Source organism: Anolis sagrei, chromosome 1, assembly GCF_037176765.1.
Source record: "Anolis sagrei isolate rAnoSag1 chromosome 1, rAnoSag1.mat, whole genome shotgun sequence".
Classification (NCBI taxonomy): domain Eukaryota; kingdom Metazoa; phylum Chordata; class Lepidosauria; order Squamata; family Dactyloidae; genus Anolis; species Anolis sagrei.
Genome location: NC_090021.1, coordinates 95,072,487 through 95,216,665, shown reverse-complemented (window position 1 = coordinate 95,216,665; position 144,179 = coordinate 95,072,487). Strand labels below are relative to the sequence as shown.

At 39.8% G+C, this 144,179-nt stretch overlaps 3 protein-coding genes across 6 annotated transcripts; 1 reads left to right on the top strand and 2 right to left on the bottom strand.

The window, feature by feature from the left end:
* The first annotated feature begins 2,349 nt into the window (after positions 1-2,349).
* On the top strand, positions 2,350-11,263 carry MTRES1 (mitochondrial transcription rescue factor 1). Its single transcript, XM_060753119.2, has 4 exons — positions 2,350-2,427; positions 5,546-5,993; positions 6,961-7,033; positions 9,342-11,263. Exons 2-4 carry the CDS (start codon positions 5,554-5,556, stop codon positions 9,516-9,518), a joined length of 690 nt encoding a protein of 229 aa, XP_060609102.2. The 5' UTR covers positions 2,350-2,427; positions 5,546-5,553; the 3' UTR covers positions 9,519-11,263.
* Positions 11,264-15,461: 4,198 nt separating this feature from the next.
* On the bottom strand, positions 15,462-30,045 carry BEND3 (BEN domain containing 3). Of its 3 annotated transcripts, none has more exons than XM_060753121.2 (4): positions 29,696-30,045; positions 24,084-24,134; positions 23,392-23,603; positions 15,462-19,901 (listed from the first exon to the last, which is right to left on the bottom strand). In XM_060753121.2, exons 2-4 carry the CDS (start codon positions 24,121-24,123, stop codon positions 17,679-17,681), a joined length of 2,475 nt encoding a protein of 824 aa, XP_060609104.2. In that variant the 5' UTR covers positions 24,124-24,134; positions 29,696-30,045; the 3' UTR covers positions 15,462-17,678. The 3 variants fall into 3 exon arrangements, with proteins under 3 accessions (XP_060609104.2, XP_060609105.2, XP_060609106.2); XM_060753122.2 differs by having other exon boundaries at positions 29,776-30,045; XM_060753123.2 differs by lacking the exon at positions 29,696-30,045 and adding an exon at positions 28,024-28,702.
* A 16,953-nt stretch (positions 30,046-46,998) lies between these two features.
* Positions 46,999-143,675, bottom strand: PDSS2 (decaprenyl diphosphate synthase subunit 2). Of its 2 annotated transcripts, XM_067467318.1 has the most exons (9): positions 143,262-143,675; positions 126,520-126,654; positions 99,319-99,517; positions 72,531-72,605; positions 61,445-61,618; positions 60,032-60,163; positions 55,536-55,616; positions 55,395-55,430; positions 46,999-48,223 (listed from the first exon to the last, which is right to left on the bottom strand). In XM_067467318.1, exons 1-9 carry the CDS (start codon positions 143,549-143,551, stop codon positions 48,065-48,067), a joined length of 1,281 nt encoding a protein of 426 aa, XP_067323419.1. In that variant the 5' UTR covers positions 143,552-143,675; the 3' UTR covers positions 46,999-48,064. The 2 variants fall into 2 exon arrangements, with proteins under 2 accessions (XP_067323419.1, XP_060609107.2); XM_060753124.2 differs by lacking the exon at positions 55,536-55,616.
* Between the last annotated feature and the right edge of the window lie 504 nt (positions 143,676-144,179).

Here is a 144,179-nt window from a genome sequence, read left to right as displayed (position 1 = left end):
GTTTCTTCTATCTGTCTAATACCTGCTTCTCTCTTTCCCTAGAAAGTGCTGGAGGTTGTAAATGTAAATAAATAGAAGCTTTACCACAGTTTCGGAATCAAAATATACTTTGCAGTATAATAATGTGTCACTCAGATTTGTGTAACAAGTAAAAGTAACTAAAGTAACTAAAAGTTCAAAAGGTCAAACAGAGCAACAGTATATACAGCAATCTCTCTGAATTCTTTACCGACAACAGAATTTTATTCATGCCTTAGAAATGATCAGGCTTCAAAGGGTTGGCAGCCATTTTCTTCCTGGCTGTTTCCACTCAGCGCTCTCTTCACTCTCCGAAGTGAAAATGGAAGTTAAAACAGTTTGTATCAGCAGCACGTCAGAGACAGTAGCCAATCCAAATTCTGGCTTCTGACATACTCAGCCAATCAGCTGCCGACACATGCATTTCCAGTCAATTCATCACATCATGGTGCCTTTTTTACAAATCCCCTCAGAAAGAGACAGAGTATAAAGTATAAATAATATACTTTATTTATATTCCGCCCTATCTCCCCGAGGGAACTCAGGGCAGATTACAGTACACATATACGGCAAACATTCAGTGCTGTGATACAATTAACAAATACAGACAGTAAAGAAACAGAGGTAAAGGCTTCACATCTTTTTCCATCTCCAGCATCTGGAGGCTGTGTTCAACCCTGGCCATGGGGAGGTGCTGTTGCTCCATCTTCCATGCCGAGCTTTGTTGTCCTTAGGCTCTCCCGATCGAATCACTGGCATATCTGCACGAGCGCCTTTAATTACCTCTCCATCAAAGTGATACCTATCAATCTACTCACATTGCTGTTTTCAAATTGCTAGGTGAACAGAAGCTGGGCTGATGGCAGGAGCTCTCCCCAACTGATGGGAGCTCACCTCAACCCGGGCTTGAACTGTTTACCTTTTTATCAGCAAGATTTACTGCAGCTGACAGTTTAAACCACTGTGCTAAAGCCCGGCCTTATCTATCTATCTACAGTAGAGTCTCGCTTATCCAACATAAATGGGCCAGTAGAACGTTGGATAAGCAAAAATGTTGGATAATAAGGAGGGATGAAAGAAAAGCCTATTAAACGTCAAATTACATTATGATTTTACAAATTAAGCACCAAAACATCATGTTTTACAACAAATCGACAGAAAAAGCAGTTGAATACACAGTAACGTTGTATAGGAATTGCTGTATTTACAAATTTATCACGAAAACATTGCAATGTATTGAAATAGCTGTAGATCCAGGCGGGAGGCAGACTATGTTGAATAATACAGAACGTTGGATGAGTGAAGGTTGGATAAGCGAGACTCTACTGCAGTGGTTCTCAACCTGTGGGTCTCCCCAGAAGTTTTGGCCTTCAACTCCCAGAAATCCTAACAGCTGGCAAACTGGCTTGGATTTTTGGGAGTTGTAGGCCAAAACACCTGAAGACCTGCAGGTTGAGAATCACTACTCTACTGTATCTATCTTTCTAAACTATCTAATCTATCTAGAGATCTCACTGGCAGGTTTTCTAGGGGAAGGTGGTGCCATGAAACATCTATCTGTCTGTCTATCTATTTCCCTAGAGATTCCAGTGGCAGGTTCTATGGCAAAGGAGGTCCCATGACTTACTTAGGCAATCCCTCGTCGGAGTAGGATTGTCTTCCAAGATCGGTGTACTGCAATGGTTCTCACCCTGTGGGTCCCCAGATGTTTTGGCCTTCAACTCCCAGAAATCCCAACAGCTAGTAAACTGGCTGGGATTTCTGGGAGTTGTAGGCCAAAACACCTGGGGACTCACAGGTTGAGAACCACTAGTGTACTGGTAGTGGGTACATAGGTGACTGTGGAGCCCTATTCTTGATTTGCATCTTCTCTCGCAGTGAGGGCATCAGTTTCTAAGTGGAAGGCGGTCCCAGTCGGGGTTGACTTGACGCGCCTTACTCTTGGCACGTTTCTCTTTTTTGCCCTCCATTAGTTCCTCTTCAAATTCTACAGCACTGCTGGTCACAGCTGACCTCCAGCTGGAGCGCTCCAGGGCTTCCCAGTTCTCAGTGTCTATGCCAGAGTTTATAAGGTTGGCTTTGAGCCCATCTTTAAATCTCTGGTCCCATGAAACATCTATCTATCTGTCTATCTGTCTATCCATCAATCAATCCACCCACCCATCCATCCCTCCCTCTGATTTATCTATTTCCCTAGAGATCCCTGTGATGTGTTTTTCGATTTGTCTAATATCTACCTCTATGTCTCTTTCGCTATTGATCTTAGTGGCGGGTCTTCCGAGCGTCCTCCTGCCGGCAGAGGGCGCTGTCGGCGGCGGCGAGAAGGCGGGCCTGCGGAAGGGCAGCGGAGCGGGAAGGGGAAAGGGACGGGCTCGCGCAGCAGGGACGAAGAGCAGGCAGCGGGACCAGGTAGACGCCGGGGCGCGAGGCGGGAGAGAGAGGGGCCTTCATTTCCGGCCAATGGAAAGAATAGAGGGCCCATCTACGCTGCAGAAGGAATGCAGTTTAGCATCGCTTTGATGACCATGTCCCAGGGCTATGGAATCCCGGGACTGGTCGTTTTGCAAGGCCCTGCCAAACTACAGTTCCAGAGTACTGCAATCTTGAGCCATACCAGTTGAAGTGGGTTCAAATTGCATTCATTGTACAGTGTGGAGCAAGCATGGGCAAACTTGGGCCCTCTAAGTGTTTTGGACTTCAACTCCCACCATTCCTAACAGCCTACTACAGTTCCCAGAAGCCCCCAGCCTGCATTCGCAGGCTGTTAGTAGGCTGTTAGGAATGGTGGGAGTTGAAGTCCAAAACACTTAGAGGGCCCAAGTTTGCCCATGCTTGCTCCACACTGTAGATGCATCTTGAGAGATGTATCACTCCTTTCTGGGGTCATTAAGCAGAGGCTGGATGAGCATCTCTCGGGAATGCTTTCGTTATATGGTAAAGGGTTGGACTGGGGGGGGGGTCGCAAGGGGGTGTCAGAGGGGTCACCAAAGAACATCACAAAATACAGTATTATCTGTTGGTCATGGGGGTTCTGTGTGGGAAGGTTGGCCCAATTCTATCGTTAGTGGAGTTCAAGGGATTCTTTGATTGCAGGTGAACTATAAATCCCAGCCACTCCAACTCTCAAATGTCAAGGTCTATTTTCCCCAAACTCCACCAGTGTTCACATTTCGACATATTGAGTATTTGTGCCAAATTTGGTCCAGGTCCATCATTCTTTGAGTCCACAATGCTCTCTAGTTGTAGGTGAACTACAACTCCAAAACTCAAGCCAGTTAGGATTTTGGGGAGTTGGAGGCCAAAATATCTGGAGACCCACAGGTTAAGAACCACTGTGCTGAAAAATAGAAAGATTTGCAAGGGATTTGCCAGAAGGCACAGGCTGGAAAAGCTTAGAATGGGATTTTGGAATATATTCAATATATATTTGGGCTGAGAAAGGCGACATAGAAATGCAATAAATACATAAGTATTGACACGTGGCTCCATCCTGTGGAGTCTTGGGATCTATTCCTATAAAACACAAAAATATAGACTTGCTACAAAAGAGACAAAACTTCAATTCCTGTGTATGCTAAAGCTATCAAATAATAGAAGAATTAGGGAAGGCCATCATGCATTATTGTCTTGAATCCCAGGATTCTGTGGAATGGAACCGTGGTAGTTAAAGTAGTATCAAACTGCTATAATTGTGTAGTATGGATGCACCACAAAACCTCGTTTATTTATGAAACATGACAGGCACAGGCACTCGCTCTTTCATCTGACAGAGGAGAGTCATATACCACTTTTTGGGTCCTGAAGGAAAAAGGATGATAGAAAAAATATAATACTTATTTCATAAAGAGTAATACAAAATAGAATTTAAAATGTGCTGAACCTACAGCAGAATCCCATATGTGTTTACAAGGAAGTGGATCAACTGAGATAAATGGGATTTACTCCTAAGTAAATGGGGATAGGATGACAACCCTGGTGTTAATTCTGTGCATACTTCTGAACAGTTGGGCTACACATCCTGTCCGTGTCTTTATGCTGGAGTAAGGACACGAGCAGGCATGAACTAAAGTGTAGGAGATATTGGCTTTTGAGAGCCTGCAAAGATTTCTAGCTCTCTCTCATCAACATCGCACTGCATGACCCTGGTAAAAAGTGTAATTACTAACTATAAAAGGCAAAGGTTTTCCCTTGACATTAAGTCTAGTCGAGTCCAACTCTGGAAATGGTACTCAACTCCCATTTCTATGCCGAAGAGCCGGTGTTGTCCATAGGCACCTCCTAGTTCATGTGGCCAGCATGACTGCATGGAGCACCATTACTTTCCTGCCGGAATGGTACCTATTGATCTACTCACATTAGCATGGTTTCGAACTGCTAGGTTAGCAGAAGCTGGGCCTAACAACGGAGGCTCACCCAACCTTTCAGTCAGCAAGTTCAGCAGCTCAGCGTTTTAATCCACTGCGCCACCAGGAGGCCCTAAAGACAACTATAATACTTCTGAAAGATACCCATCCAACTTGTTTTAAAGATCTTCAAAGATGGAGATTCCATCACTCTTCAAAGTAGTCCATGCCACTAGGTTGCTGTGAGTTTTCCAGGCTGTATGACCATGTTCCAGAAGCATTCTCTCCTGATGTTTCACCCACATCTATGGCAGGTATCTTCAGACCTCACAATCTCTGAGGCTGCCTGCCATAGATGTGGCCAAATGTCAGGAGAGAATGCTTCTGGAACATGGTCATACAGCCCAGAAAACTTATAGCAACCCAGTGATTCTGGCCATGGAAGCCTTTGGCAATTTATTCCATTGTTGAACAGCTCTTACAGTAAAAACAACAGCATTGATGAAGGCTTTCATGGCTGGAATCACTAGGTTCTTGTGGGTTTTTTCGGGCTATAGGGCCATGTTCTAGAGGCATTTTTCCTGACGTTTCGCCTGCATCTATGACAAGCATCCTCAGAGGTAGTGAGGTGACCTCACTACCTCTGAGGATGCTTGCTATAGATGCAGGCGAAACATCAGGAGAAATGCCTCTAGAACATGGCCCTATAGCCCGAAAAAACCCACAAGAACCTAAAAACAACAGCCCTTTCTAATATTTAGGTGGCATCTCATTTCTGCTACACAGTATTCTGGCCAATGTTTTTTGTAGTCAGACTGCTCACTAATTGAACTCGCTAGGATTAATTTCCAAATTACAGTATCTAGGGTTCAACTGGAATCCTGATTATCAGCATGTCACAGCATGTCACTTTACAAATACGAATGCACAGTATAGTGCTTTACTCATACAATTCAGCTGTAAACATGACATAAAATATTCAGTGAAAACTATGTAAAAGGTTTTTAAAGCCCAGTTTATTACATTAACACCCATTCTACCCCCTCCCATTTAGAAGCACATTCTACTTGTGGAGCAGGAGAAACAAATACGTGATAGTGATTGGTTAAAGACTTTTCAGGACTAGCTATGAAGCAGGCGCGAGCAATAGATGTGTCTCCAGAGTTTTTATTTTCTTGTTCCAGGGTATGCTATGACGTGTTTCAGGCTGTCTCTTGGTACTTTTAGACATCTTCATGTCTGGCTTGGACTCTTGGAGAAGTCTCCTTATGGACATTGCACACCTTGGAAGAGGTTTATTTGCTCTGCAAGCCAACAACCCACGACAGCAATCTCCCTGAACCACTTCTGCATTTCTCCCATTAAATGCCATGTCTTTTTAATACCCTCATCCAAAAATACACCATGGATTTCTGTACGGCTCAAAAGCAACAAAAGTTCTCGGAAGAACATGAAACAAACTGTGCCAGAAGATACTGAAGAGGAGGAAGATGAAGAAGAGGACAAAAGTGACTCTGAAGATGAATTTGAAGATGATTCTACCATAGAGAAAGATTACAAAGATCTTGAAAAAGTAGTACAGTCTTTCCGGTTTGATGTAATCATGAAATCTGGGCTAGATATTGCAAGAAAGTAAGTATAAAGGTTCAAAGTGGCTTGCAAGTCTGGGATTGGATGAATGTGGTCTCTTAAAATAAGCCTTTTATTGCTAGGATAAGTGAGATAAAAATATATTATAATGTTCTTTGTCCAGCAAGAATAAGTCCAAAGGAAAGTTACCATTTGGCTATTCAGCAGACAGTAATCTCAGTTAATGAACAATGCAGTTAAAATCTAAAACAAACCAGAATGCAAGCTAATATTGTAACATAGGCTTTGGAAAAATACATAGGATTATACTTTTCAAGCATATCTTGTCTCCAGACCATTCCTTTATAGCAGTGGTTCCCAACCTGTGGCCCATGGACCACCAGTCGTTTACAAGAACGAAAAAAAATGGTCCATGCCTCACCACTACTACATCATTGCCTCAAAACCACATGGCAGCAAGAGCGGCTGGTCTCGCAAAACCCTCTTATAGTGCCAAAGCAATGGGGATGTTGGGAGGGGAGAGGCTGACTACCCACAAAAGATTACTACACATCAGCTCTAGATTATTAAGTATAGTTTTCTGTGGGCGAACAGATGGCAACTACTGGATGGCATATGTTCTGTATCAGAAACTAGAGCTGATGTGGTCTAGCCAATATAATTTTCTGAATCACCACCCCAAATAACCAAACCAAATCTAAAGTTGACCAAAAACCGATTCATAATCCTTTTGGTACTAATATTGGAGAGTGGCTTGGCCAAATGGTCCCTGGTCAAATAAAGGTTGGGAACCACTGGTTTATAGGCACTGTGATGCAGGCACATGTCCTGCCCAAATAGGCACCAACAATCACTTGAGTGTTTGGTAAACTCTGAACAGTCAGTAAAGAGCTTCTATGGTAAAGTGAATTAGGAAGACCTGGGAAGGCTCCTTTGTGGTCATTTAACAGAAGCATTGGATAGTAATGGTTATGGCATTGGTATGAAGACATTACTTTTTGTTTCAAAGCAAAGTGGAAGATGCCTTCTACAATGGTGAACTCAGGTTGAATGGAGAGAAGCTGTGGAAGAAAAGTAGAGCGGTAAGGCCCTTTCAAAATATATTTTTGACTGAAACTGATAAGAAGGTACATGGTAAAACATTGATCTAAAACTGATAAAACACTTCTCACATGCACTGCTATTAATTTATCTGATTAAATTAGCAGTGCATTAAGAACAAATCTTATAAAGAATGGGTCGCCATAGGCTGGAAACTACTTGAAGGCACATAGCAACAAGAAACTTATGGACTTTTTAAAATTTATCATGTCAGAAGTGAATTGAGGGTACAGTTATAATGTATTTAAAAACACAAAGTTAAAAAATGGCATTATGCTAAATATCCTTTGACCAGAAGCTGACCACTTAAAGTGCCTCTGGTGTCGCTGTGAGAAGGTCCTCCATTGTGCCTGTGGCAGGGCTCAGGTTGCATTGTAATAGGTGGTCTGTGGTTTGTTCTCCATACTCATATGTCGTAGGCTCCACTTTAGGCTGATTAAAGTTTTGCATTACATGCATGAACTTCAGTGAACCCATGCAAGGCCTCAGGCTTTTGAACTTCCTCCTTCCTTTCCCTGGTTTCCTATGTTCTAGTAGAAAGAACTAACATTTAGTTGTACTTCCAACAAAATCCAGCTTTATGAACAAGCTACAGTGGTTGAAAACCAGCTCAATCAGTTTCTAAACAAGCCATGTTCACACAAGTTACAAAGCCAACTTGTTTAACAAACCAGTTTGATTAAACCACAACCATTGATCCAAATGTAATTATGAACCAGAATTATTTGATAGTTGATATTAAAACTAAACATAAACACAGTTCTTCACCTCAGAAATGGGTAGAGAGAACAGACGAACGTGAGGATTTGCTTGGGATTGTTCCAGCTCATGAATGTAGCACTAAATAAAAGTTAAAAACTACATGCCTGTAGACCCAACACTATGATGAATTTGGATTTTAAAAGAAAGCCATTTCAACACTAGAAGGACCTGGATAGATTTTATTGAACAAAATTCGGGAAGATCACAAGTAATAAATTATTTATACCTCTAGCCCCATCCTTCAGTTCCTTCTCTTTTGCTTCTAACTCACTGGTCCTGATAAAAAATAAGAGTTTTCATGGTGTATGTGAATGAAGTATCTAAATCTTTATACTCATTTCCACAATTTGATAAAATAGAATCATAGAATCATAGAGTTGGAAGAGACCTCATGGGCCATCCAGTCCAACCCCATTCTGCCAAGAAGCAGGAATATTGCATTCAAAGCACCCCTGACAGATGGCCATCCAGCCTCTGTTTAAAAGCCTCCAAAGAAGGAGCCTCCATCACACTCTGGGGCAGAGAGTTCCACTGCTGAACAGCTCTCACAGTCAGGAAGTTCTTCCTCATGTTCAGATGGAATCTCCTTTCTTGTAGTTTGAAGCCATTGTTTCGTGTCCTAGTCTCCAGAGAAGCAGAAAACAAGCTTGCTCCCTCATCCCTGTGACTTCCTCTCACATATTTATACATTGCTATCATGTCTCCTCTCAGCCTTCTCTTCTTCAGGCTAAACATGCCCAGCTCTTTAAGCCGCTCTTCATAGGGCTTGTTCTCCAGACCCTTGATCATTTTAGTCACCCTCTGGACACATTCCAGTTTGTCAATATCTCTCTTCAATTGTGGTGCCCAGAATTGGACACAATATTCCAGGCGTAGTCTAACCAAGGCAGAATAGAGGGGTAGCATTGCTTCCCTAGATCTAGACACTATGCTCCTATTGATGCAGGCTAAAATCCCATTGGCTTTTTTTGCCGCTACATGACATTGTTGGCTCATGTTTAATTTGCTGTCCACGAGGACTCCCAAGATCTTTTTCACACATACTGCTCTCGAGCCAGGCGTCCCTCATTTTTAATAACTCAGTTAAGCACAACCCATTCCAGTAGGGTAGCTATCTTGGACTTATCATGAGACAGCATGACTCATTTGAAAAGATGATAATGATTGGCAAAGTAAGTAGGTAAGTAGGAAAAAGGAGGAGGTAGGAAAAAGGAGGAGACCTCAATATGGGTGGATTGATGCAGTAGGGAAGCTGGGTAGACCTGAGTCAGTTCGAAAACATACAAATGTGAGTAGATCAATAGGTACCACTTCTGCAGGAAGGTAACAGCTCTCGATGCAGTTCTACTGGCCACATGACCTTGGTTTGAGACATCTATGGACAATGCTGGCTCTTTGGTGTAGAAATGGAGAGGAGCACCACCACCCTCCAGAGTCAGACAAGACTAGTCTTAATGTCAAGGGAAACCTTTACCTTTTACATAGATGTAAGCAAATTAAAGCTGATGGTACTCTTCTTTCTTTTAGGTAAAAGTTGGTGACACACTGGACCTCATAATTGGAGAAGATAAAGAAACAGAAACTGTTGTCGTTATGAGAGTTGTGTTAAGGAAAGCTTCAGAGAAGGATGATGGTGATAAATATAAAGTGGTTTTGAGGCGCTGGAGAAACTTAAAGGTGCCCAAGCAGGATGTATTTAAATGAACTATGATTTGCATGTGGTGGTAATTTACCTGTGATCAACCCATTTGTTAACACAATATATGGATTTTGGTTAAACAAAATTCTTGCACTTTTAATTATTTAAAGGGTATTTGATGGCATGCCACCTTCCTTACCATAAGCATCAATTCTGTCTGTCAGTTTGCTGCTTTTTGTTTTACTTGGAAGGGGAGAACAATACTTCTCCAGGAGACATAACTGAGGAATAAAAGGGAAGGCTATTCTGAAATTGTCTCTGCTTTTGTTTAAACAACATTTTAGGAATGAAAAAAACTGGACTTTGCTTCACTTTTTATGTCTTGTGAAATTGCAGAAAGCTGATCCCTGAAAGAGAAAATACTATGTTAGATACATAGTGCAAATTTTCCTAAGTGAATCCACAAATTCGAAGCCTTCTTGATTTCCTTTTGCATCTTGTGCCTGTGAAATAAAACAAAATGCACAAAAGAGTGATACCTTTATTGGCCAACCAAAATGCACAAAACACTTCATGCAAGCTTTCTTGTGCCTGTGTGACATATGGATGCATCCCTGGCTCCTGAGTTTGTGATAATAAAGTAGAATTCTGTAAACTATAGATACAGTGTGGTAAAAGCAAAGGGGATGAATGTTAGAACTGTCTCAGGAAATCCAGCTCAAGAGTGCTAGAAAACTATAGCCCTATACACATTAACTGAAAGCCTTGTATTTGTTTTAGGAAGATAATAGAGCAGTGGTTCTCAACCTGTGGGTCCCCAGATGTTTTGGCCTTCAACTCCCAGAAATCCTAACAGCTGGTAAACTAGCTGGGATTTCTGGGAGTTCTACGCCAAAACACCTGGGGATCCACAGGATGAGAACTACTGCAATAGAGGAATACACAAAATGCTCTTTTCACTTCACTGAGAGATGCTGTAGACATAGGTGTTGTCTTTTTTGGTGGTTAGGCAAAATGTGATCCTCTGATGTTACACTGGAGCTCTTAGCATTCCTCATCATTGGGTATAATGGTTAAGGCTGATGGAAGTTGCAGTCCACCATCTGGAAGGTCATGTTATTCACTTCCGCCTTACGCAGACAAAGACAGCCGTTCCAATGGAGACAGAAATATACGGTGTTCTGGATTAAAGTATATGCATTTATGCACTTTAATGTGCACTAGCTTTGTGAATTTTTTTTACTGTTTGGCGGTTCAGGGTTTTATTCAGCGCTGTGTGAAACTTGAGTCCTGTAAAAGAGCTTTGTCTTGCCCCACTCTTAAATTGTTCCCTTAACCATCCAGATTGACTTTAGGGAATGCTTTGCAGGAGTAGCAGGAACCCCCCACCCCGGTTCTGCTGCAGCTGAATGCCTTGTTTCCATTAAAGAGATATTTGTTGGATTTCATCCTTATGCTTTCGTTCCATGATTTATTTTAAACAAGCAGCTTGAGGAGACACCTATACTAATCCCTGGGCTCCCATAGACAATGTGAACTAGTAGTCAGTTGAAGAAGTGCAGTAAACAGTATAGGGAAAATGAAGTGAAAAGATAATGGTCTTCTTATCTCCTTATATGATATAGGAAATCAAAATAAAGGCTTCCACTGTAGAGGTAAGTATAGTATGTCACCCTGGAAATACTTTTGGTTAGTCTAATGATTTTTGTCAGTTCAAAATTGTGGCTGCCTTCCTATCCACTTGTTGCCATGTTAAAAAAAAAACCCAGTGTGAACAGTAGTTTTAATAAAGCCCGACAAAATGTTTGAATCAGTCTTAAGTCTGTTTTTGTGACCCCAAGAGCAAGAAAGTGGATTTCAAAAGCATTATTATGGATGTAGTGAAATAATCACTAGTTAGAAAGCCTTTTAATGTTTAACCTACTTAGGCCAACAAAGCTGGTGGAAGTAAAACCGTTGTTAAAGCACAGTTAAATATAAAGTTGCAACTTTCAAATTTCATGTCTACAGCCATACTTAACTGCTAAGGACCTCTTTTTGTACATTGGCCATAGGATTTTGTAATGTTGTAGAGTAAATTGGTTCTCATCATCCAATGAATCAGTGAGCAATACAACATTGGATAGCAGAAACAGAGAAAAATGCCTGCCACATTCTCATTGTGCATCTCCAGGGTTTATTACAACAGTGTGCAATCTATTAATGCCAAGAAAAGGCCCCTGGAATTGTACTTGTTTAGGCTTTCTTCATTAATTGTACCACCCAGTGACACAATTATTTAAACCCTTGTGCTGGCAGGACTGCTGACTGAAAGGTCGGCAGTTCAAATCCGAGGAGTGGGGTGAGCTCCCGTCTCTCAGCTCCAGCTTCTCATGTGGGGACATGAAAGAAGCCTCCCATAGGATGGTAAAACATCCAGGCATCCCTGGGCAACATCCTTTCAGATGGCCAATTCTCTCACACCAGAAGCAACTTGCAGTTTCTCAAATCGTTCCTGACATGAAAAAAAAAACGTAGCCTCTTTATCTATTGAAATATACTTCATTGGTGTATCAATTCTTGCCTAATAGTTTCCTAATAGACAGGAAGCAAGAGATACTAGCATTCCAAGACACTGCAATATTTATTTACAAAGATAAAACGGAAATTATGTGTGATTTAGTCCTGGGGAAAGGAAGTTGTCAGAAAAAACAGTTGGAAACATCTTTCACTAATGCCTGTTGCTCAGAAAAATAACTTTGGATCCATGCCAACATTCCTTAAAATTGCAATAATTTTCTAAGTGTAGGGATCCTGCATATTACTCACTGACCATATTAAGTATTTGTGGTATCCTATAGGGCATTTTATCATAAACCAAATAATGAGGTATGATTTAGAATGGCAGCATTGTGAAAGTCCTTTTTTGGAGGGGTGATTATTGTCGTAATTGGACCATTGCACAAGTGGAGCAAACATCAACAGTCATGATGTACAATGGTATGGCACTTTGTGAGACAGTTTTCTCATGTGCAATGAGAGCACAAGGATGAGAGCAGTCCAAACAGGGTTATAGGGCAGTGGTAATCCAAAATGCAATAGAAAATCATGACTGTATTATGCCTGATAGGGAAAATGCCCTCTTCTCCTTCATACTGCCATGTTGTACAGTGGAAGGCCCTGATTTAACAACAGATTTTGTATGGTATCCCATTTCACATTTGCAATTTTCTAATATGTGTTAGTGATGTAGCTCTATCATTGTAAAGTTAGGAGCCCCCGGTGGTGCAGTGGGTTAAACCCTTGTGCCAGCAGGACTGAAGACCAACAGGTCAGAGGTTCGAATCCAGGGAGAGAGCTCCCTCTCTCTGCTCCAGCTCTCCATGGGGGGACATGAGAGAAGCCTCTCACAAGGGTGGTAAGACATCAAAACATCTGGGCGTCCCCTGGGCAATGTCCTTGCAGACGGCCAATTCTCTCACACCAGAAGCAACTTGCAGTTTCTCAAGTCGCTCGCTCCTGACACGACAAAAAAACTGTAAAGTTACACATCATAGCACTAAAATGGGATTTTGGCCAATGTTGCACCCAGTACAATATGAGTATGTACTTTTGCTAAAATGCAAGTTAAACTTGGGAAAATAAAAACTCTTAGGCTTTGGACTCCATAAGAGCAAATTCTTTATTTATAATTGATTTTTTAAAAAATACAGGATGCTGGCAATATTGGTTAACATAAACTGGATAAACAAAACAGTTGAGACTAGCCTAATGAGCCGGGAATCATTTACACACAATCAATTTAGTTAATTTTTTTTATAAAGCAAGCAATTAAAAAGTTTTAATTGCACTTCATTTGGCTGCAAGGAGATATTCACATCAAAATCTTGGAAGTCTTGCTGGAAATCAAGAAAGGAACGCTTTTTAAAAACCCTACAAAATTAGGAATAACTTCTCTTGCATAACTCTCAAAGGGTTTGCATGTAATGCTTATGTATAAAATGACTTCAGTGGTTCATATTTCTGTGCAAGCTAAAGGTAGTTCTGTTTGTAACTGGTGGGCAATTGTAGTTAATGAAATCCAGTAGAAGAAATCTGTATGAAGATAATTGGTCAAAATCCAGAAAGAGGCATTCATGGACAAACCTTTCATAATTGTAACTGGAGTAAGGGTGAGCTCCCTTTCCTCTGCAGGACTTTGTATCACTGATGAACATGTTTTAGGAGGCTGGAAAGTCCCTATAGTCTTGGGTTGTGCTCAGTTGCGGGGTAGGGAAGAGCTGATCTGTCACATTGGTGCTGCAGTACCAGAGTAATGTTGGGTTTACACCACTGGATTTTATTCTGGCATCCCAAGTGCATTGCTACTCTGAGAAAAGTCTACCTATGAAAATAAAGTGTGTGACTTGTGATGATTTTCCCTTTCCTTCTACAGCCTATGAACTGCCATACTATACACCAGCATACACTGTTTTGGGGGAAGAGAATAACAGAATAGCAGCAAGAATGAGGAATTAATAACAAATAGTTCCTAACTTATTAAGGCAGTGGAAAGCTTGGTTGGATCAAAAGCTCACAGCAGATGGAAGCTTTTTCACCTATGGGATGCATTAGCTATGTCCAATCCTCTCATCAGTATTGAGTGGTGCAATAACTAGTACATTTCGGAAACATTATTACAAAAAGTAACAGTCAGTTATGCTTGATCTGGGTGTCTTAAATATGTGGATATCAAGCCAGTATGGTGTAGTGATTTGAGTGCTGAATTAGGATTCCCGAGACCAGGGTTTGAATCTACTCAGCCAACGAAATGCACTGGGTGAGCTTGTGTAAGATCAGCTGCAGAGGAAGGCAAGAAGAACTCCCTCTGAACAAATCTTGCCAATCTAGGATTGGTGAAGGGTTACCCAAGTTGGAAATGGCTTAAAATTATGCAACAAGTATAGGGATAATATCCATTATAAACTCCTGCTGACAAAATACGTTGTTGCAGCCCCTGTGCCCATCACCAAGCCACAGAGTTTTGAAAGGTAAGGTGGGGAGACAAGAAGGGATGGCATTTAGCACTATGTTTAGCTTTGTGAGCATGTGAGATACTAATACGGTAGAAGAGAGGCTAGGCGTAAACCTTTTTCTGCAACATACTAGTTTTCTATGGTCAGAGACAGTTAGAGTAGGAGTTCTCTTATTCATTTTGACTACACCTTTTGTGTTCTTCACCATTTGGAAGATATCAAGAACCTCTTTTTTAAAAAGTTTGCTGAGATCCTGACTCAAAAACATGGGATTGGAGATTTATTTATATAATGCTTGTTAGACAAGGATAATTAAGCTTTACAGTCCCGATTTGGTAGGTGGGTGGCACAATTCTCTTTGTAGTACCCTATGCAAAAGCCTCACAAATGCAAGTTTTTCTTATGTTGAATATATCTGCGTATGTACAGCATGCCAAGGACAACTAATGGATCACTGTGACTCTTCCTGTGATCATATGTATAATAGTTCAGTTCTGCATGTTATGACCATTGCTCTTTCCTATAGGGAAGCTGTGTTTTGATCATTTTCTACTGAGTTGCTTTTAGATGAATATAGAAGTATCTCAGCAGGTGTCACAAGCTATCCTTAAGATGTGGGAATGCTCATGTGACCCAGAAGGTATAATGCAAAACCCAAAACTTCAATGGATAGAGCTACAGCATTTCCCGTTATTTCTGTAACTGAGGTAGTATTGTTTTCAGTTGCTGTATTCATGGCAATCCACATGGCTGGACTACTTTATCTCTCATATTATTATGACATGGAGACTATTTAAACGATATAAATTCTCATTTGGGATGTCAATGTGACACCTATTTTAATAGAGACAGCTGAATGAGAGGCTGCAGTCCTACCCATACTTACCTCCAAGCAAATTCTATACAGCTTAATAGACTTGCTTCTAAGTAGATAAGGACATCATTGCCACTTTTTCAAACCTGTTAACATTTTAAAATCAGCTTTTGTATGTTACCTTTAATTAAAACCATATACTACACAAAAATGTACTTTATTTTACAATCTATTATTTAGCCATCGGCCAGCCTCAGTTGTTCATATATTCTATTAGTTGAGAGACAAAGCAAACTGTATGAAATATCTGTATACTGAATTCTACTTTGAAGTACAGGAAAAATCTCACTATTTTCAATAACTTGCCATTTTCCTGATAGAGGTGTTGGTGTTACTAGATAGTATACAAATAAAAGAAACAATGAAGTACCCCTTCATTTGATACATTCATTTTGCTGAATAAGTGTTTACATTTGGGGACTTATCTTTGGTAAAATATTCTAGCCATAATTAAAATGCAGATACTTTATTCATGCATTCACCATGCATCATTGCAGGAAGCTGCCAGTCATAGCATCTGTCTATAAGCAAATGGTTTCAAAAACAGCCTGGCCAAGTTTTGGCACTGAAATCTATGTAATTAGGAAAGCAATGTGCAAGATTGGGAGTAGTAATTGGGGGAAATGTATTTTAAAAAACTGAATTAAAATACTGGATTCTGTTGGACAAGATAGAAATTTACATGGCTATATGACAGAATAAACACGCAGAAGTACTATGTTAATATTCATTAATTACTGACATTAGCGTCAGACAAGTTAAGCTTCCCAGTCCAGAGCCTGACACAGGACTCAGTGTGCACATGGAGATCCATGACGTTTGCCATATTCAAGGATATAATAGATCCACAGGAAGGGATTGTTTCCTTCACTATACTAGACAATAGAGCATTTCAGAAGAATTTTAGAAAAATCCAACGAATTGGGCACAGAGATAGTCATGTTTTAGTCACAAGGGAATTAATGCAACACATTAATGGGATTTTTTTTAAAATGAAGGCTGACTTCAAAGAGACAAATGTATGACATACATTATCTGAATCCAATCCCGTTCCTGCAAGTAATTTTATTTTTCTCTATCATGGGAATATAATGAAAAGGCAAAAAGGCTAACACTTCACTAGTGTTTGGGTATAATTAACAGAAACACACCATCAATAAGTTTAATACCTTAGACTTCAGGTAATTCAAAGGCAAATATTAGTAGAAAGGTGAAAAAATCATAACCTTTATGATAATGAAATAACCAGGGAGCCACTGTACCTAAAGATATAAATATAAAATCCCATGATGCAGAGAGCTATTTTATATGCCATTCCAAATAACCAAATATATAGATACATGAGACATTTAATATTTAAAGTCTGCAGAAATTTTACTAACAAAAATAATACAGGCTTAAATGTTTTGTACATTCTTCAATTCAAGTATTTGTTCAGTAAGTAGTGAAAATAACAGGTAATAGCACCATGTTCTACTGATAAAGGGTAGGATTCTCTTTCACAATCTCTACTCATACCAGTAAATCTTAAACTGAGAGCTCACACCATTGAAGACAGTAAAATAACTTAGATGAATAAAAAAGGGAAGCATCCACACTACAATCTTACTATAAACACATATGTTAAATAATGTCATTATTATCTTAAATTTTACACCAACTTAGTTACAAAATGAAAAAAATGCCAAAGGAAAATGGTGACTCTTCTGTTCACTGATTTTATAGTATTTTCACTCTTCCAGCATTCAGACCAACACAAAGAATAACTGTAATTAGCACAAACTTTTCTTGATTTTCCATTCTTCTTCAGACAATATGGCATTTCAAAAACTACAGGTTTCAAAAAATTTAAAACTTGTTAATTTCCAAATGACCGATTAAAAGAACCTAATGAAAAATGCCATAAAGAGCACAAGAATACATATTGTTAAAATCAATTAAGAATTTAAAAACGATGTAATCTATTTTTACTAGTGAAGGTTATATTTAAACAAGATATTGTAGGGTCATCTCTAACAATTTACAGTTCCATGTTGTGAACCAATACAGGTAGTAAGGGCACTATCTATTAAGAATCTAGCCTGTATACAGGCATAATGAAACCAATTGCAATATATAGAATATATTTTACAATTTGCATTCATTTCAACTGTTTTCAAAAAGACATTCATACTTGACTGGACCTTACCTCCCTTGCTGCCCATATTGTCCTTTCCCATATATGTAATAATCACATATGGAGGAGCAATGCTCCAGGGTCAATTGCTTTAGTGCTGAGTCTACAACAGATTGACTTTTCAACTTGCTTCAGATAATTGAAGTGGTCAACAACATCTTTGGAAACATAAAAGATTCCCTCACTTTTTTGTTTTCTTAGCTTTTTTCAATATGTCACACTTTTTTCTATTGGGGCGCCTGCATCTTTCATCGATGCTGGGTATACATTCATAATGCCACACTTCGTCCATTTTGTCAACAGGATAAACAGCTTCAACATAATGACGGATTAGTCTCAGTCTGATAGGATCGAGTTGCTTTTTGTTACAAGCTCCTGAATGGTTGTACTGCAGTCTGAAGTTATCTGAAGTAAAGAGTTCTGGGAAAAGTCTTACAAGAAGTCTGGCAGCAAAGTTACCAACTGAAAGGCTCTGCTGTACTATCTCTCTTACTTCTTTATCGGACAGCAGATACAGAGAAGGCACAGGAAAGTCTGGTAAAGGAACAACAAGCTCTTCAAGTGGTATCTTACAAAAATCTTTGTTGCTTCTTTCTGGAGGCAATGGTGGCCCTTCAAATTCTTCTTTAAATCTTTCTGCATTTATTGCGTAGGTCAGAAAGTCTCTCCTTTCCGGTCCCGGCACATGAATCTTTCTCTGTAGTTGGTACGTGCGTCTCTGCTCAGTATCTCTGCGACGACATCTTTCATCAAGCTTTCCAACAAATTCCAAGGTCCACACTCTGTCGTTCTTCGCTCTTGGATATAGCATTTGCACATAATGTCGAATTAACTTAATCCTAACTGGATCAAGCTGTTTTTTGCCCAGAGATCCACTACAATTATATTGCTTCCTTAGGTTTTCGTGAGTAAACAATTCAGGGAATAAGTGAACCAGCAACCGAGAAGCAAAATTGCCTATAGACAAGCTACTTTCATAAATATTTTTAAGCTGTTCCTTGTTTAACAGGTAGTCTGGAATAGGGACATCAAAATCGGGGGAAGGGACATTTATTTTATCAAAGTCTATAGGTACAAGCCAAATCTTTTTTGACCTTCTACCTGGCCTTTCATATTCAAAACTGTCTTCCACTTTTATAACAGACACATCGTCAGGCAAACTAGAATCATAGCAATCGTCTCTCAACTGTTCACTCTCACTGTCATCCATATACATGTTTTCAAGTTCATCGTTTATTCGTTGAACACAATGCTGCAACCAAGCCTTTCTCTCCTGCATAGCAGGAAAATAAATCTCTGTGTACCTGCGGATTACCTGAAGTCGCTGGGGGTCAAGCTCTTGTTTCCCACATTCTCCATAACAACTGTATCTTTCGGCCAACTTCCTGTGATCAAAGAGTTCTGGAAACAATCTGTGCAGCAAAAAGACACAAAATTCTCCTGGAGAGGAAGCCTCATCTAAAAATTCATTTATATCCTGAGCATCAAATACCCATTCAGAAACAATAGAGTTACTTCTCTCCATGGACAGCACTTCTTCGTCTTCCTTATCCCCAAGGATCTGATCAGTGTCATAAAAACTGGAGGCCTGTATATCTGGCTGACTATTTTCCATGTCCCTCTGAGCCCAAAAACTATTGAAAAAGTCATTGACCTGAGGCAAACATTCTGCCTGCCAAACAGCAGGATTCTTCACAGAAGGGTAACAGACTTCCACATAATTTCGGATGAGCTGCAGATGCAGTGATTCAAGTTTCTTTTTGTTAAGGTAGCCACAAGTACTACAGGCCCTGCCCATTTCATCCTCACTGAAGAGTTCAGGAAAAAGCTGTACCAATAATCGGCAAGCCAAGTCTGCACCTGATGTGCTCTGATCCATGAGGAGCTTGAGTTCTGGAGCAGTCAGTTGATACTCAGGCGGAGGCCTGAAATCTGCTACAATATCTATTGGGTTGACGTGCTTTTTAATTCTACTGACTTCTAGTGATAACAAGTCTACTTTACTGTGAAGCTGAGTCATGTTGGAATTTAAGGTATTCAGTGTGTAAAACATTTTTTGTATCAAAGAATATATATTTGGATCAGACTCAGAAGCAAGAACGGAAAGATTACTTGCATCTCTTTTGCGTTGCTCATTCAAATTCCGAAGACTGGAGGGACTGCTAGGATTAACTTTATCAAACAAGTCATAAGAAGCGAACTGTTCCGTTCCTGGCAGAGTCTTCTTCTCTGTAATTTTATGTGAGATGCCATACAGAGGCTTCTTATAGGATGGCATGACTGTGTTATTCAAGCTTTCTTCTTCACAAATCCATGTTACATTGGGATTCTTAGTCCTGTTTAGCTGTTCCACATCTTCCTGAGTAGGTGACCCATCTCTGTGCTTCAGGTTTGAAATAAGGCCCTTTCAATGAATACACATAATATTAATATAAGATGTTATTTCTAACATAATTCATTAAATAAGAAATAAATAAGGTGTGTATTGCCTGATTTTAAGTACTGAATTGATTTAATACAATATTGTCAAAGGGCTAGATCCAGACTAGTTGAACTTCATATTAATTTAAATTAAAGGGACTTTTGCTTAGTCATGGCTAACTTTCTTCAGTAATTTCCATGTAATAAGCTTACTTGGACCCAATCCACAATCTAATATTGGATCATATTTTAGCAGCAATTTGTTATTTATTAACACCATGAGAAAAAAAATCCAGGGTTGACTTCTGTGGATTTTATTATTCACAGATTTGGTTTAAAAATGTTCTCTCTAAGAATTTATAGGTCCTCCAGGGTAAATCTATGATTAACATATGTTGGAAGTTGACCACAGAGTTGTTCTGGAGAACTGAAATATTCCTTGAGAGGTGTACTCTTTGGTTTAAAAATCAACTTCTTATTCAGTTTTTATTTTTGCAGAAGTCCTATGAAAGTGAATGTGGAGGGCTGACTGTATTTTCCTGAAATATTCTATACATAAACAAATTGTTCTGTACCCTAGTCCCCCAAGACTGAAATACTCAAATTAATTAACTCATGTGCAACAGGATAGAAATGAGATCAGTATTAATATGTGTAGCAAACATCTTAACAGATATTCAAATAATAAGTAGTCATAATAAAACAATGGACCAATTTTGTAATTCATGTATCCATACTATTTTCTTCTATATCCTCAGTTCTGAAAATTGTCACCTTGTTAACATAAACAAAGAACCAATCTTAAGCACCAATTTACACAAAAGGTTTGTATTATTTTGCATTCATTTAGTCCTTGACTTTTTCCTTTTTTGTTTTTGTAGCATAAAGCAAGAAAATAAATATAAATGGCAATGCATGGGAATTTAATTCACATGCAAGAATTCACAATTTAAAAATGTGATTATGTTGTATTTTTACAGCTTGCTGTTGAAAATACTAAGTAGGCAAAAGATATAAAGGTAAAAGATATATTCTACAAAGAAAAAAAGGCAAGGACTAAACGCTTTTTTTATAAAATGAAAACTCGTAAACTTTAAATCATGATCCCTCTAAGAATTATGGCACATGACTTAAGGTTCACATCTTCACGAACAATCTCAGATAATCAATTGCATTAAAATGTCATTTTCTTCAACCAGTAATTTGTTATACCTGTTTATTGTAATAACAAATAGGTTTCAAAAATACATGAATACAACTAACACACTTATTTCTGAGATTTTCTTCTGTAATATTTGTTTGACCTATCCTGCCTGAGTGGGCATTTTACTAAGAAAATATCAGGTACCAAGGACAAATTATGCAAGTGTATAAAAGCTAAAAGTTAACCCCTGACACTGTCTAGTCGTGTCCGACTCTGGGGGATGGTGCTCATCTCTATTTCTAGGCAGAAGAGCCAGCGTTGTCCATAGGCACCTCCAAGGTCATGTGGCCAGCATGACTGCATGGAGCACCGTTACCTTCCCACCAGAGCAGCACCTATTGATCTACTCACATTGGTATGTTTTTGAACTGCTGGGTTGGCTCTTTCTGGCTAATTAAACAAGTCAGAAGGAGACTGTAAGAGTGGGAGAAGGTGTTGGTGAATGCCTCCTTGGCACAAGGCTCAGTGCCAATTAGCCTTAAGGAGGAAGTAGTAAAACCTCTTTAAAAACTAGCACTGTATCCCACTCAACTAAACAACTATCAGCTAGTTTCAAATCTCCCCTTCTTGGGTAAGGCTCTGGAAAAGGTGGTGGCCTCTCAGCTCCAGAGTTTCTTGGAAGAAACTTATTATCTGGATCTGATTTCAAACCTGGTTATGGAACTGAAACTGCATTGGTCGTCTTGGTAGATGATCTACGAAGAGAGCTAGATAGGAGGAGTGTGTCCTTGTTGGTTCTCCTGGACCTCTCAGTGGCATTCGATACCACCAACCATGGCATCCTTGGGGGTCATCTTACTGGGATGGGATTAGGAGGTACTGTTTTGCAGTAGCTTTGTTCCTTCCTGGAGGACCGAACCCAAAAGGTGGGGCTGGGTGACTCCTGTTCGACCCCTTGGTCATTGGCCTGTGGGATCCCTCAGGGATCCATTCCATCACCCATGCTATTTAACATCTACATGAAACCGCTGGGAGAGAACATCCAGAGTTTTGGAGTTCAGTGTCATATTTATGCAGATGACACCCAACTCTATTACTCTTTTCCACCAAACACCAAGAATGCCATTCTGGTCCTGAACCAGTGTCTGTCAACAGTAATGGACTGGATGAGGGCAAACAGATTGAAATTAAATCTTTCCAAGACAGTGGTACTCCTGGTCAGTTGTAAGGCAGATCTGGGCATAGGGATGCAACCTGTAATGGATGGGGTTACACTCCCCCTGAAGTCACAGGTATGCAGTTTGGGTGTGATCCTGGACTCATTGCTAACCCTGGAGCCTCAAGTGCTAGCAGTTGCCAAGAGTGCCTTGTGCACCAGCTGCATCCATACCTTGAGACGCCAGATCTGGCCACGGCAGTCCACACCTTAGTTACATCTCAACTAGATTACTGCAATGCAATCTACACGTGCTGCTTTTAAAGAGCACTCAAAAACTTCAGCTCGTCTAGAGATCTGCAGTCAGGTTACTAACTGGAGCGCTGTACAGGGAGCAAACAACTCCCATGTTATGGCAACTTCATTGGCTTCCAGTTTGCTACCGGGTGAAATTTAAAGTGCTGGTCATTACGTTTAAAGCCCTAAATGGTTCAGGTCCAGACTACCTGTCCACCTGCCTCTCCCATATGAACCTGTCCGGTCACTGTATTCATCAAGCGAGGCCCTCCTCTTGGTTCTGCCCGTTCTAACTCAGCTGGTGGGTACGAGAGAGGACCTTTTGTGCAGCTGCCCCCCGCCTCTGGAACTCTCCCAAAGGAGGTGAAAACTGCCACCATGCACCTCTTTCAGAAAAAAAACCTACCTATGCTCCCAGGCTTATGGAGAATTAGATGTCTGAATACCTGGCTTCCACACAATGAATGGTTTATTAACAAGGCTTTAAAGACAGATATGGTTTTAATCTATTGATCAGGTTTTTAATCTTGCTTTTAATGTTGCTGTGAATTGTGTTTTATTGATTGTTATGTTTAGTTATGATATATTACATGTATTAATTATCTGTATTTAATATTTGTATTTTTATTGTGTATTTGTGTGGCATCGGATGGCTGCCACCTATGCTGTAAGCTGCCCCAAGTTCCCAAGGGGAGATGGGATGGGGTATAATTAAGTTGACTTGACTTTGGTACAGCCCAAAACTTCCCGTAAAAAAATTCTCAAACACCAAAAGATATAAGTGCAAATACTGACCAGGTTTGATTAACTGCTAGTCAATCCTTAAGAATTAGGCATAAACAAAATATGTTTATTACCCACATATAAAGGAATTACCTCTTGTGTAAGGCCTCTTTTTTTCACACTAGGTTGAATTTCTTGGTGGTTTGCTGAACCATTACAAACAAGCGAGGTCCGTTTTCGTTTGTTGGTGTCTTGCAGGCAATTCACCAAACTTTCAAGTGAATTTTTCGCAGGTTTTGGGATCACAGAGCAGTCTAGCACTTCATCTTCTTTATTTGTTTCTATTTTCAAAATATTTTTGGTAACTGATACAGAGAAAAAGTGTAACAAATTAGTTGCAGACAAGATACTCATTTAACTATTATGATTCCAAGCAAAAGTTTTCTGTTGGATAACATATTACTCATGAGGGAATTCACATCAATCTTTACTGAGACTAGTTCAAAAAATTATCATACCACAATAAATGTAGAAATAACTGTACTCAATATACTAAAACTTTAAAATTACATCAGCACCCTCAGTTCTTAAAATGCTGACCTCTAATTATTCAGTAGTGAATAGTTTTATTCAGGAACAGTTCTTTCTCCAAAACAATCACATCTCTAAAGGTAAGACAGTAATGATAACAAAACCTATGGTACAGTTAGTAAAATATATGTATTGACATATATGATTAACAAAAATGTCTTAATTTGTTAGCACAATATATCAAATATATTTTGGTACAATTTTTAAAGTATTCTGGTCTGATAAAATAATATATTAAAAAGATGAAACACTACCTTCTGTATTCTCTTCATCATATAATTCAGATGAATTCATATTCTGTTTCTCTGCATTAAGAGAAAAAAAATCAAACATATCAAATCATAAAAGAGGCATAAGCAACAACCATATTACTCAACTCTCCAAAACCACAATTTCTACCTCATGTGAAGGGAGGATGAACACAAAAGATCTGCCCCATTTACTACACTGCTGAAAATACTGGCCAGGATCCAACTGGGAAATCAGCTGATAAAACTGATTGGGATTGGGAGGGTCATTTCACCACTGTACAAACATTCTTGACCCTCCAGAGTCAGTTTTCAGGCACGACTGAGGACTCAAGGGTTCTGAACTTTGCTGGTAGTACACTGCCAGATTTTGGTCTTAAGACATTGAATGCAATACTGTACATAGGAAAAATTGGAATGAGTCTGAGACTAGATAGGCTTTCTTAAGAATCCACTGTGAAAGTATCTTTATTGCAGTCCACATGATCCTCAGAATTCTTCTGCAGCACATAATCTCCAATGAACTGATCTTATTCCTATCAGGTTTTTCCCCTATCAGCATGGCGCATCCTAAACTTATTGGGTGATACATCTTTACATTTCAGGGGATAACAGGGAGCTGAAATAATTTTTGTTTATGAGCTGAATTCCATTTATAAAACTTAGGATCCAAGCCACACTTCTTGCTTGAAGCTCTGAACTATTTGTGTTAAGAAACGAAGCAAGACATGAGTGGATCCAAACAAGAGATTTCAGACAGACCTTGTAATATCAGTTCTGATGCTTATGTGAACACCTAAACTTGTAGTATTAAGTATGCTTAAACATACTTAAGCACACTCGTGATATTCAATGCTCTTACTCCCAGCCAACTCAGTGCAAAACTCTAGTTCTAATGACTGTTGGTTAAACTTCTGGAAGATTACTCCTGGGGAATACAGCTTCCACAAGCCCATTCCCGTTTTCAGACTGAACATGACCCCCACTCAAGAAAAACATACTTAAAATATAACTTTCAAAGTAACAGAAAAGGATGTTGAAGAAGGATTTTTCCCTGACATCCAGTTCATTGATCCCTGAGAACAGGCTAAGTAACACGTTAAGAACCTCTCCTTTGGCAGTTCGTAAAATAGTAAATCTGAAGATCTCTTTAAACTGTGCATTTTGTTCAGAACACATTATGTAGCCAGAATGAGTTAGTTGTATAAATGATTAGTTTCCCATTTTTTCCTAGTTTAATTCAACCTCATCCCAAATTAATTATTAGGTTTACTCTCATCTCTTCTAAATGGCTTTACACGTAGCCCTCAACATTTGCAGGTTTGATTTTTATGGATCTGATTATTCAGGATTGGATTAAAATGTTCTCTCTAGGGATCTCTAATCCTCCAGTGATCTCTAGGTCCCCTTCAGTGGTCAACTTCCACCACAAACTGACCATAGAGTCATGCTGAAGGACCTATAGATTCCTGTAGAGAACACCTACAAACCTCTAGGTATTCAAGTGTGCTTCTATGATCAACTTCCAGAGTTTTCTAGAGAGGTATTCTCTCAAATTAAAAAAGAGCATTTTCGCAGGTGTTATGATTTCCTTAACCTCAATGAATGTGGAGGGCTGGAAAAGGTTTATTAAAGTGCAAAAAAACTTTGTTTTTCTGGGGCATCCTTCAGAACATTTTGCTATTGTTTTTCAATGAGTATCTCATTGGATCTCAACCAGTTCTACATAGTTTGTGGCAGCCACAAAAATGAAGTTTCTAGAGTATAACAACTATTTTCAAAGTAAGTATCACACAATTAAACAGGAATAACACTTTGAATCCAGGAACATATTTTTTTTCCAAATTTTGTTACACAGTATTATCAGAGCATGTGACCAACAGTTTGCTCATATAGTCAACTTTAGCATATATCTTTGAAACAATTAAAGAAATTGGGTTGCTGTAAATTTTAGCCATATGGCCATGCTCCAGTAACATGGCCATACAGTTCAACCCAGTGATTCCGGACATGAAAGCCTTTGAAAACGCTATTTGTTTATTTATTTATTTACAACACCCATATCAGCCCGAAGGATGAAATTATTAAACCAGTGTGCTATCAAACATGATCTCTGGGGGAGGGGTTACCCTGCTTGAAGATAATTTTATACCCAGTACAGAATTTGTAATAATTTTGTGCATGAAACAAAGTTTACATTGAGCCATGAGAAAGCAAAAGCGTCACTATCCTATTACACATATGGACAATTATGGAATTGGAAGTATTTTGGAAATCAGGTAGGGGATACTCAACCCATACTAAAAAGCTAAACACCTTTGAAGAGAAATACAGACAATCCTATTAAAGAGGGCAATCTTCCCAAACAAAGGTGTACTACCCCACACCCCCAGCTGGTATTCCTACAAAATCCATTTTTTGGTTGCCTGGACTAACCAGAGTTGTCAAGCAACCTATCTCATTGTAGTATGGGATAGGTCCTTAAAATGAAGAAATGGTGCAATACTATACAAGCTTAACAAAACATTCCAACAACTCTCTTCAGTTGCTGTTAAATCTTTTTAGCATTTATTGATGTATTGTGCCTTTGTTATGTTGCGGTCCTTTCTGTACATTTAAAGACTACGTGTCACTGAACATAGTGGAAGGATAACTTCTGAGTATAGCTGCAGTAGTTAACCATGCTTACTTGGTTGTAAGCCCTACTAAACTCAGAAGAGCTAAATATTAACAGCTTGTTGTCAAAGGGTTCCATGGCTGGAATCCCTGGACTGATGTGAGTTTTTTTGAGCTGTATGGCCAAGTTCCAGAGGCATTATCTCTTGACGTTTTGCCTACATCTATGGCAGGCATCCTCAGAGGTTGTGAGGTCACAACCTCTGAAGATGCCTGCCACAGATGTGGGCAAAATGTCAGGAGATAATGCCTCTGGAACTTGGCCACACAGCCCGGAAAACTCACAGCAACCCAGTACAGTAGAGTCTCACTTATTCAACCTTCACTCATCCAATATTCTGTATTATTCAATATTCTGCCTCCTGCCCAGATCCACTTGTTTCAATACACTGCGATGTTGCGGTGCTAAATTCGTAAATACAGTAATTACTACATAACATTATCGTGTACTGAACTGCTTTTTCTGTCAATTTGTTATAAAATATGATGTCTTGGTGCTTAATTTGTAAAATCCTAATGTAATGGCCTTTTCCTTAATCACTCCTTATTATCCAGCATTTTCACTTATCCAACATTCTGCCGGCCCATAAGCAATACTCTTCTGCATTAACAGCTTGGCGAGGGTGAGTTTATCATCAGCTAGCTTTGTCATGTCATTCACACTTCTACTTGCACCCATCTAGAGATGCTTTGCCACCCATGTAAATCTCTGAGAAGTAGCTCTTTCCCCATCCACCCCCCAAACTTCTGGAGTTACCGCCAATATCCTACCTCCTTCCTAGTTTAAATTCCAACAGTGCATTCTTCCCACTCAAGGCACAAGAAGTTGCTGCTTCAGATAACTTGAGAAGGTACGCTTATTAACAAAGGTTGCTTACAGTTAATAAACAGGTCAACGTGACGAGACTGTTTTATTTTTTTAATGCTTGTTAATGTATTACTTTAATTATGATTTATGTTTAATTGTGGTTTTACTACTGTAATTGTTTGTATTGGCATCATACCGGTGCCCAATGTAAGGCATTGAATCTTGCCATTGAGTCCCCCCGGGGGTGAGAAAGGTGGTATATCAATACTGTAAATAAATAAATAATAAACTTCATAACTGCCACCACTCTGGGTAGAAGAGACTACCTGTGAGCACGGAAGCCAAGGATGGGCAGTGCAACAGCTATGACTGGGTGCATGAGGCACAATCACGGCATCTCTGAACGAGTTTACCAGTGAGGAAACTGGTGATTAGAAGGTGTCACCAGGTGAATTTGCTTACCTATATTCCTTCTCTAGGTAAGTGCACAGCTGGAAGCATACACAACCCTCCATACGGAAGGTGGGCAAGCAAGGAGGCAGGGGCAGCAGCTACTTCTGGAAGCAAACACCTTGCATGCATGCATGCCCTCACTATCACTCTCTCTGGATAACAAAGTATAATTTAAATAGAGGCCATAGGAGTCCCCGGCGGCACAATGGGTTAAACCCTTGTGCCGGCAGGACTGCTGACTCCTGCCAATTCAAATCCGGGGAGTGGGGTGAGCTCCCGTCTGTCAGCTTCAAGTTCCCGTGCTGGGACATGAGAGAAGCCTCCTACAGGATGGTAAAACATCTGGATGTCCCCTAGGCAATATCCTTGCAGGCGGCCAATTCTCTCACAATAGAAGTGATTTACAATTTCTCAAGTTGCTCCTGACACACAAAAAAGTAGAGGCCCAGGTATAACAGCAGTCCTTCAAAGAGCAAGGCCTCTTCCACATTCAGTTCATGTATGGACACTTAGCTATAAGCCATTTTCCTACTTTCTGTCCATCTGAAGAACATGGCTTCCACTTATTGCCCCAAAAAAGTGAGGGGGGCAAGGGCCAGTTCTCTTTAAAAGTACAAGCTAATAAGGGCAAGGGAGGGCAAGGGAAGGCAGTACTTTCATCTCCAGAGAGTGAGTAGGAGGAAGGATGTCAAGAACGCCTCCTTGCTCAAATCCTGAACGAGCCCTTATGAGTAACTTTTACCTCAAATACCGATTTTTTTTCTCTTTTTTGATATTCTTATGAGAGGATGTGGGTCTGGCATGGGAAAGGGGAACAGGCCATCCTCCCTCATGGAGGAAAGAGACACACGAGAGATAGGCAAACAGTGAAGGGGCGCTGCCGCCATTCTGTGCCTGCCCCTGCCATCCAATCAGAGGCGGAGGCCCCTGCGCGCGCGTGGAAGCTTGCCTCGCCCCCCCCCGTCTCTCCCTGCGCGCGCGAGGAAGCTCGGCCCCGCCCCCTCCCCTCGTGCACCCGTCTCGAGGCAGCAGAGCTCTGAGGATCGAAGGGTCACGTGAGCCCTGCTCTCTGTCCCTCTCCAAAGTGGAATGGCTTGGCTGAAGAGAGTCTGCGAGGGCCACGCTCTTCCCCGTTTCCCTCAAGGAAATCCACCGTGGCCTCGAAACCACGCGGCAACCAAGTCTCGCGAAACCCTGTTCAGAGCGCCTGGGCAACCGGGATGTAGAGAAGCGAAAAGGCTGATTCTACCCACAAGAAACAGCGCTCTAACAACCTCCCCATCCCCCTGAGTGGAGCCGTTCTATGTGGCGCGTGGAAGCGGGGGCTCCTGCGAGAGCGCGCGCTCTGCGTCCTGCTCCTCCTCTCCCTCCCCCCTCCCTCCAACGCTCCGCGCGCGAGATGGAGGCGCCCGGGGCTGCGTGGTCCGGAGAAAGGCCGCGCGGCCATGGTTTCCCCCTCCCTCCCTCACTTCCCCCACGCACGCGCGTGCACGCACAAACCGCGAGAGGGAGGGAGGGAGGGGGCGCCGGGGGGGGGGGGTGAAGTAACGGCGGCAGCGACAACTCTTTCCGAAAGGAGCCACATGGGGAGGAGAGGGGGAATCGCTTCACTGCCGCAGGACGGACACGAGCTCCACGCGAGAGAAAGTTGCGAGGGGAGTTGAGGGGGAGAGGGGCTTACCTGGGTGCTCCTCCACAGGCACTGGGGAAGGAAAGGAGGAGGGAAGGGAGGTGGAGGGTGGCCGCGTGGGGAGGGCTCACCCGTGGGGCCTTGGTCTCGCGTGGGTGTTTTCTCCTCTTTTCGGAGCGGCTGTGGCGCGGGCTCCCGTGTCTCTTTTTTCCCCCTCCTCCCCCTTTAGCGCTTTGTATATATATGTGCGTGTGTGTATGTGTGCCTCTGTGGGTCCGCGCGCGCGACGCTCTCGCGTGACGTGACGGGACCGTGGTGTGTGTCATTTCCGCACAAGGACCAACTGAGGCCCCCCGAGAAGGAATCACGGCGGCCACCCGAGACGGGGGGAGGAGGAGGGGGGAGGGCACCAATTGGAGGCACCCTCGCGCGCGCATCGCCCCACACCCCTCCCCCACCTCCTTCGCCTCGCTCTCCCCTCCTCCTCCTCCCCGCGCGCGCACACACACGGGCCACGCCCCCTTCCTCGTGGCCGTGCGCCCGTAGAGGGGAGGGGACGCCAGAGAAAGCCCCCAGGGACACTTTCTTGGGTTTTGGAGTTTGTTGTTTTTTGCACGAACCCACGGATAATAACACACCCCAAGCCAAAAAAAAAGAAAGAAAAAGGACTTTTTTTTCTTGGTGTCATCGTTTTTAGGCCTGATCTTGGAGTTATTTGGGGTGCAGGTTCAAAAAATGTTATTGGATAGAGCGCATCAGCTCTAGATTCTTAAATATGGTTTCCTGTGGGGCAGCAGATGGAGATGACCAGGGGGCATATGTTCTGTTTTAGAAACTAGAGCGGAAAGGGGAGGAAACTAGTGCCATTTTGGGAGTCAGGAGGTCAGATATGCCCAGAAACAGGTTTAACGTTTTAGGCATCTAAACCCGTATTGGCCAGTGTAATAATGAGGATGATGGTGGTGGGATCACAAGCCTGAAAAAAGTTACAGAAAATGAACACGTCAAAATGAACTCTGGGACTTCCGAATTCAGACTGACAAGACTTTTGGAGAACAATACTCATGACCTCACGATCCTATTAAAAAACAAAAGTATGGATCGTCAATGTTGCAGTCTCAGGTGACAGCGGAATTGAAAAGAAACAACTGGAAAAGCTGACACGATACGAGGATTTAAAGATTTAAAGATACAGCTGCACTCTGGCACAAGCCAGTCAGTGTGGTCCCAGTGGTGATTGGCACAGTGAGTGCAGTGCCTAAAGACATTGGCCTGCACTTAAACACAATTGGCGCTGACAAAATTACCATCTGCAAAAGGCCACCCTACTGGGAACTGCACACATTATTCGCTGCTACATCACACACTTGGGAAGTGTCCGACGTGTGATCCTTTGCCAATACATCACACAGTCCTAGACATTTGGGAAGTGTCCGACGTGTGATCCAATACAACAACCAGCAGAGTGATCTTGTTTGCCGTGTACTAATCTTGTGATTCAAATAATAATAATAACTTCATTCTTGTACCCCGCCTCCATCTCCTCGAAGGGACTTGGTGCAACTTCCATATGGCACAAAGTGCCTGAAACAGAGCATGAAATAAACACACAGTACAATACAAAAAAGTAAAACATATAGCATATAAAACAACAATTGAAAACTCAGAACAACACCCAATAACTTATGATGACAATAATAATAGTAATAATAAGCCATTTTGCCTTACAAGCGGCATCCACACAACTCAAATACAGTACAGGCAGTCCCCAAGTTGGTTTTGTAGGATTGTTCTTAAGTTGAATTAGTTTGAATTAGTTCTTAAGTTGAATTAGGTAACTCCAGCCAAATTGATAGGTGGCTTTGGATAGCATAGGGAAGGGTTTATTTATTATTTATTTACTTACTATATTTGTATACTGCCTTTCTCAGCCAATCAGCGACTCAAGGCGGTTTCCAACAAATCAGTATACATAAAAACATAATATGTTTATGTATTATGTTTGTTTTACTGTCTGTTCAGAAAATTTCACCTCACTTTCTGTACCTGTAATAATTGGATTTTGAGCAACTTGGCTTGTGGAAACACGGATTGATGATAAAGCTTCAGTGGAGGCACCTTTCCTCCCATGGTAACTCTTAGGAGTGAATTTCCCTTCCGAGGGATAGATTTCCCTCACTTCCTGTTGTCTCAGCCCCGTTCTTAACTATGAATTGCTTGTAAGTTGGATGTTTGTAATTCGGGGACTACCTGTACTGGACCTGAGGACTGTTGGGATGAAGCAAAATAAGTTATGGTGTCAGAAAGTCTTATAAACCCAAATAAGAACAAATCCATCGTCAAAAAAACCAAGATTATGGCAACAAGAATGATTGACAACTGGAAAATAGAGGGAGAAACCGTGGAGGCCGTGACAGACTTCGTATTTCTAGGCGCAAAGATTACTGCAGATGCAGACTGTGGCCAGGAAATCAGAAGACGCTTACTTCTTGGGAGGAGAGCAATGTCCAATCTCGATAAAATAGTAAAGAGTAGAGACATCAGACTGGCAACAAAGATCCGCCTAGTCAAAGCCATGGTATTCCCTGTAGTAACCTACGGATGTGAGAGTTGGACCTTAGGGAAGGCTGAGCGAAGGAAGATCGATGCTTTTGAGCTGTGGTGTTGGAGGAAAGTTCTGAGAGTGCCTTGGACTGCGAGAAGATCCAACCAGTCCATCCTCCAGGAAATAAAGCCCGACTGCTCACTGGAGGGAAAGATACTAGAGACAATGTTGAAGTACTTTGGTCACATCATGAGGAGACAGGAAAGCCTAGAGAAGACAATGATGCTGGGGAAAGTGGAAGGCAAAAGGAAGAGGGGCCGACCAAGGGCAAGATGGATGGATGGCATCCTTGACGTGACTGGACTGACCTTGAGGGAGCTGGGGGTGGTAACGGCCGACAGGGAGCTCTGGCGTGGGCTAGTCCATGAGGTCACGAAGAGTCGGAGACGACTGAACGAATGAACAACAACAACCATCGTGAAGAGAGCAGTCAGCATTGGTCAATCATTGCCATAGCATTTTAAGTGGTGTCAAAACTGCATTCATTCCACAGTGTAGATGCACCCAGGGCTGCTTTATGTCATAAACTGGTTTCTGTTCCTGCTCCTTAAAACAGATTGGTGGCATGTGGAGAAGAGATGTGCAAAGATCTGGATTTGTCCTATCTGCATGGAGTCTCCATGGTCTGATTTAATATATCTTTGGGTTCCTGTTATAATAATGGAATTGTAGATGTGGAATGGGCCACAAGGACCATCTTAATCCTTTTTCCATTGCCATACAGGAGCCCCTGGTGGCACAATGGGTTAAACCCTTGTGTCGGCAGGACTGAAGACCAACAGGTCGTAGGTTCGAATCTGGGGAGATTGCGGATGAGTTCCCTCTGTCAGCTCCGGCTCCCCATGCGGGAACATGAGAGAAGCCTCCCACAAGGATGGTAAAACATTCGGTCATCCCCTGGGCAACATCCTTGCAGATGGCCAATTCTCTCACACCAGAAGTGACTTGCAGTTTCTCAAGTTGCTCCTGACATGAAAAAAATGCCATACAGAACTACACAGCCAAAACCGAGAGGTAGCCTTCCAGGCTTTGCTTTGCTTTAAAAGGAACCAGGGGCACAACAGCACATCTTTTTTATGACCCCAACAGATACACCGAATGGTAAAATTGTTTCATATAAACCCTCTAGGTGTTTTGGACCTCAACTCCCACAATTCTAATTGTGGAAGTTAAAGTCCAAAACACCTGGAGGGCTAAAGTTTGCCCATGCCTAATATAAGCAGTTGGAAAATATGGTAGCATTAACACTTAGGCATATCTGCACGGTTTCATATTGGTACAGTCTGCTCTTTGTATCCATGGATTTTGCATGCATAGATGTAACCATCACATCTGTAATTTCCTGAATTCGGTGGGCTACATACAGCCTTTCAAGGAAAACCGAATCAGAAACCCGTTTCCCAAAACGGATCTCAAGCATGTGACAAAGTTTTTTTAAAAAAAATTGTGTCAGAAGCAAATTGAGAAACTACACTTCGGGTGTGAGAGAATTGGCCGTCTACAAAGACATTGCCCAGTGGACACCCAGATGTGCTACCATCCTGTCAGAGGCTTCTTTCCTGTCCCCCCATGGGAAGCTAAGGCTGGCAGGAGTTCACCCAGTCTCACGGATTCGAACCGCCAACCTTCAGGTCAGCAGTTCAGCCAACACGATTTAACCCATTGTGCCATTGCAGCTCCTGTTATGTGACAAGGTGTGGGTAAGGAGTTGTCTTATGATGGCTTCTGGGGGGCAATGCTACATTTTGTCAATGTTGTAAAGGATAATATAAACTTTGAGGCATCACTGTGTTGCATCTGTATGTTGCATGATTCCTGCACCTGGGCTAAGTGCAGTGAGTGGAGCAAAGGAGGTTCATTAGGCAAGAACCTAATGGAGAAGAGCAAACCACTGACCACCTGCTGCAATGCAACCTGAGCCCTGCCACATGCACAATGGAGGACCTTCTTGCAGCAACACCAGAAGCACTCCAAGTGGCCAGATACTGGTCAAAGGACATTTAATCAACTACCAAACTCACAAATTTTGTATTTTGTCTGTTTGCTTTGTTCTGTTAGAAATGTAATATAATTTACTGGTTGCCCTGACACGACAAATAAATAAATAAATAGGCAAGACTGAAACAGAAAGAAGGCTGGTTGTAATTACGACTTCAGGCATTGTTTTACCCAAGTTTCTGCCTGCAAAGTACAATGAAACAGCTTCCCTGCTTGCAAAGTATGGCATTTATACAGGATATTTAAAATTTAAATGCATGAAAATAACTTATTTCTGATGATACGTGATAATCATAACTCATGCCTGTAGGGTATGAGGGATCTCTCCCCTTTTTAGCATTTTTTTTACAGTATCTTGTTTTGTTTTCCAACTGGTTTATGCAGCAGTTCCTTTTTTGTCTCTTAGCTCTGTCCAGGTGCTTCTTTGGCATCATTTTGTTACTTATAACCTATAAATCTGTTGTTTAATATTCTTTATGTCTCTTTATTAATTTAAATATTGCCTTTGTCCTCTTTTTAAAAACTTCCAATATATCTATTTGTCTCCATTTACTACAAAGTGGGAGTCTTGGGGTCATGTCTGGAAAACATTATTGCATATGTGTGATAAACACCAATTAGGAAAACTGTTACAAACATTGAAATGCAGTATTATAAACTAGACTTATGCCTAATCAGTGATCAGGTCGTAAATACTGACAGCCTAATCTGGAATGCATTTTCTATGGAGTAAATGCCAGTGGTTGCTATTTCTATGAGCTTTACACAGTATGCTTCTGGGATTTCTTCTCCCCAATTGCTACAGGTTCAGATCTCTCATCCATCTGCATGGCTACTTAATATGTAATTAAAATGTTAGTATATGCCTAGTAATGCAGAGGGTTTGGTTACCTGGAAATGCTTTACAGTGTTAGAGTTTACAACATAAACAGTAAGAAGAACCAAACTTGTGCAGATCTGATTCTGTTTCAGAAATGAGAAAATATTTGTGTACACTTGGCCTCAGGCACAGCTGCTATTAGGGGGCCCAAGCCTAGAAGGGACCCTGCAGGGTCTCAGCTATACACTCCGGAGTATGAGTTGACTGTTCTTATAACTACAGACTGAAGGCAACAATAATATCCATTGCAAACAACTAACTGCAGATGATTAGTTTGGCTTTCCATACATTTACGAAGTATTTTGACATGTGTTACACAACTCATTTATTCAGAAATGCACTTTGCTCCTTACGTAAAGCTTTAGCTAAAATATTACTCTGAAAATTAAAGAGAAATCTTAATATTTGTGGGGCACATGGATTATATTAGCTCTACATACAACGGTAAATCAAGTGGTAAGGATTTAAATAACCATTATCTGGCACAAACAGAACAATTATAGCAACAATTAACAACACATTCAAGATCAAAAACAGACAACCTGCTGCCCTTCAGATGTTTAAGTCACACTTTCCATAATCAGCCATGCTGGCTGCAGCATATTTTACTAAAAACAAAACAAAAACACCTGGAAAGTACCAGATTATATACAAATGCCTTTGAAGACTGTTAGGAAACCCCAACTAGTCCAATGGGCAGCAGCCAGATTACTCACTGGAGCACTATACAGGGAGCACACTAACCCCCTGTTATTGGGCCGGTCCACTTCCAAGCACAAATCAAAGTGCTGGTCTTGGCCTATAAAGTCCTATATGGTTCCGGGCCAGCTTACTTATCCGAATGTATCTCCCTCTACAGTCCACCTCGTAGTCTAAGATCTGCTGGGAAAGCCCTGCTCTCGGTCCCACTGGGCTCACAAACACGCCTGGTGGGGTCGAGGGACAGGGACTTCTCCGTGGTGACCCCCCACTTGTGGAATTTGCTCCCCAGCGAGATTAGATTGGCGTCCTCCCTCCTTTCCTTCAGGAAAAAAAACTAAAATTGTGGTTTTGGAACCAAGCTTTCGAATAGTGGGCGCAGCAGCACTTTGAACATGGAACTGATGACTGTTATAATAATTGGAAACAGATATGTGATTATATAATTAATTGTTACTTATTTTTAACCTTTTATGTATTTATAGTTTTATACTGGTGTCTATTGATATTGTGGCATCAAATTGCTGCCTGTATTAGCTGCTCTGAGTCCCCCTCCGGGGGTTGAGAAGGGTGGGGTAAAAATGCTGTAAATAAATAAATAAACATTTCCTTTTTTGAGAAAATTAGGGAGTGTGTGTAGTGGTTTGAGTGTTGGATTATGATTCGAGACCAGGCTTTCTGCTTGATCGTAGAAACCCAGTGAGTGACCTTGGGCAAGTCACTTTCTCAACCTCAGAGGAAGGCCAAGGCAAACCCTGTCTGAACAATTTCTGCCAAGGAAACATCTTGGTAGGATTATCTTAGGACTTCCACAAATCAGAAATGACTGAAGGCACACAATACTAATTCCATGTTTAGTCCACTGAAGAGATTCAGGCCAACTTAGAACCTCTCTAGATTTCCCCTAGTACAGTGCACCACTTTAGCATATTGCATGTCCTCTGACTGGGAGAGGGCAACTGTTTTGGTCCAAGAGTGAAATTGCATCAGAGCAAGAATATCAGCATGTCCCAAAATATGAGTAGCCACTCTAATGCTGGCACAACTGAAAAGGCTGTGTTCACACTCCTACAACATACAGAACATACACAAACTCCCTTCTAAAAAAAATCTTCCCCTTGCTGCAATTAAGCATTTTTTTTATTCAATTGGTATCATTGGAAGCTGTTAAAAATCCTGGTTGCAAGAGGAATTAATTACTTTTCTGAGAGGCTTTGCAGCAAGAGTGGGAATTTCATATCTTCAGTTAGTGATCTGAGAGATTTTGTGGCTGGAGGAAAGAGGGACAAAATCTGGATGAAAACTGACCAATTAGATTTTGAAAATTCCTTTCCTGAACTACTATATATGCTTGTGCATCAGCTGACCTCATGTATAGGCTGATGGCAGATTTGGGGGCCAAAATTATGGATTTGGATATGACCTGTGGATAAGTTGAGGGCCATTCCAAAGAGTGGGGAAATCACCAACACCTCGAAGGGCCAGCTGCCCTTGCCACCACCTTCATTTTCCCACCCAGGCATTTAAACAGATCAGAAGCAATGCCATGGCAGAGAAACTAGAGCAGGTCAGTGCCTCTTTTACATTCTCCTGCGATGGACCAAACATTTGCCTTTCACAGCTCCACTCAGAGAAGGAAATAGTTAAGGTACTCAAATTGATCAGTATATATGTTGTTTTGGGGTTCTAGGCTTATATATGATAAGGTATATTATGTTTGTGTGTCAGCACCATTAATGTTTCAGGGAGCAGTTTCTTAACAGAATAAGTTCAAGCCTGGGAACATTAACTGATCCTGGAAGTGCATTTTGTACAATTAATCTTTAGCTTTGCTAATGTGAGGAGTATCATCTCTGTCCAACAGAAATGTGTGAGATCTTATTAGAAGGATTCAAATAATTCCAAAGGAATATCCACTAACTTGTTTTATGTCTCACAAATGTCTACATAATACCACATCTTATGCAGAATACATCATTCTGAACTGACCTGTAAAACTTTCTTCCATGAAGGCCTGAATGCTGCAGTTATGTTTACAAAGAATTTACAGTATTATCCTATTATTTATTTCCACTTGATGCCACAATTTTAGTTACAACCCTATACACACTTATTTGAAAGTGTGATTTAACTTGTCAAGACTTGACAAAACTTTTGCAGGATTCATACATACTCTCCCTTTTATAAGCAGATCTCGGAAGATTCTTTCTGTTCTATTTTTTAAAAGTCGCTTCACCATTGTGGTTGGTAGTGCTATCTGTGTATTTATTTATTAATTAAAATGTTTCTTTAGCATAGAACCATATCTCTCAGACACTTAAGATACCTGGAATCGTGTGTAATGACTAAAAGGGGTTAAAATATCAGAATAAATAAATTTATTTGAAACTAGTTTTGAAAGAATTATAGAATCACATAATTGGCTGGATGGCTCATCCAGTCCAATTCCATTCTGCCAGGCAGGAACATCCAATTAAAACACTCCTGACAGGCGGCCATCCAGCCTCAGCTTGCAAACCTCTGGAGAAGGAGACTTTCTACACTCTGGGCCATCATATCCCACTACTAAACAGCTCTTACCATCAGGAGCTTCTTAATGTTTGGGTGAAATCTCTTTTCCTGTACTTTTAATACTGTAAGATATGAGTGAGGTGCTGTTGCTTGCCTATTTGTGCAAGAGATGCAGTTCAGACAGAGTAACCTATTTCCTATCATTATACTATACCCACTCTGCCATTGCAGGGATATACACTGGCACCCACCATTTAGGATTGGGTGCTAATGGAAGTATTTGCACTTGCAGTCTAAATGAATGAATGAGCAGTCTGTATATTCCTGTCATACTTCTGTCATCTATGAATAAACTGCTTCATTAGCTAAAATGTGAAAGGGAGGATGGAATCGCCAAGACAAAGCCACATTTTAGTAACATTCTTTGTGGCATCTGCTTTGTTACACTGCTGTTGAACATAATGATGCAAACAAGTAAGCAATTGTACAAAATTATTGCCACTGATTTGCATATGAAATGCACACCTTTTACTGCTGCATGCTGGCATTGTTTAACTAGATTATAAATAGTGGAGCTGAATGTGTGAGTGAAATAGAAAATGGTCTCTGATGAGCATATGCAAGGAAGGATGCGCTATTCAGACAATGCTGGAGAGTTTTCATTGAAACCAGCGATGGGAGGGAAGGGTGGTTTATTTCTCAGTCATGCTTTCCATAAAAAGGGCTACATTGAAAGGACCATAAGTACATGTATTTGACTCTCTGTAAAAATGAATGAACCACAGAATGGAAACGATAGAAAGGAAATGATCATTTAAGCCTTTAGCATTCAACTGGTTGATTAGGACCAGCTTGTATTATCATAGACTGATTTTAAGATCTGTGTGTCACAATAACACTACCAAAGCTACGACCAGCGTGTCATCATTGAAACTTTGGTGGTATCTTCAAGGACCCACATTCTCTCCATTGAACTTTGGTCAGGTTTTGTACTGCTGAGTAAATTATGAATATTATTGGGCACTCGATAGTATACTCCATTCTATTTTTGCATCACAGGAGTGTCATAAAAATCATAACATATCTTACAGGAAATCCTCAAAGGACCACTAAAGGTTTCCTAAAGACTAATAAATACATATTGTTTAGCAAGGGAAAACTTTTGACTCTTTCAAGCTAATGAAAACTATAATGAAAACAATAGGTGTAGCTGACCTTTGATTGGAAATAGGAAAGTGGTGATTGTTTTACTAACCAAAACTCTATATACTGTGGATAAATGAAAATGTTTGCAATTTGTACAGTGGATGTTTGTAGAAAATTACTCAAAACACAGTTTATTTCGTATTCCTATGAAAGGATGCTGAGCCAACATAGTGTAGTGATTTTAACTCTGGAGAGCAGAGTTCAAATTCCTGTTCATTTGGAAATCTGTTGGGTGACTTTGAGCAAGTCCTCCTTTCTCAGCTGCAGAAGACTGGAAAGGAAAATTGCCTCTGAAAAAATAATGCCAAGAAACCCCCATTATACATTTGCCCAAGGGCCACCATAAGTCGGAAATGACATGAAGGCAGCATGTAACAACACAACTCATTTGCGTGCGTGTGTGTGTCAGTATCAACTTGAGAAACTGCAAGTCACTTCTGGTGTGAGAGAATTGTCTGTCTGCAAGAATGTTGCCCAGGGGACACCTGGATGTTTTACCATCCTTGTGGGAGCCTTCTTTCATGTCCCTCCATGGGGAGCTGGAGCTGACAGAGGGAGCTCAACCTGCTCTCCCCAGATTTGAACCACTGACCTGTTGGTCAGCAGTCCTACTGGCACAAGGGTTAAATTCATTGCGCCACTAGGGGCTCTATGTTATATATTTAGATAGATAGATAGATAGATAGATAGATAGATAGATAGATAAGATAGTTTTAACTCAGTTATATGTTATGGCTCCTTAAATTAATGTTTGTAATCAGTTATGATGAACACGGTTTGCTTTCAATGAAAGGATAATAAAGGTGAAGATTCTTGAGAGATGTTTGCTGGTCGAATCTTTTACTGTATCACATCTCTATATATGTAAACAATTACAAAAAATCAGATACATACAACACTATAAATATCCGCCTTTAAGTACCATTATAATTCTAAATTAGTTTTATTGTGGAAAAGTTACGAACCAGCAGGAAATGCATTTTAAAACAGTTGATTTTCTAATTGCAGTAGTGGAATTGCTTTTGAAATTTTGGACAGATTTATCATGAACTTTCAATTTTACTTAAAATATTAGAAAATTCATTTTTTATTTCAGAAAGCAAAGAATTGCTAAATCTCCCTCAAATACAGGCACAAAACCCCTGAAATAATCCATTTTGGAAAAAATGGGATTCAGACCTCTGTAGAAATCTCTTACACATGGGGGAGCCAAAGTACTCTTCTAACTAATGTTGAGGTAATAATGAGAAAACCAAGGAAAAAGACATTACAAAGCCTTTATATTATGAGCAACACCATCTTTTTTTAAAAAAACTAAAGGAAGTAGGATGAATTATTCTTATATATACAATTTATCTTTATTTGGTTTACAAACATTGTGCACTTCATTAAATATGGTAGCCATGGCCAGATTGTGGATGATGTGAAGCAGATCTATAGAATAAGAGAATTGTCTATAGACAATGCTTGCAGGGATATTTCAATGTTTTAACAAAAATCCAATGAGGAACAAGAGTACTAGCGTCCTGTTAGACAGAAGGCAGTAGGTATGTTGACTTAATAACAAGAGATTGTGCTGCGCTCAAAGTGACAGACCATATGCAGGCACATCTGTTAATAAAGCCTCTGACGAAGAAGGTCCTTTTAACAAAGTCATTTTATGGGAGCCTGGTCCACCTCCATGACTTTCCTGTCTTCCATCTAGCTCAGTCTTTAGCAGCATTGCAAAAGGATGGTAAATGAGAGGTAGAAAGACTTTCAGTGATGGGTTGCAACAATATGTCTGCAGTAAACAATGCAACAAAGCTTGATCTTGGAAATAATGGGATTTTATTTTGGTGACCTTAATTTACCTGTGCAGAGCCCCTAGTGGTGCAGCTGGTCAAACCACTGAGCTGGTGAACTTGCTGACCAAAAGGTTGGTGGTTTGAATCCAGGGAGCGGAGTGAGCTCCCGCTGTTAGCCCCAGCTTCTGTCAACCTAACACTTCGAAAACATGCAAATGTGAGATCAATAGGAACCGTGCCAGTGGGAAGGTAATGGCACTCCAGGCAGTCATGCCAGCCACATGACCTTGGAGGGGGTCTATGGACAACACCGGCTCTTCGGCTTAGAAATTGAGATGAGCATCAATGCCCAGAGTCGGACACGACTAGACTTAATGTCAGGGGAAAACCTTTACCTTTACTACAGTACCAGAGGGTACTTACCTATAGAATGAAAAGAAAACAGCTGCCTCCAAAATTATTTTCTGAGAATTTATGAAGGGCAAACAAAAGAAGATAGATTAGCCTGCCTCAACAGCTACCCAGGCATGTTGAAAAAAATAGATCTATAGTTTTTCCACCAATAAGGAAATAATAAGAAAAATGGAGGCTTGTTAAAAGATGAAAAATCACATCGCAGGATGCACTTTTAAGAAGTTTTTAATTGGTCTCTAGAAGATTCAAAACCTTTACTTAGGCAAGGCCTAACTGACCTGGTTGTTTCATTTCATGTTTGCATAATGTTAGTTTTGAATATTTGTTTTGTTGAAACGTGTTGAACTGCTCTTCTTTTCTTTGGTGTCGGGTCCTATCCCTGTTCCTTTCATGTTATTTCTATGTCTGTTACCAATAGGTGTGTGTGTGTGTTTGTATGTGTGTGTGTGTGTATATATATATATATATGTATATATATTCTTTTCCACGTGGGGAAGGGGAGGAAATGATTGTTGATTTCGTCATAGGTTCATTCACAAATGCTCTGGCCTTTTGGAGATCATGGGGAAGGCCTGCTTTTTGTAGGAGCCGGTGTTGGTTTGCTGATGTAAATGATGTAAAGCCCAGGGAAATTTTGTTAATTCAGATATATGTGTATAGATTTTTGGATGTCACAAACTCTTATCAACATTGCTAAAGTACTTCTATACAGGCAGTCTGTGAGAATTTTAAAAAGACATGAATTTATGGTACTCTACATATTGAATACTATTTAGAAAGTATGTTAATTTCTGGGAATGACTATAGCATAGTGGTTAGAACAGGCATGGGCAAACTTTGGCCTTCCATGTGTTTTGGACTTCAACTCCCACAATTCCTAACAGCCTACCAGAGTTGAAGCCCAAAACACCTGGAGGCCAAAGTTTGTCCTTGCCTGGGTTAGAAGATTGAACTAGATTCGAGAAATTCAGCTTTAAGCCTAGCATTGAAACATGAAACCCACTGGATGTCCTTTGGGAAGTCACTCTCTTTGAGTTTTATGAAGATAAAAGTGTAGGACTGTCAAAGTATGCTGCCTTATTCTTAATGGGGAAAACACTCCAATATACAAGTGTGAAAAAACAACAAAGTTATTCTTACAAGTGAAGATAAAAATCAAGAAGAGCATTAGGTGCAAATGGAACTATGAATAGCATCTGAAGTTTTGCAACAGTTATTATCACCTACCAAAACATATTTACGTTAGAGACAAGGGAATTCTTGTGGTAGACAAAAATGCACAGTACACATACTAGCAGCAAATAACTGCATTATCTGCAGCTGACAATTTCAGGTGTTACACAATAAATCAGGTTTCACAATCTCATTGAACACTAGTGATAGCTTATATCACTATAAGAGACTGAAAATATAAACCAGGAGATTGAGTGGTTTATATAAAATCACTCAACAATCTGACAGAAGCAAATGAATGTTTCCTGATAGGGTGTAGCTTGCTGAAACAGATTATTGTTAAATTTAGGGGGGGGGGGGGAATTAGGTTGTGATTTATCTCTAAGATTCCAGTGCCCTCACCAGGAAACAAACCCATTCTCTGAGGCAAAACCTGAAAGCTTTCAATTACAGTAGACTCTCAGTTAACCAGAACTCAAGCAACTAGAAGTCTCAAGCAACTGGCAAAAAATCTAAGAAAAATATTGTATTCACAAAGCTGTTTTTATAATATAGCAAAATTATGTTACATTAAGTTTGTATTTATCTTAATTTGTTTTTAAGTACTATGTCTCAATATTAATATCAAATCAATACAGAATTTATGATACGGCATAGTATGGGGTATAGTATTAGGCCTATTTTTTTATTAATAGTAACTCTCAAGCAACCAGAAGCTACATTTATCTGGCATCTACCTATCCCCATGGGTGCCAGTTAACAGTCTACTGTATTTCAATGAGACTTCCCCAGAGCTTGTTTCTAGCTGATCGAGTCTGACTTTTTTTTATTGAGCAACCCTCAAGGTTCTTTGTTTTCTAACTTAATACCCTTTGAAGAAATGCTAAGTTAGAAATTAAGAACAATTTAAGAAATTATCATTTATACAGTATGTGCATATGGAACCTCCTTTGTAATCTTCAGTTTATAATTAGATATGATTTTGTCACAGGATAGATCTCGTAGAATTATAGAGATGGTAGAGACCTCATGGGCATCCAGTCCAACTTCCTGCCAAGAAGCAGGACAATCATGTTCAAACTCTTTTAAACACAACTGATTTTGTTTAGATACTTAAAATGTATTGTTGAAGCTTTCATGGCCGGAATCACTGGGTTGTTGTAGGTTTTTCAGGCTATATGGCCATGTTCTAAAATGTAGTTTTCATGTTCCATTGTTATAATCTGAATTGTTTGTTTTAAAATGTTTGATATATTCAAACATGTGAATATTTTCATCTTCATGCTCATGTTGCTTAAATGGTAATGTTTTTACTGAATATATCTGAAACTTAACATTGTACATCCATGTCGGAGTATGACCTTTTTATTCTCCATTCAAACAGGTTTATGCAATTAGCAACACTGACACTAGCACATGAATACGTGTTATTTCATAGACTCCAGACATCTTGATCGCTACTCTTCTTACTGTTGGATGCAAATATTGTTTTGTTAGGACATGCCATAATTCGTTGAAAATATGTTAAAGCATCTGAAATACTAGTGCCTATGATAGTTATACAGTACCAGTAATTTGGTTCATTAGTTAATGCTGGCCCTTATAGCCATAACTTAATATCTGGCTTTTTCACTTCACTATTGTCCCTGTAGTTGTACTGCACTAATTTACTTGGCCCTTCTAGCCCAAACTTATCATCATCCAGCTCCGGCACTTTTATATCAATCCTGTTCTTGCAGCTGTATTGCACAAGCCCCGTCCTCACCCCTCAGTTAGTATATGGCCACTATGCTCGGCTGCTGGTTGTTGTTGATGGTTTATGCTTTATGTTTGTATCTGTAATTTTACCGTGTTATATTTTAATCTCCGTTTGCCTGGGATTTGTCCCCATGTAAGCCGCCCCGAGTCCCTTTGGGGAGTTGCTGGTGGGATACAAAAATAAAGTTATTATTATTATAACATCATGAATGGCAAACACCTCTACCATGAAATTCAAAGACATATCGATCTCTTCTATAATCCAACTCCGTTTATAAAATTCAGGCAGGGCTGTGCTAACCTGGAATAGAAGTATTCAGAGGGACCTCGTAGCATCTTAGAGACTGAGAGAAAGAAGTTGGTAGCAGAAACATTCCTAGACTAAATCCACTTCCAGAGGCACCTGAGAAAGTACACTTCATCTACAAAAGTTTATGCAACCAACTTTGTTCTGATTCCAAAGTGCCACAAGATCACTTTGCATTCTGCTTATCTAAGTAGGAGTTCTCTGTGCCACATTTCCCAACGTGTTCAGACTCAGAATGAGAGGATGAACTGTCATAAAGGCTTCTATACTTCAGATTTATTCTTTAGATTCAGCAGAATTTCAGAGTCTGCAGGAATAAAATCCTCATTCATTTTTCACTATCAGATAATAAATGTTGATGTAACAGTTGAGAGTAGAACTAGTTCATATTTTCTGGAGTGGTGCAGTAACTTGACTTATTTTTGGAAAAGATGTCAGAATAAATAGCACTCCTAGTATGACATATAGCTCTAGGTCTTAAAATGTTCTCTAAGGTGCTCTCTTCAGAGGTGGGGCATATCCACTGGACACAGAATATGATTCCTGAGGGCTGTTGGGAGCTAAGTGGTGGCTATTACAATGCTGATAGCCCACAAGTTGTCCGGAGATCAAGCAGTGGATGAAAGATTTGTAGGACTAAGCAGTTAAACAGAATGCCGTCTTTGCTAAAAGTGTGTGTCAGAGAAAAACATAGAGAACATTCTTCCTGGAATAACCTCTTGGATTTCTTTGGTGACCGATCGCAGCTTTCGCTATCTACCTCAAGCAATATTATAACTCTCTCTGTCATCCTTCCTCTCTTCATCCTTTCTCTCTTCTTTTTTAAAATTTCTCATCTTTATTACAGAGACTAGTACTTGGTAAAGGGAAAGAAAATAGGAAATTGTCATTTTGTGAATTGTATTATTGTGTCATCCAAGACTATTCAAGATGCTAAAAATACACTTTGAAACTGAGAACAGTTTCCCTACATAATTTTTGATGTCCTCTTTTCGGGCTGGATTTTTCTCCAGTGTTTAAGAGGATTTAACTGGTCTGATCTCTGTTTTCATCCAGTCTAATAATGTTTTTGGCAACAAGCAATGCATTGTGTTATTGAAGGCTTTCATGGCCGGAATCAATAGGTTGCTGTGTGTTTTTTGTGCTATATGGCCATATTCCAGAAGCATTTTCTCCTGACGTTTCACCCACATCTGTGGCAGGCGTCCTCAGAGGTTGAGGATTCTGCTGGAAACTAAGCAAGTGAGGTTTATATATCTGTGGAATGGGCAGGGTGGGAGAAAGAACTCTTTGTCTCCTTGAGGCAAGTGGGAATGTTGCAATTGGCTACCTTGATTAGCATTTAATGGCCTTGCAGTTTCAAGGCCTGGCTCATTGCTGCCTGGGCGAATCCTTTGTTGAGAGGTGTTAGCTGGCACTGACTGATTCTTGTCTGGAATTCCCCTGCTTTTTTAGTGTTTCTTTTTATGTACTGTCCTGATTTAAAGCAATGCATTACTATATTATAATAATAACTTTATTTTTGTATCCCGCCACCATCTCCTCAAAGGGACTCAGGGCGGCTTATACGGGGACAAGCCCCATTAAAAATTTAGCCCTAACTAAGGTTATCAAGATGCTTCAGTTCCTCTTTCTGTTACAATTATAATTAAATGTGAGGCTTAAAAAAAGTTGAAAATCACATAGTGGTTCATTATATAGAAGGTCTGTGAGTATGTGGGCATGCGTGTAAGAAAGTGGGAAGAAGAAGAAGAAGAAGAAGAAGAAGAAGAAGAAGAAGAAAGTTAACTGAAATAACTCCACTTAGTGTTTGAGAGAGCAATGTAATGAAATCTGTTTGCTGTGCTAGCTGTCTCCAGATTGGGCTGTAATTACACCACAGAAGGAAGAAAGGTAGCTGAGTCTCAATCTGGATCATTTATGTAAACTCAGCCTTCTTGTCAACGACGTTCTCAGATTGCAAGCATGCAAACCACAAAAATCATCTCCTATGAACAAAATAGAGACAGTGTCAGATTGCAGGCTTCTGATATACCTTGTATTCTCCCTATAATTGGACTTTTAACATTCGACGCAGTAAGGTTAAAAAACTTCTCATGTAATATACATCTCTTCAGGATGAAATCTTGCACCGAAGGAGGCGGCGGCGGGGAGAACTTCATTCTTTGTTTCAGACAATTCACACAGCCTTACGAAGACGCATTTATTTTGTGTGCACAAAACCATTGTTTTGTAAATGTAGTAAAACTGTAGCGCCTGCTTCTGTTGAAAAGAAATGACATGATATATAAAAGGCAACTATTTCACTTGCTTGGAAGTTTAAAATTCCATTCTTTGGAGCCAAACTGAAGACTTGACAAACTCGACATTCAAAATTGTTCTTTTATACAGAATCAAAATTAATATTGCAGAGTTCTTACCATACCATTTCAAACATGCAGCACATGAACCGCGGGGTAATTTTATGTTTAAATACATAGAGAAACAGTCTGAGGAGACAGAGCTGCGTATCGCTAAGATAAAAAAGAAGACCCCCTCCTTTCCCTGCCTAAATTATCGAGCTGCCCTTCATGTTGATAAACTGGCACATTAATTTTGGTTTCAAACAGGCATCTATCTCTCTCTCTGGTCGGTTTGGAAAGCCTCCCTCCCGACACCTGCCGCTTCAGGCCCCCCTCTGCCTTCTCCAGCGCAGGAAAACCACAGGCCACCACACTGGCGCCATCCCTGGCTATGTCCAATCAATAAGGACTTATTTCCTGTCCATTTGCTGAGGTCACAGAAGTGAGTCTCATTAATTATTTCTACCGGTGCAGCCTCAAGTGTGCTTCTGGCATGACAAGTGAAAACTGTTTGACCTTTTTTTCCCTAATTTTGTTTGTAGCAGTTCCGAAGGATAGATGTTCATTCGGGAATGTGGTGAGTGGAACAGAAACACTTAAAGGAAGAGAGAAGGAGAGAGAGAAAAGCTCACCACTGACACATTTGGATGCCTAGCAATGGCTCTTGCAGAACTATTACGCGTTCCACTCATTTCTGCAAAATGAAGAACAGCCTCTTTTTCTTTTTTTCCGGTGGTACATCATGACCACCTTGTCACGGCATAAACGATGTTTTCCAAAGCAGATCTGGCCTCAGAGGGAGGGAAGCACTCCAGAGCCTCCAGCGCTCTGTTCCCATGGAAACGGCATAGGTCAATAGCTGAAGTCACACCTTTGCCAGCCTTGATTGCCTCTCGCAACTGTGAGAAAACACAGGCACAATATCGTCAGTTTTGACAGAAATATCTATATACAGAAGCCGACAAAAAAACATTATGGATTCAGCGTTGTCGTTGTGGACTGGGCTTCAGAGAACAGTTTAACTGCACGACTTCAAAATCCCCTAATCAATGATCAATCCCAGGAAATGTAATGAAGTCCACCAGTTACAGAGAATTCAAGATGCCAAGACGAGTATATAACGGCAATAGAAAGCTTTCAAATAATCATGTCCGTAATGCTTTCCTAATAGGGATAAGCCCAACAAATAATCTTGTACTTAATGAATTTACAAACACACATTTTGAACTGAACATCACCATAAGCAATGAGATTAATAGGCACATTTACTTTTCATGTTGTAGACAGACACTACGGCAATGTAAACGACTCTGCTTATACACTGGAATAGATTTTCAAAATAAATTTGACATGATGGCTGCAATCCAGAAACATTTTACTCTGGAGTGCCATTCTCTCTGCTCTCTGACCTTAATATGATTAACCAGAAGGCAAAAAGGCTGCAGATTTCAGCCCACAGGAGTAATCCACTAAACCCGGTTTACTGTGCAATCTTTGTTTACTCCAAGGGGAATCGCAAGGCCCTCTGGACCACTCTAATGTAGAGGAACAGGCACTTTGCGGCAGCATTTTTAGACTATGCTCACCAAAGTTGTTGCATGCCGTCAACGACTGTACAGTTCCAAAGAATAAAGAAACAATGGCAAAACCAGGAATAATAAATGAACAATAATGTATTTCTGGATTTATTATAAGCCAGAAGGGTAAGCAAACTTGTGCTCTCTAAATGTTCTGGAGGAGAACTCCCATCTGCCCCAGCCAGAGTGGCCAATGGTCATGAATGATAGCACGTTATTCACAGCATCTATGAACATCTTCCTACTCAGATATTTTAATCTAATTAGGGATAGATTTCCAACTGAATCAACAGGAAACAGCAAAACTACTACTGGTGCCTCCAGGAAATGCCAACATATTTAGTTGAAATAAATGAACTTTAAAGAAGCTTACTTGCCCTGTATTGTGCCCGTACAACAGAGAAGTGTACTCCCCCTCTTGCAAACAAGTAACAAGCTGTTTCCTATATCCATTTTGTTGGATCATGCAAGGAATCAGTGAGTGTGTGTGTGTCAACTGTAAAATAAGATGCATGAAGCTGATTGGTCAGGCAATTCCTGAGGAGATGGCTGAGCCTGGGACTTTTGGTTACTGTTACATTTTTGTACAGGCTTGAGCCGTGCAGGTGGAGAGAAGAAGAGAGAAGCAGAGAGAGACAGGGTTTGGACTGTGCTCTCGCTTCAATAGCTGCTGAAGGAGTTTATCCAAATGGACAAAGAAAGACTATTTAAAACCTCTCATAAAATGACATTATGTGAGTTGGTGCAACTGATCACATTGCACATATGTTGTTCTGAGCTAAGAAGAGTAAACTACTTGTTCTTTACTCTTCACCTGCATGGCATATTTTCTTTCTCTGGCAAGGCAGTGTGTAGGCTGATCAAACATGAACTACACATGGTTTATTTTACATTATGCCACACATTTTATATCTTACCTTTCTTTCAAAGAGGACATGGCCTACTTGCCCCTTACAGCAATGCAGAGATACAGGTTGAGTGCTAATGAATGCCCCAAATTTATTCTGTGACATTTATCGCTCAGTGGAGATTTAAACCTCTCTCACCCCATCAAAACCCATTAGTCTAGCTACTCTAACACATAAGCGTGGTCCTTTGCAACTGTGGATCTCAAAGCATCAACCAACCCATCTGTTTACTATATATTTAATGTATAGGCCAAGCAGAAGAGAATGCCTGCATATTGATAACGCTTCCAAATCTGATTACATATCAGTTAACTTGAAATCATAACTGGGAGTGAAGAGAAGTAAAAGATTCCTGGCTAACCATATCTGGGATCCTTTCCTTTACTTAACTTGCTGTAACTTTAAACCATAGTGAAGGAATCAAGATTGAGGACAAGAAAAATAAATATTTTGCCAACTTGGTATCTTAGAAAATTTGTTAAATCCATTTTAGCATAATTCCTTTATTAGACCAACTCAAAGATTACAAAATACTGTGCAACTGTTTCCAGATTTTTGACCACACTAAAACAGGAGTTAAGAAATATGCCACTACAATCCCTGCGAGCCACAGTGCTCCTCTTGAAATGGTGTCATTTCTGTTTTCATTTCTAACCATTTTCTTGTGAATCTTTGAAGGTTTCATTTGGATTAAAAATGGCCCAGGGAAAAGGGCAGAGGAGTCTGGGAAGTTTGGAGACTTGTGGTGCACCAACAACTGTAAAAAAAATCATGGAGACATGGGTTGCACCTTTCTTAACAAATGTGGCCGCTCCTTCTTTGAGTAGAGTAGTGAAAAGCAAGAATTTAGTCCATAATGGGAGAACCTCAAAAAAGCACCAGCCCAGTCTAATCTCTTTGCCATGGTGACGCTTCTGACCCTTTTCAATACCCGGATGGAGAAAAGGCAGTGACTGCAGCCAGGGCAACTGGTCCTGAGACAACACTGGTGCTTCCCCCTCTTTGCAGAATGACACTCGACTAATCCATGGGTCATATAAATATCCACAATTTTGGCCCCAAAATTGGTTTATACATGATGTTGACTGATACATGAGTATATATGATAATACACTTCAGTAGGATAATATGTCTATCTGAAAACAACTTGAGAAACTACACTCGTTTGAAAGAGCCATCTATTTTAAATCAGTAGTAGTGGTTATGTATAATAAATGCTTTTTCTTATCTAAACATGTAACTTAAATGAATTAATTATGTATATTTGAAGATGAACTCAATTCCTAGCATGGCATAGTACTTAAGTGCTCATGTCCCAATTCATAAAACATTTAATTTCTCACACTACTTAGCACTACACTTTGGGGGAAAATATGTTTTATGATAAGCATGTTGCAAGATTAATTAAGCATTTCTTTCAAAGTGTTTAAATCTAGGCACACTAACTTAAGATATATGGAAGCAGGTAAGAAACAGCCAATTTGATACCACAAATGTTTTCTACATTTTTGCAATTAGCAAGTACTCAAATTTTGCAATAAACTGCTATTTTGTTAAACATATGAGAACATTATATGTCATCTGGTGTTAATAAGAAGTGGATTAGAAATATCACTTTTAAAGAGGTGATAAATATCCATCACTCATTAAACACTTACAGAGGATCACATTCAGCACAAACAGTGAGCTACAAATTTCAGCATCCCAGTCTTCTGTAACTTCTCTGTCAAAATGTGCTTGAATGAATATACACCAAACTTTTACCTATTTACATACACTCAATTTCGTTTTAAATAACCTAAGGCTGCTGCCATATACTGGCATAAATAAAATAAGACAAACTTTAAAATCAACTAGGCTAAAACAGAATAAAAAAACAACCCAGAATCAAAATTATGAACAATGACAGCTTTCCAACAACTATGACTGCCTAAACAGGATGATTTGAACACTTGTTAAGTTTCAGCACATGAGCAACAACAGAAAAAAATGCCACAGAGAACAATTTTGGTTGTATCATGTGTATCATGACATTTCAAGGTCTGAAACTTCCATTTCAGCCCTTTACTAAACTCAGGAAAATAAACATATACAGCTATAATCTCTCAAATACAATTATCCATCACTCTGGTTTTTGACCTAATCATGCCAAACCTATTTTTAGAGTAAAACATATGATTTTTAAACTATCACCCAAGTAAAAAGCCTCATAGCTTATTCATAACAAAAATAATTTCCCTGTTGTTATCAGAATTCTCATTCTTACTAAAAGCATTCTAACAATTTTTAAAATGCTTTGTTCTGGTTCTCATAAAATCAGGTGCCTTTCTCGTAGAAGCTAACCCACAGCTACCCTCATAACTTACTTTAAAAAAGCAAAAGCAAAAAGCAAACACAACATTGATTTGTGGTCAAGGAACTAACTAATGCATTAAGTGTTTGCCATGTTATGTGTTGGCTTTTCTAAATTTGTTTTCTCTTGTGGGGAACATTCTGCCTCACTAAGTGCTGATATTTAAACTATCAAAATGTTACCTTGAAATAGGGCCAATGCACTTCATAGCTAATACATTTACACTTCCCTGTTACTGAAGGTGTCAGCATTAGTTGCTATAAATTTGATCAGTGACTGCACGCTAGTCTCTTTCTCTCTTTAAAATGGCAGCTGGACAACTCTTTATTTTAAATCCTTCACTTTACACAGCTCTTTGGCTACAGTATAACACAGCTCTTCCTGGCAAAGCACAGAACTGGAAAGATACTGTAAACACTTATCTATTTATCAACTGACCTCTTTATGATAATACAAAGATTATAACTTTCCCCAACCCTAAAAAATTACAAGCTAGCTTGAATCTGGACTTTGACATTTGTGAATGACTATTCCTTCTGCCTCTGCCTGACTTAATGCAATAGTGGGAGACATCACTGACTACATATTTTCCTAGGCCAATGATGCTGCTGTTGGTTGTTTTTGTTGTTAGGATTCCTGCCTATGTTGTTAGGGTTTGGGAGAAGTGTCCACTTGCCAACAGCAATGTGGTATGAGGAATGTACTAACTACAGCATTACATTTCAAACGTGAGAAGGGCAGATATGATCAGATGGATAGCAAAGTGCATGTTGATATTTATGGTAGAGCCGAACTGCTACTTGTTAAGCCTTATAACACATTGCACATAACGATGCAATGTCTGAGTTTCCTTTGGAATAGAGCTCTTCCAAATTAGGGAACTCTGTGAATCCAAATCCAGCTGTATTTGTTACAGTACACTTACTAGAATTCTTTGCATGATAACACTATAACGCACTATAACAAAAATCAGCTTTGCTCTTTCTCTGATCTGATCAGAAGAAAGGATTATGTAAGGAGACAAGCTTCTGAGCTGGATGACATACACGCCCTCAAAGATTTATGCCATAATCCTTATCCCCATACCCCTTCCCTTCCCTTCTTTAGTCTTTGGAACAGGCCATCAAACAGCATGATGATGGATCAATAATCTGTCTGCATGTGGTCACCATACTTCCAGTATAAGACAGGAGTATTTAGATACTGATTAAATGCTTGCGAGTAAATGGCTTCTAATTGCAAATTCTAAAATGTTACCTTTTTTGGGGGGGGGGGGGGTGACTACGCAGAAAGGATATTACAAGATGCAATGAACTTTTCAGGCAACGGGGACCTATGACAGTAATACACATGCTACCAAAATGCTTTGGGAATGGCGGGGGGGGGGGGGGCATAAAATAGAACATTCACTTGCAAATTTAAAATGTGTGTACGTATAGTATACAGTAACTTAACATCATAACATGTTAATCTATATCAAATTGGAATTGAACTGCAGAATCAATTCAAGTCTTATAATCTTTATCATATCATGGCACTAAACCTGCACTCCCTAATTATAATTTTTTCCTCTTGCTCTCTCTTCAGTTAGATCAAGCTCTAGAGAAGCATCAATAAAACCTGGCAATATTAAAGAAGTTCCACCCCAGCTTCGAACTATACATATGATCTATAAAGGATTATTTTTGTGATGTGATCACATTCTCAAGATATAGCAATGAAACAGTAAACATATTTTATTTGTGCCTAGCAGTAAGGACTGAAGGATATTTTCAAATGTTTGAGCAGTGATACGAAAATGATCTGGACCAAAGATAAAATTAGATCATATGATGAGTTCTTCAGTAACACAATCTCAGTAACACAATAAGTCAATGTCACTCTACTTCTGGAATTCACATATATGATGGTGTATTTAAAAAGCAGTTAAACTAACACAACAAGTTTGAAGATGTCATATACAACGGTTATTTTCACTGTTAATAACCTATTCATGAAATACTTCTGCAGCATAAAAACATGTACTAAAGGCACTCATGCTATAGTTTAAGGAAGTAATCTTCCTGAAGAGCAGCTTTCTCATTGCAATGTACAATGTGTTAACTACATGAGAGTATTGCTTGTGCTGCAGATTCATATGGCATCATAATTTGTCTTTGGAGGGCTTACAATAATGAATCCATCCCTTTCCAAGAACATAAAAACAGAGTCTATAAATGTATTGATGTCGAAGCCCGGCTCATAATAGGTTTGCTTGAATACCACACTTGAGTTGTCTGTTCACACAGCAACAGTCTCTTCATGCATAATGGCTGAACACTTACAAAGAGCACTGATTGCTTGGAGGAAGCCTACTAACTAGAGTTTCAAATACCTCTCAGTGCAGAAATGGTTTACATCATAAGGCACTAGAAAACCTTCTCACGCTTCCTGGAATGGTGAACTCTCCTAATTGCACTGGAACATCCAAGGTTATTGGAAAACCTCCTTGATACTACTACTACTACTACTACTACTACTACTATTACAGTAGTGTCTCACTTATCCAACATAAATGGGCCGGCAGAATGTTGGATAAGCAAAATTGCTGGATTAAGGAAAAGCCTATTAAACGTCAAATTATGGTTTTACAAATTAAGCACCAAAACATCATGTTTGAAATCCAAAACACCTGCAAGACCAGAGTTGGGAACACACTGATATATTGTAGATTAACCATCTCTAGAATCCCATATTGAGCATAGAGGAATGGCAACACTGGAAAACCACAGTTTGCTAAACACTATTATTGGTCAAATGTCTCCAGAATCTATGTGTTGGAAGGGCTTAGTTTGTGCCTTTCAGCCAAGCAGAATGGGGCTAGACTGGATAGCCTCTTAAGGGAGGGGGTCTCTTGCATTTCTAGCATCCTATGCCTCTAATTATCCTTGCTTGGGTTAGAAGAGAAGGAGGAGAAAAAGGCCAGAAGTATAGGTTGCTGCAAGGTTGTCAGAGATAGAAGAGGGAGGAGGAGGAGGAAAAAGAGGAGAGAGAGAGAAGAAAAAGGAGAGAGAGGGAGAGAGAGAGAAGGTGGATCTGGAGCAAAGTGTGTATTTGTGCAGGAATAAAGGGGGAGTTCCTTACCTGGCCCACCCGGCAAGTTCCTTAAGAAATTACTATGCCATCTAGTCTGTCTACCAGTGTATATATCAAAATATAAAACCAAATCCAAATCAATATGATATTCACTTACCTTACCGTAGTCTATTAAGTTCCCTTTAGTTCGAGCCTTTAATAACAAAAGAACAAAAGTTAAACATATTTTCACTAGCTAAGTATGAAGAATCTGCACTTGTATGAGAATCTTTTTTTTTGGGGGGGGGGGGGGGATTACCTTCCAAACCAAACACCAGAAAAGATCGAAACAAAGCTCCACATTGTCTGTCAGGAGCTTAGCACTGTTGCTGACAGCCTCCTTTAGAAAATGGAGTACAAGTAAGATGGTTTAAGTACCATTATATGTGTTTGATTCTCTCCTATGCCTACAAGAAAGTGACTGTGATAAATTTATGGACAGTTTAAATATGTTTACTTTAGGACTGCATGAGGGAGAATGAGGATGAATGCATGAGCACTGTCTTCTGCTCATGCTAGCCTTGTCCTCCATAAATTGTACAATGCCTGTGAACAGTGGGACTCTACCTCTGTCTTTTCAAAAGGAGGGAGGAAGATGCTAAGACAACTCTGAAAAACAATCCAATGTGCTAATCATCAATACCAATCATGGAGCACAAGCGTTCAATCTTTTCCAAAACTTCCCAAAGGACAAATTGTAAGAGTGTTGCTCAAAGTTAAAACATCCCCTTTACATAAAGATTATGTTCATTAAAATATAAGCAGGTGTATTAAAAGAACATTTTTGGAAGATGTAACAATCATATAAATCAAGGGGGGATATCAAAGTTGTATTTCATGCATCATAAATGCATGAGCATCTTCTCCCCTGTGTTTTTTCCTACCCTGTGTTTAGAAAGCACTTAGCTGTTGGAAAACTACAACCATTGTTATTTGAGTAGTGGAACAGAACACTTACTTATTTTAAATAAAATTTAATCACCTAGTTTCATAAAATTCAGTAAAATCTATTGTCATGAGTTCTGACAAGAACTTAATAAAATTGTCCTAAATTTCAAAAAACAATAGAGAAGTCACATGTTCTAATTTTTATTTATTTAATATAGAAATGTATGAAATAAATAAATAAATACTTTATTATTAAATTTGGCACCGTATGTTGGTGAGAAAAATGAATAATTATAACAATAATACTCTTTTCTAATAGTGAATACTCAGATCCATACTGTATGAGAGTTTAATGGAACTGGAAAGTTAATGTGTTTGTGTTCTTCCATTATTTATTTATTTATTTGTATTCCGCCCTATTCCCCAGAGCTGATTCCAACATACAGTTGCAAACATTCAATGCTTACATAAAACAAACATACACTGAAATGAATTCCCAGAAAAACCCCACATATGAAAATAACATTAAAACTTAACATCAAATTAAAGCCTAACATCAGTAAATTAAACTACATGTAGTCAGACAAACTTATATAATAACATAAACTTTAAACAAAACATCCACATTATTTACAACAGCCAGCTAGGGTTCACAAAACAGTGTGAATTGGTTAGTCAAATGAGGCCATGGGGCTGGCATGGACCAGGAAAGGCCAAATACTTCAACGTCCATGCCGAGACGACCCTCACAGGCGCGGCTCAGGACTTCATGTCTGCCATGGCAACCATGGGGCTGTCCCAACAAATATCTGGCCCCACCCACTGTGCTGGACACACATTGGATTTGGTTTTCTGTCAGGGATGGGAACAGGGTGGCGGTGTGGAGGAGTTGTCCATCTCTCCGTTGCCATGGACCGACCACTTCCTGATCAGATTTAGGCTCACTGCGCCCCCTAACCTCTGCAAAGGTGGAGGACCCATTAAGATGGTCCGCCCCAGGAGACTGATGGATCCGAATGGATTCCTGACGGCTCTTGGGGATTTTCCCGCCACCTCGGTAGGTGACCATGTCGAAGCCTTGGTGGCTCTCTGGAATGGGGAGATGACCAGGGCTATTGACATGATTGCTCCGGAACGTCCCCTCTCAAGTAGCCGAGCTAAACCAGCCCCTTGGTTTACTGAGGAGCTGGCAGCTATGAAGCGAAGGAAGAGGGAACTAGAGAGCGTGTGGCGTTCGGAACCGAGCGAGTCAAACCGAGCACGGTTTGTGTCCTTTCTTAGGGCATATGCCGCGGCAATAAAGACCGCAAAGAAAACTTTCTTTGCGGCCACTATTGCGTCTGCAAAGAACCGTCCGGCGGAGCTGTTTCGGATTGTCAGAGGTCTTTTAACTCCCGCCTCTGCAGGTGGGAGCCCTGACAATTCGGTCGCGCGCTGTGAAGCATTTGCTCGGTTCTTCGCAGACAAAGTCGCCTTGAGCCGTTCTGGGCTGGACGCCGCGTTAGATGCAGACTCTGTGGATGTAACGAGAGCACCTGCTTGTCCTATTTTGTTGGATTCTTTTCAGTTTGTGAAACCCGAGGATGTGGACAAGATACTTGGAGGAATGAGGCCCACCACGTCCATCCTAGACCCCTGCCCATCCTGGCTTCTGAGAGAGGCCAGAGGGGGATTGGCCGAGTGGGTAACAGTGGTGGTGAATGCCTCCCTTCGGGAAGGCAAGATTCCAGCGAGCCTAAAACAGGCTATTATAAAGCCGCTGTTGAAGAAGCCATCACTGGACCCCACTAAATTGGACAACTTTCGGCCTGTTTCCAATCTCCCCTTTTTGGGCAAAGTCATGGAAAGCGTGGTGGCCTCACAACTCCAGGTATTCTTGAGAGACACGGATTATCTGGATCCGGCACAGTCTGGTTTCAGACCGGGGCATGGTACCGAGACGGTCTTGGTCGCCTTAGTGGATGATCTGCGCCGGGAGCTAGACAGGGGGAGTGTGTCCCTGTTGGTGCTCCTGGACCTCTCAGCGGCCTTCGATACGGTCGACCACGGTATCCTTCTGGGGCGCCTTGCGGAAATGGGTCTTGGAGGCATTGCTTTGCAGTGGCTCCGGTCATTTCTGGAGGGTCGCACCCAGAAGGTGTCATTGGGGGACTCCTGTTCCGCACCACAACCTTTGTCTTGTGGGGTGCCACAGGGTTCCATACTGTCCCCCATGCTGTTTAACATCTACATGAAGCCGCTGGGTGAGATCATCCGGAGTTTCGGGGTGCGGTGTCATCTGTACGCAGATGATGTCCAACTCTGTCACTCCTTCCCACCTGCTACTAAGGAGGCTGTCGAGGTCCTGAACCGGTGCCTGGCCGCTGTAACGGTCTGGATGAGGGCGAACAAACTGAAATTAAATCCAGACAAGACAGAGGTACTCCTGGTCAGTCGCAAGGCCGAACGGGATATAGGGTTACAGCCTGTGCTGGACGGGGTCGCACTCCCCTTGAAGGTGCAGGTTCGCAGCTTGGGTGTGACCCTGGACTCATCGTTGAGCCTGGATCCCCAGGTTTCAGCGGTGACCAGGGGAGCATTTGCACAGCTTAGGCTCATGCGCCAGCTGCGCCCGTATCTCGGGAAGTCTGACTTGGCCACGGTGGTACACGCTCTTGTCACATCCCGCCTGGATTACTGCAATGCTCTCTACGTGGGGCTGCCCTTGAAGACGGCCCGGAAGCTTCAGCTGGTCCAGCGTGCGGCAGCCATGCTACTAACTGGAGCGGGTAGCAGGGAGCACACAACGCCCTTGTTGTCCCAGCTCCACTGGCTGCCGATTTGCTACCGGACCCAATTCAAGGTGCTGGTCTTGGCCTACAAAGCCCTAAACGGTTCCGGCCCAAAATACCTTTCTGACCGCATCTTGGCCTACGAGCTCACGAGGACCTTGAGATCGTCTGGGGAGGCCCTTCTCTCGATCCCGCCTGCATCACAGGCACGGCTGGCGGGGACGAGGGAGAGGGCCTTCTCGGTGGTGGCCCCCCGGCTGTGGAACACTCTCCCGGCACACATCAGACAGGCGCCCTCCCTCATGTCCTTTCGAAAAAGCCTTAAGTCCTGGCTGTTCGAGAGGGCATTTAATTAAGTGCTAAGCAACAACATTACGGTAATGAGAACTGGAATGGTATAAGGAAAATGAGACTGGCTATGATTCTACTAAGAGACGAAGCGGATTTTTATGTAGTTTGTATTTGTTGTATAGTCATATGTTGTTGATACTGGCCTCTGTAACTGTCTTTTGATGTGTACTGTACACCGCCATGAGTCGCCCGTAAGGGCTGAGAATGGCGGTCAATAAGTGCATCTAATAAATAATAAAAAATAATAAATACAAATAGTTCTCAACCAGAAGCCTGGCAGGGATCTCTCAACCATCTAATCCTCCTCCTCTCCATATGCTAGTGAGCAAAAATAAGTCTTCAGTTGTATTTTGAAGGAAGGGAGGGAGGGGCCAGCTTTATTTCTTTAGGGAGGGAGTTCCAAAGGTGGGAGAGCGACCACGGAGAGGGTCCTTTCTCTCGTTCCCACCAGCCGTACTTTAGATGGGGGTGGGACTGAGAGTAGGGCCTCCTCCGATGACCGCAGTGCCCGGGCTGATTTGTAAGAGGAGATGCGATTGATTAAATAGTCTGGACCCAAGCTGTTCAGGGCTTTAAAGGTAATGAGCAGCACTTTGTATTTAGCTTTTAGGCTGATTGTGAAGAGCCTTGAAGCAACAAATTGTGGTTAATGTTAATTATGGCTGTTTGCAACAAGCCAGTTTACAGTTTGTTAGTGTTATGTACACAGCAGTCAATTCATTTCTGTGGATGGGTTTTTGCTTACCTCTTTAACTTGCTTAATCCAGGTTTCTCTTCCAATTAATTCCTGATGCAAGATAACAGGAGCAGAATTTAAATTGAAGGCCAGAGAGTCATTAGAGCTTTCACTAAGAAATGGCTGAATGTCGACATTTAGCTGAAAGATAATGGATCAAAACATTGCATTCAATAAAAACCACTCTTTATAGTAAAATTAATTTCATCAATAATGAGATGAATACATTTTAAGAGATGTGAAGTAGTCACACAAAGAAACTCCAACCAAAAAAACACCACTCAGGATTAAGCTGTTCCTGACTGTTTCATCGGGATCAAACCCATTTCATATCAGAAGAATCTTAGCTGTAATTAGCAAACCTTTTACTATCTATATTCGGAGATAGATTGGCAAGACTATGAGTGTCTGGTTGAAAGAGCAAGCCTGCATTTATACACCGCTATACAAATGGCTGAATCATATTGGATATTCACAGCTAGAGCAGACCAATTTAATTAATTCTTGAAATGTGAATCTATATATATAGATAGATGCAATTGTTTCATTGAATGCATATCATCTGAGGAGAAACAAAAATGTTTAAGCCCAAAGACTGCTTCCTGTGCTATCCTTTTGGTGAATTAAGAGATGACCCATTGCGGAGGACAGATTTTGCTCTTATTACAGTGTCTTCAAAGCCATTACTCTGAAGTGAATCACAATGCTTCACATGGAGAAAAAGTCACTTGAGGTATGATTCAAAGAGGTTTACACTTCCTGTCTGTCCTTGTGACCCAACCTGCTTCAATTAGCACCCATCCTCACTTCTTTCTTTCAGTCATACTGAACTGTGACAAAACTGTTGGGCCCTGGCATGTATAATTTGGTTATTATAAATGGAAAACCTAGTAATCTAATCATGGAGTCCAAAGTAAATCTCACTACATCCAATGGGTTATACTTTGTAATGTTGTCTCATGTCAGTGTTTCTCAGTTGATATGCCCCTCCTCCACCCAAAGAAGGGTGATCTTTGCTTCCCTGGACATGTACGCCCTATGCAATACATATGAAAGCCTTCTAATATGGCTTGTACGTAACATCTTCTGCTTTCCTTTGGGAATGAGAAATATAGCATTCAAGAGAACATGGCTGCTTCTCAATCAATTGCATGACCTTTGATATAAGAAAAAGATATTGCATGCCAAAATAAACATAAGTATGCACTTACAATAACCGTGTTGATAATTTTAAAGCAATTAGAATTGCAAGAGTAATACCAAATGAACACTACAGATATACCTGTCTTTTAACATGGAATATGCCTTTCAGAATCCCAACAGCTGCACATCAGTACTATGGTTTTTAACTTCATGTGTGATCTATACAGGTAAAATAGAAAGAAATGCATGAAGCTAAAACAACTTTTGGAAAAAGCATACCTTACGACTCATAGACATGTGCTTCCCATAATTAAAGGCCTTATTCTGAGTCTCCACGTCGTGTTTTGCCAGTTCCATGGCAGCTTGGCAGCTCTTTGCCAGCAAAGAACTATGGGATAGGAAAACGTGTTCTTTCCAAATTGATATTCCAATGTCATCTGTCAAACCGTTTTCCTACAAACATGTGGAAGGGTAAATTTAATATCATAAAAATCAAGGCAAGATGGCACACAACAAAGCAATCATTCTACAGCTGTGGACTTTAATGTAGTTGATACAACACTGAACTCTGAAAACAAGATGACTGCCTGGCATACAGATAAAAAAATGAAGACATTTTGGCTTCTGCCCTGCATAAACAGTACTAGTACCTTGCACTTACTCAATTTCTCCCCTCCACTTTTTTTTCTTCAACAAGTGCTTGTTTCTAACACACTAACTAAACAGTTGATTCCTGTGATTTTTACAGGTTGTTATATTTGAATTATCTGACCATTCCCATACAGTCAATAAGTAATTACCAAACTATTAACTGAAATATATATGATGTGATAACCAACGATTCAAAACACATAATTAGATATACGTTTTGGCCTGAAAATCTTAGTCTCAACTAGAGTAGACTCACTAAATCAATGGGTAGAGTGAAAGTATAGATCTCCCACTTGATTCAACAGTCTATATTAGTTGTTATTAACAGTTACATCTAGTCCACTAAACTGTCTTAGGGTGCATCTACATTGTAGAATTAATGCAGTTTGACACTACTTGAATGGCCATAGCTCTATGCTATGGAATCATGGGAATTGTGGAGCCCTTGGTGGCACAATGGGTTAAACCTTTGTGCCAGCAGAACTGAAGACTGACAGGTCGCAGGTTCGAATCTGAGGAGAGCGAGGATGAGCTCCTTCTGTCAGCTCCAACTCCCCATGCAGGGACATGAGAGAAGACTCCCACAAAGGATGGCAAAACATCAAAACATCCGGGCATCCCCTGAGCAACCTCCCTGCAGACAGCCAATTCTCTCACACCAGAAGCGACTTACAGTTTCTCAAGGAGCTCCTGACACAGAAAAAAAGGGAATTGTGTTTTGACAGGCCTTTGTTAGATAGTGCTGGTGTCTCAGCAAACAACTGCCATGACTCCATTGCATTGAGCCATGGCAGCTGAAATGATGTCAAATTGCATAAATTCTACAGTGCAGATGTACCCTGATATGGAGTTACCCATCTAAATCAGTACTGCCTACTCCAAGACCTCATGCAGAGGGAAGATCTCATGTAGAGAGAAGCAGTTATTGTCCAAATCCCTAAACTGGAAGGGCTATAGATTGAACGTGGGACCTTCTGCATGCAAAGCATGTGATCTACCCAGACTTATAAGCCTAAGTGGCAAAATCAGAATGTGAAATGCATTTTAATTGCATTTATTATGTTTTAACTATATTTTTAACCAGAAACACAGTACTATTTAATTGTTTTTTGTTTTTGTTTTTGTATTTGCCTTGTTTTAAATTGATTAAAGTGTGCAGTTTTTAGCCACTTTGAGTCCCCTCTGGGAGAAAAGCAGGGTATAAGTAATTTTTTAAATTATTATTTAAATAAATCAGGTGACAGAGAACTCCATTCATACAACATATCCTTGAACACATTTTTTTGTTATAGCAATCTTCTATGCCATATCCTACACTATTTCCGAGAACCTGTAAATCCTTTCAACCTTTTGAGAAATTTTAGGAGGACCAACAATGGCTATGAGTTAAAGAAAAAGATGACATGACGCCTGACACAAACTGTCTTCTACTCATCAACAACATCATTTCTACCTATCTTTCCCCAAGACAGGCACTCAAACAAGCTTACAAACTAGAATTCATATAATACAGTTAAAACACTTTAAAAAATATTAACATGGAATTAAACTATTGAAAACGCTCAAAACATTCTAAATCATACAATTCAAATTGATAAAGGCAATTCCAAATAAAATAAAATAAAAAGAGCACAAAATATATTTAAAGCCCTTTCTTTAAACAGCTTCAATTCCCAAAAGCTTGTTGGAACAAATTAGTCATTTCCTGTTAAGCGAAGGATGGGAATGAGGAAAGGATTACCAGAGCCTAAGGCAGCCACCATCTTGGGCCTCCATCAGCAAGATCCATGGAAGTGGACGATATGAGTTAGACCTCTTATAGGATGTGAGGGCCCAGGCACTGGCAGGCTCATATATGGAAATGTATCAAATAACCCGGATATAAACTGTATGATGATTTCAAGGTCATAAACAGCACCTTGAGATATGCCCAGAAACAGACTGGTAGTCAGTGGAGCTGTTAAAACAGGGCAGCAGTATGGCAGTATGGTCCATTGGACCAGCCCCAATTAACACAGTGGCTGCAACTTTTTGTACTAGCTGAAATTTCCAAATATACTTGGTCTAATGAGGTGTCTCTGGAATAGGTGCAGCTAGGTTCAAATGGGCAAAAGTACTTCTGGCTGCTACAGGAATGCATTTGCCCATTTCATGGCTGAAGTCCACAAGTACATCCAAACTATCAACCTGCATTTTCAGAAGGAGTGCAACTCCATCAAAGATAGGTTTAATCCCTACATTGTGATCAACTTTCCTCTGACTTGTCTTGATTTATGTTTCCTTTGGTCTAATCCAATCCATTACAGATCCCAGACACTAGAACAGCTTCCTGAAAAGTGTGGCAGAAAGGAGAAATCAAGTTGAGTGTCTTCAATATATTGTCGGCAACAAAATCTCCAGACCATTTTTCCAGTGGTCTCATGTTGATGTTGAATAGCATGGTGGACAAAACAGAGGGCTAAGGGGCTTCACAGAATTGCAGCTAAGGAATTGAACGTGATTCCCAAACAAATACCATCTTCTGGATTTGCTCCTCTATGAAGGGAGTCACAACAAAACAGTGCCTTTAAGTTGTGATATAGAAATAAATTAACAAATACCAATATAAATGGGAATGCTCTGGCACAGGTGAATTGACATGAATTACTCACATGATTAATATGAAAATATTTTTAACCAAATATCCTTAAATCATGAGCTAAATACACCATACTTTTAACTGTCATCAATCTAGACCTATATTGGGTAAATTATGTTATTTGTTACAATAGCTTTACACAAAATGACTAATCTCGCAAGTTATTTATCACCTAATATCACTAAACTACAATCACTAAACTACAACTCCCAAGATTCCACAACCTTGAGCCAAGTGGTGTCAAACTACATTCATTCTACAGTGTAGATGCACCTCTAAAAGAAGTTTTAAAAACCAAGGCTTTCACACAAACAAACAGCTGCATTACTAAAAATTCAGGTGAACTTCAGGTGAAAAGTCTTCAGGTTAAACTAGAGGTAGTGTTTTTTGAAAATCCAAACAAAAGAAAAAAAGTAGCTGCAAGAAAAAGTCCATGCCATCTAAAACAATTCGGTCCCTGTGAATTACTTCAATTAAATTACTCAGAAACAAGTAAGAACTAAATCTGCATGACACCATAATTTTCTAGCAAGGTATTATCTGTCACGAAATTGGTAACGAATGAAATCAAATCCTTCCATTCAGCTCTAATCTTCCTCCCTTGTGGCTACTGCCAAGGAGTGCTAGGTTGCAAGGGAAGAGATAATATGAGACTGATGGGAAAAGTAGTACAATTCTGCAAAAACAACCGGCTCAACATTGTATCAAAATTCATTGCTTTCAAATACAGCATTTACGTGCAAGAAAGAGAAGAGTGCGGGAAGAGAAACCACACATTTGCCACCATATATGAGGACACACACACACACACAACCAGAACCTCAGTTATGACTCATTTAACTGCCAGGTTTACTGCAATGCCATTTGTTTTGAACATTTTGAATGTTCCCAGGATGATGATGATGATGATAAGAAAATACATTCAAACAAATCTAATGATTTGGCCACTACCAATCCTTTTAAAATGAGTTTTCAAGATAGAACTGTTGAGAAACCTGTGGCTAAGGAACAAAAACCTGATTACAAATACTAAACGCTTGATGAGCCATTAACAAGACAGCCAGCTCAAAACCTGATTTAATATTAGTCTACTTAAACTCCACCAAATCCTAGCCGTCATTAATGTGGAGATAAGAAGCATAATATTAGCAAAAATCTACAAAGCAACGTGACAAGGACAGGTTGAAAGGAGCTCCCTGATTTCCAAGTGAGGTACATGTTCATTTTCAATTTTTTTTAACTTTTATATGTATACTATGACTTATTTGGGCCACCTGAAAAAACATGGCATGCTTGATATGTACATTTTTAGCTGTATTAACAGAGGGTTTGCTGCCAAAGTGGTAGTTAGATTTAAACACCCCATAAGAAGGAATGAAAATCTACCAATACGGCTTAATTTTATATAATTCACTTCAAAGTAGGTCCTGCACTCAATGGGGACGGAGTAGACAGGCCGACAAACAAGATCCGGGAGCTGTTTTTTCTTCATGTCGCCTCACATCTCCACTGGGAGAATTAAGAAAACGTGGTGGAGGACCCAATAATATAAGGAAATGTTCCAATCTGCCCAACATTACTGGTTAGAGAAAATCCCGTGAAATAACTCTGCCTGTATGGTTGTTCAATTCACACACCCCTCAGCTGGTTAACTGCACTTAGATCAAATGTAATAACTGTCTGCCTGTATATCTGGAAGTCAAGTCGTGGGTCTTGCAAAAAAAATCTGTATCCTTCTCAAAAACCTCTTAATATCAGAGTCCTAAATAACATTATTTGTAATTAAATGCAATAAACATTACTTATAATTACTACCATTCTCAGTGTTGGGGCTCTGATGTCACAGACATTTAGTGTAAAATGTTGTAGAGCAATTTTTTAGGGTTGCCTGTTTTTGGTTTAAAATTATTTAGCTCCTTGTGTTCCCTCTGTTTTATCAGTTTTATATTAATTTATTTATGCAATGCTTTTGACACAAAATAAAATAAGAGTAACACATTGTTTAATTGAATATAGATAGACAGACAGATAGTAGGGCTGTGCAAAATTATTGTTGGTCCTTGTAAGTTGGATCAAATTGGTTAAATTCATAATTATGACGTATCCGACATGTAAGCATGGTCCGCACCAAAAACTTAAGAATTGAAACTTACTCAATACTTTTTGATTTGAATTTTGTAAACCTCAGTAGCCTCTCAAAGTCAGTTTCATTTTCAGCACAAGCAAGCAAAGCAAAGCCAAAAAGGTTGCCATTCCTCCTTAAATTATGGCCTCTCGCCATTAGGAGAGAGAAGCAGCAGAGAGAAAGCAGAGTTCGCTGGGAAAGAGATTGAGATAGCACAGAATTCTGGGAAATGTAGTTTGGGAAGGTGATGAGCCTTATGCTGATTTTAACATTAATGTTGTTTAATACTGTTTTAATATTTGTATATGTCTATATTTTAAGTTGTACTGAAATGCTTTCAGATGTGAGCCACTTTAAGTCTGTATGGACAGAAAAAGTGGGATAATAATAATAATAATAATAATAATAATAAGAAGAAGAAGAAGAAGAAGAAGAAGAAGAAGAAGAAGATAGAAAGACATACACACAGGCAGTCTTCAAGTTACAGTTATCTGGGTGACACCACAGCTGGTGGCCATAGTAGCAGGGCAGGAATAAGTCCTTACCAGGGTGCCAGCTTGGGGGCCTCCAAAAACATTAGACAATTCACCGTTTATTTCAAATTAAAGAAATTAAAAATTCAATTAAAATAATCTGTATTTACATTTAGTATCTACTGCATATTGCAGATAATATGTACACTATAATTACTAAAAATATACATTTATTTTGCAATAATTTCAATTGTACCTTTTCTATCTATCTATCTACCTATTTTGATGTATTTCTTATAGTTGTGGGTGCCCCATTCTGTCTTCTGGAAAACAATTTTTTTAGACACAGCCCACCCCTTGGTCCTTACAGTGAGGGCAGAGGTGAGAACAAGGAAAAGCTCTCATTCTTGGTATTAATGAAATTTGTGGGTGTCTTCACATTTAGTGGCAATAGAGGTTTAGTAGAGCCTCATATCTGATAGAAAAATGATGATTGAAGTGGTAAACCCCTACAGTGCCCTGTTCATATCCTCCAGTATTTTTGGACTGCAGCTCATTTCAGCTCACCATTAATGGCTATACTGGCCAAGGCTGATTGGCACTTTAGATTAACATTATCTGTAGAGTTATGTTGTCACATTCTCCCCACCACATTTAAAATAGTATTTCAGAGTGTTTCTTGAGTATTATAAAACACTACTCTATTCTACTCCCAATTTTGAAAAAAAAATCCAACCCTTTGAAGCAACTAAGAGGGGTTATAAAAATGAAAAAGGCTGGTAATGGAAAGGAAACAACTTTTGAAAATGTAATTTAACATATATGTTTAAGACTGTGCCAACTAGTTCTACTCTAGATTAATTCTTTGAAACAATGGTATAGGATCTGGAAATGAAACACACAGACTATCTTCTGCAAATTTTGCCTAAACCTTCCATGCCTCAATTCAGCATTGTGCGACTACTGGAAAACCTAAGTAAATGAAACAATCCTAATCTCATTTGGAGAAATCAGACTAAAACCTACAGGTTGATTCCGATCCCTGCTTTTCAGGAAAAATTCCAGAGAGTTGGAAACAGGCAATTACAGTTCCAATGTGCAAGAAAGGCTCTCCAAAAGAGCCTAGTAACTATAGTTTCCATTCCAGGGAAACAGTATGCACAATTTCTTTGTAAGGAACTGACAAAGGAATTGGAGGCAAATAAAACTCTCTCAGATGCACAGGCGACCTTCAGGAAAAACTCATCCACTATGGACAAGAGCTTAATTCTTTTACATCTAGCAGAGAAATACCATAAAATACTTCTTTCTTTTTAAGCTATTTGTAAATCATTTGTAGTAGTTAGCTAAGACAACCGTAAATATTTAGGAATCCCACTGTCATATTTTTTTTATCCAACTGAACTAGTTCATTTCTCCCAATGAAATATACACCATTAAACTCAAATGCGCTATTCTTTTTCTTACCACCCACTGAGTTACAAAACAACAGAACAAAGTAATTATTTGAATTAAATGCATGAACTACTATAAATTAAAGTTTCTCAAATAAAAAATATCTAGATGCATTGCATTACATTTTAATTCTGATATATCATAGTTCATTCCGCCCTGTCACACAGACAACTTGGCACTGCAAACATCAGTTAAATCTCAGTCAGAACAATACAGAGTCTTTTAAAATTGCAATTAGGATCACTCACTGTTTCAGCTATAAGTGAGATGATTCAACAATCTTTATTTTCCCATCTGTGTAGGAAAGAAGCCAGTAAAATTATGAGTCTTCAGCAGCAACACAGTTACCCTGCAAGCATCTTGCGTGTGATTGATGTCTCACTTAGCAGATGTCTTACTGCTTGTTGAACATGACAGGACATATTTTATTGGTCTATTAATATATGCCTTTGATGTTTGTGATGAAAAAGGGTTAGAATAAATGGGCCTGTAAAACAAACCCTGGAGCACCTTAACACTTTTATTTTACTTAGTTTCAGTGCAAACTATGTTTAAATGAAGAAAGGAATCTGTCTTTCCACTGCAGAATACACCTGGTAGAGATGAATAAGGGATGTTTTCCCCTATTACAGTGTTATTTAGGGATATACTTCGGTTTAGATTTACCTTCTATTGTGTCTGTCTCTTACCATGTGATCTTTTCTGCATTCCTTTCCAGTCAACCACTGAAACACATTATGAAACTCCAGCTTTGTCTGAAATGCTTTTATCTTGCACTATAACACTGAAGTCATTTGAAGGGAAGATCTAATGTAAATGTTCAGAAAGAGATGTGTTCTTCCTAGGAGGTCTGACAAAAGTTATCCTGGTAAGATTCGTAAGTTCTAATTGTTTAATGGGGGAACCGCATGTATGGACATCACTGAGCGTCCCTATTAACTAATAGACACATCCACCTTTATTGTGATTTTGGCAAAGAGATACTTCAGAAACCTAATATACAGAGTTTATATAATTCTTCTGAGTAAATAAAGCATAATATATACCTACTAAAACTCTCATAAAACCTCTTGTTTCATAGCTCCAAGAGACTATCAAGCTAGTCTGCAGAAGAGCATCACTGTTATTGTTTGCACTGGATGCTGGTGTCAAAAATTGCAAAAATACCACATTCCCACATTTGTGTCCATTCTATTGATCTAGACCTGTAATTCTCACTTGGGGTTTGAGTGACATAAAATAATTTCCCAGGAAAACTGTGAACTAGATCATATGCTATGTGAATAACCACAAGCTTTTTATGCAGAAAATACATGGTCCAACTGTCTAATATTGTGTGCACAATATTGAGCTACACAGACCTATAGTTTCAGTGTAAAACAAACTGGGAGATGGATTGCTAATAATTAAGTTGGGGCAGCTACCTGTGGCACACAACCCCCTTGTCATGCCAGCTCCACTGGCTGCCAGTCTGCTACCGAGCACAATTCAAAAGTGCTGGCTTTAGCCTATAAAGCCCTAAACAGTTCCGGCCCAGCTTACCTGTCTGATCGTATCTCCCCTAATGAACCACCCTGAGACAAGCTCTGAAGGTTAAGGTTGTCCGGGGAGGCCCTGTTCTCAATCCCACTTCCCTCACAGGAGTGACTGGTGGGGATGAGAAACAGGGACTTCTCAGTGGTGGCCCCTCTGCTATGGAACTCCCTCTCCAGGGAAATTAGATCAGCCCCCTCCTTCCTGACCTTCAGGAAGAAAGTCAAATCCCAGCTGTGGGACCAAGTGTTTGAACAATGACTCCCAATGCAACAATGATTTCTTAGTGCAATAATGAACATTGCCAATTACGATCAGAATGGCCCCTCAAATATGTTTTTGGATTATGTGATTTTAAGAAATGTTTTTAAGTGATATGTTTTAATTATGTGATTTTAAAGTATATGTTGTTTATTTTATATGTATTTAAGGCATCAAACTGTGCCTTTGCTATGAGCCACCCTGAGTCCCCTTCCAGGATGGGAAGGGCAGGATATAAATGTGGCAAATAAATAAAATAAACAGTGTCAAAGGCAAAATGTTTAGTTTGATTCTTCCTCTTTCCTAGTCATTTCCTGAATTACCCAAATCTTCCAGTGCTGGTTCAAGGACTGCTAAGCATGCCAACTGTTCCAATAGACCTCTAACACATATGAGGAAAAAGAATGGAACTGTTGTGTGTCAGCCTGTGATTGTGTCTAATGATCATGTTGATTTTCATTATGGGACTGGGGATGATGTTCACATTCATGTTGATTTTCATGATGGGAATGGGGGTGATGTGCATGCCAATGTTCCTGAAGGGAATAGGGGTGTTGATTCAGCTTCTGGGCCAGGGTCTGGGGATGAGAGGCCAGAAAGGCCTAGTTACTGCAAGGGCCTGAATGGAGTTTAAAAAACAGGTCACAGAGGCCTGAGTTGCTGCAAGAGGATTCTCAAGGTCCTGAGCAGTTCCCTGATCAGTTATCTGAGAATGAAGTTGATTTTGAGGTCCCAAGTGCAGGAGTTAATGAGGGGAGTGAGACCTTGAATAGGAAAAGATGGGCCAGTAAACAGAGACAAACGGGCAGCAATTAAAACTCTCAGCTAAACGCCAACAGAAGTTGGATGTGAAACTAAAACTAAGAAAGAATCCATTCCTAGCTGTTTTGGAATTAGGGCAGGGTTTATAAGTGATTTGTGAGAGACATTGCAACGTTGGATTAACACTAAGTTTCCAGCATCAAGGTCTGCCTGGCTCATGTTTATTCAAGTGCTTATGTTCCTGTTCTGTTGATGGATCATGTGACTAGTTTCATGGATTTCTTTGGACTCTTGGTTCCTGTCTTCTTTTATATCAATTGGATTACTTATTATTGTGGATTACTTTTTACTGCTTTGGCTTCTTATATTTTTAAATAAACCACTTGCTGATTTTACCCAGCTGATGTGGTGTTTAAAGTTAGAGGTGATTCTGCTCTGGAGTACAACAGGAACTCTATTTGTTTAATCTGAATACTAGTACAGATAACTGAAATGTTGTAACGCAGCTGCTTCTATGTTACTATACAAGCAGAACAGAATGAATGAACTTCCCCTGCAAAGTCTTTACAAATACAATACATGTGGAGAGAGAAAATGATGAACATACTTTATAAGGCAAAACATTCAGCATTTGATGCACCTATCTGTAGTTTCTGAAATCATGCAGCCCAGCTCTCTACATGGGGCTGCCTTTGAAAACTTCTCAGACGCTCCAATTAGTCCAGCAGTCGGCAGCCAGGTTGTTAACCGGAGTGGCGTACAGGAGTGTACCACTCTTCTGTTGCGCCAGCTCCACTGGCAGCTGATCAGCTTCTGGGCATAATTCAAAGTGCTGGTTTTAACCTTTAAAGCCCTGAAAGGTTCTGGCCCAGATTACCTGTCCGAACGTATCTCCTGCTATGAACCATCACGAAGCTTAAGATCGTCAGGAGAGGCCCTGCTCTCGATCCCACCACTCTCGCAAATGCGGTTGGTGGGGACAAGAGACAAGGTCTTCTCGGTAGTGGCCCCCCGTCTGTGGAACTCTCTTCCTAAGGATTTCAGGTTAGCCACCTCCCTCCTGTCCTTTAGAAGACAACTGAAGATCTGGCTCTAGGGCCAGGCATTTGATTAGAGGCCAGCTGCAATAGGAAAAGGAATTTTGGGTTTTGTGACATGGATTCTCCCAGCTTGGTTTTTGGTTTTACTGGTACGTTAAATTTATTGATGATGTTGTATAATGTTTTAAAATGATTTTATTGAAAATTGTATTTTATGGTATTTATGTTGCTAGCATCTTCTGATGCTTGTGTGAGGCCACTCTGAGTCCCACTTGTGGGGAGAAGGGCAGGATAGAAATATACGAAATAAATAAATAAATAAATAAATACAATATCAATTCAGCTTCTGTTGTAGTTTAGCTTAATTCAGTTTTGTAAAAGTTTTTATATATATCAGAATACAGTTTGGTGGAAGGCTGAAACTTACCTCTGCTAAATATGAATTCTCATAATATATTCCTTGTACTAAATCACCAATGGCACTTGAAATGATCTCTACAACCTGAAAGAAAAAGAGCAGTTTTAAGTGGGATGATTAATTACAGATCTGCTAGAGTGCTCTAAGCTAAAAGAGCAGAAGGAGGCATTAACAAAGAAGAACCTTTATATTGAAGCCTCAAGCATATTATTTCCCCTTCCTACCACATTTCAATTTAATTTAAACAGCATTAATGTAATGCCCCCTTTTTTCTTTAAAAAAGCATAAACGAAATCAACTGTTAGGTATGTATATATTATAATATCTTTCTCTGGGAGTCTTTAAAAAAACAAACAAATGCAAAATAAAACAAAACCAGAGTGCATAATTAGTTAATCTATACAGTTCATTCTAACACACTGGCAATACACCACAGTTATCGTTAGATGCTTGCCCTCTAGATCAACAATAATGCTCTGCTATGAAAGGAAAGCTTAGAGAAGACAATTATGCTGGGGAAAATGGAAGGAAAAAGGAAGAGGGGCCAATCAAGGGCAAGATGGATGGATGGTATCCTTGAAGTGACTGGCTTGATGCTCAAGGAGCTGGGTGGTGGTGACAGCTGACATGGAGCTCTGGCGTGAGCTGGTCCATGAGGTCATGAAGAGTCGGAAACGACTGAACGAACGAACAACAACAAAAACATGAAAGCTTCAGCAATATGGGACTACACAGATCCCATTTAGCAAATGACTCTCAGATGGCTCGCACTATAAAGCCAAAAAGCCCCAAATCCTGAATTATATTCACACAAGTGAAAAACAACAACAACCATAGCCTCACTAGAACTACTGGTGAAAATAGAGGTATGTATGTGAACTCCCTTAACAGCAACACAATTCTAGGATTTATATATTTAAAACAACACAATTGCTAAAATGTCCGGGCGTCTCCTGAGCAACATCCTTGCAGACGGCCAATTCTCTCACACCAGAAGCGACTTGCAGTTTCTCAAGTCGCTCCTGACATGACTCTCTCTCTCTCTCTCTCTCTCGATATATATATATAAGCGTATGAAGCAGGTACAACTTAGGCTATCATTCCTGATTCACAGGTTTATCCTCTTCATAACTGGGGTTCCACCCAATTCCAACATTTCTTGTTGAATTAAATGATTGCATTTCATTTTTCAATCATTCTCATAACTGAAGATAAATTCCTGTCTCCACAGTAACCTCTCAACATTCTTGATAAACCTTACATTTTCTTTGGAAAATTCTCCCAACCTTACTATGGTTAGGCTAAAGCTTATTCTTGGGAAAGTCCCAAATAATGAGATTTACTTCAGCGTAAACATGCACTGATTTGCACTCTTAAAACATATATATACACACACACCCTTGCAAATTGTACCAATGAAAAGTAATGCTCTCAAAAGAGATGCTAGGAATTAATTTGCACTGCACTATAAAAGAACAGCCTCATTTTGGAAGGGAAAAATATCTTCTTGCCCTTTCAGTAATCAGATACCTAAGGAAATATTGTAGCAATATGAGCTGCTGGAGAACTGAAAGGACAATGATCCTACAGTGTTAACCCAGATGTGTTGAGTTATTTAAGTGGGGAAGAGAGAAAAAGAGGGGCTTTTTTGGGAAAGTATCAGATAAGCCTTATGCCCAAATCCAGGAGGATTGTGTATCGCCAATAGGTCTATGAAAGCCTGTAACCAAATGCCCAGTGTCAGATTGTATTACAGTTTATACAAGAAACATCTCAAGATTCCTCTGATGGCCGAGACACATAATACAGATCAATCACTCACTAAAAAATATTATGGTTTGTGAAACGGCTGGAGCCCAGAGACATGGCAGTAATATGAAGAAGAAGAATTTACAAAGACACTGAGTCCTACCTCTAAATGTCAAAGTGATAGTATGAGATTTAACAATGCACCTAGCTGTGAATAGCCAGAGCTTCTCCCCACCCCGACCCTACCTCCCCTGAAACTCTAGCCAAACACAAGTCAGGGAAAGAGCCTTCACTTTCACCAACACATATATAAGGAAAGGGCAGGCTTTACTGATTGAGCTTTAGAAGAATTTAAATTTCTTTTAGATTTATCCCGCCGTTTTTTGTAAACAGGTAACTGTAGCAGCTTGATACAATGGCAAAGCCAACTCAATATGAATTAAAATACTATACTATGTGATGGAATAATGCCTTTTTTACGATAATAAGTTTTGTAGTTTTCTGAACTTGTTTTCTGAGCTGACTTGGGCTCCATATTGGAATAATAGCAGAGTATAAATTGACTAATATTTCTCACAGTTTCTTATAAAAATACTACTGTTTAACTAATATTTCGTATACATTTTGTCCGAAGTAATTATGTTTTGTGTCCATTACAAGCAGAATCTAAAGAATTTTCTTCCTAGCAGTGTTCCTCCACACACATGATTCATACTGGTTGTCAAATTTATCTAAGCTTTGCAGATTAGCAATAGGTACTCTTCTCCATTTGTCTCCTTATGTGCACATTCTTATTTCCCTATTTTGACATTATACGAGGTCACCGCTGGCCCCTACGCAAGCCAAGCCTGGTAGTGTCCTAACTCAGTTGAAAATAGATAGCTACGGTTGTTATTGTTATTATGTTTATTTATACTCCATTTTTTATCTCCACAAGGAGACTCAAAGCGACTTTAAAGTGGCTTGATGAACATTATGTCTATGGCATAGTCCTTCTGAATCCTTGACCAAAGTATCTAGCATGGGTTTCCAGAGTTCACATTCTGTCTCCCCATCATCTCCCAACAACAATGTGCCACAGTTAGAACTACACTTCTGAAATCTGATATATTCTGGAGTATGGGGAGGAATATATTCAGTATTATTATTATTATAACTTTATTTGTACCCCGCTAGCATCTCCCAAGGGATTCGATGCGGCTTACAACAGGCCGAAGCCCACACAATACAACAATACAGTACCTAGCAAATAAAACAGTTTAGCAAAAACAATAACAATAGCAGTACAACAAGACATTATTAAAACTGAGCCGGCCGGAGTAGGAGTACAGGATTAAAAGTGCTGATGTGTCGAAGGGATATGGGATTATAATATAAGTGTGGTGTGCGGTGTGCGGTGATCTTGGTTCTAACTAAAGTGCTTCTGGGATTTGGTACTGGGGTTTCTAGTCTGAAAAGGCACATTGGAACAGCCAGGTTTTCAAATTCTTTCTGAAGACTGCCAATGTAGGGGCTTGTCTGAGATCTTTCGGGAGGGCATTCCAGAGGCGGGGGGCCACTACAGAGAAGGCCCTGTCTCGCGTCCCCACCAAGCGCGCTTGTGACGCGGGCGGGATCACGAACAGGGTCTCCCCAGATGACCGGAGTGAACGTGTGGGTTTGTAGACAACGATACGGTCACACAGGTAGGGTGGTCCCAAACCGTTCAGGGCTTTGTAGGTAAGCACCTGCACCTTAAATTGGGCTCGGAAAATAAACGGCAGCCAGTGGAGCTCCTTAAACAGGAGGGTTGACCTCTCTCTGTAATGGGCCCCAGTTAACATCCTGGCTGCTGCCTGTTGGACCAATTGGAGTTTCCGAGCTGTTTTCAAGGGCAGCCCCACGTAGAGCGCGTTGCAGTAATCCAGTCTGGAGGTGACTAAGCCGTGGACCACCCCGGCCAGATCAGCCTTAGCGAGGTACGGTCGTAGCTGGCGCACAAGTCTCAGTTGTGCAAAAGCCCTCCCAGCCACCGCCAACGCCTGAGCCTCAAGCGTGAGCGATGAGTCCAGGAGGACTCCCAAGCTACGGACCTGTGGTTTCAGGGGGAGTGTAACCCCGTCCAACACAGGTTGCCACCCTATACCCCGATCTGGTTTACGATCGACCAGGAGGACCTCTGTCTTGTTGGGATTGATCTTCAGCTTGTTCGTCCTCATCCAGATAGACACAGCGGCCAGGCACTCGTCTAGCACCCGAGAGGCCTCCTTGGAATTAGGTGGAAAAGAGTAGTAGAGTTGTGTGTCATCTGCGTAGAGATGGCACCCAACTCCAAAACTCCGGATGACCTCTCCCAGTGGTTTCATGTAGATGTTAAAAAGCATGGGAGATAGGATAGAGCCTTGCGGGACCTCACAGGTCAAGGGCCAGGGATCCGAGCAGGCATCTCCCAGCTTCACCATCTGGGTTCGTCCCTCCAGGAAGGACCGGAGCCACGACAGAACCATGCCCCCAAGACCCATCCCAGAGAGGCGATCCAGAAGGATACCATGATCGATGGTATCGAAAGCCGCTGAGGTGTCCAAGAGAACCAGCAGGGTCACACTCCCCCTGTCCAGTCCTCTACGGAGGTCATCCACCAAGGCGACCAAGGCTGTCTCGGTGCCATGACCAGGCCTGAAACCTGACTGTGCCTGATCTAGGTAATTGATGTCATCGAGAAAGCTCTGGAGCTGGAGGGCGACTACCCGCTCCAGCACCTTACCCAAAAAAGGGAGGTTGGAGATCGGCCTGTAATTGCTCAGCACCGTAGAGTCAAGGGAAGACTTTTTAAGGAGTGGGCGAACCACAGCCTGTTTTAAGTTAGATGGAAAAATCCCTTGGTCCAACAATGCGTTAATGATCAACACAAACCAATCAACCAACCCCTCCTTGGCAGATTTAATAAGCCAAGATGGGCGAGGGTCTAGGGCCGAAGTGGTTGCCCTCACAGCCCCAAGGACCTCCTCCACGGTCTCAGGAAGAACAAGCCGAAAAGAATCCCACAAAATTGGACAAGCAGAAGCCTCAGTCACCTCCCCAGTAGTACTACATGACTGGCATATCATGGTAGGACTGGACTTTTAGAGATTCTTTTGCTTATCAGTCAACAGGTGGACCATGTCTGATCTCACTTTGTACAATAGTTTCAAATGAATCCCCAGATAAAAGGGGATTTTTAGTCTTTCTACCTTCAGGGACATTATCCCTGTAACATTATTGGTGAATTTCTGATTGTCAGTGAAAATTTTGGAAATAATGTTAGAGGATGCACAGATTTTGCTCAGTCTAGAACAGGGTAGCCATGCATTTTAGAGGAATGGCCATTTGCAAGAAAGAAGATTGAACACAGTGAAAGCCACCCACTGTATGGCTATCAGCCTCCTCCCAGAAAGAAAAGTTTCATGGGAACCACCACCCATTTTAATATTCCTCCAGTAACAGCAAGAATATCCCTGTGGGCAGAAAAACCAGGAAATTCAAACTGGATGGCCCTCTATGAGGGACTTCATCATTGATTTATAGGAATTATAGTTCACCTACATCGGGAGAGCACTGTGAACGCAAATAATATTTGCACCGAATTTGGCACTTATACCCAATATGCCAAAATTTGAATACTGGTGGTTTTTGGGGGGAATTGGCCTTGGCATGTGATAGTTGTAGGTACTCAGATTTATAGTTCACCTGAAATTAAAGAGCACTCTGTTCCCCCTCAATGATGGACCTGGACCTAACTTGGTACACAGAACCCCCATGACCAACTGAAAGTACTGGAGGGATTTGATGGGACTGACCCGCCATGGTCAGAGTTGTAATTCATTCTGCAGCTAGAGAGCACACTGAACTCCACCAATGATGAATCTAGAGCAAATTTGCCCAACATGACAAACTTAAATATTGATGGAGTTTCAAGAGGTTAACCTGGCATGAAGTGAATTGTAGTTCACCCACAACCTTATGCATTTTGTAAAATAAGACTTTTTCCAATAACTCGGTTAACACAGGGTACCCAAGCAAGTAAATAAATAACAAAGGAAAAGCTACATTTTCCTGCTGCTTATCTACTGTACTACGTTTTCCATTAAAGTTGAAATCCAGATATCTCTAAACAATCTGAAAACCAATTATATAAAACCATATAAGATTTGGGACTCAGAAAACAGTCTACAAAATATGGGGCATGATCTTTACCTAAACTATTCTGAACTCATGTACTATTAAAACTTTTAATACATCTTGTATTTTATTTCTTGGTTGTCTTGCAAAAAAAAAAAAAAAAAAAAACCTCCTTCAGGAAAGGCTAGAAATAGTTCTCAGATAGAAATGTACTGATAGGCATTATTAGGAATCAGACTTTGTTACTACAGAAACAGGTAGTTTGTATGCTGTGCTCGACAAGGTCTCAAAAATGAGAAACATGCTTCTATATAATATTGTACAAAGACATCTTGAGTTTTTAAAAAGCCCAAAAGAGCAAAACAAAGCAGTACTTATTTACTCCTTGTTTTGCCCATTTTCACAGTAGTTGAATCATAAGTAAAAACATGAAGCAAAACTCCACAATGACCATCTGTCTGGCACAAATCTTGCAGCCTTCTTGGAAAAAGAGAACCTGATATGTTATACAGCTATATTGATAGTGGAGCCCAAGGCAGTAATGTATCAGAGATTCTGCAAGCATGTAAATTATATGATTAGTATTAAACTTCTGAAATAAATACTGCTTATGTTTTACTTTCTTCCAGGAAGTTTCATTTACCAAGGTCCTCCCAACCCCATCCTGTGACCGCCTATCCTTGCTGATCAATGAAGTGAATTTAGATTAATGTTTGCCATCATCACAGAAAAAGGACATAATGTAAATAGGTCAAGCTAACACTTTTGATTTAAAGCTATTTTTATTTATATAAGAATTATCATTTATTTAAATATTAGTTTATCATCTCTCACCCCACCAAGATAATGTACAACAGACAAAAATATTAATTAAAAACTAATCAAAACAACATTTAAAAAACGCACAAAATTAAAACAGTCCAAAAGTTAACCCTGATTTTATCGCTCAAAGGACATACAAAATAGTGCAGGCTGAGCTGCCTGCCAGAACGAAGGAGCCAGTCTGACTTTCCTTGGAGAGAGTTCTACCACCAAAGTGCTTCTACAGAGAAAGCCCTGATTCATATATTCAGGAACCAACCCTTTTGCGTGCAAAAGGGCCTCCACTGAAAATCTCATATTCCAGGTAGTCTCATATGGGAGGACGCAGTCTTTCTGATAATCCTGGCTGCATGCCATTTCAGATTTTGTAGGTCAAACCCAGCATTTGTATTGCGTTTGGAAGCAAATCAGATGTCAGTATGGTTGATACAAGACCACTGATATGGGGTCCCTAAAGTGCGCACCAGATAATAAACTACTTATAGCATTTTGCAAGAAAGTTCAGGCCATTCAGAAAAGAAAAATACCTCCAGTTTCTCTCAGATTTACAATTTTGTGGAACAAGTGCTCTTTGAACACAACTGCATTGAATGTCTACTATCTTCCAAATTGAAAAGTATCCAGAAGTGCAGGTATTCAGTTACTGTCATTCACTAAATACTTTGTGGGCTGGATGAGACATCTGGAATTTTCAGATGTGTAACTTAACAGTTTTCTGGAATATGGGGAAGTCCTCCAATTGCGTTGTGAGGTTAATCCTATAATAGTGTGTTTATATCGATAATTAAGGAATAACTCATGTCGTTGTTTGAAATGCTTTCATCAGTATTCGTCTGTAAAAGGAGAAACAGGTACATTTCTGTTTTTTAAAAAGCTTCTCCTTGGCCTAAATGGACCAGAGCAGGGGCAAAATGTGATAGAATGTCTCTCACATTTTGAAGAAGGCACTCTGAAGGATTTCCCAACTCCTGCAACTCCTCTTTTATTACTTTTAGTCTTTCAACCAAGCCTGAGCTCATTCTGATGTCTAACTTTTCTGCCCTGCTCCATGCAAATACTGTTATTTGCTTGTAGGTCCTTTCAGTGATTTCTCCTTTATTTGTTTGCACCTCTTTTAAGCCTCAGCTCACCTGAAAGTTCCTTGTATAGCACAGACACATTATCTAGGGATTCAATATCCATAATTTCACTTATCCATGTTCCACAAAATATCCCTCCTGAAGTGTTTGGGGGCTCTCTAGGTCCCTCAGTGTGATTTTGTGGTATGCTCCAAGTATGGTCAAAATATAGCCTTCACTGTCATCCATGTGGCATGTAGGAATATATCCCCATATAGAGAGAGACCACATTGTATATTCACCCTAGTTGCTTTAGATACTTCCTACTTTTGTTTCTCATTAGAAGTGTTTGAAACCGTATCTTCAATATCTCATTATTAAGAAACTCCCACTGACTTCTTGTTGTGCATTTATGACCATAGGATCCCATCCTATATTACCCTAAGGCCCCATCTACCTTGCCATATAATGCAGTTTAACTGCATTTAACTGGATTATATGGCAGTGAAGACTCATATAATTAAGTTCAACTGCATTCTGAAACTGCATTATATGGTTGTGTAGATGGGACCTATGGTAAAAGTAATCAGATTTCTTAAAGCTCATAGTGAATGATTGTCTCTTTCCTTTGTATAACAAACATAGGAAAATATAGACTTTGGGACTTCTAGACTTTAGGAGAGCTGACTTTAGGAAATTTAAGGAAACACTGAACATGATTCCATGGGCAGGAATACTAAAAGAAAAGGGAGTTAATGGTGAATGGGAGTTTCTTAAAAGTGAGATACCGAAGGCACAATTGCAAACAGTGCAAGCAAGGAGAAAAATAGAAGTATAGAACAACCAAAATGGATGGCCAAAGAACTTTTAATTGAGCTAAGATTTAAAAGAGACATGCACAAAAATGGAGAAGGGAGAAATCACCAAAGAGGCATAAAAAATAACCAACATATGTAGGGAAAAGGTTCATAAGGCTAAGGCACAAAATGAGCTCAGATTTGCCAAAGAGATTAAAAACCATAAAAGAGGGTTCTTTGGTTATGTGAATAGAAAAAGAAAGAAAATGGGAGGGCCTCTGGCTGGAGAGGGTGCTGAAATGCTAAGAGCGGATAGGAAAAGGCAGAGCTGCTCAACACCTTCTTTGCCTCAGTCTTCTCCCAAAAGGAAATTGGTGAAAAGTAAATTCACTGCCCTTAAGCTTGTAATCTAAAGACACAGTACATAAAGAAAGGACATTAGAATCACTAGGTCCTCCAATGTGACTCTATGGTCAACTTCCTGCAGTCATACTGGAGAACCTAGGAGATTTCTAGAGAGAAAACCTCTCTAGAAAACTCTAGGTCCTCCAATGTGATTATGTGCTCAGCTTTTAGCAGAAGTCGACCAAACATTTGAGCTAAAAGACCCAGAAATCCAGGTAAAAGATATAGCAATTTCTTTACTCTCAATTTTTCACTTTCACAGGGGCCCTGTGCCCCTAATCAAGTCCTGGTTTTTCTAGGTAGGATTAAGAAAGACCTTGAATTTACAGCTGAAGAGAGTTGTTGTCCACCTGTATAAAACAATACGGAGTTGATCAGCAATCTAATGTTCCATGCTAAGCAGTTTATTTTCCTATTATTGAAGTTAAAATATAATCAACTAAGCCAGCATTATTAATATTGTTTGGCTGTCACACTAATATAAAGGGCATTACAAAATATGAAGTTCCATGTTGACAAGTTTTTGCAAGTTTATTTGTCAGATTCCATTTGTTCCAAGCAGAGATACGTGAATAATTTACAAATTACAGTCCTCCTTCCTTAAAACCTAATTCCAGAAAATATTTTAAGGCTTGTTATCCATAAAGCAGGGAAATACATTACAGATCTCTCTGTCACTTTACATAGAAGGTGATCAAAGACATCTTAATCTTCCCTAATAGCAGCTTCTCTGGACGATTCTTAGCTTATTGGCCATTCAAGCATTTGCTGCAGCAGTAAAAGCAAGGGCACACACATTTATTTATTTTTCTTGAATTAGAAAGCACAATTAAAACCATGAAGTAGAAGACAGAATACTTTGTGGGGGAATTTAGCTTGTTTATGTGCTGGATAGATGAGAAATATATTCCAGCAAGAACCTCAGTATTCAAAAAACTATACACTAAAGGTTTTTTACCCCTTGTATTTCTTCTCCAGACTACAAAAATCAGCTTAAATAAGATTACATATATTCTTTTTTTATCTTTAAAAATTATTATTATTTAACATATACATTTTAGACAACAACAATCAGATACACATTATATACATTCTTTATAAGAAAAATAATGGCAGTTACATATCACTAGGTCCTCTTATAAACTACAATGAATTGTAGCAATGAAAAGTGCGGAAATCAATTTTTGTTGGTTTGATTTTCAGCACTGTAAACAATACGACATAATTCTAGAATGGGGACGCCACTCTTCACAACAGGCTATCCTGGCTGGGATTGCTAGGAGCTGCACTTAAATAATATCCACACAATTTCCTACCCCTGTCCTTCCTGGAAGCACTTCAGTGGACCATCATTTTGTAGTCGAGCAATGGAGAGGAAGTACAGTGGAGCAAATTTCAACGGGGCATTCTTCAAAGCAATGACATATTTGGCTCTGGAAGCAGCTTATCAGTGCTCACCACCTTACCAATGGTGGTGTCTGAAACCATGCCAGCAGGAGAGGTGGGAAAGAGAAGAAGCTTTTTTGCTCTTGGGAAGGTGCTGTTGTCCTCCACAGAACTAGGGCTATGCTAGCTGCAGCTGCAAGATTAGGATTAATTTCTGAACTAGTGCCTCCCCAACTTCTCCTTGGTTGTTACTCTTTTGATTTTCCTTTGTGTAAACCCAGGGATGGGGCATGATTCCTTCTTATTTGGATAGAAGTTGAAGAGTGGAGATAGACATATGGGTGAAAGGCAGTCTTGTGCGACAGTATTACCTAAGGTGGGTTGACCTTCAGAGTTCCTGAATGAGAAGCAATGCTTTCATCCTCAGAAGACAAAATGGTAGACTCAGTTGCTTGTATATTAACCAAACCCACCCCTTAGAAACCCTCACTAAAGCCAGGCTCCAAAGCACATGTTCCCATGGCCAGATTGTGAGCTAGTAACATCTGCCCTGAATGGTGTCTTGCTGCCTCTTTGATTTTTCTTTTCTTCTGCCTTCCCTCATCAAACTCTGGAAGAGAAGAGAGCTGATGCGACACTGATGTGGTAACATGTCACACATTTCTTCTTTCCAGCCACTAAGTGGAGTGAGATATTCCTTGATGGTTTCCCCAAGATTTACTTGAAGCCACCTGTTCCTCAGTTCAGCCTGAGCAAGACTAGACTCAAATAATTGGGTTTCGAGCAAGGTACTTCCTTGTCCAGGAAGTGAAGAGTTTTAACTTTCAGAGACAAACACATTCCATTTTTACAGCATTTGGAAAATTGGATGTCTAACAGCCATCATTCACATTGCCTTTCTGACAGAAAAAATAATTTTCCACTTTTAGGAGAGAAAAAAATCATTCTGCGGAACACTGAAAAAGATGGTAGAAAAACAGCTTTGTTGACACTGAGGGTTGCCAATGAACTCATGAGTCAAGAGTCAATAGTAAGCCTTTTGTAAGCCTTTTGTTTGAATTTCATACTCTTTGCAAGTTTAAAGATATGAAGAGAGCTAATCAAAAGAGGAACACTGGCATATAACTGAAAGTGTTTAATCTGAATGAAGAAAGCTTGAATCTAGAAAATCCAGGGGTGCTGCTAATGGGAAAGTGAAATGGGGCATTGCCGTGCCATATCACATCACCAGTAAAAGCTCTGCTGTTCCAATGAAATTTTACTTCAGTTTCCAACTGTCTAGGACTGCAGGGCAAGACACTGAAAACCATTCACGGCAACATTATATTTGCTCTCTTTGCATTTCTTTGGTCACTTTGCCTGACCTGTTTCTTTTGTTATCTAAAATGTATTTTTAATTGTTCAACTGAAATTTTAAGTTGTTGTAAGTTTTTTCGGGCTAAATGGCCATGTTCTAGAGGCATCCCCTCCTGACGTTTCGCCTGCATCTATGGCAAGCATCCTCAGAGGTAGTGAGGTCTATTGGAACTAGAAAAATCGGGTTTATATATCTGTGGAATGACCAGGGTGGGATAAAGAACTCTTGTCTGTTGGAGCTAGGTGTGAATGCTTCAATTGACCACCTTGATTAGCATTTGATGGCCTGGCTGTTGTTTGGTGTGGTTTGTTAGTGCCTGGGGAAATTTTTGTTGAGAAGTGATTAGCTGTCCCTGATTGTTTCCTCTCTGTTGTTTTGCTGCTGTAATTTTAGAGTTTTTTAATACTGGTAGCCAGATTTTGTTCATTTTCATGGTTTCCCTGTATGGGTTTTCTGTAAACTGTGTGACCCAATTGCTGATCTGGTTTGCGGATGATTAGGACATCTAGGAAAGGCAGTTTTCCTTCATTTTCTTTTTCCATGGTGAATTGGATGTTTGGGTGGATGCTGTTAAGATGGTCCAGGAACCTGTTTAGTTCTTTTTCTCCATGGCTCCAAATGCAGCTGTGGACGAGTCTACATAGGGACCACCAAACGCAGCACCCAAACACGAATCAAGGAACATGAAAGGCTACTTCAGCCAGAAAAGTCAGCCATAGCAGAGCACCTGATGAACCAACCTAGACACAGCATATTATCTGAGAACACAGAAATGCTGGACCACTAACAACCACCTTGTCAGACTATGTAGAGAAGCCATTGAAATCCATAAGCATGTGGACAATTTCAACAGAAAGGAGGAAACTATGAAAATGAACTAAATCTGGCTACCAGTATTAAAAAAAACCTCTAAAATTACATCAGCAAAACAACAGAGAGGAAACAATCAGGGACAGCTAATCACCTATCAACAAAAGATTCCCCCAGGCACTAACAAGCCACACCAAAAACCTACCAGGCCAGCAAATGCCAATCAAGGTGGACAGTTGAAACATTCACATCTAGCTCCAACAGACAAGAGTTCTTTGTCCCGCCCTGGTTATTCCACAGATATATAAACCCAATTTTTCTAGTTCCAACAGACCTCACTACCTCTGAGAATGCTTGCCATAGATGCAGGCAAAATGTCAGGAGAGAATGCCTCTAGAACATGGCCACATAGCCCAAAAAAACCTACAACAACCCAGTGATTCCGGCCATGAAAGCCTTCGACAATACATTGAAATTTTAAGTTACCTCAATGCTAGAAATTTGAGGATTATGACCCAACTGTGGTGTGGGCCATAATTCTTAGGAGGGCTGCCTTCACCACCCCAGTAGTTACATTCTGATCAAGTCTAATAATAGAGAATAATATTATATACATGTGAAAGAAGATCAATGATCAATAGACAAAACTGTAACAGAGAGTATTCTAATGATCTCTGCTAGAGAGTACCAACATGGTCTCAATGAAACTTTGCACCCACACAATTAACTGCTCATGTAGTAGTGGAGCATAATTTTCAGATTTCTGGCAAATTCTCTACCAGTATTTCTTTTCAATGAGGCTACACCTCTTTGTAAAGAATTAAAGGCTATTCAACAGGAACTTTAAAAATGATGCAAAAGCTGAAGCTAGAAAGTAGTAGGAAAGCCTGCTCAGGAAGCAGAACTCTGCTACTATTCTCAGAATCTGAAACAGTTTTTCTATTTATGACTAATGGTACCATTCAGAGTCATTAATATGGACTCTTCACCTAAATACTAACTGCAAAAACATTTGCATTTTCTAAATGATATGGTGCTTTCCATTTTTTTCCCCACAGTTCCCTCATTGTTAATGTTCTTGTTGTGTGTCTTCAAATTGTTTCTGACTCATGCTGACCAGAAGGCCCCTATCATGGGGTGTTCTTGGCTAGATTTGTTCGGAAGGGGTTGCCCTTGCGTTCCTCTGAGAGAGAGAGACTTGTCCAGGGTCACCCAGTTGGTTTCCATGGCTGAGCAAGTATTCGATCCTTTGTTTCCAGTTGTAGTTCAGTACTCAAACCACTATACAACACTGACTTCATTGTTACTATTACTCATTTGTAAATTTACTGAAGTTCGTGTGTTCTACATAGTTTCAAATCATGAGTTTATTTTCTACCTTTTTCCAAAAATACTTTTAAAAAAGAGGATAGACTTAATTTAGGAGAATTGCATTTACATAATGAAACTGATGATATAACTGAGTTACTGTTGACACTGGAATGGTGTCAGTATACTGTGCTAATTATGGCTGTGCCACTATTTTCATTTTATCAGATAGCAGTGCTTATCTTCCTATTTCTATATACTGCCACTAAACACCATGGAGAGAAATGTAAGATTATATTAAATTCAATTCTTGGCCACCCAGGTCAAAGAAAAATAAATTTCAGGTCAAATCTGACATGCTGCTAATGTGACTCTTATTAGGAATCTGCTGTTATTATAAACAAACACAAGCTGACCTCAAAAGTAGAAGTATGATGTGCACCAGGGGAATACCCAATATGTCATTACTGCAAATGGTGAATTGTATGCAACTTAGAATCCCTTCAATGGGGCCAATTAAAATCTAATATTTATTTGACAGCATTGTACATTCAACATGGAAGAAGTCACATTTCAACGTTACACATGACTTACTTTCATTCTCAAATGAAATATATTAGCTTGAATTAAAATTCAGCACACAGCTACCAGATGCAGCAATCGTTTTCTTAGCAAATATAACAGTGCTAAAGCAAAATCAGGAAAGCTGCATTTCAAAAATCAGGGAAGCTGCACTGAAAACTCTTGTTATCCGGCAGATAATGAGATCTGCCCTCTGTCATTTTCTGAAGAGACAAAGCTTTAATTTGGAGAACAGAAAATGTTTTTGCCCTACAACCAAAAAAAAAAAAACCCCACAAGAAAGTACTGGCAATTTTCTAGTGTGGTTTGCTTCTTAGCTGTGTAGTATGATATGCTACCTACATGTAGAAGAACACAGAACACAGAATCAAGTTTCTTTGTTGACTGGCCACTTGCACTTTGTGGTATCTATATGTGGCTGTGCTTTGGCCACTGAAGAGTGCACTGAAATGCAAAGTCTTTCTATAAAAAGGACCTATGCAGCATTTTTGGTGATCTGTACCCATGCACTATAATGTAAATGACGCTACAAATATTGCCACAGCTTTCTTCAGTCTTCTTCCATGGTTGATAAAGCTGTTAGATCTACAATGGCCAAAATCATGTGTGCTGTGTTGTGAGGGCATTGGGAAATCTATCCTAGAAGGAAGCTTACTTCTCTGACGGGGTCAATGGTAACTCTCTTTAATGGTGTTCCTGGTACATACAGCAGGATGTAAAGTTCATCACTGTTGTTGCCTTTGCTGTTGTTGTTTGTGTTTGCATTCAAGTTGTTTCCATTTTATAGTGACCCGAAGGTGAACCTCTTATCGGGTTCTCTTAGCAATTGGAAGCAATTCCATAGTCCACCCTCCTCTTTTTTAAACAATAAATGGGGTCAGCTGAGACACTGGATAGTTCAAATGCTTAGACTACCAACCTCCAGAGTCCTTTCTCCAAGAATAAACTGAATGTTTATGAATGTGTGTATGTGGAGGAAATCTACTGTGTTTTCTGGTGTATAAGACTACTTTTTAACCTAGGAAAATCTTCTAAAACTCAGGGATCGTCTTATACGCCAGGTGTTGTCTTATAGGGCGGGGGCTGGAACTTCCGAGCTGGTCTGGAGAACCTGCGGACGCCGCATATGGTGGGGGAAGCTAAAAAATGGCCGCGGCCACATTCCCGCCATATGTGGCGACCATATGAAAGCAGCAAGGGTGGCGCTGCACAAGTACGGTAGAAGAAAATCCACTCACCAGGATTCGTGGAAAGAAGTGACTTAACACAGTCTAATGACGAGGTGAGGAGGTGCCTCATTGGGAATGTGTAAGGGAAGGACAGAACAAGCTGCAGGCATCCAGGGCGCCCAGGATATGAAAAAAAGTGATAGAGCAGTTCTGTGCCCAGAAAAACATGCCTCTTTCACCTGTCTGGCCCGCCTTGGATCCTATTATCATACCTCCTTCTCTGCCTCTCAGATATTGCTCCTGAGGACTGCAGTGAAACGGCGCAGGCATGCATGTGTGAGATCTGAGAGGCAGAGAAGGAAGTATGGTAATAGGAAAATTACCATACTGAAATCAAATCTGATGTTTTTTAAAAAAATTATTTGGTGTGCTTTGGAAGAGGGGTAGTCAAGCTCTATATTTCAACTGGAAAAGTTAGGGGTCATCTTATATGCCCAGTCGTCTTATAAGTCGGAAAATATGGTAGATGTGTATATGTAAGAGGGTTAAAAATAAATGAGTTTTAAAAATTCAGCTTGTTTTGCCTTGATTAAGTGACGCACTAGCCAATTCTTAAGTCAATATCAATATATGGTGAGAAATGTAAGAAGCAGCATACAATGTATTTTAGCTCTCTCTCTTAGCTTCACAGTCAAACCAACTCACCATGGTACACGTGACATGTCCTGCCAGTTTTATCTACACTGGTCTTTGGTAACACATCCCACACACAGTTCAAAAATACACCTGGGTCATAAACAGCTTCACAGATAGAAAGAGAACCCTTCCCAGAATAAAGCTTTTTTTAAAAAAACCACTTTTTCTCAAACTGAGGAAACCAAAACTAGCTCAAAACAGTCAGTTTCTCCAATGAATCAAATGGTTTATTAGATTCTACACAGAATGAATCCTGCATAATTAGTGATATTTATGTAAACAAACTGCCTATTTGGTAACTAACATATTTATGATTTTAGAAACATATTTTAGGAATATAGCATACGGAAATTCATTCACTATGTAAGTAGTGCATCTGTGCCACTGGTTATTTATAAACAACTAATATTTAAGAAAGCAGTATTGTATTGTGATATAGCATCAACTGGCCGACCCAAGCGCCAAACATTAGTGCATCATAGAACATACCAAACACATGTATCCTCACTGAAGTCCCAGCACTTTCATATCCAAGACTTGCAGTGGGTCATTTAATATTCAGGACAATATGAACAACAGTGTTCTGTTCCTTGCTATCTCCTCCATATTAGTTTCCCTAAAACCTTTTCATGCTCCCAGTAATTGTCTGAAAAGACTTCTGTGTCAGAGATCAGTTGGAAAGAAACACTTTACTTCTGTTCAAGTATTAAGCTTTGGAAAGTATCTAAGTCAACAATAGAGGAAATGTTCTGCATACAGAAGATCCCAGGATCAATCCCTGGCATCTTCAGAAAAGGCAAGACCTCCAACAACAACCCCAGGGGCAGTTGCCACTCCATCTAGATAGCATTGGGTTAGCTGAGGGGTGGGGAAGCTTTTTCTGCTGAGAGTAGTTTGGATATGTATAAAATAATTTGTGGGCCATACCTTTATTTATTTATTTATTTATTTTGTTAGGTTCTTGTGGGTTTTTTCGGGCTATAGAGCCATGTTCTAGAGGCATTTCTCCTGGCGTTTCGCCTGCATCTATGGCAAACATCCTCAGAGGTAGTGAGATCTGTTGGAATTAGGACAATGGGTTTATATATCTGTGGAATGGCTGGGGTGTGGCAAGGAGCTCTTCCCTGCTGCAGTTAGGTGTGAATGTTTATTTGTTGCTAGATAGGTATACAATCACATACAGTATTACTTCTGGTATATTATTATAAAACTGTATTTTAAAAATCAAATGGAAGTTCCAAAAATTGCGTGGCACACATGCCTACTGACCTCAGTTCAGCCATCAAAAACAAGAGTAGAAGAAGCAGAATGTGTCTGCACGAGGAGAGGAACCCAAAAGAGATTCGGGTCTAAATAGGAAGCAGCTGGCCCACAGAAGGGTCAGTGTGGCAGCTTGGGGGAGCAACAGGAGCTGGGTTAAGTGGGTGGAGTGGGTTAGGTGCTCTTCCCTGTACTGGGTCAGATCAAATGATTTTTGTAGACTATATAAGGCTTGAAGGCCAGGCATTCTCAACCTCTGCATTATGCCCTGCTGGGAAACTGATGCCAAAATTGCCGTGGGCAGAGAATTGCCTGAGAGGTAAAGATATAGTAATTAGAACCATATTGTTCACTGGGACAGGAAAAGAGAGGGAGCAAAGAGGGAAAGGCCTAGTTCAAATTGATAGTACCACCTCCTGCAGTACTATCAATTCTACAGTTCATCTTCATTCCTGTGCTATAAGAACCATAAGAAACCAGGCAAAAGGTCACAGCCACAGATCAGAACAGAAAGAACAGAAAGAGGGCCAGAATGGGGCAGCCAGGGCTTAGAAAACCTATGCCCCTGGCATCCCCATGTGATCTGCCTCAGCTCACACACACCAGGCAGTTTAACCTTGGTCTCCATTCAGGGAGGCCATCAAATGTGCTCCCTCACCTACAGCAGACAAGGCAGAACTTGGGTGGAATTATTTAGCTTTGATTACTGTTCTAATCCTGCATTTTGGATTTGGAAGGCACCCAACATTCATATAATCGACACTTGAAGTTTTTTCTGTGTGCTATAATTTTCTTAATCTTCATCAGAGATTCACTTTTTACAAGGACTGTTGGGTGGGGGACCAAGGGCCAGACCAAATGTATTCCCCACCCGAGTTAGATGGATTAGTGGCATGATTTGGTACAGGACTGCTTCCTACATTCCTATGCATTTTAAAGAGTAGCAGAACACAACTGGCTGCCTGGTTTTGCTGGCACCAAACTGCAAGGTAAAACGTTGAAACCATCCCTTGATTGTTTAGAAAACACTGGATACCAGAAACTTGGAAAATATAAATCCAGAGAAATCAGGACCTGTCATAGTAATTACTACAGTCTAGAACAGGACTGTGCTTTGTTTGGCCACCCTTTTTTCTAGGAAAGGAAAAAATGAGTAAATTGCCTATTCTGGAAACCTCCAGTATGGGCAACTCAAATAAGTGATAGAAACCTGCTGCCACAATAACAATGCAATAACAATACTTTTTAGAACTAGAAGCAGACTTCCGCTCACTGCTGGTCTTGCTATTTGATGCTGAGAGCATTATGGTAATTTCTGTTGCCCCGACAGCCCCATGGGTAGAAAATTGCCTGACATACCAAAATTGCCATCCACTAGCATTACGGAAAATTCTTCTTTTCCCATTCCCTGTATGCTTAGCCACAATCCCAAGCTCTGTAGGATTTTTCAGCTCTTCGGAGTCTGTTGAAGAAATGCATGGTTTTGATGACAAAAGATGATCCATTAGCATGCCTGTTCTTTGAATTGTGTAAGATCTATTCAAACATCAAGATCTATTCAAACATGCCAAACATAAAACCTGTGGGCTGAATTCGACCTGCCATGTCATTTTATGTGTCCCATAAGGTTTTCTATACAAAGGCAACATAGATACAGTTATGCAGTCTTACTGCAAATAGTCCTTTGAAGGCAACCATAAGACCGATGAGGTCATCAATGAAAATGAGTTTGACACCCTGGTCTAGGCAATACAGCATGATCACCTTATCCAAGGATTCAATATCCAGTTTCATCTACCCATAATCCAAAATATATCTCCCCCATACTCCAAATGGTGGTGGGTCTGTATTGTCAAAGAACTTGTCTATATAATCTCAGCAAATATGATACACAGAACATTCCTATTAAATTCAATTTCACTGAAATATAGCTATATCATAATTAAATTATCCAAATATGTACCGTATGTTCCTCCCCTCAAATGAGACCGCTATGAACATGTATTTTCCCATTTTATATATGCATAGACCAATGCTTAGAAGACACACCAAGAACACAAAGTGCCTCTCATCCAAGGAACGTCAAGATGGTGACAACAATATGCCCTCTTTCTGACAAGCAGGGCACACACATTGCATGCATGTTTTGTACAATCCCAAAATAACACATCACATATTTGACTGTATAGAAAACATTTGCCATACATGAAACTGCACATTTTGAACTTCAGGTTGGAATTTTTACATTTTAATATTAAAAATGAAATCTTGCCCCCCGCCTCGCCACCGCAGTGTTAGGGTGTAACATTTAAAATACAGCTGCAATTGAGTCAAGAGTAACACATTTGCATCTAAGATCATAAGGGTCAGACTTCCAAGCAGATTTGAAACGTATTACCTTTTTCCTGCATTATTTATACAAATCTGGGGAAAATGGCAACATGATTTTTTTTTTTTACCAAAAGGGCACATCTTTTGTTCTTTTAAGGCTACTTCCCTTAAAACCTTTCCATAATCACAGTTAGTCTTATAAGAGGGCAATCATAGGTTATGTCGCAGTGACTGAACAATTTAATGAAAAGCTGCCACAGCTAAAAATGTAATGTAACACAATTGCATTCTGTGGTTTAGCTCTATGATACCGAATTGTCAGCTCTCAATTATGTAGTTAGGTCAAGGTATTTCCTCACATTCGTGGCTGCACTTTGAAACTGCTTGCCCATCTGCACAGAAAGGCATATCTGACAACATATCTTCAAGAGTAAGAACATTTAATTTTTTTAATAGAGAAGCCTCAGAAGACGATAATCACATAATAATAAATGGTGCCATGGCACTCCACTAATAAAGGATTTAATGCAATTCCCAGACACTTGAGTTGCAAGTGAATCAGTCATATACTTTTGCCATGAAACAGTGAATGTGAAAACCCTGACTAAACACTAGCTTTGCATCATATTAATTCAGTACACAGTGCACCTAAAAAGAGAAAGAGAATAGGATCCCAGGAAAAAAATAATTTGGCTTTGGTTAAATTTAGAGATTTTTCCCCTGAAATAATGATTTTAATGGGAACATGCTCCTTACTGGTTACTAGTGCAAAATGGACTGTTTATACCAGCAAGAACTTAGATAATTGTGACACAAATCTGTTTAATTTGGTCAAAGAATAACTGTCCATTTAAGGAAGTCACACATTTTGCAGTCTTATAATCAGCATTTCAATACAGGTTCAGTTCAATGACAGTGCCATAGTTAAACTGCAGTACACAGCAAAGAGGTAAATTGCAACAAGATTAGCAGCAATTGCTATATTTAATGTTATTTAAGAATCAAAGTGTTACCTAAGGCAATTATCTTGCAGCCTTTTAATATCTACAGGGAAAAGCCTAAGGGGAAAATAATTGACTTTGCTAATTTTACCCCTGGCAATTATAAAATAGCTTTGCATTTCATTATAACTGCAAATTCTCACATCTAATTGTCAGCCTTGATAGAAGTACAACAATAAATGCATGATACAGAAACAGACAATTGGCCATAAGACCATGTTAGAATTTGTTTGAGACTAATGGTGCAAAATAATACTAAAAATCTCGGATTGCAAATTATATTGTATGCGATGATTGCAATTGCTGAAACAAATATGGGCTTCTTCAATCACTTTGAAGAAGTATTTCATGGCTCTTAAATCTGCTAATATGCTGCATTTGATTTTATTTGTGTTAATATATTGCAAGACATAGGAACAGCCAGCAGTATCAGGCCCACCCATCTCTGATCTTTCTGCCCTTTATTATGTACTAGCTTGGGTACCTGTCAGTGCCCGGGTTATTTGAAAAAGGCATTGTTTGTTTTGGGGTGTTAAATAATATCATTTAGTTAATTAGTAACTCTATTTTTTCCCCAAATCCTTCCATTCTGTTCAGTTGCTATGTGCCATAGGAAAGGGTTAAGAGAGAGGCAGTGGGTAGGATCATGCAAATTCCATCCAAGGATGCCTGTCTGTGGTGAAGCAAACACATCAAATTTAGGATGAAATTTTCCCCAAATGAAAGCATTCTCTGGATGGTGGGCTGTAGTGTTTGGGGAGGACACTGGCAGCATTCGGGCTACATGTTCATGATGCTCACTATAACCTGCAATGTCAGTTGAGGGCGTGCCTTTGAAGGCTTCTCAGCACTTGGAACTATAGCCTGTTTGTGGGGGCAGGAGGCTGGCTGTGTAAGTGGACACCTCTGCCACATACACATAATTTTACTTTTATTATATGTATAGATAACCAGAACCCATAAGTTCAACATTCAACTTCATGAGGGCCTTTTCAGCCAGTTTATTATTGCCTTTATGGTTCCTGGCCAGTAACGCACAATATTGCAATAACTCTCTTCACCTCTCATGGCTATCTACTCAACTTGGCTGTAGGCAACATCTTTCCACCTGCCTTTGCTCCCAAGAACCATGGCTAAAACTGAGCTTGTCACTTCATCACCATGAGCACAGGTTTTGCATTTCTATGGTATTCTCACACCCAGTCTGCCTATAAGGGTCTGTTCCTAGTAGGTAGTTCACTTCATGCATCGGATGAAGTAGATTTAAGTCTACGAAAGCTTATTCTACCAGCTTCTTTCTCTCAGTATCAAAGCTGCTACAAGATCTCTTTGCATGCAGCTCTAAGTATTAGGAAAGCCACTTACTGTCTAAAGCAACTCAGTGGCCAGAGCTCAAAAAAGTTATGCGGAATAGTTACTTTTGGGACTACATTTGCCACAATTCCTCAACCAGCAGGACCAAAAATCTGCTTTTAGCACACTGTGTTCAAATACTTAAGAGCCTGGTGATTCAAGTTCAGATATGACCATGCAGTTCAAAACTATAAACAAAACATTAACAAAGAATCATTTCTTTTTTATTTATGCATCCTGAAGTTGTATCTGTTCCCAAGTCTATATCCAGACAAACCAAGGAGGAGATGGCTCCATTAACTCCCCAAATTACCCAAGGATCACAAACCAGAATGGAAAAGACAAGCAGAATGCCAAAAAGGCCATTGGGAACAGAATCCTTCATAGTTACAAACCTCCTATGAGTGTGAATCTTGATAATGCCAGGCTTCCCAGTTAAAGGAAGATCTCTGACATTGATGGATGTATGTGGACATTCAGTGTGACCTTGTTATTCTTTTAACCTTATTTATATGTGTTCAGGCTAATGCCTGAACAGGGGTTCTGGTTGTATCAGGAGACTTTTGACATCTTGCTTGCCTTTTCCGTGTATAAGGAGAACAGATACTGAAAACTTGAATAGGACACCTCACGTCAAGTGTTGTGCTGCTTCAGACAAAGAGCCACGTGAAAAAGGTGATTAGTGAATATGTTTCAAAAGTTAGGAACCTGCTTCTGAAGTGGCAGGAACTGGCTGCTTCCTCAGACAAAACATTTTTATAGCCCTATAGAATATTCCTACTCAGACTCAAGTTCCACTGACTGTGGTATCCTAAGATCACAGGCTTATTGTGTTCCAGAATGGTTTTTACTGGCTTAACCCAGTCACATTGCTATGAAATTCCATAAAGTTTAGTATTTTAGCTGCAGCATTATTTGAGGAAAGGAGGAAAAATATTGGGGGTGGGTAAGTAATGACTTCATGGCTTTTTATACTTATAAAATGTACACGCATATATAAAAAACAAAAGCCTTACCTTTCAAAATAATGCCAAATCAAGTAAATGTATCTGTCATTTTTTTACAGCTTATATTCCAACTGTTCAAACTTTTAAGACACAAGAGAGACCAAACTGATAAATAAATTGGCTCTATTCTACTTATGGTATATAGGAGATTTTTGAAATATTCAGGTGTCAAAAATGTGGGAAAGTGTTAACATGTTTTGGCAGAGCTTTCAGACATGCAGTTTAATTGCTTGATAAATCAAGCAGTTCTTTTATGCTACTGTTTTTCAATGTACTATAGATTTGATTTGTGACAAACTTGGAATAATTACATCTCTTAGTCAAAGTATTTAAAAAGAGAATAGCGAAAACTCAATAGAAGAACTGAAAATTATTTGAGGCTACTTTCAGACTTGACTTTTAAAAAAACTGACAGGTTGCTTACTGAGTTTCTTTAGTGGTCATCTGTGACTTCACACAACTGGGCTATAATGAGTCTGTGCAGGCCTAACAGATCTTTGGGAGCCCCTGTGGCACAATGGGTTAAACCTTTGTGACAGCAGAACTGCTGACCAAAAGGTCAGAGGTTCAAATTCAGAAAGCGGGGTGAGCTCCCATCTATTAGCTCCAGCCTCTCATGTGGGGACATGAGAGAAGCCACCCACAGGATGGCAAAACATCCGGCCATCCCCTGGGCAACGTTCTTGCAAACAACCAATTATTTCACACTTGCAGTTTCTCAAGTCATTCCTCTCTCTCTCACACACACACACACAAACGGATCTTTGCAAAGCCTTAAATGTTCAATTTTTGGCAGTAACCCCACCCTCTCCCCTGGGCATAAAGGTGCCCACTTGCTGGCAGGCTCCTCGGTTCCAGGCCGCCATCTTCAACCTTGAGGATATGGCATGGCTGGGGGGGGGGGGGGGCAGGGTTGTGGGAATTCACGAATAAATGAAGAAGCAACCTGTCCTCCTTCTTCATGGTCTCTGTGAATAACACTAGAGACTAGCAAGCTGAAATCTCTAAGATGACTCTGGGTTCCCCTGTCCAGGGCCAGAGTAACAGAGAAATAGTTTGTTTGAACACCGGTATGGCGTTTTTGATAAAAAAAGCTGAACCCAATGCACATTTAGACAATGGAGCTTCTGCCAATGTCAGTAGTACAATGACCTGGTTCAGGTGGAAACTGACATGACCTTCAGGAGAAAAGAGATGTTTGGGTGAAGAACCACCCATTCTTTGTGGAAAATGAGGTAGGGTGAGTCGACACAGTTCCGATGCCCTCCAACCCGATGTGATGGCTACCAAAAAAGACCACTTTCCAAGAAAAAAGGTGGAGGTCATAGATAGCCAAGGGTTTAAAGGGGTGACCTGACAGTTGTAAGAGTACAAGTTCTAGGCTCCAGCCTGGAGCCAGAAGTGTCATTGGAGAATGTAAATTCTTGTACCCTTGCAAGAATGAGTTGACCTGTGGGTGAGGAAAACTGGAGGGTTGTCCATGGCATTGGAGGTGTCAGGATATTGTGGCCAAGTAGCACTTGACTGCGTTAATGAGAAGTCAGTTGAGTGCTCAGTCAAAAAAGAAAGGGTGATTGGGGTGGAAGCCTTTTCGATTGTGATTCCCTGATCCCAGAGAAAAGTGGAGAAGTGGGCCCATTTGCAAGTATATGACCGTGTCGTAGCAGGTTCATGGACTACTTGAATTATTCTTCAAACATGGAGCAGGAGAGGTTCTAATTCTCTACACTATCAGGTGGAGGGACGAAATGTCCGGGTAGAGGATCCTGCCCTTCACTCTGGTGAGGGTGACATGGATGCATGAAGTCAATTGCTGAGTGATTTTCTCTATTACTCTGGTGATTAGAGGAATCAGAGGGAAGGGTCCCTGGCCAGTCTAAAACAGACTTCCTAAAACAGTCCAGCAGAAAGTTCTCCCACAGGCACCCCCAAAGCAGATTTCGAGCAGCGTACAGGTCAAGCTGTTCTTCCAAGCCTGGGCGGTGAAGACTTGGCAGTGAACATAGGACCACCCTACAACATGACTCTCTCCCAGACAGAGAAGGCACCTGGAGTGGGCATCAGAGTCTGGCATCTTACTGCTGCACTGAGTACATTTTTTTTGAATCTGGGGGTTGACATGTTGGAGGCAAAAACTGTATCAAGCTGTCTGGAAGTTGGTGCATGAGAAAGACAAAAAAAAGCATGAAGCAATTAGGTGAAACTAGGATATCCAAAGAGCTACGATTGCAGTGGCAGATGAAAATGAACTAAGGAGCCTGCGGGTGAGCAGGCACCTTTATGCCCAGGGGAGAGGGGTGGGGTTGCCTCCAAAATTTGAACTGACAAAGCTTTCCATTAGGGCCTGCACAGGTGCAGGATAGCCCCATTGTCTGATTCACGAAGATCATGAAGAAGAAACCAGTTTTATCAAAGGACTAATTCAAAGAATAACCAGAAAACATCCATAATCAATATCTTTTTGTTCATGCTCAGATAAGCCTATACAGTATATGAACCTGTCACAGGCAATATGGCCAGAGAACCTTTCCTGTGATTGGTGCTACAGTAAAAAATATTATAGTCATGAGAACTGCTGCCAGCTATACAACGGGCCCTCCTGATGCATGGAATGTGGCCCTACAGTTTTGCAGCTTCTGCAGATGATGGACAAGATGAAGTCTGTGCACTCACGTTGCTGCCATTTAATAGTAAGATATCATGTATGGTGTTTTTTTGTATCCATGATGAGTCTCAGAACTGAACTCACATGGATATGGTGGGCCTACCATTGGTGATTACACAAACTATGTGTTCCACTGTTTTTAAAAAAAATTGTACAGAGTGCCCAGGAATCAACTAGAGAAACATACAAAGTAGGGCTGGGAATTATGTGGTTGCATCACATTCGTCAAGACCTCAAAAACTGAAAAAAGATTGAGAAGAGTGTTTATAGAAGCTATGAGGAGATACAAGTCTAAGTTAAAGCAAGTTACACACACACTCATCCCATATCCAGGAAATGGAAGTAACTTTTTAGTTATTTCTGTTTTTTCATCAGAAGAACCTGATAGAGCCTGCGGTAGATCAGGCAGTGGAAACCATTCCCATTATGGCTGTCCACTCTGGGATAGAAAATGATGGTGTAAGATAAGGCCTAGATAAAACGGTGATACTTGTTTAAAAATAGCTATATACTGCATATTTTTCTCAATGTTTACAAGGAAAATACTCCAGAATTTCACTGGACAAAGTTCCATTTACCTTAATTGACTGGGCTACTTCTGGTGGCCATATGTTTGCCAGCTAATCTCACTACTGATATAGTCAGACATACATGTGGAAAGAGCGAATGAATTTTATAACAGACATTTTATATACTCTGTTCATTTGATACAGTAACTGCTTTATGTCTGGTAAAATTTCAGACAGCTGGGCTGCATGTACAATTTTATATGACATCTAATTCCTCCAGGGAAATGGTTTTTTTAAACAAAATTACTTTGCAAAAAGCAGAAGCAGTAAAATCTACCAAAATAAAACAAATGCAAAGCTAACACCTTCCTTTACAGTAATAAAAATGGCATTACCTTAGTATTTTGTAGTGTAGCAAGGTTTGTGCTTGCATTTGCTAGGAGAAAATCACCACTTAAGACTGCCAATTTATTTCCAAACTGCATGTCCTTCAATGGGCCATCTGAAGATGTCAGTTCACCAATGTTTACAATCCCACGATGTACCAGGAAAGCGGTGTGGATCAACTCTGTAATCTCTGCCAGAGTGCGCTGGCTTTAAAGCAAAGACCGGAAATAATTGAATTAGCTGAAAAAAGTAACTATAACATGCAAGTCCAAGATAGAAAAATGCTCAAACAGGCAGCAGGAGGGGGTTCTTAGTCATACAAACTCAGAGACGGTATTATGAGTTTATCTTATCTTGCTCCCTTTGGTGACATTTCCATTATCTTTATTGTATTTACTAATGAAGATAACTATATAGATAAAGCAATGTGTGTAGCATATACAGTGGTTTAGAAAGAAATTAAAGTGTGCTAATTTTCCTCTATTCTTCAGATGTGTAGCACTAATGCAAAGCAGCAGCAGTAATTGTGTATGGCCACAACCTTTGCTTGAAAGAAGGAATCACACATTGTAGAGCGGGAGAAGAGGCAGGAGGGAGAGACAGAGGGAGGCAGAAACTAACAAGACATCCTGATGCTCCTGCTGTCATTGTCAGGGCAGCCCTTGGAGGGAAATGTCCATATCAATTCAGTTTATCAGATGGACAGCTGATCAACATTAAACAGACTTGCTCTGGGCAGATTGAGCAGAGATACCTGCTGTGAATACCAATGAGAGCGCTCTGCTCTCCACAATCAAGGTCTGCCATTTCTGACTACTGGAGATCCCAGGACATATGGGTATCCCTAGTGGCGAGGAATGCATAAAACTCCAGCTTACTTAAGCAATGGCTCATTTCCCCTGGCTGAAGGAACAACATTAATATCTGGAGGAGAGCAGCCTCTCCTCCCTGACCTATCCACCCCACCCCTGGCTATTGAAGTAAAGTCTCCACTGTCCCTTTTCTCCCTCTAATAAGGTTTTAATGAAGGAAACAAAAGTCTCTCTGCAATACTCACTACGGAAAGGTTACACAAATACATCAGTGTCAGACTTTCCAAACTTTCATTTCCATTTCCCCCGTAGGTTTCCATGTTTTGTTTGCTCTCCAAATAACACCTATATTATTTAGCCAACTGCATTATGGCTATACTTCATGCGTCTCGTATATTCAGAGCGAAGATCCCTGCAGGATATCTTCTAACAGAGCTTGCTTAATCTTTAACTAAAGTAACATACAACTTGGGTAAAGTCTCACTTTATGGAATAGCTTTAGGCATTTCCCAAGAATTCAGAGTTCTCCTAGAGGACATCACTATAGCAGGTTTTTAAGCAGACTCAATTCTCAGATCAGTGTATTATGGGAAACATGCCAATTATACAATCTCGAAGTGCTCAAGTAAGAGCAATTAATAAGTAGATACCTTGTAAAAGCTTAATGAACAATGGACTTTTAACACCCCCCTTTACACACGTTAAAATACACTAAAGACACAAAGAGAGAACAAAATTCATTTATTATGAAAACAGCTCCCTGAAATCAATCTGAGTAGAGATGAATATTTATAGATCTTTCTAATGCAGGTATCATCTGGACCCAGTGCTTTGAAAATAAGGAGTTGTAAGTAATGTTTTTATCTATAACTAGAAACAATTTGTATTGATGCTGCAATAAAACAAGGCACCAAATAAGAACAAAATTTCTATACTGATGTGATGCGTAACAGTTTTTAGCTATTTCCTGAAGTTTCTTCAAAGGGCATTATTACAGGTTGAGCATCCCTTATTTGGAAATGTAAAATCAAAAATTATCTGCATGGATGGCTAAGAAAGTGACAACTTAGCCTTTCTGATGGTTCAATACACACACACACACACACACACACACACACAGAGAGAGAGAAATGTTATTTAAAATATTGCGCATAACATTACCTGCAGGTGATGTGTATAACGGATATATAAAACAAAAATATATTTCTTATTTAGACATAGGTCCCATTTCTAAACTATCTGATTAGGTATTATATATACAAACAGAATTATTTCAAAATCTGAAGAAAGAAACTGAATTCCGAAACATGTTTTGTCTCAATCATTTTCAAAGAGGTATACTCAACTTGTAACTGGCTATTTTTAAGGGTCATTCCATTTTCTTATCATAAGGTTTTCCAATTTCAAAAAGTGACAGAAAAGGAATTAGTAGTATAGCATGTAAAATAACATACAACTTTCCTCCTCATCAGGAGTAATGGGAACGGGTTACTTTTAAACACTGCAATGAGGAACAACGCAAAATATATTGTTGAAGGCTTTCATGGCCAGAATTCACTGGGTTGTTGTAGGTTTTTGGGGCTATATGGCCATATTGTAGAGGCATTCTCTCCTAACATCAGGAGAGAATGCCTCTAGAACATGGCCATATAGCCCGAAAAAAACCTTCAACAACCCAATGCAAAATACTTTTTGAAATGTAACTTCCCCAACTCTAGCTGGACTATAGGCTGAGCCTAATCAAATAAATGTCAGGTAGAGAAGGGATTGCTACAGGGAGGTCACATAATCCCTCCGAGAGAGAGAGAGAGAGAGAGAGAGAGAGAGAGAGAAAGAAAGAAAGAGAAAGAGAGAGAGAGAGCCCTTATTCTCTGGACTACAAAACAATTGGCCTCTTGTATTTACCAGGGAACTGAGGTTGCATCTACACTGTAAAATCAATGCTATTTGAAACCATGTTATGTAGATAAAGGTATAGATTTACTTTTACCGACTCTGGGGGTTGGTACTCATCTCCATTTCTAAGCCGAAGAGCCGGCATTGTCTGTAGACATCTCCAAGGTCATGTGGCCAGTATGACTGCATTGAGCGCCATTACCTTCCTGCCAGAGCGGTACCTATTGCTCTACTCACATTTGCATGTTTTCAAACTGCTAGGTTGGCAGAAGCTAGGGCTAACAGCCGGAGCTCATGCCACTCCCTGGATTCGAACATGCCACCTTTTGGTCTGCAAGTTCAGCATCTCAGTGCTTTAACCCACTGCGCCACCGAGGGCTCCGCGGAGTTTGTGGTTTTGTGAGGCATCAGCTCTCTTTGGCAGTCAAGGATAAAAACCTTGACTGTTCGAATAATTAGTGCAATGACTGGTAATGACATAGGAATGGAACAATGGATGACGAATCTGGATCGTGTTTTTAGTGATGAGATGCTAGTGATTGGTTATTATAGTAATTTGTATACTAACTGTGTACTGATTAGGTTGTTAACTGTTTTTATATTGGTGTATTGAACTTTGCTGTTTCCTATGTGTTGTGAACCGCTGTGAGTCGCCTCCGGGCTGAGAATAGCGGTATAGAAGTAAAGTAAGTAAATAAATAAATAAATAAAACCTTGTAAAACTACAGCTGCCATGATTCCAAAGCATTGCACCCTGGCAGCTCATGTGGTGTCAAATTGCATTAATTCTACTGTGAAGATGTCCCCTAAGGCCACTGGCATGTTGCACACTATGCCTCTCAAGAAGAACATCATGAGAAGGGAAAAACCAAAGCAGTCCCACCCAACAGTCAGACAAGGAACCAAATGCAAGTGTGTGTTTCTTTTCCCTGACAGAAAGCATTTTATAACAAAGAACTTGTGTTTGAATTTGCATTTTCCCCTTCCGCACCCAATTCATTTCTTTTTGTGTAATGTCTTTCAAGCTGTAATCTAAGGGCCTGTCTTATTATGGACTAATAGCTAAGCCACTATGGGGGTCTTGTTTGGCTGAACAGCATGGGGAAATGTTTTCACTGAATAAATATTACATTCATCCTTATTCTGAGGATAGTTTCACTCCTAGTCAAAGGTTCTTGTTCCCAGCAACGTGAGCACAGAACTGCAGCCTTGCTGAATTATTATTTCCTAGACAAATCAATGTGCATTGCCTGTGGGCACAGAAATAATTGCATAAAAATGGATGCAAGTTGCCCAGCAGTACAACAGATATTTTACAGAAATGTTCAGGAAGAAATGGTCAGAATGATCAAAATCTATTGCCCAAAGCAACAGGCTTACACATTAGTCAGGTGAGTGACAAAGAAGTGGCAACTTCACTATGTCTGTAGTATTAATGCCCAACTCTGGAATGTGGTCAAAGAGAAGGACATCTGAAAATGTGCTGTGTGCCTTTCCTATTTATCAGTGAGCAGCCACAGCCACCTCTCACACAGCTTAGTTTAGAAGCAGGGCCACCTGGCAAGACTGAAGAGTTTATAGGCAGGCTTATGTACTACCTCTCCACTGTGCTAATGTGGTATAAACAGACAGTAACAAGCCATCACCAGCAAATTCCAAACACTAATTGCACAGGAAACAACCTCACAAAAGTATATGGTATCAAACATTGCATTATGTAACGGTGAGTTTGAATAAACCATTGCATTCAGATGTGCCAAGGCAGTACACTGAAAAGGAAATATTTTTTTAAAAAAGATTTAAAAAAATTAAATTGATATAATTTACCAGTTTTTAGAATCTACTCTTCCCTTATCAGCTTTTACCTTTCCCCCCCTTTTCTATCTCTTTCACATACATATTCCATAAGACTAAACAGTCATTTAGTTTTTGAAACAACTATTTTGAAACAGAATTGTATCCAGATCTAGCTAGCTATAGAAGACTCCGATCAGAATTTACACTGGATTAAAAAAACAATTGTGCTCATATCTTCAGTGCAAGAGAAGTTTAAGCCCATCACTGGCTTCTTGATCTCCTTCCAATTCAACTTCTCTATCATAGTCATCTCTACTGTCTGATTAGTCATGGTATTTTCTAGATTGGGCTTAGTCATTTTCCCTTCTTCTAGTCTGCAAGCTGCCTCATAAATCTGAACAGAAAAAGAAAAGCAGAAAGGCTCAAGGTTATCTTCAAATGAGATTCCCAACTCTTTAAGTCAACAGCTCAAATATCATAGCTTAGTCATCTCTTAGAAAATGTTCAGCTGTTAATTTGGATAAGAAAATACACAAAACACTGTTTTATTTATCTGACTAGAAGTTATCTGAAAAACAAACAACTGGAGTGAATGTCAGGGATTGGATTAAAGATATACATTCTGAATGTGCAGACATTGTCATGCCCTGTACAGCAGCCACTGTTATCTACCTCCCTACGGACACTAATAGTTATGTAACACTTATATGCATATAAGTGCCTTAAATTTATATACTGCCACATTTAAAGCACCTGCATGCATTCCCCCATGCTGTTTAACATTTACATGAAAACACTGGGAGAGGTTATCCAGAGTTTTGGAGTATGGTGCCATCTATATGGAGATGAGATACAACTCTACTACTCCTTTCCACCTAATGCCAAGGAAGTTGTCTTGATCCCAAACCAGTGCCTGTCATCAGAAAAGGACTGGATGAGGGCAAACAAATTGAAACTCAGTCCAGACAAGACAATGGTACTCCTGTTCAGTTGGAAGGTAGATCAGAGAGTAGGGATTCAGCCTGTGCTGGATGGGATCACACTCCCCCTGAAGACACAAGTTCGCAGTTTGGGGGTCCTCCTGAACTGGGCAGGCCCCCGAGTCAGCTGTGGCCAAGAGGGCCTTTGCATAACTAAAACTTGTGCGCCAAGTGCACCTGTTCCTTGAGAAGCCAGATCTGGCCACAATGGTACATGCCTTAGTTACATCCCATCTGGATTATTGTAATGCACTCTACATGGGGTTGCATTTGAAGAGTGTTCAGAAACTTCAGCTTGTTTAAAGAGCTGCAGACAGGTTGCTAACTATTAACCTTTAAAGGAGCAGATGACCCCCCGGTTGCAGCAGCTCCACTGGTTGTCAGTCTGTTTCTGGGCACAATTCAAAGTGTTGGTTATGACCTTTAAAGACCTAGGTGGTTTAGGTCCAGGCTATTTGGTTAACTGTATCCTCTTGAACGAATCTGTCTGGGCCCTGAGATCTTCAGGAAAGGCCCTTCTCTTGGTCCCACCTCCATTTCAAGCTCGGTTGGTGGGAATGAGAGAGTGGGCCTTCTCCATGGTTGCCCCTTGACTCTGGAACTCCTTGCCCAGGGAAGCCAGAATGGCCCCCTCCCTGCTGTCCTTCTGGCGGCAGGTTAAAACATTTTTATTCAGACAAGTGCTTAAAAATGAAGATGTTTAAGTCACAGGGTTCTGTAGTTTTAAACTTTGAATATGTTTTAATGGTTTTTAACTGGGAATTTTTAAATACTGTTTATATTTAATTCTGTTTTAATGTATGCATATTGATATATTTTAAGTTCTATACTGATGTTTTTATGTTAAGCTGTGTTGAGTCTCTTGCAGTAGAGATAAAGGGGGATAGTAAATAATAATAATAATAATAATAATAATAATAATAGTTATTATTATTATTATTATCCTGCATCACAATGTAATATTAGGATCAAGTTCTAGTTTTAATAAACCAGAATGTTCATAAGCTTCATATACCCAGATAAGAGTCCTGCTACTCCCTATTTGCACAAGTGAGAAAATCAGGAAAGCACAGGATTAACCCCAGCTTCACATTACACTAGAACCAGGAAACTACAGTTATTGGTGTCCATATAAACCAGGATATGAACTTTCGTTTTACAGTTCGTTTCTGAAAACTGATATTTAGAAGTAATAAATCCTACATTATTTCTGGACATATCAGTATGCAGAGTTAACAGCAACTTCCTAGTTTGTTTGCACACTTGAACAGAGAAATAAGGAAGGAGACACTGTCTCAGCCTGAATTCTTACATATCTTTGCTTATTACTAGCTTGGATCTAATCATCTGAATGTATCACAACAATACATATCTATGTATTATAGAAAATTTATTCTCAAAATGACTAAAATAAAGTTTCCTACTATACCAGATGTATCATTTTCAGCAGAAATCCTGAGAGACTGAAGACATTTGTGGAATAATGCATTAAAAGCCACAAAACACTTGCATGTTCACGTTTCCTTAGATCATATTCTCGAGCATCCGTTCCCAACAGCAAGACTTTATTTGAACTAATTTTGCTATGTTCAACTGAGTAAAAATGTAATAGTACACATTTTTAGAGTTAGGAAAGAACCTCATAACACTCCATGAAAGGGACCGACTGCAGTAGGCAGCCTTTTCCAAATACGCATCATTTACTTATAGATGTCTATGTTGTCTCAGTATTAACTCGACCCTTGCATCTGAAGGGCACTGTCCTGTCTCAGTATCACATTACATAGTAATCAATGGGCATTTATAATAACGATGATCAAGTGTTGCGGGGATGTCAGCAAGCGTTGTGGAAACCACATTACAGTATAACAAAATGTGAAACAATCAGTGCAGTGTAACAATAATAAAACAAAACTATAAACACAAAAAAAGTAGATCTGAACTCTTGCATAACAAAATTAAAATCTCTTTTTGAGAAAAGAAAGAAACCAGGTATTCAAAGCTGACGTTCATGCTTCCCATACTTTAAAATAGTTTCATTAAAAAAAATAGTTTCTTAACAAAAGGGGACTGAAATTACACCTTAGACATCAATCACATTATCTACAGCCTCTCTCTTTCCTTCACCAACTTCTCCAAAAATGCAGAACTATGAACATATTGAGTGCCATATACTACATTTCCACACAAAGAAGATTTTGATTCATAGGTTCTCTAGCTTGTTATCTTGAACATTAAATTGTACTGTATAACTGTTTACACACATATGTGATAAAGTTGTGATAAAATCTTCTATTTTAGCCTTGGCCAACCTTTCCACCTTACTGAATCTGAGGCAGAGGTGAGAGAATGAATGCTCCTTCAACCTTCCCATTAGCCAGACTGAATCCTATTCCCACCAGGCCCCTTCTTTCCAGAAATGGTAATTCCTTGCATCTGCCTATTTTCCCTTTCCCTGCCCCTTTTTCTTTTTGAATTTTGTATTTGAAGTTATAGTCCATTATTTTAAACTGTAATGTCCCTTGAGTGCAATGACAAAATAATGGCACATAAAAATAGCCATTAAAATGGCAGGATAATGTGTGTGTGTGTGCAGTAGAAAATGTACAGTACACCTAAAAGGGTTTCTAGGCTTTGAATGAACGAAAAGGATAAAGCAAGATTAAAACCACTAAGTGATTTCATGAAGTCTAAGAAACACTGTACTAGTATAGCAAAATAACATGCAATTTATGTATTCATAGAATCATAGATTCTTAGAAGTGGCTGCAAGAGTCATTTGGTCCAACCCACTATCATGCACAAATACACAACTAAAGCACCTGTGAAATATACCCACCCAACTCCAAAGAAGAGGAGTCCATTACCCTCCAAAGCAGTCTGCTCCTTCATCAAAGAGTTCTTACACTAAAGAATTTCTCCCTAATGTTTGCTTGGAATCTCTTTTCTTGTAAACTAATCTGCTGGGTCTTGTTCTTGTCTATGCAGCAGCAGAAAACAAACTTCTTCAACCTTCTACATACACACCATCAGATATTTTGATATGCATATAATGTCACCTAGTATTTTCTTCCTCCAGCTAGACATGTCCAATTCCTTGAGCCATTCTTGATATGACTCACAGATCTTTGATCATCTTGATCAGTCTTTTCTGAACAAACATCAGCTCCCCAATATCCTTCCACTGTGGTTCCCAGAACTGGATACAGTATTCTGGGGGACGTCCGATAAAAGCAAAATACAATGGCAATAATACTTTCCCTGATCTGGACACTATGCTCCTAACTGATTCAGCCTGGAATTGCACTGGCTTTTTGGTTCCTCAGTCACATGGCTCTGTCATGTTTGACCTGTGGTCTAATATGATTCCAAGATCTTTTCAATATGTTTAACTTTCAATACAGGTATCACTCATTCTGTATTTGTGCATTTCATTTTTCCTGCCTTGAAGGAGCACCTTACATTTATCCCTACTGAAATTCATTGTTATTTTTGATTCAGCTCTCCAAACTTTCAAGATCATTTTGAATTCTGATTTTGTCTTCTGGAATATTTGCTATCTCCCTCTTATCTGGTTGATAAGCATGGCTTCTCTTTCCTCAGCAAAGTCATTTGTGAAGACTGAACAATACCAGGCCAGGTAGAATCCTTAGCACGCCATAAATCACTAATCTCCCAAACGAAAAGCAATCAATGATGGTGAACACTGAGCCCCATTCCATCAAATTACCCACTGTTCTTTGGGTGGGAATTCTACATTTGACATGTGTTACAGAGAATGCCTTTGGCCACCTACCTACCAACTAGTCAAGGATCGCTCTAGATAATAACTTGCTATCAGACCCTTTCTGTTGCCCAAGGTCAATAATTTACTAGATCAGAAATATTAGCATAAAACCTGAATCAGAATGTCCATTGAATCATTAATGCTATCTATACTTTCAATGGAATGCTTATTTGGATATCGTTTCAAAGTGGAAAGAGTTCAGATATTGGGGAAATTGCTTTGAGAATCAGGTGTTATTGTTATTATTGGATGCTACTGGTCTGTTTAATATCTCCAAATAGGGGTTTAGATTAATTCAGTGTTTCTCAACCTGGGGGTTGGGACCCTGGGAGGGGGGGGGGTCATGAGGGGGTGTCAGAGGCCAGAGACCATCAGAAAATACAGTATTTTCTGTTGGTCATGGGGGTTCCTTATGGGAAGTTTAGCCCAATTCTATCATTGGTGGGGTTCAGAATGCTCTTTGATTGTAGATGAACTATACATCCCAGCAACTGCAACTTCCAAATGTCAAGGTCCCCAAACTCTAGCAGTGTTCATATTTGGACAAATTGAGTATTTGTGCCAAGTTTGGTCCAGATTCATCGTTGTTTGAGTTCACGGTGTTCTCTGAATGCAGGTGAAGTACAACTCAAGGTCAATACCCATCAAACCCTTCCAGTATTTTGTGTTGGTCATGGGAGTTCTGTGTGCCAAGTTTGGTTGAATTCCATCGTTGGTGGAGTTCAGAATGCTCTTTGATTGTAGGTGAACTATAAATCCCAGCAACTACAATTCCCAAATGACAAAATCAATCTCCCCAACCCCACTGGTATTCAAATTTGGATGTTTTGGATATCTGTGCCAAAACTGATCCAGTGAATGAAAATACATCCTGCATATCAGATATTTACATTACGGCTCATAACAGTGGCAAAATCACAGTTACGAAGTAGCAACAAAAATAATTTTATCATTGGGGTCATCACAACATGAGGAACTGTATTAAGGGGTTGCAGCATTAGGAAGGTTAAGAAACATTGGATTAATTTAACAAGTATAATCAAAAATAGAGTAAGAGCAAAAGTGTCAATGAAAAAGCCTGCATCCTACTTCCAAGCACAGGGTTCTTCCACTGTCTTCCTCTTCAGCCCCCTTTCCCTACAATCTCACGAACCATTCCAAATCTACTCCATGGGTCTCCCAAACCTCAAGAGAAGAATGGAAGGCTGCATTCTCCCCGTTGTTCCACAATAGAAAGACAAAGATGGATCGAAACAGAGCTTGGAGAGGCCACTTTATTAGACTTTTATTGTTTATTTGTTCAATCACTTCAGACTCTTAGTGACCTCATGGACCAGCCCATGCCAGAGCTCCCTGTCATCCTTTGCCACCCCCAGCTCCTTCAAGGGCAAGCCAGCCACTTCAAGGATAACATCCATCCATCTTGCCCTTGGTCACCCTCTTCCTTTTTCCCTCCATTTTCCCCAGCATCATTTTATTTATTTATTTATTTATTTATTTATTTCAATTACTTCTACCCCGCCCTTCTCACCCCCGGGGGGGGGGGGGAGGACTCAGACTTTTTTCTCTAGGCTTTCCTATCTTGTCATTACCTGGCCAAAGTACTTCATCTTTGCCTCTAATATCCTTCCCTCCAGTGAGCAGTTGGGCAATATTTCCTGAAGTATGGACTGATTTGATCTTCTTGCGGTCCAAGGCACTCTCAGAATTTTCATCCAACACCACAGTTCAAAAGTGTCTATCTTCCTTCGCTCAGCCTTCCTTATTAGACTAGTGCCATCAAAATGTCAATGACCTAGGGAAATTTGGTGTGGATACATTCCATAAAAATGCTTATGAAAAAACAGAAAAGAGGGAGTGGTGTCTGGAATATCTCACAAGGAAAAACTGCTCTCATTCCAAAAGTGAGACCCTCATATTGAATCAGGTATCTCATACAGATTGTTCCTTCTTAATTTCAACTGTTACATAATTAAGTGTTATAGGGAAGTCCATGAATCCAAGAGATAAGTCACACTGTAGGTGTAGGACTCAACAGATGGTTGCCACAGTCCCTTACACCTAACACTAACAATTACCTGTTGGGTAAGACAATTCCAAAGTGCCTCCAAATACACATACGATTCCAAAACTGAGATCTTCACTGTCAGAACTGACCATCTGTTCTGTGGGGGAGGATCTGTGTAGGTGGCCCTTTGTTACACACAAGGAGATCTGGATTAGGACCCAGATCTGAAAGACATTCATCTCGCCTCTTAATATGTGCAGCACGTGTGACAGTCTATAATCCCCTTGTTATAGTTTCCTATATACGAATCCCAACTAGGCAAGTCACATTTATTAAAAGCAGCATGTCAAATAGTTCACAATTACAGACTATATCAATACAGATTATGCCAGATGGTAATGAGCCGTACACAAGGAGCCATCCATCCAAAATAATCACACTGTTTTCCACAGAACTGTTGAAGAGGTTATGGTTTATTACACAGTACTCATTAGATATACTGTGCCAGAATTAGCAATTTTTCCTTCATTTGTGTCTCATTTCAGATTCTACTTCCACACACATATTCAAATTAGTATACAAGGTTAAAACCATTATGGTCAGGAATAAAATTATTACTCCCATTTTATCTTATAGAAATGGTGGATCAAAGGTCACTAAAATCTATTCTTTTAAAATGTATTATGCAACAAAGATTACCAAAAGAGGTAAAATGGAAATATACCAAAATTTATATTACAATAAAATATTTATCAGGCCACTTGGTAGGTTTTATCAGGCTAAGGTCATTAAAACGTGCACATTTTCAAGGTCTCTAGATCTCTCCAAGAAACAAAATGTAACAAATGGAGGTGGGGAGAAGATTAAATAGAAGGCTGATTACATACTGAAGTCATGGTATCTCTATGTTCAAAGTTGTAGAATAAACAGCCTTCCATTCACACAATTACCATGCTATCAGCCTGCATTTTGTAACATCTGGCCTGATAAAAAGAAGCTCAGGACTTGAAATCTTGCACATTTTTTGCAATGCTATAGCTGGCTTCAAAAAGGTATTATTATACTAATACAATTTTTGGATTTTTTTCCTTATATGCAACATTACATTTGTCTGAATGGCATTTTTCCAATAAATGTAAACTCAATAGTTTCAAGGCACTTTGTTAGAGGAATACACAATATTTGTATCTAACAAAGTACCTTGAAACTATTGAGGCCAGAAATTAACCAAAATGAACTGGAAGTTACTGCATTACTACTTAAATAGTTGTTTGTTTGTTTTTGTTTTGTTTTGTAGGTTTTGTTTGTTTTTAAAAACCCTTAACTGCAGAATTTGACTCACCCCAGATTGGCATGAGACAGTACCAGGATGAAATTTGTGCCACTCAAGAAAAAAATAAAAACCTAATGCTCAAACTCGGTGCTACAGGTGACATATGCAGCATGGTAATATGATGTTCATTACCTGGCTTTGCATTACCTCAAAGAGAAATGTAAACCTAAATAAAAGCAAATAAGGAAAAAGCTTTTATGTGCAGTTTTTTTTACATTAAATAAAACCCAATATCAGGTTCAGACTTTTATATGAAAGGTTGAAACTCTCGGTCTTTGAGAATAATGGCAAAAGCATCAGTAGTCACAGCAGGAAAACTAATTCTGAGCTTGATTATGGGTGCTTCCAATTACCCCTAATTCCTACTCCTTAAACACGGGATTCTAAAACTAGGGAAGCACTTGACGGGCTATTTCCACTCTAGTGGATCACTTTGCCATTCTGCATAATTTAAGAACTAATTAAAAGATGCTAATCAGACCCTCCCACACAAAGACAATTGCAAAGAATTCAGTCAAGGTTGCTGAAAACACAACTCCAAAAGCAAAATGCAGAGCTCAGTACATTAAAAAAAGGAGTTGAGTTTTCTTTCCAGAGGTTGTGAGAATGGGAACCGATTGCAACTCTGAGGGTAGCACAATCCACAATGGCAGAACAACACAAGAGGAAGACCTTTTTTCTGTACCGTTTTCTGCCAGAGGCCGTGTTGAGATTAACTTCACAATTCAGCAGCAGATCAGTTGCACAACTTCAGCGCTTTCCAGTAGCTTCTTCCTGCACAGTATTTTCAGTCAACTGCTTCCACAGCCTGCAGTCACTCTGGAACCTTTTACAGACACTTGAGCTATTGTCAGTTTTACCATTGTCTTTCCCCCAGTCTAGATGATATTGCAAACTTACCACAGCATACAGTTATATCTTGTCTTAGCAGACAGGTTCTTTTAATTACATATAGCCTTCGACGAACAACATCACCAGCACAAGGAGAGATATACACTGTACATGACTTCCTTATATACAATTCTATACAATTACACACCCTCCCTGTAGACATCAGACAGGCGCCCTCCCTTATGACATTTCGCAAGAGACTAAAGACGTGGTTGTTTGAGAAGGCATTTGATTAGTGCTACAACAATTGGCTATGATGATTGGAACGGAATATGGAAAACGAGATTGGATTGTGATTCTATGATGAGACGTCGTGAATGATTTAGTGTAATTTGTATTATTGAGAGTGTTGTTATTATTGTCGTTTGTGTTATTACCTTTATTGTAAATTGTTTTTTATATGTTGTACACCGCCGTGAGTCGCCCTAGGGTTGAGAACGGCGGTCTACAAGTGCCGTAAATAAATAAATAATAAATAAATTAGCAGTGCATGACTCAGCTATATTATATTGCAATACATTGTAAAACCTGACAGGACATCCCCTTTATTGCTGCTGTTAACTGCCTTTAAGTCAATTTTGACTTATGACCTGATTGAGAGACCGATCATCAACAGGTCTTTCAGACTATGGACTGTGACTTTCTTGATCAATTCTATCCTTTTCCTACTGCCTTCTACTTTACCAAGCATTATTTCTTATCTAGTAAGCTACCTCTTCCCATGATATGGCCAAAGTATGACAGCCTCAGTTCAGTCAACCCAGCTTTTAGGGAGAGTTCAAGCCTGATTTGTTCTAAGACCAATTTATTTGTCTTTTTATCAGTCCATGGTATCCATAGAATTCTTCAGCACCACATCTCAGGCCCCTTCTACACTGCCATATAAAATCCAGATTATCTGCTCTGAACTGGATTATATGGCAGTGTAGACTCATATAATCCAGTTCAAAGCAGAGTATGTAGATTATCTACTTTGATCATCTGGATTATATGGCAGTGCAGAAGGGCCTCAAATGAGTTGATTTTCTTCCCGTCAATATTTGTCACTGTCACCACAATGTAAATTGTGATAGAAATATGCATAGCCTTGCCCTTTCTGAAGCAGAAACTGAGGCTTATCTTGAAGATAATAATTGTCATGAGAGAAACTTATGGATGTGTGTGTGTGTGTGTGTGTGTGTGTGTTGGGGAGTGATGGTGTTGTACCCACTATACGTCATTTTAAAATGCAGTGAACTCATATAAAACCTGATTTCATTATTTCATTCCATTCTATTCAGTTCATTTCAATTTTGGGCTGGGGAACTAGGAAAAGGCTACACAATTCACTTGCAACAATGGCCATCAATCTGTTGCACTTTTAAATATTTATAATATTTTAAATTGACTAAGAACTTGACCTAGAACAGCAGTTTTACATCATCAGTGTATAATTTCAGAAATACAGTAATAGTTTCAGCCACTGACTTGTCTCTGGACAAAACTATCACTAAAAAGTTTAAACATATTTTCAAACTCTGTATTGTATACACAATGTACAATTACATGTACTATGGACGGTTTCCTATGAAATGTATATTTTGCAGCTGATTGTAAACTCTTTCATTATTACTTTCAGGATATCAAAAGAAAATTGGGACTCTGAAAATGACCAAACAACTACAAAGACACACACAGCACAGCTTGAAAAACCTGGATAATATGAACAAAATATTTGTCTTACTTTCTAAAAGGTAAAAAAAAGAAAGAAAAATGAGTCAGTCAGCTGCCACATTTAGACGACAACTACAGTCTTGTACAATTTAGGCAGACTGACATTTTAGACTCATGCCTTCAAAATTCAGCTAGATATATGGTATTTTCAGTGACTATATGAGACAAACTGGATGAAGGTAAACAGATTCCCATTAATATGCATTGCCAATTATGGAGAGAGACCACCAAACCTGTGAACAGATGCTCATCTGTCCAAGTGTTTCCCTGAAATATTTCTACACAGCTTAAATATATATATATAGCTACCCCAATGTAGCTGAAAAGTGAAAACATAAATTGATTCGATTCTAACAATGAATGAAGAAAAAATGGGGTTTCAAATATATGTGGGAGCCGATTTCAAAATATTGGTTTCACTCCTTAGTTCAAGTAGATCACCGAAAATCATTTGATATTCCAAGAGGTAAACACATGATAGGAACGAGATCAGTAAATTAAAAAAATGTTTTATACATTTTGCAATGAAAATTTGCTTCTTCTAAACAATGAAAGCTTTCACTACTCCAGTAAATTACAGTGGTAGTCATTAACTGATTGTGGACTTTTGTGCAAATATATTGGGGAGGAGAAGGGGTTCAATTTATTTATTTATTTATTGTGTCAGGAGCGAACCAGAACAGTTGTAGTGCATTAAAAACAAACAAACAAACAAACAAGACACAAAGTTTGCAGATTTGGCATTCTATTCAATGTCCTTTGACCAGTAGCTGGCCACTTGGGAGTGCCTCTGGTGTTGCTGCAAGAAGGTCCTCCATTGTGAATGTGGCAGGGCTCAGGTTGCATTGCAGTAGGTGGTCTGTGGTTTGCTCTATTATTTATTTATTTATTTATTTCAGTTACTTCTACCCCGCCCTTCTCACCCCCGAGGGGGGACTCAGGGCGGCTTACAAAAAAGGCACAATTCGATGCCTATATCAAATATACATACATACATAAAAGCAATTAAACAGTTAACAGGTTAAAAACATCAATACATAACACAGTAGTAAACAATCTCATGCTCAGTGTTCAGAGTTCCATAAATCCATTCCGTTCCGTCAATTCCTGCCCATCATCAAGGTCTTTCCTTTAGCTGCCAGAATGTCCAAAAGCCTGGTCCCACATCCAGGTCTTCAATTTTTTTCTGAATGAAAAAAGGGAAGTTGCTGATCTAATCTCCCCGGGGAGTGAGTTCCACAGGTGAGGGGCCACCACCGAGAAGGCCCTGCTCCTCGTCCCCGCCAGCCTCACTTGTGATAGAGGCGGGGTCGAGAGCAGGGCCTCCCCAGAAGATCTTAAACTCCGAGGTGGGATGTAGAGGGAGATCCGTTCAGACAAATACACTGGGCCGGAACTGTATAGTATGTCGTGGATTCCACTTTGTAGCCCCATTTCTTAAGGTTGGCTCTACATCTTGTGGTGCCATAGCGCAGGCTGTTTAGTGTCTTCCAAGTTGCCCAGTTTTCTGTGTGCCCAGGAGGGAGTCTCTCATTTGGTATCAACCATTGATTGAGGTTATGGGTTTGAGCCTGCCACTTGGACTCTTGCTTGCTGAGGTGTTTCAGCAAGTGTCTCTGTAGATCTTAGAAAACTATTTCTTGATTTAAGTCATTGGCGTGCTGGCTGATACCCAAACAGGGGGTGGGCCGGAGATGTCACTGCCTTGGTCCTTTCATTATTGGTTGCTACTCCCAGGTGGATGTCGGGTGGTGCAATACTGGCTAAACAGTGTAATTTCTCCAGTGGTGTAGGGCGCAGACACCCCGTGATAATGCGCCATGTCTCATTAAGAGCCACATCCACTGTTTTAGCGTAGTGAGATGTGTTCCACACTGGGCATGCATATTCAGCAGCAGAGTAGCATAGCGCAAGGGCAGATATCTTCACTGTATCTGGTTGTGATCTCCAGGTTGTGTCAGTCAGCTTTCGTATGATATCATTTCTAGCGCCCACTTTTTGCTTGATGTTCAAGCAGTGCTTCTTGTATGTCAGAGCATGGTCCAGGATAACTCCCAGGTATTTGGTTGTGCTGCAACGCTCCAGTGGGATTCCTTCCCAGGTAAAAATAAATAACAGCACTTGGTGTAGAAAGATTTTTTTTTCTTTCCTTAGTTTGAGAAGTTATCTCAAATGCCTATCTTTTTCACCATATAACAGGGAAACAATAGCTAAACACCTTTTTTTCAGTTCATACAAAGCAAAAGGCAGGACTGGAACCCCCTTCCCACTCCAAGAGTATAAACGCATTTGCAACATACATTTTCTAACTTTCTGAGAGCCCAAAACTGATTCCACTAAGTTATTTATGTATTTACTATTTTATACCCTACCATCTCTCACCCCTAAGGGCACTCAGAGTGGCTTAAAAGTTATATGTATCTATATAAATAAAAATGTAATGTTAGTTCGTGCTACCATCAGAACTCAAAAACCACTGGGGGAATTGAAACCAAATTTGGACACAAGACACCTAACAGTCCAATTTATGTCCTCCACTCAAAAAAATGATTTTGTCATTTGGGAATTGTCGTTGCTGGCATTTATAGTTTACCTACAACCAAAGAGCATTCTGAACTCCACCAATGATGGAGTTGGGCCAGACTCAGCACACAGGACTTCCATGACCAACAGAACACACTGGAAGGGTTTGGTGGACATTGACCTTGAGTTTGGGAGTTGTAGTTCACCTACATCCAGAGAGCACTGCGGACTCAAACAATGATCGATCTGGACCAAACTTGACAAAAATATTCCATATGCCCAAATATGAATACAGATGGAGTTTGGAGGAAATAGACCTTGACATTTGGGATTTGTACTTACTGGGATATATAGTTCACTTACAATCAAAGAGCATTCTGAACTCCACCAATGATGGAATTGAACCAAACATGGCATACAGGACTTCCATGACCAACAGAACATAACACACTGGAAGGGTTTGGTGAACATTGACCTTGAGTTTGGGAGTTGTAGTTCACCTATATCCAGAGAGCACTGTGGACTCAAACAATGATAGATCTGGACCAAACTTGACACAAAAATTCCATATGCCCAAATATGAACACAGATGGAGTTTGGAGGAAATAGACCTTGGCATTTGGGATTTGTAGTTACTGGGATTTATAGTTCACTACAATTAAAGAGCATTCTGAAACCCACAAACGACAGAAATGGGGCAAACTTCCCACACAGAACCCCCATGACCAACAGAAAATACTTAAGGCCATCCAGTCCAACTCTCTTCACCAGGGCAAGAAAATGTAATCAGAACCCTCCTGACAAAGAGCCATCCAGTCATAAATATAGATAGATATGATTCTCACACACGCACACAGATATAGTATCATAGATTTGAAAGAGACCCTTAAAGAAGGACTATGATATGTTGCATATTCCAGAGTAGGCAAACCAGACACTCTCCACATCAACACTGACAAAGAAACAACAAGAAATACTGTTTACTCACAAGCATAAAGAAATTACATATATTAGAAACCAACACTTTCTCATTACTTTATTTTCCAGATCACCAGACTGGGCCACAGCAACGCGTGGCAGGGGACAGCTAGTATACAACCGACCTATCTGTCCGAACGCATCACCCCCTATGAACCAGTTAGGACATTAAGATCGTCCGGGGAGGCCCTGCTCTTGATCCCGCCAGCCTCACAAGCACGGCTGGCGGGGACGAGAGACAGGGCCTTCTCCGTGGTGGCCACTCGGCTGTGGAACGCCCTTCCCGCAGACGTTAGATCGGCTCCCTCCCTACTGGTGTTCAGGAGAAGAGTGAAGACCTGGCTCTTTGAACAGGCGTTCAATTAAGCAGTGCAATCAATTGACTGAATTTGGAACTGGAATAATGGATGAGGAGATCGGATTGTGATTTTACTGATGAGACGTGACGGATTAGTTATTGGATGTACTGATGTTTGTTCATTTGCTGATGTATTGTTGTATTGTTTTAACTGCTTTAATGACTGTTTAGATGTTAATGCTATGCACTTTGTATATTGTCCTGTTGTAAACCGCACTGAGTCGCCTACGGGCTGAGATAGTGCGGTATACAAATAAAGTAAATAAATAAATAAATAATTATATTATTTGCATAACACAATATTAGTATTATATATTACTATCTTGTACTATACCACTATAATGCAGTATTATTAGTAATATTACATGTAATATATGATATATATATAGTTATATTATTATTATTATTATTATTATTATTATTATTACTTTATTTTTATACCCCGCCTCAATCTACCCTACGGGACTCGGGGCAGCTTACAAAGGGACAAGCCCAGAGAGCACAAAGTTAAAAACGTAACACAATAAGATAGCATCAAAACAAAACCAAATAAAAACAAATCACAATAAAAATTATATATTGTATTTATTATATTATTAATATAAAATTATTATATTGTATTATTAGTATTATATTGTATTACATTATAATATTATGATCAACATTATATGTACATACAATATATTATGTACAATACTAATGGGAGGTTCCATTTCAGAAAATAAAGTTAAACACGTGAAATACTAAGGAAAATAATCAGTAAATGATGAAGGATATAACAGCTTTGAGAGAGCGCACATTCATTAGTAGGCAAAGCACAGACAGTAAGTAGGAGTGTGTGGAGGGGAGAGCATTGATATTGGGAGTGCCCCCAATTTATTTCGTGACACTTTGAACCCCCTAACATTTGAACTTGCTTTGAAGAGATTTCTTCAATCCCCATCCCCCTCTCCCCATGGTAATTCACCTTATCCATGTGCTTGCTTCTTCTGCTTTTGGCAAAATATAACCATGAAGCAGATGGGTCTTGCTATGTACATGCCGTGATGCTAAACAGTTAAAGGAGATGGCAAGCTGCCTCTGTGCCCTTGCCCCTTCACCAGGTGTGCTGCTATAATCAGCAGCAGGGAAGGAAGAGGAAAACTTCTTAGGAGCCAGGCAAAAGCTGTCCTCGCCTCTGGGACAGGATCAGACTAATCAGATGCATTTTGGAGTGTCGTAGTCAGCTAATTTCTATTATTAAGGCTGATTCCCTGGCATTTCTTTTTCAGGGGGAGGGAAACTGTTCAGCACTTGTGAAAGTCTCGCTTAGTACATGGAAGCTATGTCAGGAAGGACACAAACTGATTTTTAGTAGGAAACCCTCCATCCAAACGTATGTATTTCTATTTCACATGAAAATACAAGTAATGCTATTTCCAATTTTCCCTCAACATTTGCAGTTTAGGCTTTTGTAGATTTGATTTAAAATATTCTCTCTAGAAATATCTAGATGCCAAAGTTTGACTCTGTGGTCAAATTCCTCGAGTCATGCTGGAACTCCTTGAGATTTCTAGAGAGAGCAGCCCTCTAGGAATCTTTGCATCCTCAGATATGATTCTAGTCAGATTCCAGCAAAGGTTGACCATACAGTTACATGGGAAGAAATTCTTAGAAAGATGTTCTTTTCAGGTAACAAATAGTAATTTATTTATTCATGGTTTTTCACTTATATACAGGCCTGTGCCCCTAACTCCAGCAAATGTGGAGGGATGAGTGTATTTTTAATTAAATAGATAATTACATTAAGGAAAAAAAGATCCATAAGTAAGAGAAGCCTCGCATTTAAATACTAGACTAGTGCCTGCTGCAAATTGAGAGGTTGCTATATCCTGAACAGAAATAGATTACACATATTCACATGTTAATATGGTTTTCTTCCTCTTAAAAAAAACCAAAGGTTCCATCCTGGGCCCGGTCCTGTTCAAAATCTTTATCAGTGACTTAGATGAAGGATTAGAAGGCATGATCATCAAGTTTGCAGACAACACCAAATTGGGAGGGATAGCTAATACCCCAGAAGACAGGAGCAGAATTCAAACTGATCTTAACAGATCAGAGAGATGGGCCAAAACTAACAAAATGAAGTTCAACAGGGACAAATGCAAGATACTCCACTTAGGCAGAAAAAAATGAAATGCAAAGATACAGAATGAGGTATGCCTAGCTCAATGGCAGTATGTGTTAAAAAGATCTTGGCGTCCTTGTGGATAACACGTTAAACTTGAGCCAACAATGTCATGCAGCAGCTAAAAATACCAATGGGATTTTGGCCTACATAAATAGGAGTATAGTATCTAGATCCAGGGAATAATAATAAATAATAAAAATTTATTTATACCCTGCCACTATCTCCCAAGGGACTCAGAGCAGCTTACATGAGGCCAAGCCCAACAGTACATCAGGGAAGTCATGCTACCCCTCTATTCTGCCTCAGTTAGACCACATCTGGAATACTTTATCCAATTTTGGGGACCACAATTTAAGGAAGATACTGACAAGCTGGAATGTATCCAGAGGAGAGTGACTAAAATAACTAAGGGTCCAGAGAACAAGCCCTATGATGAGTGGCTTAAAGAGCTGGGCATGTTTAGCCTGCAGAAGAGAAGGCTAAGAAGAAATATGATGGCCATGCATAAATTTATGAGGGGAAGTCATAGGGAGGAGGGAGCAAGCATGTTTTCTGCTTCCCTTGAGACAAGGAACAATGGTTTCAAACTATAGGAAAGGCGATTCCTCCTGAACATTAGGAAGAACTTCCTGACTGTGAGAGCTGTTCAGCAGTTGATCACTCTGCCCCAGAGTGTGGTGGAAACTCCTTCTTTGGAGGCTTTTAAACAGAGGATGGATGGCCATCTATCGGGGGTGCTTTGAATGCAATTTTCCTGCTTCTTGGCAGAGGGTTGGACTGAATGGCCCATGGGGTCTCTTCTAACCCTATGACTTTATGATTCTATGAAGGTGATCCTGATCAGAACAAATGATGTATGAAGGGGTCTTAACCCTTCATATCTCTTCTCCTGCATTCTTGACAAAGCTGCAACATATTCCCTTATCAAACACTCATATTAGCTAGAGGATGAAAACTGTTATGGAGCAGCTCCATGCTGCATTATCTCTTCTCTAAGGGCTAATAATAATAATAATAATAATAATAATAATAATACAAACATTTTCACCAATGAAGCCATTTTGTGAGAGCAACCATGCCACTGAAATATATTATTGGATTTTGGGGAAGTTGCAGGGTTAAAAATGTCTGCCCCTTATAATTATCCCTGCCTCAAGATGTATGCTACAGACAACATATATCTTAGTTAAACTCCAACATTGCTGAAGAGGTGGATTAGGCCATCAAGCACCACAAGAAGAAATGTGCATGGCAGTGACCTAATGTGCAGCAATACAGGCTAGAATTCATTGTTATGGCCTGTCATTCCTATAACTGAAAGTCAAAGACCAATTAACAATCCCATTAATAAGATGTATTACCACAATATATGCAGCTGAGGCCAGCCTAGTCCTTGTGCACAACTGGCTTTTCCTGAAATGATCTTGTTTGTGAGAGCTGCAGCGGTTTCTTCATAGTTTAATTTTTCAAAAACGTATTATTAGTGTTTTTATCATGTAGTGCTATTATTTTACTGTAACAGAGCCCTAACCCTAACCTCCCCTCTCATCCATTTCCCAAATCTTACAGATAAACCACTCAGATGAATTGCTAGTGCTCTTAGAGAATGGGTATCATTTCACAACTACTATGGCTCTTTGCATTAAGTAGAAATATAGAAGGGGATGTTTAAATGTTTTTAATTACATCAAATTCTGAAATGCTGAGTGACAGAAACCATGTTTTTTTGAAGAGTGACATTTCCTCCAAAGTCTGAGACCTAATTTCTTATACTTACATCTGTAGAGAAAAATATAGAAGTGTATTGGCTTCTGCAGACTCAGAAATAAAGTTATCTTGAAGTCATAATACGTTTTCTGTATCCTTCTAGACTACCAATCTTACTCAATACCTTCTGTTCTCGTCCCAGCTCTTTCCCACAAATAAGATCTATCTGAAGTCTTCCAAATTGCTTTTTAATCAGCAGTAACAAAAAAGTACCAAATCAAGTAGTTTTATGTAAATGTGAGTAGCCTGTGTAAATGATGGCATTGGAATCTCCCTAGGCTTAGTACTGCATTTTCTTGGTATAAAATTTATGTTCTTATATTAACACATACATGTCTCACCAATCCTAAAACATGGGCAAGGGTTAGCTATGCTGTTGCAACATTTTTCCATAATGTGACATGTTTCAGGAGTTCTGATTATGAGCAGGAAAATAGATCTGGAAACTTGATGATAAAAATTCTGAAATCAAAATTCCAGTTACAGGACTATCTTTTGACTGTGAGCGAGGAACTGAGAGTGTGCTGAGGCAGAAGAGAATTCAATTAGAAACCTGTAAAGCTGTGCCACTCCAAAACCTTTTCACAGTTTAAAAGAGTAAGTTTATAGCAGCTTAGTTAAATATGATATTTTGATTTCAGTTTGATATTTTCACTTGCCCAAATTGCAGAATTTAAAATTGTCTGTATAACAGAAAGCAAAGAACAGCACAAATCACACAAGTTATAAAAACAACACCTGGGCTGAGATCGCAGACAGATGACTGCTCTCTCTTCTACTTCTGGTACGGAGAACCCATGTCACTTGTGCAATCCCCTACTCTCCAAATGCTGTGCGACTGCAACTCAGCATTACCAATATTGCTAAAAAAATGTTTATTGGCTCTCAGCATAGCACTTATAAGAACTGAAATCCAACAACTTTGGGAAGTCATATATTCTCTATCATTGCATTAAAGAGCTATATAAGGAGTATTCACAGATAAGGCTACCTAAAGGGGCATATAGTGATAGCAGGGAAGGTCATGAGAGCCATTATGATGCACCTCAGCAGGAGTTCACCTTGCTCACAGCTCTCACCAAGCAACCAAGCATGGTAATACACTATTGATAAAACATAGATAAAAATGGCCAAAGGCACCTTAAGCAAATAGAAGGGTAAAAATCCAAGAGTTAATAGAAGCAAGCCCCAAATGCAATAGGTAAATCCAGAAAACAATGATTAAAACATAAATATTAATCCAGGAAACAAAGAGTAAAACATGAGCATGAATCCAGAGCAAAACTTGACCATGAACCTTGGGTCTTGAACTAAGGCATTAACCAGAAACGAGGCAGGAGTTCCACACTCCAATAGCAACATTGCTTGATCTAAAATTCTAACAGTCTCTCTCTCTCATTTAAGGACGGTAAAACATGAACTTGACCTTGAGAGGCCTGCTTCTGCCTTTCTTTCTCAGGAGTTTTCCTGCACCTGAATCTCTGTCTCCTCAGAAGCAGCCTGGTATCTCTGTTTAAGCCAGCTGCTTCCTCAGATGAACTAATGTTATCCTCCTCCCCCTGCCTGTTGGCTTCCAAAACAGTTTCTCTCACACACTTTGTCTCAGCAACAGCATCTTGCTCCAAAAACCCCTCCATTGCTTCCACTGGAGAACCATCCTGCTCTAAAAACCCCTCTGTTTGCTCACCTAGAGAACCATCAGGCCCTATACCCCCAAACCTCTCATCTCCATCTGGCTGAACTACATTACATATGTTAATTCTGCAGAGAAAAGCATTCTACTTCATACAATAAGAAGAACAATTCACTTTTTCTCCCACACTAACTCACATAAGATCCATATACACTTAAGAGATCAGAAATGAAGTCCATCTGAAGCTGTCTGCTCCACTGACAAAAGTGTACCAAAATATTAATATATCATTGGAAGACACTAAGAACTGAAAGGGAACCTTGTGTATGGAAAATACACAAGCCCAAATAACCTCGTATTTCTCCCGATTACTTTTATAGAGGAAAGGTAGCAGGGGGTGAAATTCTGGGCTCCAGGCCTGCTCAAGAAGAAAGAAAACCAAACTTCCCCACCCACACTGAGCTTCACTCAAGATTATATCTGCTGTTCTTTTTTTCATTAAAAGAAATATAAGGGAAATGTTGCGCATGACTATCCTGAACAATCCCTTTATTATTTGACATAGGACATTTTCATATTTGAAATCAGCCCACACATTATTTTGATAATATTCAGAGAAATACAAGTTATTTGATCATGGTTCAAGGTTCTGGAAAGCTAGCCAAAACCACAGCTCCTATGAATTATGAGGAACCCACTATCTTCTCCCACTAAGGTTCTAAAAATAGACAAATAATAATCAATAATAGTGACTGTAGATTTACAGTGACCTATTGAGGCACCCATGAGGTAAGCTGTTTTATTATTTTATCATGCAAACATGATAAAGTGAGTGTAAAATTTGAAAGGCTAATTAGAATTTAAAGAACAAATCTCATGTGTTTTGGTACTGAATAATTGGTACACACACAAATCACACAGAATATACATGGCAATTATAAAGGTCATACATAATGTTGCAGAAGAACAGATTCCTTGGAAAGTTTGTGGCATATTTTTGAGAAATATCTACAACAAATAGAATGAGATAAACATAAAAGGTAATTCTAACTATACTACTTAAATTCTTCTAGGTATTCGCATCTTACTTCTATTAAATCCAAGGGATTACCAGATTACCATTTTTGTATTAGTGGATCCATTAGTGGAAACACCAGAAATTAATATATTTGACATAAAAGTAGTTTTTGATACAAATAAATACAGATAAATGTCCCAAACCAACAAAATGGCTTGCAATGCTTGCAAAAAATGATGTAATTGATTCTGGATGCCTGAGCAATATTTCCATTTGATGATTGATGAGAATGAACCTTTAGTCCATTTGTTTCTTTTAAAAATGATACATTTATCTTCACCAATCTTCCAAATTCAAATGCAAGTCTACATAATGTTCAGACACAAGCATGAACACAAGCCAGATCTGCTGGGCTGTATTTATCAGTGCTGCTAGATCAGGTTTGCTCTGCTGTTTCCTCCATAAAACCGAAGAAGACACCACATGGGTAAGCACATGTGCCAGTAAAATTGCTGCCTCTGCACAGCTGGGAAAGTGTAACATGACTATAAAGAAGAAATGAGAAAACACTATCACTTTGACTCATCTGGAGACATTTGCATATGGAAACGGGCTTTGTTAGCATCTCTTCAAACAAAGGTCCTCTGTGTACAAAAAGTACATATGTGGCCCTTGATATTAAAAATTCTGATGCGGTAGCGAAGGCACGTAGCTCAGGTCAGATCACTGGCAGCCATGTCTTATTTTTGCAGATTTGAAACAGGGGACTTAAATTGCTTTTTTTTCCTTCCTCAACAAATGATAGGGATTATTGTCAATCATTTGACAGTGGCTACACATTCAGTCAGATAGCTACACTAGGATTTCTACTGTTAACACATACAGTGGGATTAGAGGCTGTGTAAAGGACTAACTTGAAAGCAAGATGCAAGGGAGATACAAAGTAGTTCTAAATCTGCAGGTAAAGGAACTGGTAATTCCTACTTGGATTGCAGTTTTAATATGCTAAATGAAAGAGAAGCTTTAAAAATACCCTGCTGGATGCACAGTTTCTTATTCATTTCTCTAGATCAGAACCATTAAATATGCTAAATGATTTGCCTTAAATATTGCCACAAGGGACATTTAAGACTAATCAGCTAACATAGTTGGTTTCTCACCATTACAGCTATTTGTATTACTGACACATTAACATACAAATGTCAAAGAAACCAAACACAACAGGTGAAAATAAAACTTGAAACCATATATGAAGATAACAGTTAAGAAAAATCAATATATTTTGCAGGTTTTACTTTTGTTTGTGGCTTTGATTAAAATATCATTTCCAGGTGCTCCAGCGTAACTCTACTGTCAACTTGTAGTGGAAGCTAATCACCAAGTTGTGTTAGAGGAAATGGAAACCCCTAAAGAGGTATTCTCTTAGGTAAAAAAGTAGCAATTTGTTTACTTGTAGTTTTTCTCTTTCGTGCTGGTCCTGAACCCCTAACCCCAGCGAGTGTGGAAGGCTCACTGTATGGTTCTTTGATATTATCAAAATCTTACCTGGGGTATATCCCACTGATCATATCATTCTGAAGGGAATTCTCTGTTGTTATGCTAGGCCCAGCTGCCTTAGACATAAGTAATACCACCAGACCTCTCATCTGCAGGTTGTTTCTGCTATCAGACACAAAACCTCTGTAAAGGAAAAAAAATAATAAAGTCAGAACAGTATTTCCTCAAATTATTCCATCATAATATGCCATTTCAGATGAACATCTAAATAATAGTTTCAGTTAGTGGAAATGAATCCGTAATGTTGTGTTCCTGCTTCCTAAATAAATGGTGAAAGTCATAGAGGTGATGAGTGAAATTTGGTCTCTGAAGGGTATCTGTTCAGTCTCTGGAACCATCACAGACCCCAAATAGCAACCTTTTTTTTTTTTTTTTAAGAAAAGTGGAGGATTAGGGAATTGTACTTCCAGAAGTTTCTGGCAACCACAATCCTATGACAAAAGTCCCCCTCTCCCATTTGGGGGGGGGGGGGCATTTTCTCTGGCTAGAAAAGGAAATGAGCTTCCAGTCAATTATTTGGTTTGGCTGGTGGAACAAGTGCGGGAAATGGGGCCCAGATGCCTCAGAGTTGCAGACCTAAACCATGTTTAAGTTTAGGAATTATTTAGATCTGTTGAAAGTGTCATTCCCTTGGCAGTAGCTTGTTGAGGATGAAATGACGGTGGTAGGTAGGGTCGAAGAAAAAATCCAAAAGTAGATATGGCACGAGCCAAATGGTATGCACTTGCTGAAAGCTAACATTAGATAATCTAATTCTTTTTTTCCCTTGCCCTTGCATTCCCCATTTTATATCTCACTTTTGAACACCCTCTCTTTCTGTGTTGCCCCCTTCGCTATGCCTCCCTTCCTCTCCTCTTCTTCTCCATCTAATGGACTGATGGTGAAGAATAGACCATAACTGATAGCTTGCAGAGGACTTTTTAAGATTGGATAGACTGCTCTGTGACATCAAAAGGAGGCCTACAAACTACTTGAGATACAAAAGTTGCTTAGGCCCAGTACATGTAAACTGAAACAGGCTAGAGCAAAAGATCTAAAAATTACACTTTCCACTTCTGTAATAATTTTTCATTAATGTACCAAGTGAGGCTACTGCTTACAACTTGCTCTTTCAACTGGCAAGAACTAGTCTGCTTTTAACAATCTCTGCAAATCATTATTTTAAGATGGGTGTCTGACAGGTGGGAAATACAAGAAAGAAATGAAGGAAGAAACAAGGAGATGGAAGAAAGAAACATGAGGACAATGAATGAATTCCAGGTCCAACAAACCATGGTGACACAGCCTAAATGTGTGCGATCTTTGGTGGGATCGGTAGACCAACTATATTTTCACACGTATTATTAAAGGAAAACATCTTTATCATTGATAGATATGCTTTGGATTGTGTGGAAAGTCACAACATTCTTTTCATCTTAAGCTCTTAGCAAAGTTTCTGTTTCAAAATCTTTGATTTCCACAAATTTTGAAGATGATGAAAACAGACATGTATATCATTGCCTTCTCTGGTGAAGAAACAATATTCAGGGGAAGAATCAACACATATAGTATATAGTATACAGAAACAAATAACATTCCTGTGCTATGCCATAAGAATATATTCAGTTAAGTACAAAGATAATGTGCAAGTTATATGACGATTTTTAAAAAAATCAATACTTAAATTAGAGGCTCAAACCTAGTTAGAAAATATGTTCAGTCACCACAGTCACCCTCATTTTGGCTGAATAAAATGTAAATTAAATCTACTAAGGTAAGACAGGAGTTAGATTAAAAATAGAATTCCAAGGAAGAAACAGTGAAGAGATGCTAACCTGTGAAATAACCCAACTTACTGATAAAACAGCTGCTAATCAGTAGCATTTCTAGACAGAAAAATGTCAGTGGATAAAATACAAAGGAGGAATCTTGTTAAAGGAGAATGATAAATAATGCAGTATTCATTTACATGACTATTACTATTAAGTATTCTATAGTTATTAATGGTTTCTTTACCCAAGTTATGACCTAAGTAAAAGCTGAAGTACTTTTATACCCCAAGTGGCAAACAGAATGATATTGGTGATATGTACTCAATCTTCACTAAAGCAAATTACATGAGACTTCAAACAAATAAAGCCTAAGGTGACCATCCTTTAGCAACTAGAAGCTATTGCAGTCACTTGACATGGCTCCGGGGGTCACATTCACATTCTACCTAAATCCAGTTCCCCAGAGATACTGAATCCTAGTCACAGGTACATAAAAGACTTCCAGATGGTGCAATTATTCTTGATGGGTATGTAGCTGAAGACAGGTGCCTCTGGGAGAAAAACTGAACTGAAAGCAGCCCAAGTAAAATTGGGTGCACAAATACACACACACACACACACATCTGTATCAGACAGATTATTTATTAAAAGCTTGGGCAAAGTAGAACCACAAGTATATAAACATAAATATAAATCTCTCAAGATTATGATGCCCCTTCTGTTTCGTACATCTTGCAATTATTACATAGAGCACCCTCAAGGTAAATAAAATTAGACTTGTACAATGTGCCTTGGCAAATCTAGATTTACAGAACAAGAAAGAATACTAAAAGTGATGTCCAATTACTGTATTATTCATGTGACAAAACTAGTTTTTTTTTAAAAAAAACAGACAGATTTAATTGCAAAACTGATTTTTGTTAAAAAAAATCCTGTTGATGGAGGGGGGGAGGAGAGTCTAGCTCTGAAACAAATACACTATTATGGTATGTTGAGATAAGACTCGCACCACCCACACAAGCTGTAACACAGGCTAATAGTTTATGTGCTGAAAGAATTACACCTCCCACTACCGTCCATCTGTTTAAAAGAATAAATCACACAAACATGAGCATTCCCACTAAAAATGTGTACACTTCAACTTCTAACAACCAGCCATTTCACTTTTGAACTAGAGATAAGAGATGAATCCATAGTTTCAGTGATTTAGCTGCACTCTGCGCTGAAATATTTTTGCCAGAATGAAAAAAAATAGTGGTAGTAATTTGGAGGCAGAGTCCTACTGACAATAGACTCTTCAAATATATTTTTTCCAAAATATTGTATTTACAATGTATCAGACAAAACCAATCCAGAACATCTGGTGGCAAAACACATTTCTTTTCTATAGCAGACAGAAAAGTAGGGAATTATTTAGGGGGAAATGTAGAAAAATCCAATAGGACTTTACAACTTCATGAGGAAGTGAGATCTAAACCACGTAAATACAGGGGAAAATAAACTCTCCTAGTGAAATGGCAGTACTTGTAGAACATTTCCATACATCCAATATGGTGCATGATTTCGATGCTATCATCATGATTATCCAAGAGCAGCACTATGTATGTTAGATGCTATTATGGTATTGATTTCCCACACCCAAGCTCCATGGGCTACCTGTCCTTAACATGAAGACATTTTCTTCTATTCTTCCCCAGACCCTTCTTGAATTCACATTAGAACATTCAATGATTTCTGAAGGATTTCCTTAGATGTTAAGATTGGCAAAGTATTCCCTCTTCATAGTGCCATGGAGTAGCACGACATCCATGCTTACCATCTCCATCTGGGACTTACCCCTCCCTGCCATGCAACTCCCTTCCAGAAGATGAATCTATATAAATATTTAGATATTTCTAAGTTTTGATTTTAGTACATGTTTTATATTAATTGTTTACTGTCCTGGAACTGGTGAAGAAGGCTGGGATAACACAACTGCCTCTGTTTAATCATAAAAGCCCACTCCAACTTCTAAAGCAAAATCATCTGGGACTTCATAGGGTCTTCGAAATGAGCCTTTTATGGCACAACGGCAGTGGCAGTCTTCATTCACAGAATTTTGAGAGATTGCTTCATTCATAATTTTGCAACAAAGCCATCTTCCACTCTGTCATGTTTTGCAATTGCTTTTTCTATCTTTTTTTCTTATGAGGAAAAAATGTTAAATAAAAAATTGAATAGCTATACAATGTCCTCTATCTGAAAGAACAAATATGCAGTCGGCTCTCTGGATCTTCAGGGGTTTAGGTTCAAGGGCCTTGTAGATGGCAAAAAACACAGGTCGCCATGCCCCATATTATTGAACAGCAATAGCATATCCATGTACATCCAGATGCCACCATTTAAGATATGGGTCACAATGATCTGCAATTGGTTTACATCACAGGTGAAGAGCCTAAGGATTGGAAGGGCCTACTGTTTTACCTCTTAGATAACTCTAGTTACCTTGGATGGAAGGAATGATAGAATTTTAGGATGATAATGCATATCACTCTGTTTCTGGGAATTAGCATTATCCTCAACACTTGTACACTCTGACTTTCCCCCCACTAAATCCAGATTACAGAATGCTACAAAGAGCAAACAAGCTGTGCCTCACTAAAGACACATGAAGACAAGGGATAATATAAATAATTCCAGAAAAGGTTTAAATAAATATTCATTTCCTAAAACCTACATAATTATATTTTTACTGCACTGTGGAATCCCACAATACAGCTAGCAAAGTAGCTATCTACATGACTATACTATACACCATATCATACCCACACACAAATGACCAAGTTACCATTTGTGGGGAAAATGCATATATTTTAATACATTTTTACAGTTAACAACTGGTAAAAAAAACCCAACTACAACATTTCTGATATATTTCTCATGTGCATATTCCTCCCTGAGAGAGAGCAAGATTTTCAAAGGTGGAAAATTTAAGTAACTTGCGGTTTTGGAAATGTTAGTTTCCACAGCAACCAGAATAATTTTCTTTATATAGCATTATCAACAGATGGCAAAAAAAGTGGCCACGTTTGTTTCTTTCCCAGATTGTCAATGAAAACTTTAGTCCTACATAATACTGCTGTGTTATTAAATAATCTAGCCATGCTAGCCACAGAATCTATCCTAGACAAATACAATTACATCTGTATTTTCTTTCATACATACAACTCTAACAGAGCAGGCTCACTCTGTTCACAGTCTTCTTTGGAAAAACTACTAAAGACATCCATTTACCACTTGGCATACAAGATATAATCGCATTTGTACATATTGGAAGTAAAATAGCATATTGCAGCTGTAACAGTTTATTTGCTATGTATCTTTTGTACTTAATTTTGCCCAGTGAAATAATTTCTGAATTCAAATCCTCTCAGAACAAGGGAAAAAAACCAGAATATTTGTGGGATGAGCTATAAATATCATTATAAACAACATTTTTAAACCAGTATTTTGAAATTAGAAAGGAAGTACTAGCTATATTCATGTGCAACAGCACATGGAAGAACAGCAATTCCAAGCTTATGATCTATTCCTTCTTTACCTTCTTTTTTGTCTGCTGTGATTTATGAAAAACCTTGTTTTCTCAGGAAACCACAGCTTACCAGCATATGTTACTATATAGCCTAGTTGTTTTGTTTTGCTATCCATCATGATCATAAAACAGAATTTACTCTTTATCTGTGGTCCTTGTTTGTGGGCAAGCCATAATATTCTGTATTCACATAAAACGTCAAGATGTTATTTTGATTATTCATTCCATACGTCTATGGTGGTAATCCATCCTATGCAATTTAGGATACATTTACTCATGCCACTTATGCCAAGGCTGCTCTGGAATGGAGTACTTCAAATCAGCCCTTGGGAAGTCCACACGAATGGCCACCAGGTGATGGGAAGGAGTCCATATTGCAGCCCTCCAGCCACTTCAGCAACAGGGGAACGTCTACACTGCCCAGTGGCGCTAAGCCCAGTTCAGTAGTACTGGCTGGCCATCATTTCTTTCACTGTTTTGTCTCCACTGTAGTAGCAACCATGGGACAGAAAATTGCTCATGGTTCTTGCTCATCCGTAGTACTGACACTGGCTAAATTGCCAGCACAACTCAGAGAGAGGAGGGCGGAAAGGAGGGATCACCTGAGTGCCAGGAAAATGGCAGAGGGTCCCAAATCAGAGACAGCCCAACTGTTTACATGTTGCCAAAATATAGTTGAGCTCTGGAACCTGACTTTGAGTAACATGGTAATGTAGGGCAAGACCACATCAGACCATTAAGTCCATTTACCTTCACCTCACCTCATTTGGCCCGTGTACATAGGCTGTTATATTGCAATTACTAAAAACTAACAATATGAGATTATATATTATTCTTACATCAAAAAATAGAACTCAACATAAACTGCAGATAATACCATTATAAAAGCAACATCATAAAATCGCTTAAAAGCAGACTGGAATTTTAAAAAGTCTTTAAGTCTTGTTTAAAAAACAACAAATAACAGCTCACAGATATACTTGGTTGGATCCATAGCAAATGTTCCACAGATGGGGATCACATACATAAAAAGGTATCCATCAAGGTAATATTTCCCATTAGTGGGCAAGAGAACAGGGCCTCCAATGCTGAACATAAGAGTAAGACTGATATACAGGAAGATAAATTTTCTTTAAGGCAATCCATTCAGTGCCCTAAAACTGGACCAGACACAAATAACCAGCATGACCAGCATGGAATAGATGACAATGTATCCAGAATATCTAGCTCTAATGAGTATTCTCACAATTGCATTCTGAACTGGAGCAGCTAAACCATTTGTAAGCAAATGGTAGCCCACATTACAGTAATATAGCCTAGACATAAACAACAGTCAGTGAGGTGAGACCTCTTTTCTTTATAAAATTACAGTTGACAAAGCAAACAAAGATAGCCAAATCCCACCTAGCCATACTTGCACATTCACATGTAATACAGAATATGGGAGGACTCTAGTCTGCATATCAGGAACTTAAAGAAGAGTGCATCCTATCATGTATCATGCTCCACAGTTGATGGTGATGGTGGCAGGCCTAGCAGCTGGTGATGGAAGTGTTAATGTAAGTCTTAGTTCTAAAGGGCTGAGTAATCTGTAAATCAGAGTTTACGGGTGAAAGAAATTAAGGGTAGAGGCATGCAAGAGATAGGTTGCAGCTAGATGTTAATGGATAAGGAGGTAACCTTGGGACTGATCTTTGAGAGAAAAGTATTTGTCTTATTTTGGTGGTAGATGCTGCTGGTTTTCCCCCAGGTTTGTGGATTTTCAGTATCCTGACCTTCTCCTGAACTCTTGGAACTCCAGAACCTTGAATCTCTGTACTGGCTTTTGATTACTCTTGATATTTGGACTTTACTCATTGAACTCTTGGCATTTGACTGGACTCTGTGACTACGGTGTAGTGATTGCTATCAGTTTTTGTTTTATATTCTGTGGCTGAGTGCTATCTTTATATTTTGTATTTTGGACTATTAAAACAGCCAGAAATAAGTGCTGCTTTAATTAAACAGTTTGATATAAACTGGGTGTTTGTTTGCTTCATTTCTGCCTGTGTGCCGGTAGCGTCCTAGCAATGTGACACATCCTAGAATCATAGAATTATAGAATCATAGAGTTGGAAGAGACCTCATGGGCCATCCAGTCCAACCCCCTGCCAAGAAGCAGGAAAATTGCATTCAAAGCACCCCCGATAGCCTCTGTTTAAAAGCTTCCAAAGAAGGAACCTCCACCACACTCCCGGGCAGAGAGTTCCACTGCTGAATGGCTCTCACAGTCAGGAAGTTCTTCCAAATGTTCAGATCCAAGACATTGGAAAGATAATGACCACTATCTTATATTGGTTATACAGTTGGCCCTTTGCATTTGCCGATTTTACTTTTGCAGATTTTATTATCAACAAATTTGATTAAAATATTCTTTCTGGGACTCTGTAGGTCCTCCAGGGCAACTGGAAGACCTAGGGATTCCTAGGGAGGCATTCTGTCAGGCAAAAGAAAGAAAGAAAGAGAGAAAGAAAGAGAGAAAGAAAGAAAGAAAGAAAGAAAAGAAAAGAAAAACACTCATTAAAAATTGCAGTTTGTTCACTTTCACAGTGACCTTGTGCCCCAACCTCCATGAAAATGGGGGACCTACTGTATACCACCACAAGTACATGACATGATAAGATAAAATCTCAAGAAAGCATTAATGTTCTTCTGGGGCCTGCACTTTTTTCATTCACAAGGAATAGAGGGAGAGACTCCCACCATGGGATCTCATGCACCTACATGCAGGTCATGCTCACACACACATTTTTTTTTATTTTTAAAAATCAGAAGTGACTTCTGATCCTTCTAGATTTTTCCCACAGTAGATACAGCTCCTGGAGGAACCTGAAAATTCAGCAACTGCTTCTTTGGCTCCTAAATTACTGAAATCTTATCCAGTTCATTTTCATCTGTTTCCAGGACTACAAGCACTGGCACTCTGGTCCTGATATTTACAATCTTGTTCCAAGAATCTTTGTCTTTTTTACATTAAAGTGGTCTTTAACAGTTCTCTGCCCTTCAAAGCCCCTGCAATTTCCCTTTGAGGAAAATGACTGAAAAGATTAGAGGAGGAATCTGATGAACTTGCAATAAGGTGAAAAATTACTGGTTTAAGAATTATTTGTTCATTCCAAAAATTAAAACTAGACATTGTAATGTTACTAGAAATATTTCTGCTGAGTATTATTATTAAAGATTTGGATTCTAAATGATAACACCACCAAGATTATGCTTTGCTCAAATTTGGAAACAGACTGAAGTGCTGATGATGGAAGAATGGATTGTTCCACTTGCTGAATTCAGCCAAATGGACAAATTAATGTCATTTCTAAAGATGCCAGGTGAAGACTTTCTGAAGGCTGGAAAAATGCATAAATATTGCAAGAAAGAGAATCTCTAATGATGTAATTAAGCTGTGGTTATGGCTTTTACCAGCTTTAGTGAGATTATTTATTAGATTTGTGTTGGTGGAATAATCATTTTTTTCTTTTCCCTCTCCTATATTTTGAATGTATATTATTTTGTGGTAATATAGATTTCTGGTGTTAAATATATATATATAGAGAGAGAGAGAGAGAAGAAAAAGATTAGAGGAGACATACCTTTTAGAAAAGTAAAAAAAAAATCTGTTTCAGCAATTGGCAAACTTGAAAAAGAAAATTATATTGAAAATAAGCATAAATGAGGAACTGATATTTCCACAGATCCAGGTTTAACATCAGTTGAAGGCATATTAGTACATTTGTACTATTTCTGGGATTTCTTTTGGAATATTAATTTAATTTAATGTAGTTAATGTATTTACGCACGGATATCAATAGAATCTAATTAACCACAAACCAACATTTTTTTTTCATCAGATATAATTTTTGATCATTCTTATAGAGTTTTCGCACTAAATTCAGATCTGTGTTTATTTTTCTCTATCACATAGTTTTTGCAATGAGGCTAAACAAATAATTAATGCATTTACACATTGATATCAATTAGATTCTATTGATATCAACGCATAAATGCATTAATTACTCAATTAGCCTCATCACAAGAACTACAAATGATAGAGAAAAAATAAATACAGATCTGAATTCAGCACAAAAAATCTTACAGAATGACCTAAAATTATATCTGATGAAAAATACTTGCTGGCTTGTGTAATTTTGTCCTTGATTTACATTAAATTGAAAAGTACCTCTTTAAAGCAGAATTCCATCTAAGTGGAATATTCTGTCTGAGAGTGTAGTGGAGTCACCTTCTCTTGAAGTTTTTAAGCAGAGACTGGATGACATCTATAGGGGGTGCTATGATTGTGTGTTCCCACATGACAGAACAGAGTTGGACTGGGTGGCACGTTTGGTCTCTTCCAACTCTACAGTTCTGTGATTCTCTAAGGGTGATAGTGTATTTTCACCCCCAACAACTGGGAAAGCTCTAAAGCAGTACAAATCCATTAAATTGTTCTGCTATTATCCCTACAATTTAGGAAAACTATTATGGAAACCTCACTCAAGTACAAAACATGAGATCAAAAGATGGAGAACGACAAAGATATATTGGGAGTGCAAATGCCTTAAGTGCCAAAAGAAAAACACATGTTAGTTTCATTGATCCACATCACTGAGATTAAACACCAGTTTTAAGCCAATCCCAACAGCTTCCAGGAAGTAGTTTTGAAGCTCTTTGAACCACAATTCTGTCTATGGAAAAGAGCAACATGCAGATCAAGCAAAACAAAATTATAGGTACGGTTATCACAATCAATAATACACTCCAGTTTTCTTTCTGTGACTTGAATATGTTTAATTTAGTATTTGCTTAAAAGAAAAAAATATCTTATTTATTAAAATTATAGTTTGTCCTATACTTAAAAAATGAAGTATTATTTTATTTTGAGAGTTCCATTTTAACCTTTCCAAAAAAGTGAAATAATATTGCACCAAATGTTGTGCTTATTATTCATTTAAGCATGCTCTTCCCCACTTTTGTTCCTCCCGTGGCATTATAGCTACTTTATTTTAGAGCTGAGCAGTTTTATGAAGGCTTTAATGGAAGGTTTCCTCAAATGTGCCAGTATGTGCCTGCCTTCTAAATCCCTCCTAAGTCATTGAACAAACCAAATCTCTGTATGAACATGAAAAGATCATTCAAAATGCACACAGCTAGCCAAGGGCACCAAGTTCTGAGTAGGCTCCACAGAGTAAAACAAGTTTAACTTTGCAAGGAACAGAATCTGTCTATTTTAGGAGTTCATAACAGGAAAAAGTAAGGGGAAATTCAAAATAAGAAAGCCACCTAGTTTACAGAAAGCTAATATCTGCCAGCTGTCAGAAGTGATTTGGCTGAAACTTTCCACACAACTGCTACCATAATATAAGAACACAACTGCAAAACTTCAAGCAGCTTTGCAAGATCTGGAATGTCTCTAGGGTGGGAATGGAATACAAGGCAAAATTAGGCTTATCATAGAAGAATTTGGCTGTATCAAGAGCCAAGTAACTTCAGAGATGCCCAAACAGGAAAGGTTCCTCTCTTTAACTGCCAAATGTAAATCTAGACTAGTGCAGCTATTCCACACAATAGACAAAATGTTATGGCCTAGAATAATAGTGACCTAAAACAGGCTGTAGTCTTTAACTAAATCGTTTTTTTCAGTAAGTAACTTTGTTAACTATCAACACAGTATTATTCATTTCCTGTTTAATTCAAGCAAAAGATAATTAAATCTATTCCAACCATGGATGTGTTATTTTGGTTTTAAAGGACCATTTCTTGCGCAACTGTATCTCTATGCTGGTCTCCCCTTGTCAAGAATATACATTTTTTGGCAAAACAGCAACATGCCCTCTCCTTTTACAGCTGTGGTTCATTAACTCACCTTTAATGAATATACATTGCCTTATTTTCATTTTTCCTGATTTTAGTATTAGTCTAGGACTTCAACAAGATTTTGAAAGAGAAATTGATCTCTAATATAAACTTTTATCTCTGTCATAAATATTTTCTGTCATAAATATTTGAAACACTTGCATGCAATTAGAGATATGGCAGCAGTGATGTGATATTTGCTGTCAAAAAGGTTGCCCAAATGACGTTTTGCCACCACATGAGATGCATGTCCCCATGGTTCACTGAATGCTATTTTAAGCTGAGGGTCCTTCCAGACAGGCCCTATATCCCATGATCTGATCCCAGGTTTTCTGCTTTAAACTGGATTATATGAGTCTGCACTGCCAGATAATCTGGGATAAACAGAAAACCTGGGGTGAGATCCTGGGATATATAGCCTGTCTGGAAGGGCTTTGAGATGGAAAGACTTATTTTATACCTGATATATTGTTATGCCTTATTGTTCATCTGTAAGAGAATTCCAGGCAATGACACATAATACTTTCCTATGAGAACATTAGAGCATACAGAATTTAATTCCTAGACAACAGGAAAAGATTTTATTGTAGCTACCTGACTTTTTCCACCTAAATAGTTTAAAGATACCAGATCCTGTTTTATCTTGGAAGCTATGCAGAGTCAGGCCATCAAGTAATACCAGAGGTGTAGGCTATATATCAAAGAAAAGAAATGAGGAACTACCTCTGTGTCTTCCCTGCTTAGGAAAATCTTGTAAAATTAATGAGATCACCACAAGTCTACAGGTGACTTACAGGCAGGCAGGCACACCAGAGCTTTTCTTTTCTGTCCTCAAAGCATCTAAGTCAGTGGCTCTCAACATTCATAATGCCGCGACCCTTTAATATCATTCCTCATGTTGTGGCGACCCCCAACCATTACATTATTTTCACTGCTACTTCATAACTATAATTTTGCTACTGTTATGAATCGTAAATATCTGATATGCAAGATGTATTTTCATTCACTGGACCAAATTTGGCACAAATACCTGATACACTCAAATTTGAATACTGGTGGAGTTGGGCAGGGGATTGTTTTTGTCATTTGGGAGTTGTAGTTGCTGGGATTTATAGTTAACCAAAATCAAAGAGCATCCTGAACTCCACCAATGATTGAATTGAACGAAACTTGGCACACCGAACTCCCATGACCAAGAGAAAATACTGTTTTCTAATTGTCTTTGGCAACCCTTTGACACCCCCTTGCAACCCCTCCAGGTGTCCCAACCCCCACGCTGAGAAACACTGTTCTAAGTGGTCACCAAAAAAGCCTGCTTGAGATCGCACTGCTAGTCTCATTCTAGGAAAGGAAGGACATGGATTTGAACAGAAAGCCATGAAGGAAGTGAATGAGATCCTCAAGTGTAAAAACATATAATTAAATACTAAAGGCAAAATCATCCAAGCCATAGTATTGTCAATTTCTTTATGGACTTGTAAAAGTTGGACAGTGACACCAGCTGACTGACAGGGGGGGAAAATCAAGTAGTTTAACATGTCCTAGAAGAGAGTTCTACAAAGACCTCCTGTCCAGAAGTAGTTGAGGTAATTAATATATACCTGGTTCCAGAACTGAGTGTAGTTCTAGGCATCTACAAGAATTCTTTCGGTACTATATACTGACATACATGACTGCTGCAGCATAAACTTTATTGGTGATAAACAATTCAGAGACAATATACAACACAGAAGCATTCAAGCCCTTTCACTGATGGGCCCCAAAGGCAAAGGTAGATTTCCCCCACCCCACAACAAATTTTACCCAGGCGATCCCATGGTCAAGACCAATGGGTTATTTAGTGCAGAAGCCAATGAAGAAATCAAAATAGTTTAACACCATGCTAGTTCCCTATTTGCTGTTGCTGTGTGCCTTCTGACTTATGGCAGCCCTACGACAACTCTATTGTGGGAGATTTTTTGGCAAGATTTTGTCATGGATAACTTAGAATGCAATGACGAGGAGATGCTGGTAGAAGGCTCAGCAGCTGAGCTGGAGCCCAGCAGTGCCCAAGCTTTGAAAAAGTCCCCATGGAAGGAGCAACTACTTCTCAGCCTGTATAACAAGTGCACGCAAGTTCCTCTGAGCAAGCTGAGGAAGAGTTAACTGTTTCAGCTTTTGCAGACCTGCGAAGAGAGAGGTCTTGGCTGTGCAGATCCTTGAGATTAGCTGAGAAGAAATCCATCAAAAGCTAACACTGTGAATTTAAGATTTAAGGAGCTCAGGGATGGCACCTTGTTGCTGGCTGAACCATTAGTTCTTGTTATCTTGTGTTTCTGAAATCTGGATTTACCTTGAACCTCAGCTGACGGATTCTGATTCAACCTTGTACTCTGGACACTCTAGCATTCAGCTTACAACCCTGGAATAGACATGCATCTTCTTTGTTGTGTTATCCTCTTTGCTGGACTATCAGCTTGACCTCGGACTATTGATGAACAACTCTGCTGGTATTTGGGAGTCAGAGTTTGTGACATTTATTAAGTGATAGGCTGCTTTTAGTTTCCTCTGATGCTGAGAGAGTGTGACTAGTCAAAGTTTGAGGCCACAAGAGACCCATGAGCCACATTTTCCACACTCCTGCTGTACACACTACATACCTTATTTTCCTAAGATAGTAATTTTAAAAATCTGTTTCTGTGCATTTTGACAGTTATGTTGGTACAGTTGGCTAGACAAGTCTCAGAGATTACTAAACAAGATTTTGAGGAGCAGCAGAAAAACTCCTGTTTCTGGCATAGTTCCTTGATACTCTATATAAGTAGCAACTAAAACTCTACACTACAGACTGCAGAGTTCACCAATTAGCACTGAATTCAGACATTTTTTAAATTTAGTTCAGTCTAAATCAGGAATGGGCAAACTTCAGCCTTCCAGATGTTTTGGACTTGAACTCCCAGAATTCCCAGCCATCTTACCTTACCGGCAACTCAATCAAGTTCCCCAAAGAGAGGCTGCCACAATAAAAGACTTTGAAGATAAAAGGAGTAAGGAGAAGACATTTCAAATATAAAAAAGTGGAGCTATAAAAAATAAATATTTTCCATCTTAATATCATGCTTTTTCATTTCAAAAAATAACATTTTATTTACCATGAAGATAATGAACTAGATGAGATGGACAAACTGACCATGCTGGTTAAGGAGAAGTCTTTGATCAACTTCAAGCAATATTGGGACTTGTCCATTATCTTTTCCCAATAATGATGGGGGCAGCTGTCAAAAGTAGTCAACAGTAGTATACAGTTAGTTGTAGTAGCTACTAGTGGTGCACACTGTACAATGAATGCAGTTTACACCAAGTGAACTGCCATGGCTCAATGTTATGAAATAATGGGAGTTGTAGTTTGGTGAGGCAGCAGCACTCTTGGGTGGAACAGGCTAGAGACCGTGTAAAAACTACAATTCCCTTGTTTCCATAGCATTGAACCATGGCAGTTAAAGTGGGGTCAAACTGCATTTATTCTACAGTGTAGATGCACTCTAGAATGTAGCTGTGTAGTTTTTGCACAATATATCATAAAACCTTGCTCGTTTGTATGATTACTACCTTTCTATCATGTTACCTTCTTCTAGGCCAGTGGTTCTCAACCTGTGGCTCTCCAGGTGTTTTGGCCTTCAACTCTCAGAAATCCTAACAGCTGGTAAACTCGCTGGGATTTCTGGAAATTGTAGGCCAAAACACCTGGGGACCCAAAGGTTGAGAACCACTGATCTATAGCTTTGACTAGCATAGAGAAGGCTTCACACCCTTGTGGTGTTTGTTTTGTTATTTATGCCCCTGTTCAGAAGATTTCGTCTCACTTTGGCCCCTTCCACATTGCCCTCATATTCCAGGATCCGCTCCCAGATTATCTTCTTATCCCAGATTATCTGGTAGTGGAGACTCGGGGCCCTCCCACACATCCATATAACCCAGAATATCAAGGACGATAATCCACAACTCCATGTCAGGAGTGACATGAGAAACTGCAAGTTGCTTCTTGTGTGAGGTAATTGACCATCTGCATGGACATTGCCTAGGAGATGCCTGGATGTTTTACCATCCTGTGGGAGGCTTCTCTCATGTGAAGTTGTTGACAAATGGGAACTCACCCTGGTCCCTGGATTCAAACCGCTGACCTTTCAGACAGCAGTCCTTCCAGCACAAGGGTTTAATCCATTGTGCCACCAGGAGCTCCACTATAAGGATTAGTGGGAAAGCTTCATCAGACACGCCTTTTCCCCATGATAACATTTCCAGGAGTGGGAGATTTCGCTGACTTCCTGTCGTCTCGCCTTTGTTCTTAACTTTATGATTTAAGTCAGATGTTTATAACTTGGAAACTGTCTGTATTTGAACGGATGTCACAATGAGGAGGGAGCAGATTTGTTTCCTGCTGCTCTGGAGACTAGCGCCCCTTCCACACATCTGTATAAAATCCACACTGAACTGGATTATATGGCAGTGTGGACACAGATAATCCAGTTCAAATCAGATATTGTGGATTATTTGCCTTGACATTCTGGGTTATATTTGCAAATGCAGATTAACTGACACAGGAAAATGGAATGCCTAGACAACAATACCGGACAGCATTTTTCACAAGGAGACACTATGAATTTATATTTCAATGATTTGTTTAGTTTTTATTATATGTTATGTTTTTAATTAGTATATTTATGAGCATATTAGTATATTTGTAAGCATTGAATTTTTCCCTGTTAACTGCCTTGAGTCGCCTACGGGCTGAGAAAGGTGGTATACAAATACAGTGAATAAATAAATAAATAAATAAATATGGCTGTGTGGAAGGCACCCCAGGACACAAAGTAGCAATGGATTCCTAGGGCCTTTCTACACAGCCCTATATAATCCCAGCGCAGTGGGTTAAACCCCTGTGCTGGCAGGACAGGTCGCAGGTTCGAATCCGGGGAGAGTGCAGATGAGCTCCCTCTATCAACTTCAGCTCCTCATGCAGGGGACATGAGAGAAGCCTCCCACAAGGATGGTAACACATCAAGACATCCAGGCATCCCCTGGGCAACATTCTTGCAGACAGCCAATTCCATCACACCTGAAGCGACTTGCAGTTTCTCAACTCACTCTGACACGACCCAAAAAAAAATCTGAGTCAAGCGGCTGAGGGGGAAAAGGAAGGGGCCTGAGGCTGTTAGGAATGGTGGGAGTTGAAGTCCAAAACACCTGGAGGGAGGACCCAAGTTTGCCCATGCCAGTTCTAGAGGCACCATAGGGCTCTTTTGTTTGATATTTTCAAATTGAATCCATAGAAATTGAGTGGGATCTCATGCCTTGATATTCTGGGATATAGGGTGGAAGGGCCACTAGACATTGGAACCAACTGTGGACTATGCTGTCTGGGAGCCTGGCAGAGCGCCCTTCTCTGGCTGGGTGGCCATCTGTCGGGAGGGCTTTGGCTGTGGCCTCCTACCTGCCAAGGGGGCGGCTTGGGGCTGGTGCTTGCCCCTCCGTGACTCGGTTACCTGGCGGTGTCGAGGAGCGGGTGCTTGGTGCCGGCCAGCTTGCGCACCTGCATGGCGATGTTGCTGAGCTCGTCGCTGAGGAGGCAGCGGAGACTCATGAAGGAGGTCGGGTAGCCCACGATCTTCTCCGCCTCCGAGACCACTTTGCTCCAGTGGGAGCCCGAGCGGGGGGAGCCCGAGAAGAGGCGCCGGGCCTGCCTCGCTTCCCTGCCTCCTCCTCCTCCTCCTCCTCCTCCTCCTCCTCCTAGAAGGGGCCACCAAGGCCTGCGGGGGAAACTCCAGCGCAGCATCTTAGCCGGCGCCGCTTGACCAAACTCCCTCCGTCCTAGCAGCCCTCCTCACTCCTGCTGAGGGAACACCTCCGCTCCATGGAGGCGGCCATCTTAAGTGTCGCAAAAGCCAGGCGAAGAGCGCGTGCTTTGCTTTACGGCTCCCTCTGGCGGGCGGGGCGGGGCGGGGCGCCTCGGGCAAGGCGAGAGCCAGGCTGATGAGCTTCTTCTTGTGCCTTGTGGGTGGTTTTTGGAGCTGAGGTCTTCAAGGCACCTGTTTTCCCCAACCCTCTGAGGGAGTTGTCCTAAACCAGAGTCTGCTTGAAGGCACATAATTAGAAAAAGTTGGCCATTTCCGCTACCTTGGCAGCCAACTCTGTACAAAAGTCAACATTGACACTGAAATTCAACACTGCCTGAGCTCTGCGAGTGCAGCATATTTCCAAATGAAGCAGAGTGTTTGAGGACCGGGACATCCGTAGAGATAACAAGATGCTTGTTTTTAAAGCTACTGTCCTCCCAACACTGCCATACTCCTGTGATATGTGGACAGAGGCGGCCCTAGGTAATTTTCAACGGTAAGCAAACAGTATTTTGCCCCTCCCCCCCTGCCCCAACCAATCACTGATATATATTTTCTGTTCGTCGT

What these genes read in the sequence shown, in the direction of transcription:
- PDSS2 (XM_067467318.1), bottom strand. Translation starts at nt 143,551, where the DNA reads ATGCTGCGCTGGAGTTTCCCCCGCAGGCCTTGGTGGCCCCTTCTAGGA. An exon ending in AGAATTCATATTTAGCAGAG is followed by an intron (nt 61,619 to 72,530) that starts GTAAGTTTCAGC and finishes ACATGTTTGTAG; the next exon opens with GAAAACGGTTTGACAGATGA. An exon ending in GGATTAAGCAAGTTAAAGAG is followed by an intron (nt 55,617 to 60,031) that starts GTAAGCAAAAAC and finishes CATTTTCTAAAG; the next exon opens with GAGGCTGTCAGCAACAGTGC.
- BEND3 (XM_060753121.2), bottom strand. Translation starts at nt 24,123, where the DNA reads ATGAATTCATCTGAATTATATGATGAAGAGAATACAGAAG. An exon ending in TGATGAAGAGAATACAGAAG is followed by an intron (nt 23,604 to 24,083) that starts GTAGTGTTTCAT and finishes TCTCTGTATCAG; the next exon opens with TTACCAAAAATATTTTGAAA. An exon ending in AAAGAGGCCTTACACAAGAG is followed by an intron (nt 19,902 to 23,391) that starts GTAATTCCTTTA and finishes ATTCATTGAAAG; the next exon opens with GGCCTTATTTCAAACCTGAA.
- MTRES1 (XM_060753119.2), top strand. Translation starts at nt 5,554, where the DNA reads ATGACGTGTTTCAGGCTGTCTCTTGGTACTTTTAGACATCTTCATGTC. An exon ending in GGGCTAGATATTGCAAGAAA is followed by an intron (nt 5,994 to 6,960) that starts GTAAGTATAAAG and finishes TTTGTTTCAAAG; the next exon opens with CAAAGTGGAAGATGCCTTCT. An exon ending in TGTGGAAGAAAAGTAGAGCG is followed by an intron (nt 7,034 to 9,341) that starts GTAAGGCCCTTT and finishes TCTTTCTTTTAG; the next exon opens with GTAAAAGTTGGTGACACACT.